Below are 121,896 nucleotides of genomic sequence, written 5' to 3'. Positions count from 1 at the left end.
CTGGATCCATAATTGGCACTCGATAAGCTGACAAGCTGCCCTCTCCTTCCCCTTCCCTGCCTGTCCCTCTCCTCCCCTCTCTGTCCCCTCCCTTCCCCCTTCTCCTTGCCCCACCCTCTCCCCCGTCCTCCCTCTCCATACCCCCCTCCCACTCCTACACCCATCTTCCTCTCCACGACCCTCCCTCTCCCCTCATCCTCCTCCCCCACCCTCCCTCTCCCCTCATCCTCCTCCCCCACCCTCCCCATCCCCCTCCCTATCCCCCCTCCCTCATCCCCCCGTTTCCCCCATCCCCATCCCCCATCCCCCCTGTTTCCCCCCCATCCCCGCCCCCCCTCCCCCCTGCCTTCCTCCCCCATCATCGTATATCTGTCCCTCTCCCCTCCTCCGTGGCCCACTCCTTTCCTTCATATCCCTGTTCCTCCCCTTCCCTGTCCCTCTCATCTCCTCTATATGTCTTTATTTAAAAAGTTACCATCACATTTGTACAAGGCCAAACTAATTTTGTGTAATTCTGAGGGGTACCCTCAGTCCCAACATACGGAGTTGGGGGGGGGGGGGGGTGTATAGGATACACTGATTATTAAAACAGTTCACAACACAGTTGTACAAATGGTACAAGCACTAAACTTTGAGCTGGAGACACCAGATCTCTGTACCAACGGAAGGGAAAGGAAGGGGGGTGGTGGGGAGGAACGGAGTAGGGTTTTGGCGGAGGGGCCCAATAGGACGCTGCCTGAACTATTCACGGAGGCAGAAAAACAAAAGAACCTTCAATTCTGATGTGCCAGATTCCGGGAGTCCCCCAGAGAGGGTGACAGTGTCAATGGCAGAGATCCGCTTCCACCCGTCTCCAGGGAAACGGCTCAACATTCGGCCCCTTTCCGCTCTCGGCCCCGCCCACTGTGACGGCACTTCCGGGAGGAATTTGCATGAAGAAAGTTTGAGGAGCGCCTTCGGCGGGGCCGGAGTGAGAGTGAGTGCCGGAGCCGAGTGCTGGGGTCTGACCCGCAGCCACCCCCTGCACGATGCTGGGCCGGCGGCGGCGCTGCAAGCCATTCCTGCTGCTGTGCTGCGGGATGATCGCCCTGGGCTTGGTGATTCTCAGCCGGAGTGGACAGCAGGAAAAGGAGCAGCAAACAGAGCGCCGGGACCAAGCTGCCGGAGCCCCCGACTCTCACAGCCGGTCCGAGGGTGAGCACTTGCAGCGAGCCGTGTATGAGAGACCTCCTGTGGATGTGAATGCGCTGGGAGAGCTGGGCAGAGCGGTGCACCTCAACTTGCAGGGCGAAGAGAAGAGGAAGGAGGAAGAGAGTGTCAGCAAACACCAGATTAACACTTATGTCAGCGACAGGATCTCCCTGCGCCGCCGGCTGCCTGAGAGGTGGAACCCACTGTAAGTGACAGCAGGGCACGGGGCTCAGAGCGGGAATCCACACAGCCCAGCAAACTCCTGGGTGACAACTTCTCCAACACATCTTCCTTGGGACACGGAAATGGCCCAAGCCGTTTCACAGAAGGGTTACTGAGCCACATAAAGAGATAATATGATTAAATTTAGTCAAGGAGGTAGCCCGTCAGGAGCAGTTTAACCAAGGAAAGAGAGACTGGAGGGAAGGTTAATCCCCAGAGTTTCTGAGCTGGTGGAAGGCGGAGGCAGAGAGGCCAAACTAAGGAATGCGGATATCGCGGAGGGATGTTGGGCTCCAGGAGATTAGAGACATTTAAGCACAGATAATGGAGACATTTTACACCCAGGATGAAAATTTTAAAATAGAGATGCTGTTCAACTAGGATTCAATGAGCACATTAATGTTGGATGAATAAGACTTGGTGCAGCAGTGTTGTGTAACCTTACATTTATGGAAGATGGGAGGCTGGCATTAAATACATGAGGATAGTCAGACCTAATGGTGAGAGGGTATGAAAGATTCAGCAGCAGATGCAATGAGGCAGAAGTGCATGTCGGACGACTTAGTAGGATATCATCACAGGGTCAAGTATGACACCAAGGTTGTGAACAATCTGGTTCAGCCCTACAATATTACCAGAGAAAGGATGGTGTCAGATAGGAAACCTGACTCATTTCACCTGAGGAAGGAGCAGTGCTCTGAAAGCTACTGTTTGAAACAAACCTGTTGGACTTTAACCTGGTGTTGTGAAACTTCTTACTGTGCTCAGCCCAGTCCAACGCCGGCATCTCCACATCAGATAGGAAAGGAGGACAATGGCTTTGGTTCTCCCAGTGTTTAGTTGGATGAAATTGCTGCGTGTCCTATACTAAATGTTGGGCAAACAGTCTGACAATTCAAGGAAAGTGTGATCATCAGCTAGAAGGGCTGGTTTAGCTCAGTGGGCTAGACAGCTGGTTTGTGATGCAGAACAAGGCCAGCAGCGCAGGTTCAATTCCCATACCAGCTTACCTGAACAGGTGCTGGAATGTGGCAACTAGGGGCTTTTCACAGTAACTTCATACTTGTGACAATTAAAGGTTATTATTATTATCTGTTGGTCTGATAGAGTTTGGTCACCAGCTTGTGTGGCTTGTCAAGCCCTGCCTTTTGTGCCCTGCTGCACTGTTCCACCAGTCACATGTTCTCCGTCTCCTGCCCTTGCTGCTCCACCAATCATGGATTCTTGGAGGAGCAGCTACTCTGATTCTGTTTCTTCAGCTAATTGGGGTAACTTCCTTCCCCTTTGCCCCTGTCATGTTTTCAAAGCTTTTGAGAACAGATTTGCCCACTGCAATCCCTCAGCCCTCCCAATATCTTTTGAACCCTGGTCACTTGTAATGTAATGCAGAAGACAGCCATGTACCCTCCTAGCAAGTTCTCACAAGCAGTAAGAGATGACCAGATAATCTGCTTCTGTGGGTGCTGGTTGATTGATTAATATTGGTTAGGATCCCTTACACTTTTTCAAATAATGCCGTTGGATCTTTTAGGTCCATCTGAAAAGGTAAAGAGGATCTTGGTTTACATCTAACCTGAAAGATGTGAGCTCTGACGATGCAGCAATCCCTTTGCACTGCACTTGTGTGCTCGGTGTCTGGAGCAAGACTTTAATCATAACCGTCTCACTCAGATGAGACTGCTACCACTGAGCCAAGGCTGAAACAATGTATTGTATAAGTAATCGTCAAGTTCTTTGCATACATTGTGTTCATCCTACATCTGTTTATACATTTAGCAGTAAACCTGTGTTTCACATTGCAATTCTTTGGCTGTTTTTTTAAAAAAAAGTTTTTTATTACCAACATGTATCAAAACAGGTTACAACACATAAACACACTGGGAAACATACTTCCCAGCAATCAACTATACAGCCTGTACAAATTTTCCCCTTTTTCACCCACTTCCCCCCCCCGCCCCAACACCAAGCAGCTCCGCAAACACGGTCACAAACGTTCCCCATCTTTTCTCAAACCCCTCTGCGACACCGCTTATCTCATATTTGATCTTTCTCCAACTGCAGGAAGTCGTACAGGTCACCCGACCAAGTCGCTACCCCCGGCGGCGATGCCGACCGGCACTCCAGTAATATTTGACGCTGTGCAATGAGAGAGGCGAAGGCCACAACATCGGCCTTCCTCCTCTCTATGAGCTCTAGCTTCTCTGAAACCCCAAAGATCGCCACCAAAGGGTCTGGGTCCACCTCCTCCTTCACTATCCTGGCTAAGATGGCGAACACTCCCGCTCAGAATCTTTCCAATTTTTAACAACCCCAAAACATGTGCGTGTGATTTGCTGGCGCCCGCCCACATCTTTCATACTCATCTACTATCCCCTGAAGGAACCCACTCATTCTCACCTGACTCGTATGCACCCTGTGCACCACCTTAAACTGTATCAGGCTCATCCTTGCACAAGAGGAGGTCCTATTTATCCTCCGCAGTTCCTCACTCCATATTCCCCAGTTGATCTCCCCTTCCCATTTTTCCTTGATCTTCACCACCCGCACACGTCCCTGTCCCCAGTCACTTGTATATATCTCCAATTCTTCCCTCCACGTCCACATCCGGAAGCAGCAGGGTGTATCCTGGCAACCTGGGGAACCCCCTCCAGACCTTTTGCACCAAGTCCCTAACCTGCAGATACTGAAATCTCTCCACCCTCGGCAGCTCTACCCTCTCCATCAGCTCTTCCAGACTGGTGAACCCTTCCTCCAAATACACATCCCTCACCTTGGCCAGCCCCACTTCCCTCCACCTCCTGTATACATTATCCCCCGGCTCAAACCCATGATTCTCGCACAGCGGCGTTAGCACCGACATCCCTTCTACCCTAACATGCCTCCTCAACTGATTCCATATCTTCCCTGTGGTCTGTACCACCGGGCTCCCTGAATAACTACTCTGAGCCATTGGCAATGCTGCCATCACCATAGCCCTCAAACTTACCCCTCACAAGATTCCTTCTCCATCCGAACCCACTCTACCCCTTCTCCTTCCCACCATCGCTGCACCTTATCTACATTCGCTGCCCAATAATAATGAAGCAGGTTCGGCGACGTCACACCCCCCCCCCCCCCCCCCCCCCCCCCCGCCTCTGTAGCAGGGTCCTCCCGACCCTCCGCACCTTCCCTGCCCATAGAAAGTCCGAAACGATCTTGTCCAATTTCCGAAAAAAGGCCTTTGGTATAAAGATCGGGAGAGCCTGAAAAATAAACAAGAACTTTGGCAGAATATTCATTTTCACCACTTGGACCCTCCCCGCCAATGTCAACTGCAGTGTACCCACCTCTTAAGATCCCCACTGGCTTCCTCCACCAGCTTCATTAAGTTCCACTTATGGATCCCCATCCATTCTCTCACTATCTGAATCCCCAAATACCTATATTGAATTGGGAATGGAGGTTTCTGGTTAATGGTACTCGGTGTTTTACATGCACTAAATGGATTTCTGGGAATGATTGCAAGATGAGGGTCCAACTGAAAAGCTCACAGATTTAGACAATGAAAGAGTTTGGACTTGTTTGTAAGCTCTCTGGTTACCAGTGTTTTATGCTGGCTTCCTTATCCGTGTGCTTTCATTTAAGTGGATTCTATCCAGTTTTGATATTGGCAGTGGTTGTTGACTCAAATGGCAACTGTATGTGTGCTCTACGTCTTTGTCAGAACAGACATGGTGGTGTACTTTGTTTTGTAAATCTCCTGCGAGGCATTTTGGAATGTTTTATTATTTCAGAGCAATTAACTAAATTAGTTTGGTGCAGTATTTTGACATTGCATATACTCACTTCGATGCAACCTTTAATATCTTTACAAACCTGACTTTGCATTTGACTTTAAAGTAGCACTGGTCCACTCACTAGACTGAGAGCATGGCATTTAGCAAGTGATATGGCCGTTGACCCAGAAACAGTACTGTAAGAAAAATTTGTAACTTTAAAAAAAAATGTCTGGGGAATCTGTAATTGGTTTTAAGAATGTTTGAAAAGGAATTTGCATCAATTACAATTTTCTTGAGTAAGAATAAATCTAGTTTGTGTAACGTGACAGCCTTTGACTTAGCAGCAGTACCAATAGAAAGGAAGTTTATATATGAAAACCGAGTGGCTACACACAGGAGAGCTGCAGCACAGAAGACTAAGACACAGTTGCGTGGAGCCCTGTGTTGTGCAATACAGTTAAACAAGACAAAGCCAAAGGCAAAGTTTGAGAGCAGGGATTGTGAATTGGACAATTTTGCTGTTGCTGCTTCAGTTTTGCCAGAGTTGACCCGATTATTTAACAGGCTTCTTTGGAGGGTGTGGGTAAATGAATCTCTGGGAAATTGTACCATCACGATTATTTTGAACCCAGCTAACGAGTTTCTGCAGGAGCATGCCATTGGGGTGACAACCACTTCTGGGAGCCTCGGATGGAATATGGCTGCCAGTGAATGCAATTTCAGGGCCAAATCAATTGAGTAGCAAAATGAGAAATCCTGTGTGTCACGGGCTGAGTTAGAGAACTTTGCAACTGAATGTGGCGCCACATTTGTACAGTGAATGATGCAAGTGCTTGCGGTTGTGTAAGACATAATGAGTATTTAAAGTGAGATGTACCTTTTTTACTTGAAGTATTGATTGGTTGTCAGTTCGTGTTTAATTAAGGTAAACTCTGCGAAAAGTGAGAACTTTTTGGGGAATTTGGTTAATTTGGTTAAATTCGTTAGATTTCCCCCATGAAGATCATAACACAATGGGCCTCCCCAGAGTTGCATTTGGAGATACCCCAGTGATTGCCACATATGGGTTTGCCTGGCAATTGTCAAGAAGGGCTAACTTCCACTGGACAATTACGCTGAGCTGGGAACCATCTGACAAAGCGATTTTTATATTAACATCCAATGGTAGCATGGTATCACAGCGGTTAGCACAGTTGCTTCATAGCTCCAGGGTCGCAGGTTCGATTCCCGGCTTGGGTCACTGTGCGGAGTCAGCCCCTTCTCCCCGTATCTGCGTGGGTTTCCTCCAGGTGCTCCGGTTTCCTCCCACAGTCCAAAGATGTGCAGGTTAGGTGTATTGGCCATGCTAAATTGCCTTTCATGTCCAAAAAAGGTTAGGTGGGGTTACTGAGTTACGGGGATAGGTTGGAAGTGTAGGCTTAAGTGCTCTTTCCAAGGGCCGGTGCAGACTTGATGGGCCGAATGGCCTCCTTCTGCACTGTAAATTCTATGATTCTAATGATCCAATGGTTCTGCCTGTTTTACCCTCAGTTACTTTTTAAGAAGAAACCCCCCCCCCACTGGACTCTCCATGCTGACCCCAAAAGCCCCCACTCCCAAGCTAGTGCCCTAGAAAGGGGGGGATTGTCCTCTGCACTTTATTAATACCTCGCTGCTAAAGCCTGAGAACTGCTTCGCTGTTCCTGTTTCACCCGGACTGTGTGAGGAAGGTCAGGTGAGAATGGGGCTTTGGAATTCCAGCCAAGTCACTACAGAGTGACAAACCGCCGGTCACTGTCTCTGAGAAGTTTTGAGCCAAGAACAATAAAAGTTTTAAGAAATGCTTGTTTGGATTTGTAATCTTTAGACCAAGACTGTTGAGCTCTGCAAACATCCAACTTCCTTCTAATTTGTTAAATTATTTTCAAAGTTGATGTAAAGGAGGAACAGATTGTCCATAATTACATGTTTATTGATCTTGGGTTACAAATTAAAGTAAAACTTCCATAGAACGCCAGGCATACTTTTTGTTTCTAGTGTTGGCTTTTACTGAAGAGCAATAACTTTATTGTGAATTATTTGCTCCCCAGCCTTGACTCAACTCCTAACCATTGTCAGTTAAATTCTTCATTTTGGGTCCTATTAAATTTCAAAATATTAGTCTATACACTATATCAGGTTAAGTATTGTGTTTAGAACCTATACCCTTGGGCAGCGCTGGATGTGCTTGAGTGGCGGTATGCAGGAGTTTGTTTGAATGGGTTGCTGATTGTGTTTCATAGAATCATAGAAACCCTGCAGTGCAGAAGAAGGCCATTCAGCCCATTGAGTCTGCACCGCCCCTCTGAAAGGGCACCTTACCCAGGCCCACTCCCGTGCCCTATCCACCCAACCTAAATATCCTTGGACACTAAGGGGCAATTTAGCATGGCCAATCCGCCTACCCTGCACATCTTTGGATTGTGGGTGGAAGCCGGAGCACATGTTGGAAATCCACGCAGATACGGGTAGAAAGTGCAAACTCCACACAGACAGTCACCCAAGGCTGGAATTGATTCCGGGTCTCTGGTGCTGTGAGGCAGCAGTGTTAACCGCTATGCATGTTTTTATGGAGCAAGAAAATAGCTGGGTGTTCAACACTGACTCCAGCCTCCCTCTCGGCCACTCCAACATCCCTTGTGAAATCTGTGTCATAATCGTTTGCCACTCTATTACCGCTTGGGCTGACAAGTGGCAGTTACATTCGTGTCACACAAGTGCCAGGCAATGACCATCTCTGACAAGAGAGGATCTAGCCACCGCCCCTTGACATTCAACGGCATTACCATAGGTGAATCCCCCACAAGCAACATCCTGGGGTTACCATTGAACAGAAATTGAACTGACTAGCCGCATTAATACTGTGGCTACCAGGGTAGGTCGAGGGCTAGGAATCCTACGGTGAGTAACTCCCCTCCTGATCTCTCTTTCTCTCCCCCCCCCTCCCCCCGCCCCAACCCTCCAAAAGCCTGCCCTGCAGGAATGCAACAACACTCAAGAAGCTTGACATCACCCAGGACTAAGCAGCCCATTTGATTGCTCCTCCTTCCACAAACATTCAAACCCTCCACCTCCGATGAGCAGTGGCAGCCGTGTGTACCATCTGCAAGCTGCACTGCAGTAACTCACCAAGATTCCTTCAACAGCACCTTTTAAAACCCATGACCATCTAGAAGGATAAGCAGCAGATACCTGGGAACTCTACCACCTGGAGGTTCCGCTCCAAGTCACTCACCGCCCTGACTTGGAAATACATCACTGCTCCTTCACTGTCGCTGGGGCAAAATCCTGGAACTTCCCCCCTAACAGCACAGTCGGTGTACCTACAACTCAAGGACTGCAGCGGTTCAAGATGGCAACTCACCACCACCTTTTGAAGGGCAACTAGGAATGGTCAATAACGCCCACATCCTGTAAATTAATGATAAGGGTTGGTCTTTTATTTGAATATTGTTCTCCGAGCTACTTTTGGAGTGCCCGGAAATAATTTACAACAATGAAAAATTGGGCCAAAGGTTCAACTCCACTTTAATTCATTAGTAAGGGTGGCACGGTAGCACAGTGGTTAGCACAATCCAGGGTCTCAGGTTCGATTCCCAGCGTGAGTCACTGTCTCTGTGGAGTCTGCACGATCTCCCCATGTCTGCGTGGGTTTCCGCCGGGTGCTCCGGTTTCCTTCCAGAGTCCAAAGATGTGCAATTTATGTGGATTGGCCATGCTAAATTGCCCTTGCTGTCCAAAAGGGTTGGGTGGGGTTCCTGGGTTACGGCGATAGTGTGGAGGTGTGGGCTTTCCAATCGCTGGTACAGACTCGGGTTAGGTAGATTGGCCATGCAAAATTGCCCCTTCGTGTCCAAAAGGTTAGGTGGGGTTACTGGGTTACGGGGACAGGGTGGCTCAGTGGGGTGCTCTTTCCAAGGGCCAGTGCAGATTCGATGGGCCAAATAGCCTCCTTCTGTACTGTACTTTCTATGATTCACAGCATCAGGGACCCGGGTTCAATTCCCGGCTTGGGTCACTGTCGGTGCAGAGTCTACACGTTCTCCCCGTGTCTACGTGAGTTTCCTCCGGGTGCTCCAGTTTCCTCCCACAAGTCCCGAAAGACGTGCTTGTTAGGTGAATTGGACATTTTGAATTCTCCCTCCGTGTACCCGAACAGGCGCCGTAGTGTGGCGACTAGGGCAGTGTTCTTCAAACCCGGGGGTGCGACCCGCGAGTGTCGGGAGGGCTGGGGAGCCGTCCTTCGCGACGCTCCCAATTGCGCAAATCCCCACGCAGCAGCTGGATTTTAATAATACCGGCTGCAAGCGGCCGTTAAAATGGCCGCGAACATGTAAAAAAATGCGCACCGATGATTGGGCGCGCGGGCGCAGTGCGGCCGTTATATTTTTTTAAACGGTCGCGGCTTTTTGTTTTCGAAGTTTGGGGGTTTTTTATTCATATTATTCGTTTATTTTATTCATTTAATTTTTATTTTTTACATTTATTTTCCTTTTTTTACAAGTTTGGAGGGGTTTTGTTAGATAAAATTTTACAGGAAAAAATGCAGAACTTTGGACAGATGGAGACTCCATACTTTCCGACACCGGAAGGCTTTACCTTCAGCCACAGGTTCCATTGGAGGAGTGTGTACGAGAGCCAAAGGGACCCAAAACCATTTCCACCATTTTTATCAGCAGCAAACAAGGTAAGAGAAAATGGTGGGTCGCACAGGTGGGTCGCGAAGGTCGGCCGGCGTGGGTCGCGAAGGTTGGCCGGCGTGGGTCGCGAAGGTCGGCCGGCGTGGGTCGCGAAGGTCGGCCGGCGTGGGTCGCGAAGGTCGGCCGGCGTGGATTGCGAAGGTTGGCCGGGTTGGGTTTCGAAGGTTGGCCGCTTGGTAAAAATGGGTCCCTGGAAAAAAAAGTTTGAAGAACACTGGACTAGGGGATTTTCAGAGTATCTTCATTGCAGTGTTAATGTAAGCCTACTTGTGATACTAATAAAGATTATTATTACTTAATGATTTCTAGAGGAGAGCATATGCATATAGTACAATTTGAACAAGTGCTAGGAGAATAGGTTTTAGACAAAACTTCTATCACTAAGCTTATGATCTGGAGGTGTTTGGAGTTTGTGTAAGAAATCTATCTTGTAGAGTATCTTTCAAGGGGCTGTGGTCTTAGAAAATGTTGACTGTACTGCCTATTGTAAATATTGCATGCAATCCTATTGGCTGGTAACACCATGCAGTTCGCACAGTAGTTGTTATATTTCTGATAAGAGTAACAGTGAGTATTGATAACATGAATACGTGTCTCATGAAGTTAAGCTTGATAGTTGGTAGCAGAGAAATATTTGGAAATAATTGCTTGTATATGGATTAGTAAGTCTGATTCCCTTCAAGTGAATGTCAGCTCCAGTAAACCAGGTGAGTAAATAGTGATCCCTTCTACATTTGAACTCCTGTATATGAGGAATGGAAATCTAGGTCAGGGTTTTACAGGCTTGCAAGCTGGCTGTGAACCTTTCCTAGTATTCTGACCTAACTTTGTGGACTGATATGGAAGTGTATTATAGCAGCAGTTATTGTGCTACATGAGATGGAGTTCTGTCTAAAGTCAACTTTTGAGACACTGTAGCAGTCATTAACATTTTATGGTAGCAAACAAACCTTTCAGAGAAGGATATGCATTTTGCACAATATGAACAGCTGTTCAGAGAATTTGTTTGATCTCTATTTGAAATGAAAGCAGCAGGTAGGCATATTGTCTATAATTGTTTCATTCAGTTAATTCTTGTTTTCAAATAAACAATGTCTGCCACTTCAGAACATTGACTATCTCTCTTACATTTTTGTAACATTTAATTAATAGAAAGCAAAGAGTGGGGATTAATGGGTGTTTCTCTGGTTGGCAATCAGTAGCTAGTGGTGTCCCTCAGGGATCCGTGTTGGGCCCACAATTGTTCACAATTTACATAGATGATTTGGAGTTGGGGACCAAGTGCAATGTGTCCAAGTTTGCAGATGATACTAAGATGAGTGGTAAAGCGAAAAGTGCAGAGGATACCGGAAGTCTGCAGAGGGATTTGGATAGGTTAAGTGAATGGGCTAGGGTCTGGCAGATGGAATACGATGTTGACAAATGTGAGGTTATCCATTTTGGTAGGAATAACAGCAAACGGGATTATTATGTAAATAATAAAATATTAAAGCATGCTGCTGTGCAGAGACCTGGGTGTGCCCGTGCATGAGTCACAGAAAGTTGGTTTACATGTGCAACAGGTGATTAAGAAGGCAAATGGAATTTTGTCCTTCATTGCTAGAAGGATGCAGTTTAAGACGAGGGAGGTTGTGCTGCAATTGTATAAGGTGTTAGTGAGGCCACACCTGGAGTATTGTGTTCAGTTTTGGTCTCCTTACTTGAGAAAGGACGTACTGGCACTGGAGGGTGTGCAGAGGAGATTCACTAGGTTAATCCCAGAGCTGAAGGGGTTGGATTATGAGGAGAGGTTGAGTAGACTGGGACTGTACTCGTTGGAATTTAGAAGGATGAGGGGGGATCTTACAGAAACATATAAAATTATGAAGGGAATAGATAGGATAGATGCGGGCTGGCGGGTGAAAGCAGAACTAGGGGGCATAGCCTCAAAATAAGGGGAAGTTGATTTAGGATTGAGTTTAGGAGGAACGTCTTCACCCAAAGGGTTGTGAATCTATGGAATTCTTTGCCTAGTGAAGCAGTTGAGGCTCCTTCATTAAATGTTTTTAAGGTAAAGATAGATAGTTTTTTGAAGAATAAAGGGATTAAGGGTTATGGTGTTCGGGCCGGAAAGTGGAACTGAGTCCATAAAAGGTCAGCCATGATCTCATTGAATGGCGGAGCAGGCTCGAGGGGCTGTATGGCTTACTCCTGCTCCAAGTTCTTATGTAACAATCTATCCCACTTACTTTCTTTTGAATGAACGGTCATCAATCTAAAACTGTAGCTTCAAATAAAATTCTGATTATTCCCCTACATACTGATCTACCTATCTATTTATGTTAATGGAGGACTCCAGGAGTGCAAGTCTCACAATGTACTCAAAATAATTTCCACGGGAAGACCACAAGGTTGATTCTTGGGTTTTTACCTGGTTTTTGCAGCTTCTTTTCTTTATGATGGAGGTGAGGACAAGTAAGATGTTGAGCAGAAAGTTATTTTGAAAAAAAACTTGTTAAATTCATTACCTTCCATAAAATGCTTGTATGTGAACAAACAGAACTGTTGTGCATGCGGGGATAGGGAATATGCTCGCAACAAGTTATCGGAGACGACAGTGACTGCGTGGCACATTCCTTAATACCCACTTATCTTTTTTCGGGGTGTTGTCAGATATTAAGTTAGTTGTGCCACCCTTTTCTGGCAAGTATCAGGCTTCAGTCGCAGCAGTAAGGCTAATTTTAGTACTGTACAAGAAAAATGGTTCTCGATTAAAGCATCAGCAGACAATGAGCCAAGGACTTGCCCTTTGGACAGAGTGCTCATGGAGTGAATTGAATGGAACTACTAAAACCTGAGGGTGTCCCAAGAAGTCCTGATCTATACATGTAAATTGTACAATACTTGATTGATATTCCACATGCTAGTCGGTGTTGTATCCCAAGGCTTTTGCACAAACTGTTATCAGCAACCTTCTTGTTCATGACGTATGTGGCATTATTTGAGGCAGTTTCCACATTTGCAATATTTAGCCAAACTGGGACATTTTACGTCATATTTTCACAGCAAAACTGCAATTTGGGGCACCAAATGGATCTGTGATCAGCATCCAAAAGACAAGTTAGCTTAACAATTGTAAAACTGTCGACTGAGGTGTAACAAACTGCAACACTGATCTGTGCCATATCTATTTTGTCTCCTGAATTTTACCGTCGTTCTGGATTAGTGTATGTATATGTTAGATGGATTAATGATAGTAATCATTGTGTGGAGATGCCGGTGTTGGACTGGGGTGAGCACAGTAAGAAATGTTATGGGCCAGGGTTTAGAGAACCCCAAAGTGTATCATGGAGTTCACCTGACCCACAACTTTTAATAGATTGTGGTATGGGGAGCACACGGCCCACTCTACAGTTGTGGTACAGCAGAAATGGAAAATATTTTTTAAAGCAAAACAATGTTTATTCTATGAAATCAAGTTAACCTTTTTAAAACATGTGAACATCTTAGCAACCATTAATTCAAATACAACCCCCAAAGAATATAACACTAAGTAATCCTTAAGCTGTCCTTTTAACATCCATAAGACTTTTAAAAAAAACTTTAAACAGAAGCACATCAGGTTAAAGTCACTACTGAGAGCAGTTATTAGTTTTAAATCACCAGAGGATCGATTTCAGTTTTTGGATTACAGAGAGAGAGACTCGTACACCTTCTGGCTGTGACTGCAGCTGTCCAGCTCTAAAAACAAAACTAAAACACATCCTGCAGCAAACAGCCTAAAGCAAAAGTAAAAAGCTGACAGGCAGCCCAGCTCCATCCATTCTCTGACCTCACTGCAGTAATAAACACCCATTTCTTAAAGGTACTCTCACAACAGATATTTATATACACACCCATTTATAAACACTCATTTCTTAAAGGTACTCTCACATGACTGATGTCTTACCTGGTGTTGTAAGACTTCTTGCAGTAATCATTGTGAGTATGAATTAATGCAGTGCCATAGAAACTATGCAAAATGTAGTTACATTCATACAGTACCTTTATTATGCTATAACATCTGAAAGTGACTCGTGCAATTCATTATTTTTGAAGAGCAATACTTGGGTTACTGTCTGTATGGAGTCTGCACATTCCCCGTGTCTGCGTGGGATTCCTCCGGGTGCTCAGGTTTCCTCCCACAAATCCCGAAAGACATGCTGTTAGGTAATTTGGACATTCTGAATTCTCCCTCTGTGTACCCGAACAGGCGCTGGAATGTGGCGACCAGGGGATTTTTACAGTAACTTTGTTGCAGTGTTAATGTAAGCCTACTTATGACAAAGATTATTATTACCTACAAATGGGATAGCGTAGGAGCTTGGGTAAATGAAGAAAAAACAAGATTTAATAGTTTTGTGGATTTTCTTTGCTTAATTGTAATATCCACTCTGTAATGATTAGGGAAGAAAGACTACTCTAATTTGAACATTGAACCCACAAGTCTTTAGGTTTGAGGTATGATGGATTCAAAATCTCAGATTCTGGTGATGTTATCTAAATTTTACGTTTGGTTGGTAGTCATTAGAAACACATCCCCATGCTTCACCAGGATGTCCTGTGTACATTTCAGTAACCGCCGAGCAGATGTTACAGTCACGAGGGTAATAAACTTTTGAAACCTGAACCTACCGGTACTTGAATATATTTGGTTTGATCTGGATGTTTAGGGATAAGTTACTTTGAATCCTTGCCTCCATTTGAATGGCTGGATGTGGTATTTGTGAACGTATTGTACTTGGAGCATAGGCACTACCACAACAAGCATTGTTCATAACTTCAGAATTTTAGCTGGTGAAAAAAGACAGGAAAGGCATTGTAGGTTTTCTGAAATGCACCATTAGAATGATGACCGCTGCCCTCCCCACCCACAAGAGTCTGAACAATTTTGAAATTGGAACAACGCAAGCCTTTCATGTTCTCTGTTTGAATAATCTCATGCATGCTTAATAAATTAATACAATTGCAGAACTTTAAATTTGAGCAAGAGGCTAACTGCAAATGTTGAATGAGTTTTTTTTTAATTTAGAGTACCCAATTATTTTTTCCAATTAAGGGGCAATTTAGCGTGGCCAATCCACCTACCCTGCACATCTTTGGGTTGTGGGGGTGAAACCCACGCAGACACGGGGAGAATGTGCAAACTCCACACGGACAGTGACCCAGGGTCGGGATTCCAACCCGGGTCCTCAGCGCCGTAGGCAGCAATGCTAACCACTGCGCCACTGTGCTGCCCAAATGTTGAATGAGTTAAAGATATATAGGAACAGGGTGGGTAATGTGTTTAGGAATATTTGTTCGTGTGAATGGTAAATGTGGACTGATTGAGCAGTATGTATTGGAACTGCTGTCTGTTTCTATGGGTGCTTGGTTTGAAAATTAAAATTATGTCAATTTATTTGAACAGGTTGTGCTGTTTTGAGATGAGAGCTGATGGTCAGTTAGAAACTTTGATAGCCAACAAGGAGGGCTTCTTTGTTCCTTGCTGATATTTTGTCGCGTTATTATTTTAGTACCACAAGCTTTTTTTTTTCACCTCCTTGGTGGTGTTGTCTTTTTCGGAAGCCTAAAAGCCATCCATCATTTGATGATCTAATTGAAACGTATTAAATTCTAAGTGGGTTCACATGGTTGGAGTGCAGAACTCAAGGTCGCAGACTCAAGATAAGGCATTGGCCATTTAGGACTGAGGTGAGGAGGAATTTATTTGCACAGGATTGAGAGTCTTTGGAATTCTCAATCCTTTTTTTCTTATTGAGGAATTTTGTTCTTAATTCCTGGTTAAATATTTAGATTCAACTTCTGATCAGATTACATTCAACCTAGCATTAATTTTTGTTTTTGTTTTATAAATTTAGTGTACCCAATTCATTTTTTCCAATTGAGGGGCAATTCAGTGTGGCCAATCCACCTACCCTGCACATCTTTGGGTTGTGGGGGCGAAACCCACGCAAACACTGGGAGACTGTGCAAACTCCACACAGGCAGTGACCCAGAGCTGTGATCGAACCTGGGACCTCAGCGCCGTGAGGCAGCAATGGTAACCACTATGCCACCGTGCTGCCCTGGAATTTTCAATCCCATTGGGGCGTGGATGCGGAGTTGATATTCAAGGCCAAGAGTGATAGATTTTTGGACATTAAGGGAAGGGAATGAATCTATATCAATCAGAGCATAGAAATTTAGCCATAATCTTATTGAATAATGGAGCTGATGCATTGGGCTGTGCAGAATGCTCCTGTTCCTTGGTTCTTCTGGTGTCTTGTAATTTGGGTGGCTTGAAAATATTCTCATGTCTTTTTCTATATTGTACAATATAGCAGCACAATGTAGTTCCAAAGAATAGTGAGGAGACACTGTTTGCTGCTGGAAACCCAGAATTGGTAGGATAAATTGTAGGAGGCTACGGGTAGTCATATTTTTTTTTACAGGGTAAAGCACACTCCAGAAATTGGAACAATTTAAAGTTCTGTCAACTAAGAACAGCAAATGCTCCAAATCGCAGAATCCCTGCAGTGCAGTAGGAGGCAATTTGGCCCATCAAATCTGCACCGACCTTCGAATGAGCACCCTGCCCATGCCCACTCCCCATCCCCGTTACCCTGTTACATAAATTGCACATCTAAAGGGCAATTTAGCATGGCCAATCCACCTAACCTGCACATTTTTGGATTGTGGGAGGAAACCGGAGCACCTGGAGAAAACCCGTGTCACGCAGACAACGGGGGGAACGTACGAATTCCACGCAGTCAGTCACCAAAAGCCAGGGTGCTGTGAGGCTTGCCATCGTGCCACCCAAATATCTGAAGTAAAATAATAGCTTGTATTAATTTATCTTCTTTTATGTAATAAAAAATCCCATGTTGATTCATGGGGACATAAAACCAAATACAGCACTGAGCCACATCAGAGATTAGGGCAGTTGGGTCAAAGAGGGAGGTTTTAAAGAGTGTCGTAGAGGAAAACAAGGTAGAGAAGCAGAGAGATTTAGGGAGGGGTTCCAGAAATTAGGGCCGAGCACAGGCAAGAATGTGGAGCAATTTAAGTTGGGAATGCTCAAGAGGTCAAATTCTGAGAATGCAGATTCTCCAGAGGATTGTGGGACTGGAGGAATTTACAGAGATGGGAATGGCCAGACCATGCAGAGATTTTAAAATGAGGAGAAGGATTTTAACATCAAAGCCTTTCTTAACCAGGTGCCAGTGTAGGTCAATGAGTAGAGTATTGATGAATGAATGGGATTTACTGTGGGATGGGACACAGGCAGCAGAATGTGGTTGGCCGCAGGTTCATCAATGCACGCCAAATCTGGTGGGAATAAAAGGATGAATTAGGGTTTCAGCAACACAAGAACTGATGAGGACGGGGTGTCTTGTGATGTTGGAGTGACTGCACAGAAGGTTTAAAGCTGAAACAGTTTAGTTGAGCCTCAGACAGTAACCTTCTACCCTTCCGGGGTCCGTATCCCTCTATTCCCATCCTATTCATGTATGTGTCAAGACGCCCCATAAACATCACTATCGTACTTGCTTCCACCACTTCCTCCAGCACCGGGTTCCAGGTACCCACTTCCCTCAGTCTTTAAAAAATACTTTGCTCGCACGTCTCCTCTAAAGTTTCCCCCTTGCACCTTAAACCTATGTCCCCTCGTAATTGACTCTATTGGGAAAAAGCTTCTGACTATCCACTCTGTCCATGCCACTCATAGTTTTGTAGACCTTTATCAGGTCGCCCCTCAACCTCTGTCATTCCAGTGAAACCAAATCGAGTTTATCCAAACCTCTCCTCATACCGAATGCCCTCCATACCAGGCAACATTCTGATAAATCTCTTCTGCACCCTCTCCAAAGCCTCTACATCCTTCTGGCCGTGTGGCGACCAGAATTGAACATGATGGGCGGGATTCGCCCATCCCGCGGCAGAGTGTCCAAGCCATCATAAACGCCGTTGCATTTTACGACGGTGTGAACGAGCCGCTTCCACGACTAATTCTGGCCCCTACAGGGGGCCAGCACGGCGCTGGAGCGTTTCGCGCCACTTCAGCTGCAGATCCCGACGTGAACTGTGTGTCGCGGGATCCGTGCATGTGCAGTTGCGCCGGCGCCGGTGAGGACATGCGCAGTGGCACTGGCGCCAATGCGTGCATGCGCAGTGGCCTCCTTTAATACGTCAGCCCCGACGCAACATCGCACAGGACTACAGGAGCCGGCACGTAGGAAAGGAGGGCCCCAGCCACAGAGGCCGGCCCGCCAATCGTTGGGCCCCCATCGCGCGCCAGGCCACATCAGAGGCCTCCCCCCTCCGAGATCGGACCCCTCCCCCATCCAAAGACCCACATCCGACCCTTACGCGTCGAGGCACCTCCGGACCAGAGCAGGTTAGAACGGTGCCGGCGGGACTCTGCTCTTTTCTCACTGACCCGTGGCCCATTCGGGCCAGAGAATCGGCGGGCTAGCTGCGTAGAGCGGCCCACGACCGGCTCCGTGCCAACCACGCCGGCGCCAATGGCACCTACCTCGCGTGCCGGCGAGGGGTCGGAGAATCCCACCCTATATTCCAAGTGTGGCCTAATTAAGGTTCTATACAGCTGCAGCATGACTTGCCAATTTTTATGCTTAATGCCCCGTCTGATGAAGACAAGCATGTCGTATTCCTCTTGACTGCCTTCTGCATCTGTATTGCCACTTTCAATGACCTGTGGACCTGTGCACCAAAATCCCTCTGCCTGTCAATACGTTGTGAAAAAAAACTTTTTATTTGCCACATTTTCTTCATTTTCACTGTACAAACATACGAACAAAATAGAAGAAACAACAGCAAAATCGACCCCACCAATATGCAGCCTAAATCATCGACTCACAAGTTCAAAACAAGTTAATAACCAAAAGCAAACAATAAACCAAATCTCCCCCCCCCCCCCCCCCCCCCCCCCGCTCAAATGTCACCTTTTCCAGGGTCAAAGGTTCCAGCAGGTACCCCACCACACCAAGGCACAGGGCAGAGAAGCTGACCTCCACTCCAACAGGACCCGCCTCTGAGTAATCAGCGAGGCAAAGGCTAAAACGTCTGCCTCCGCACCCACCTGCAACTCAGGCTGGTCCGACACCCTGAAAATGGCCTCTCGGTGACCCAGCTCCAAGTCCACATGCAGCACCCCAAAATGATGTTAAATACCTCCCTCCAATACCTTTCCAGCTTTGTGCAGGAACAAAATATATACACATGGTTTGTGCCCCCCCCCCCCCCCCCCTACACACCGCTCACAAACATCTTGCATCCCTTCGAAGAGCCGTCTCATCCTTGCTTTTTTGAGGTGCGTCTTATACACGACCTTCAATTGTATCATTCCCAACCTTGCATCTGAGGTTGAGGCATTCATCCTTCGCAGCACCTCACACCGCAAACCTTCCATTACCTCCCCCAGCTCTTCCTCCCACTTAGATTTAAACCCCTCCATGGCCATCCTATCCTCCTCTAAAATCTTCCCATAGTTCGCCGATACCACCTCTCTCTCCAACCCCCATGCTGACAGTAGCTCCAACAGCGAGGGGCCAGCACTATCGGGAAGATCAGGAACTCCTTCCTTGTCAAATCACAGACTTGTAGGTTCCTAAACCCCCCCCCCCTCCTGCACCAACCTGTGCTTCTCTCCCAGCTCCTCGAACCTCATAAATCGTCACCCCAGGAACAGATCCTTCACTGCCCTATTTCCCCTCTGTTTCCACCTCCGCAACCTCGCATCCATCCTCCCCAGCTCTAACCTATGATATCTCCCTAATCGGTATCCCCCTGACTCGGCCCGCAGCTTAAAGTGCTGTCTAAACTGCCTCTAGATCTTCAAATGTGCCACCACCATCGGCCTCCCCGAATACTTGCCCGGGCCATCGGGAGTGGCGCCGTTGCCAGCCCCCTCAACCCTGACCCCCTGCACGAGCCCATCTCCATCATAACCCCCCCCCCCCCCCCAAAACGATCTAGCCCCGAACCTCCTCTGCGTTCGACGCCCCGTAATAGAATTTGTTTGGAGGCCCTTCCCTGACTGCATCCTCCTGATTGCCTGTTTTACCGTCTGCTCCCCCATCGGCCCCTCCAGCGCTGCCCTGCCTTCCTCCCCCACCCTCGGGTACTCCAACCCGTCCAGAAACTCCCTCAACTCTCGCTCCTCCCCGGCAGCTCCGACCTATACAACATCTCATAAAACTCCTCAAAAACTTTATTAACCTTCTCCTGAGCCTTCACTAACTTTCCGATCCTATCCCTTACCTGGACTATCGCCCTCGCGGCAACCTCCCTCCGGAGCTGTCCAGCCAACATACTCCCTGCCTTCTCCCCATATTCGTAGACTGCCCCCCTCATCCATCTCAATTGACGCACTGGTTTCCCTGTGGACAACTGGTCAAACTTTGCCTGAAGCTCTTCCTCCTGTCTAGGAGGTATGGGCCAGCATCATCCACATACCTCCTGTCCACCTTTAACATCTCCTCTATCAACTTTTTGCGCACCACCCTCTCCTCCTTTTCCACTTTTGCCTTAAACGAGATCACCTCCAACCTTACTACTGCCATCAGAGCCTCCCACACCACAACCTGCAAAACCTTCCCTGTGCAATTGAAATTCAGATGTTCCTCAATCACCTTCCCAAACTTATCACAAAAATTTAGATCCCCCAGCAGTCCCACCTCGATTCTCCACCCAGCATCTGGGCCGCCCCCTTCTCCAAGACCACATCCACTCAATGCAGCGCATGGTCTGAGATTGCTATTGTAGAGTACACCGTGATTCCAAATAAACCTGTTGGACTTTAACCTGGTGTTGCAAGACTTCTTACTGTGCCCACCTCAGTCCAACACCGGCATCTCCACATCATGGCTACCACAAAAAGATGTATTCTTGAAGACACTTTATGTACCAGGGAGAAAAATGAATACTCCCGCTCACTCGGGTGCAGGAGCCTCCAAGGGTCCACTCCTCCCCTCCCTCTCATGACCCCAGTTAGCGCATTTGCTGACTGACTGACTGCTCTCCACAGCCCTCTACTTCCAGGTTTCCTGACCTGTCTTTGCTGCTTGCACCTTTAAACTAGCAGGCTTCATGATCTGATTGACTGCTTTACATAGTCGTCTGCTTCCAGGTTTCCTAACCTGTCTTCTTGGCTGCTCATCTGCTTCTGCCCTTGTTCCCAAAAGGATTTTCCTCTCTCTATCTCTCTGAGCTCCGCCCATCGTTTCAAACAATGGGCAGGATTCTTTGGCTGCGCCTACCTGGAGACTGGAAATTCCCGTCTGAGGTCATTGGACCTTTACATGGTCCACATCCCTCCATGGCGATTTGCAACCAAAGAATCCAGCCCAAAGATTCTCCCCTGAGGTGGTTAATCTTTAATCTACTCTCGTTATTTGGCTGATAGCCTATTCCTGTTTACACAAAATGCCAGATGATGCCATTCATGTGCACCTTACTTCCATTTATAGACCATTAGGTCATCAGACTCTGTAATTATAGGATAACGGCTGGTCATGTAAGAATGTCCCGAAAGACAATGGTTCTTTGGTGAGTCATAGTATGCATTTCCTAATGAGTTTAAGTCTGAATGGGAGCTTGTGACTTAGCCAGGTATAGGCATATCCCTTTGAGTTTGGGCTAACAGCATTTTCCTTCAATATGTTTAAATCTTTCAATTGTTGGCTTCATTTTTGGACCCGAATTTCTAATATCTCCCTATCATGATCTCTGACCTGTCAGTATTTTTGAAATGCAATTTCTATTACACAGGCAATATAGTAGCCAAATTACTTGGAGCAGGGGCCCACATTTAAACACACAATTTTTTTACTCTTTTGCCAAATTCAATTTTGAAGGCTCACAAGGAAAACCTCCATTGGACTGTTTAAGTGGAGAATTTTCTTTATCTTATGCATTTTCTTAATTTATATACTAAAATAGAATGTGTCTTAATGCACTTGCTCTGAAAAAGTTTTGATTTTGGAAGCCTAGACTTGGTATTTTAATGATTGGATAGTTCTCCTAGTGAACTTACAAATTTATCTCTGTAGTTTTTACTTTATTGTCTTCAGAATGCTTAAAATTTACCAGTCTCTACACATGACACTGGAGGGCAGTAGTACTCTTTCAACTTGCCAGTGCCGTCACTTTAATTATCAATAAATACCTGAATACAACATGAACAAAAATCTCTTCACAGTAATTTCTTCTCTGAAGGAGGATCTTTTACTCCTACATGAGCCGGGTTTATCTGATTTGCATGTGTGGATTTTAAGAATTTAAAATCCAGGATTTTAAGAATCCTGGATTTCAAGAAATCACTTTGGTGCAGCAGCCTCCCATGGCATCTTGTGCAGTGTCCACTGACACCTGCTAAGAATACAGAGTTGAGTTTTTGTTCAGATGGCAAATTAAGTCTTGCAAGTAGGGCAATGCAGTGTTTTCTGCTCGTAATTCCTCTTTAGGACCATGGAATTACGTAGGACATGTATGGTCAAATAAAACAGGCAAATTGGCCCAATCAGTCCAGTTTATGTTCCACTCGAGCTCCCTCCTAACTTTTCTTAACTAAATCTACCATTATGACCATCTGTTCCCTTCCCCCTCATTCATGTATAGCTTACCCTTAAATGATTCTCTATCATTCTCTTGAACCACTCCCTGTCGTAGCATGTACCACATTCTTGCTACACTTTGGGGAAAGAAGTTATTTCCGAATTTCCCATTGGATTTATTGGTGATTATTTTATATTGATGGCCTCTAGTTATGCTTTTCCCACATAAGAAAACATTCTCTATCCGCTTAATTTAAACCCTTCATGATTTTAAAGACCTCTCTTGAATCATTTCTCAGCCTTTTTCAAGAGGAAAGACACCCAGCTGAATGATCCATTCCTTTTTTATAAATTTAGAGTATCCAATTCATTTTTCCAATTAATGGGCAATTTAGCTTGGCCAATCCACCTATCCTAACACATCTTTGGGTTGGGGGGCGAAATTCACGCAAACACGGGGAGAATGTTCAAACTCCACACAGACAGTGACCCAGAGCCAGGATTGAACCTGGGACCTCGGTGCCGTGAGGCAACCGTGCTAATGATGATCCATTCCTAATATCTATCCTTGTAAATCTTCTCTGCACACTCTCCAGTTTCCCTATGTGCTTTTAATGATATGTCATGGACCAGAACTCTAGCCGTACTCAATGTGGCTCAACCAAAGTCGATATAGGTTTTTACTCTTTTAAATCCTCTCTGAATTTCTCTCTGGAAGTAAGGCTTGGTGTTTGGTTTACATGTTAACCTGTGGTGTAACCTTTAGTGATTCGTGTATTTGTATTCCCAAGTTCCCTTGGTTCCTCTAACCCACCTGGACCTGTACTTTTTAAGTAACAAGTAATATTCTCTCTGCCAACTAATGTTCTCCCTACCAACAGGAGTAAGCTATTTAGTGCCTTAAGCATGTTCTGCCATTTAATGAGATCAGTGCTGATCTACAACATAATAAGACATATGACATAGAAGCAGAATTAGGCCACTCGACCCATCGAGTCTGCTTCACCATTCAATTATGGTTGATATTTTTCTCATCCCCATTCTCCTGCCTTCTCCCCGTAACCCCTGATCCCCTTATTAATCAAGGACCTATCGTAGTCTGTCTTAAAGACGGTCAGTGATTTGGCCTCCACAGCCTTCTGCGGCAAAGTGTTCCACAGATTGACCACCCTCCGGCTGAAGAAATTCCTCCTCATCTCTGTTTTAATGGATCGTCCCTTTAATGTGAGATTGTGTCCTCTATTTCTAGTTTTTCCTACAAGTGGAAACATCCTCTCCACATCCATTCTATCCAGGCCTCGCAGTATCCTGTAAGTTTCAATAAGATCCCCCCTCATCCTTCTAAACTCCAACGAATGTAGACCTAGAATCCTCAACCGTTCCTCGTATGACAAGTTGTTCATTTCAGGGATCATTCTTGTGAACCTCCTCTGGACCTTTTCAAAGGCCAGCACACCTTTCCTTAGGTACGGGGCCCAAAACTGCTCACAATACTCCAAATGGGGTCTGACCAGAGCCTTATGCAGCCTCCGACGTACATCCATGGTCTTGCATTCTAGCCCTCTTGACATGAATGCTAACATTGCATTTGCCTTCTTAACTGCTGACTGAACCTGCACGTTGACCTTAAGAGAATCGTGAACACGGACTCCCAAGTCCCTTTGTGCTTCTGATGTCCTTAACATTTCTATTCCTAAATTCCCCCTTCCAAACTGCATAACCTCACACTTTTCCGCATTATATTTCATCTGCCACTTCATTGCCCACTCTTTTAGCTTGTCCAAATCCTTCTGCAGCCCCTTGCTTCCTCAATACAACCTGTCCCTCTACAGATCCTGATATTGTCTGCAAACTTAGCAACAATGCCTTCAGTTCCTCCTTCCAGATCATTAATGTATATTGTGAAAAGTTGTGGTCCCAGCACACCACTAGTCACCGGCTAGCATCCTGTAAAAGACCTCTTTATCCCCACTCTCTGCCTTCTGTCAGTCAACTAATCCTCTACCCATGCCAGGATCTTACCCTTAACACCATGGGCTCTTAACTTTTATTTAACAATCTCCTGTATGGCACCTTGTCAAAGTCCTTCTGAAAATCTAAATAAATCACGTCCACTGGTTCTCCTTTGTCTAACGTCCTTGTTGCCTCCTCAAAGAACTCTAACAGATTTGTCAGACATGAGCTCCCTTTGACAAAACCATATTGACTCCGTCCTATTTTATCATGAACTTCCAAGTACACCGCGATGTCATCTTTAATAACGGACTCTAAAATCTTACCAATGACCGAAGTTAGGCTAATCGGCCTATAATTTCCATGTATCTGTCCTTGCCTACGCTGCTTAATACCTTTGACTTGCAAAATCTATCAATTTCAGAAATAGAATAATCAGTGGATTTATCATCATTTGTCATTGTGGGCAAGAGTGCCAAATGTCTTCTACCTTGTGCGGAGAGGTGTTTCCTGATTTCACTCTTGACATGTTTGACTTTAATGTTGGGACTGTGCCCCCTAGCTCAAGACTTCCCAATCAGCAGAAATAGTTTCTTCATCCTCCCTAACCACCTTGGTCGGTATTGTTCTTGTTCATGCAAATAATATGCAAGCGTGCACTTAAAAGAACTGAAACAAAGCTGTTTTGAAGAGTTGGCACAGTCATGCTGGACTGGTGGCTTTTCATGCTGTAGGAGTCCATTATGATCCTAGCAGGTCAAAATTATTTGATTTTGTTCCGTGACATAGCAATGTATATTCCCACAATTTGAATTAAATGCTGCAACATTTTCAGCCTGTAATGGAAGATTAGTAATTTAATTCTGATTATAAAACAAGCTATTCTTCAGTGGAAAAACAAAAAGCTGATTCTGGAAAAAAGCAGTCAAATTTTAATCTCTGCCTCTCCCACCACCTCCCTTGAGTAGAAAAGACCAATAAATCACATTTGATCTTGCAGGCTTCTTAGTGATAGAGCCTGATTTTCCTTTGCAGGATAGAGAGAAAGCTGGATGCTATTCAGATTTTTTCATGGGCAAATAGCCTTCTGCCAAGTTCAGGTAATCCAGAAACCTTGCCAAAAAATGACTTGAGTATGTATTTCACAATTGGATTGTTAATTTGCCAAAGCTGAAAGTGTGACCCATGTTATTTTAATTAGAAGCTGAATATGCTAGCACTGTGCTGTTGGATTAGTTTTGTGCAGCATTTACAATGCAATCTTACTCCAGTTTTTTTAGTCCCGAATCTCCTTTAGCATTGATCACTTGTAGAGGATGTGTATTATATAACTTTTTTTTAAATAAACATATTTTATTGAAGTATTTTTTGGTATTATCACAACATAATAAACAATGTACATGAAACTATAAACATAGTGCAAAAGCCGTCTCCCTCCCTTACAGGTCCCACCTTTATTAACCCCCTACGCTAAGCTAAACTACCCTCCCCTTCTGCTGACGATTAATTTTGCGTGAAGAAGTCGACGAACGGTTGCCACCTCCGGGCGAACCTTAACAGTGACCCCCTCAAGGATTTTCTCCAAACAGAGAAAGCTAGCCATGTCCGATAGCAAGGTCTCCAACTTCGGGGACTTTAAGTCCCTCCAAGCTAATAGTATCCGTCTCCGGGCTACCAGGGAAGCAAGGCCAGACGTCTGCCTGCCTTTACCTTCTCCTGGATTCCCGTGTCTTCCTACACCCAGAAAATCGCCACCTCTGGACCCAGCGCCACCCTTGTTTTTAACACCGTGGACATGACATCTACAAACCCTTGCCAAAACCCCCACGCTTCGGACATGCCCAGAACATGTGGACATGGTTCGCTGGTCCTCCGGCACATTTTGCGCAACTGTCCTCCACCCCGAAGAATCTGCTCATAGGGCCACTGTCATGTGAGCCCGGTGAATGACCTTAAATTGTATCAGGCTGAGCCTGGCACATGTTGCGGACGCGTTGACTATTTTCAACGCGTCCGCCCATAGACCATCCTCTATCTCTCCTCCCAGCTCCTCCTCCCACTTGCGTTCCAGCTCCTCGGTCTGCGTCTCCTCTGACCCCATCAGTTCCTTGTAAATGTCCGAGACGCTCCCTTCTCCTACCACCCTCTGGAAACTACCCTGTCCTGAATGCCCCTCAGCAGTAGGAGTGGGAAGGTTGACACCTGTTTAGGTAGGAAGTCCTGCACCTGCAGATACCCGAATTCATTTCCTCTCGCCAACCCAAACTTCTCCTCCAGCACCCTCCTACTCGGAACGCTCCTCTCTATAAACATATCCCCCATCCTCTCAATTCCTGCTCTCCACTATATCCGGAACCCCCCCATCGATACTTTCTGGGGCAAACCGGTGATTATTACAGATTGGGACCAGGCCGATGCTCCCTCTGCTCCCACATGTCTCCTCCATTGCCCCCAGAATCTCAGAGCCGCCACCACCATGGGGCTGGTGGAGTACCGTGCTGGCAGGAACGGCAGAGGTGCAGTTACCAATGCCCCCAAACAGGTGCCCTCGCATGAAGCTGCCTCCATACGCTCCCATGGTGACCACTCCCCCACCACCCACTTCCTGATCATGGCTGTATTCGCCGCCCAGTAATAGTTACTAAAGTTTGGCAGCACCAGCCTGCCCTCTCCCCAATTCCACTCAAGCATTACCTTCCTTATCCGCGGGGCCTTGTCCGCATAAACAAAGCCAGAAATCACTTTGTTGCCCTGTTTTAAAAACGGACCACGGAATAAAGATGGGGAGACATTGAAACATGAACAGGAATCTCGGGAGGACCGTCATCTTCACTGTCTGCAACCTCCCAGCTAATGACAACGGGAGCGCGTCCCATCTCCGAAAATCGTCCTTCATTTGGTCTACTAGCCGGGCCAGATTTAATTTATGCAGCAGGTCCCATTCCCACGCCACTTGAATGCCTAGATACCTAAAGCTTCCCCCTACTAATCTAAACAGCAGCTCCCTCAATCGCCTCTCCTGTCCCCTCACCTGGATCGCAAACATCTCACTTTTCCACATATTTAGTTTATACCCTGAAAACCGGTCAAATTCCCCCAGAATCCTCATGATTTCTTCCATCCCCTCTAATGGGCCCGATACGTACAGAAGCAGGTCGTCTGCATCGAGCAAAGCTCTGTGCTCCACCCCCCCTCACCCCCTGACCAGCCCCTTGAGGCTCTCAGTGCAATTGCCAACGGCTCTATCGCCAGCGCGAACAACAGTGGGGAGAAGGGGCATCCCTGTCTTGTCCCCTGGTCCCCAGTCTAAAATAGTCTGATGTTGTCCTATTCGTCCGTACACTTGCCACAGGAGCCTGATACAGTAACCTGACCCAGTCAATAAAGCCCTGCCCAAATCCGAACCGTCCCACTCCCACAGATAATCCCATTCTACCCAATCAAAAGCCTTTTCTGCATCTATTGTGATCAGTACCTCCAACTCCCTACCTTCTGGGGGCATCATGATCACATTTAACAGCCGTCTTACTTTGGCCATCAACTGCCTACCCTTAACAAACCCCGTCTGGTCCTCCCCAACAACGTCCGGAACACAATCCTCAATCCTGGAGGACAAAATTTTGGTCAGCAGTTTGGCGTCCAAATTCAGCAAATTACATTGGCCTGTAAGACCCACACAGCTCCGGATTCTTGTCCCGCTTCAGAATCAGCGAAATTGTGGCCTGTGACATCGTAAGGGGCAGCACCCGGCTTTCCCTTGCCTCATTGAATGTCCTCATCAACACCGGCCCCAATATCCCAGAGAACTTTTTATAAAACTCCACTGGGTACCCACCTGTTCGACCCGGGGCTTTACCCGCCTGCATGGCCTTCAGACCCTCCACTATCTTTTCCAACCTATCGGGGTCCCCAGCCCTTCTCCCAGCTCCCTGTCCACCTTTGGGAAATTCAGCCCCCCCCCAAGAAGTGCCTCATCCCCTGCGGCCCAAAAGGGGGTTCCGACCTATACAGCCTACTGTAGAAATCCCTAAATGCCTTATTCAACCCTGCTGAATCTCCAACCAGGTTCACATCTCCGTCATTTACTTTCCGTATCTTCCTGCCTGCCTCCCTCTTTCTAAGCTGCTGTGCAAGCATTCTGCTGGCCTTCTCTCCATACTCATTGATCACCTCCCTCGCCTTTCTCAGCTGCTCCAACACCCTCCCTGTGGTTAACAAGTCGAATTCCGCCTGTAGCCTCTGTCATTCCCTTAAAAGCCCTGCTTCTGGGGTCTCTGCATACCTCCTATCGATCTGTAGTATCTCCTTAACCAGTCGGTCCGTCTCTGCCCTAAGCACCTTCTCCCTATGGGCCCGTATCGAGATCAGCTCCCCCCTGACCACCGCCTTCAGTGCATCCCAGACCACCGCTGCCGAAATTTCCCCCGTGTCTTTGACCTGTAGTAGTTCTGAATACATTTCCTCAGCTGCTAGCACACCCCTTTTCAGCCAAAAGTCCCACATCTAACCTCCAGTGCGGGCGCTGGTTACTGTCTTTACTAACCTGCAGGTCAACCCAGTGCGGAGCATGGTCTGAGATTGTGATCACCGAGTACCCACTGTCCAGCACCCCAGCCAGTAAGGCCCTGCTCAGAATGAAGAAATCGATCCGGGAGTACACTTTATGCACATGTGAGTAGGAGGAGAACTCCTTCTCTCTTCCCCCTCCCCCCCCCCCCCCTAGTTCCTTTGCCATTGCTGGCACCCTGCCTTTTTCGAGCTTGACCGGTCCAAGACATGGTCAATAACTGTGTTAAAGTCCTCTCCCATGACCAACCTTTGTGAGTCCAGGTCCGGTATCTTCCCCAGAATCCTCCTTTATAAACTCCACATCATCCCAATTTAGCACATACACATTTACTAATACCACCTGCACCCCCTCCAGTTTCCCACTGACCGTAATGTACCGACCTCCCACATTCAAAATTATTCTACCCTCCTCAAACACCACCCGCTTATTGATCAGTATCGCGACCCCTCTAGTCTTTGAATCCAGTCCCGAGTGAAAGACCTGACTGACCCAGCCTTTCCTCAATCTAATCTGGTCAGTTACTCTAAGGTGTGTCTCCTGCAACATTACCACGTCCGCCTTCACTCCCTGAAGATGCATGAACACACGTGCCCTCTTGACCGGCCCATTTAAACCTCGAACATTCCAGGTGATCAGCCTAGTTGGGGGGCTCATTGTCGTTTCTCCCCCCCCCCCCCCCCCCCCCCTTCGCCGATCAGCCACCCCCTTTTTTGGGCCCGCCTCTAGCCCATGCTCTGCGCCTTCCAGCTCCAGGCAGCCTCCGCCCCAACCTCCTCTCTGTCCCTTGGCCCAAGTCCCTCCCTTGACAGCAGAACATTCCCCCCCCCCCCCCCCCCCCCCCCCCCAAGTAACAACACTCTGTAACCCAACCCCTCTGATAAACCGAACATATGCACACCCCACTGCGCTCCCGTGAGCTAGCCCGCTCAGCTAGCTTGGATAGTCTCCCACCTATTGTTTCTCCCCCCCCCCCCGCCCCCCCCATACAAACATACATCAACATCAAACAATCGCCACACAATTGCCCGACAGAAAAACACCAAAATCTAAACAAGCACACCTCCATCCCCCAACAGTGCAAATGAAAACCTTAGCTCACTCAGCTCTGCCACTGGTCCGAAATCATTACAGAAGACATTACAAACAGCTTCCACAAAATGAAAAACAAGAAACTTTTTGTTTAAAAAAGAACAGAGAAACCAAAATAAAAATAAAAGCATGAACGCTGCATCAGCTGCTCCGTTGACCACTGGGTCGACAAACCAGAGATCCAGTCCTCCGCCATGCTGTCTCCCACTCAGCTTCAGCCCAAGCCTTCTCTGTATTTCTGTTTCTGCCTTTCCGAGAACTTCTAGTCCTTCTCTCCATGCACCGATGTCGGAATTCAGTACACAATTGCCTCTGTCTTCAGTCGTACAGTTCAAGTCCGGTAGAAAATCGGGGTAAAGTTCCAAAAGTCCGACCCAAGCGGGAGTGACCGAATGTGCTACTTACTCCTTCAGAGCTGCCACCAGAAGTCTATTATATAACATTTTATCAAGATTACTAATCTGTAGTCTGTCAATAAGTGCAAATTTGTTTTCTCTAAATTACCATGGAATATTAGCATTCTTTTCAAAGTCAGTGGGGCAGCATGGCTAGGTGAACTGTTGTCCAATGTAGGAAGAAAACCAGCAATATCCCAACGAGTTGCAAAGCTAAGTTACCACCTCTCTCCTGGAATCAGTTCTACCTGCCACTCCTCAAATTTCCACAGCACAGCCCTTTTATGTCCAGGTGCCCACACTTACCAGCTGCTGTGGATCCCCCTGACCCAATAAGCATGCGGCTCACAATGCCCTCTCCTTGTCCCCGCAGGTGAAGATAGCCCATAATAAACAGGAAAAGGCCAAGATACCGGATGAGGGGGGGGGGGGGGGAGAAAGAAAGAAAGAAATCCCAGAGATTAGAGTCCTCACTCCCTCTGAGGAATGGGCTCTGGAAATCGCATCGGCCTCTTGAGTGTTTGTGTCCAAAGCATGCCTCAGTCCATGCCGACCATTATAACGGCATTCTAGAACAAGAGGTCATAAGAGGTGTCAAATTTAAAACTGAGTTGAGGAGAAAGTACTTCCACCAATGTTTTGAAGGGTCGTGAATCTGTGGAATTAACTATGCCCGAGTGCAATGGATGCTGGGACAGTGAGTAAATTTAAAGAGAAATTAGACAGATTTTTAATTGGTAGTGGGTTGAAGGGTCATAGAGAACAGGTAGAACAGTGGAGTTGAGGCCAAGATGAGATCAGCCATGATCGAGTGGCTGAGCCGACTCAGTGGACCAAATGGTCTCATTCTGCTCCTTTCTCTTGTGAACCTATGGCTGAGGGCCTCAACATTATGTCCAACCACTGAGGGACGTGTCTCAGTTGCAGGTGGACATTGCTGAGGCACTGTAGTGCATGGCCCAGTGACTGAGGATCATCGCCAAGGGTGTCAACACTGTGGTGTAGACAAAGGGGTGTCTCTGGGACTGGCAATGGCAGATGACTTGAGACCACTGGAGCTCGTTGTAGCTGCCCCTCCATCCCATGGAGTCCCCCAGACCCCTGTGGACACCGTCAGTATGGAGGAAGCGCTGAAGGCCAACCCGGGGCCTGCCTCCAAGGAGACTATGGCATCCTCCAGTTCTTCTGAATTCCCCCACCTGACGATGACAGCGGGCAGAACAGGGTGGCATGGAGATGCCAGTGGCACTGGAAGTCGGCCGGGGCTCCCCTGACTCCAGGCCCTCCAGAAAATGTCCACCAAGGGCATCAAAGTCTCCTGGAAAGCAGCGGGCTGCCTTCACCTCTGATGAGCATCCTAGGGACACACCGCGATGTAGCACTAGACCACGAAAGATCAACAAGAGTGAGGAGCACTGAGTGGGCACTGGTGGGATCTCTATCTATAACTAGCAAAAATGGAAATGTCCAACGTTCACTACCAAAACATTTCACACCTGATTCATGCGAAGCCTCTGTCACGTTAATTCTGACAGCGGGCATGCCCGCACCCAACCCCCGTTGCCCCTCTGCTCCCCCCCGCCCCCCGAGCACAGTGGTGCAAGATCAAAAGCCCCAATGCAGATCCTGTTCAGAGGATGGTGTGAGTGCTGTAAGCAGAAAGACAGGAGTCAGACTTTAGCAGAAAGTGAGGGGCACCAGAGCTTTCCTCAGTGAGTTATCATCACTCTCCAGACTTGTCTAGTGACCTTGCTGATGTTGCTGACACTGGTCTATTACTTTGAAGTAATGTCACACAGACCCTTGAAGTGGAGCGAGGAAGAGAGTGGTAGGTTGGGAAGGGAGAGGGTGGTGGGAGAGGAATGGTGTTAAGGGAGGAGGGGATGGAAATGTGGGTTGGGAGAGATTGGGGAGGGTTAAGGGGGCGGGAGTGAAATTTGAGGGGGGAGGAAATGTGGGTTGGAGAGGGAAAAGACATTGGGTGATGGGAGGGGAAAGAGATGAGGAGTGGGTGTTGTTGAGCTAACGGACACAGCCTCGTCCTAGGAGAATCTGGAGGTGATAAGAGTCTCCTTGGTTGTCCTTGTATGTCGGATCCTCTCCGCAGCCCGTCCTCCATCCTCCGGCTCCTCCTCGGCCTCGCCCTCGCCCTGAAGCCGATCCTGGTCTGCCTCCTCCTCAGGCGGGTCCACATGTCCCTCTACTGCCTCCTCCTTTCTTCTCTTCCCAGCATGTCATCCTGTTGCTGTGCCAGATTGTAGAAGGCACAGCAGACCACCACAAAGCGGGAGACTGTCTGGGGAGTATACTGCAGCACACCGCCAGAGCGGTCAAAGCTTCAGAACTGTGTTTACAGCAGCCCAACGACAGCACGGGTGGCAAGGTGAAATGAAATTAAATGAAAATGAAAATCTCTTATTGTCACAAGTAGGCTTCAATGAAGTTACTGTGAAAAGCCCTTAGTCGCCACATTCTGGCGCCTGTTCGGGGAGGCTGGTACGGGAATTGAACCGTGCTGCCGGCCTGCCTTGGTCTGCTTTCAAAACCAGCGATTTAGCCCAGTGTGCTAAACCAGCCCCAATGTGGGCCTCATTGTCTTGGTCAGAAGCCTCTACACTGGCGACTCAGCCATGTTCTCAGTAGGTATCCCTTGTCCACAACAAGGCAATCTCATCCTGGGTGGTCCTCTAAGACACCAGGAATTTGAGTGTCCCAGAATGTAGCTGTCATGCATGTTCCCTGGGTAGCGGATGCACACGTGTATGATTCCGAGGCGGTGGTTGCCCATGATCTGAGCAATCGGGAAGTGAAACCGCCTCATGTTAATATAGGGCTCTCCCTGATGCTCCGGTGCTCGCAGTGCGACATGTGTGCTATTGATATCCTCGTGGACCTTGGGTATCCTGGTGATGGCAGCAAATCCTGCTGTCTGTGCATCTTAGTGGGCCTGGTCCTGGTCGATATTGATATAGTCTGATTCCTGGGCATATAGAGCATCCATCACCTCCTGGGTGCATCTGTGGGCGGAAGATTGGGATATGCCACATATGTTCCCTGCTCGAACCTTGGAATGACCCAGTGACATAGGTGTTGAGGGCTACAGTGACCTTCATGGCCTCAGAGTGGGTGTCCTCCTCCTCCACAGGGTGCCATGTCCATGAGGACATGTCACAGGTGCCACATTGTCTCTCTGCTGTGATTTGAGTCATCTGTGGCATATGGTGTCTGTCAGCTGAGGAATGACCAACGACGCTTGTACACCTTGGGCCGTCGCTGGCCTCCCTTTCTGGCTTGCTCCTCAGCCTGATGGGTGGCCAGGTTTTCTGGATGTGCGGCAGTCCCCTGCACATGGGGTTCGCTGCTGTTGTCGGTGCTGCCTGCGACGGTGTCTGGCTGCCTCAAATGCCACAAGCACAGAGGTTATCCTCTGCAGGATGCACACCAGCAGAGATAGGTTTATCTGGATGAATTGGAGAAGGAGAGAGATCACCAATCCATTAGGTCTTCCATCTTGGGACCCTTTAACCCCCCCCCCCCCCCCAAGTCTCCCACACCCTTACCATGACTGTCCTGCCTTCTCTGAGTGCCATCCCGCGAGACAGTTATGCTGACAAACCTTCTCTCCACACTCTCTCTTTCCCGGCCTTATCAGAAGCTCTCAGACCCTAGATTACAGCTAGGAATGTTAGGGAGGCCATGCTTAGCTGCCCTATGCTTGACCTTTGACAGAAAGAGGATTTTTAGTGGTGAAGATCTGCTCTTTACTAGTTGATTGTTGACAGCTGCCAATGCTCCCAAAATACAGGCACGCTGTTCAATCGGAGTGGCCATTGCACTGATCTTGTGGAGACAAAGTCCTGACCTCGCATTGAGGTTACACACCATTGTGTTGTGTCGCTCTGCCATCTTGCTAAGTGTGATTGATTCTGAATAGATATAGCAACTCAAGACTAGGCAGCAGTAGTAGAATTGTACTCTGTCAAAATCTGTAACCTCATGGCCTGGCATTATCCCACCCTACTATTACCACCAAGCCAGGGATCAACCCTGGTTCAGCGAAGAGTGCAAGAGGGCATGCTAGGAACAATACTAGGCATACTGGTATCAACCTAGCAAAGCTACAACACAGGACTATTTTCATGCCAAATAGCATAAGCAGCAAGTGAGAAGCGAACCCATGATCAATGGATAAGATCTAAGCCCTGCAGTCCTGCCACATCCAGTTTGAATGGTGGTGGGCAATTTCCGCAAATATCCCCATCCCCAGTGAGGGAGGAGCCCAGCGCAAAGAATCATAGAATTTACAGTGCGGCGAGGCTGAAGCATTTACAACCATCTTCAGCCAAAAGTGTTGAGTGGATAATCTATTTTAGTCTCCTCCAGAGTCCACAGCACCACAGATGCCTGTCTTCAGCCAGTTTGATTCACTCCACGTGATATCAAGAAATGACTGAAGACAGTGGATCTTAGAATCATAGAATTTACAGTGCAGAAGGAGGCCATTCGGCCCATCCAGTCTGCACCAGCTCTTTGAAAGAGCACCCTACTTAAGCCCACGCCTCCACCCTATCCCTGTAAGACCATAACCCCACCTCACCTTTTTGGACATTAAGGGCAATTTATCATGGCCAATCCATCTAACCTGCACATCTTTGGACTGTGGAACGAAACCGGAGCACCCGGAGGAAACCCACTCTGACACGGGGAGAATGTGCAGACTCCGCAGACAGTGACCCAAGCGGGAATCGAACCTGAGACCCTGGGGCTGTGAAACAACTGTGCTCACCACTGTGCTATCGTGCTGCCCTTGCGCTACCGTACTTCCCTCGTGCTACCCGGACAATATTCATGCAATAATACTGAAGACTTGTGCTCCAGAACTTGCTGCGCCCCTAGCCAAGCTGTTCCAGTACAGCTACAACACTGGCACCTAACAGGCAATGTGGAAAATTGCCCAGTTATGTCCTGTACACAAAAAGCAGGACAAATTCAACTCTGCCAATTGCCGCCTACTCTCAATCATCCGGCATCAACAGTGCTATCAAGTGACACTTAGGCAACAATAACCTGCCCACTGATGCTCAGTTTGGGTTCCGCCAGGGTCACTCGGCTCCTCATTACAGCATTGGTTCAAACATGGACAAAAGAGTTGAGCTCCAGAAATGAGGTGAGAATGACTGCCCTTGACATTAAGGCAGCATTTGATCGTGTATTACACCAAGGAGCCCTAACTAAACTGGAGTCAATTGGAATCGGGGGTGAAAATGTTCCACTGGTTGGAGTCAAAACTAGCACAAAGGAAGATGATTGTGGTGAATGGAGGTCAGTCATCTCAGTCCGGGACATCACTGCAGGAGTTCCTCAGGGGAATGTCCTAGGCCCAACCATCTTCAGCTGCTTCATCAATGACCTGCCTTCCATCATAAGGTCAGATGTGGGAATGTTCGCTAATGATTGCACACATGGGGCGAAATTCTCTGACCCCCAGCAGGGTCGGAGAATCGCCTGGGGCCGCCGAAAATCCGGCCCCCGCCGTGGCAGAGATTCTCCGCCACCTGGGAAGTGGCGGTGGCGGGAATCTCGCCACTCCGACCAGCGAGGCCCCTGCGGTGATTCTCCGGCCCGAATGGGCCGAAGTCCCGCCGCTGGCAGGCCTCTCCTGCCGCCGAGGTTTGAACCACCTCTGGAACGGTGGGATCAGCGGCGCGAGCGGGCCCCCGGGGTCCTTGGGGGGGGGGGGGGGGGCGAGGGGCGATTGGACCCCGGGGGGTGCCCCACGGTGGCCAGGCCCGCGATCGGGGCCCCCCGCTCAGACTCCGGGCCAGTGCCCTGGGGGCACTATTTCTCTTCCGCGGCCGCCACGGCCTCCGTCATGGCGAAAGTGGAAGAGAAACCCACATCGCGCATGCGCCGGTGGTGACGTCACCGCCGGCACATGCGCGGACCAGCGAAAGCCTTTCAGCCAGCCCCGATGCCGGGGGCGCTGGTTTTTTGCGCCAGTCTTCTGGTGCCAACCGCTCCGGCGCGGGGCTGGCCCCCAAAGGTGGGGAGAATTCCCCACCTTTGGGGAGGCCTGACCCCTGAGTGGTTGGCGCCACTCCCCTACGCCGGGACCCTCCGTCACGCCGGGTAGGGGAGAATCCAGCCCATGTTCACTACCATTCGCGACTCCTTAGACACTGAAGCAATCCATGTCCAAATACAGCAAGACCTGTACAATTTCCAGGCTTAGGTTGACAAGTTGCAAGTAACTTTCGCTCCACACAAATGACAGGCAATGACCATCTTCAATAAGAGAGTATCAAACCATCGCCCCCTTGACATTCAATTACCATTGATCACAAACTGAACTGGACTAGCCATATAAATGCTGTGGCTGCCAGAGCAGGACATAGGCTAGGAATCCTGTGGTGAGCAATTCAACTCCTGACTCTCCAATGCCTGTCCACCAGCTACAAAGCACAATTCAGGAGTGTGAAGGGATACTCCTCACTTGCCCAGATAAGTGCAGCTGAAACAACATTCAAAGCTCGACGCCATCCAGGACAAAGCAGCCCACTTGATTGGCACCCTTTCCACAAACATTCACTCCCTCCACCATGGATGCACAGTAGCCACAGTGTATACCATCTACAAGATGCATTGCAGGAACTCACCAAGGCTCCGCAGGCAGCACACAACAACTACCATCTGGAAGGACCAGGGCAGCAGATACATAGGAACCCCACCACCTGGAAGTTCCCCTCCAAGTCACTCACCACACTGACTTGAAAATATATCACCGCTCCTTCACTGTTGGATCAAAATCCTGGAACTCCTTCCCGAATAGCATAGTGGGTGTACCTACACCACATTGCCAGCAGCAAGAAGGCAGCTTACCACCATCTTCTCATGGGCAATTGGGGATGGGCAATAAATGCTGGTCAAGCCAATAAAGCCCACATCCTGTAAAAAATGAATTAAAAAATTTAAAATAGCCTTCAGCTGTGAACCTTCAATAAATGCTGTGGCTGCAAGAGCAGTCAAATGGGGTGAAATTTACTTTCAGGAGCGAAGCTTCAACAGGGTTCTGACTTGGAAGAGTGATGGAACAGATAGGCTGCAGCTGTGGATGCCTCTGTTACGGGTCTCCACAATATTTCAAGATAGCTTGAAGGTCTCATAGACGCGAGCTGTGCCCCTGAGCTGCATGCCAGGAAATAGAAATGGCTATTCACCATCTCACTTCCCTCAGTAGCCATTGCACCAGCGTCACATTTTTGAAAGGAAGTACAAAACGACGCCAGCGTAACTTTGCTGGGGAATTGGATAATTCCTGGGAGGTCGCTACATTCGGCTTCATTCTCATTAATGAGATTGAAATGCATGCAAATTAGGATTAATTATATTCTTGCCATTTTTGGGCAAGATCTGGAACTTGCCATCAGGAGCCGGCCGGGTGAAATATTTTGCCCTCTCCTGCTATTCATCCTACATACCCTGACCTGCACCAGCCACAAAGCGGTTGCTGAATCATAGAAGCTTTATTGTAGATTGAAAAGAGTTTTTTTTGGAAGAATGGTGGAGTCAAAGAGAAATTTTGAGATGTGGAAGTTTGCAGGCAACTGTTCCTTTGAATAGTGAGAGGTAGTCTTGGAGTCTGGGTGTGTGGTGGGGGATTGATGTGCCTGACAGTTGTAGAGCTTTGGTTGTGGAACCACTGAGATGATTATGGATGGGTTTTGCCTCATTGAAGAAGCAGTTTTCTTTGTTTGAGAAAACTAGGAGAGTTCTCTTGGTAGATTGGAGCATTGGCTTGGAAAATGGTGGCACTGAGAAAAGAGGCATTACGACATATACAGGGGTCATTTGAAACTGCAATGGATTGAAAGCAATTTCTGCTTTTTAAAGCCAATAAATGGCCCTCCCATGAAAGAACCCTTGTTATATTGAACCATTCTGTGAATGTGTGGATTTCATTTGTAGTTATAGTGGGGGGGATTGGGGTGCAACATTCCTGTCTAGAAGTATGAAGAGGATTTCTGAGCTTTGTGAGTTGTGGGGAGAGGAACATTGAGTGGCACGAGACTGAGGTGAGTGTAGGTCATAACATTGTTTGGGCTGGGTTCAGATACTATTTGCAGGTCAGGGCAATTTTATGGGAATTCTCTTGGTGTTATTTCAATTAAAACAGTTTGTAGAATCCGAGGAGGAAAGTCCAGAATGTGAATTTTCAAATAAGGCTAGAAATTACCAGAAATCTGACAATTTAAGTGGGTCGGTGCGGACTCGAGGGGCCGAGTGGCCTCGTTCTGCACTGTATGCTCTTATGTTCACCCGTCTCCACAACCCAAGTAACTCCCCCAGAGGGAGAGGCTGTACTTGAGAGATTATTGTGCTGTTAGGACCGTGAAAATGTAATTTGTGGTATCCAACCATTCAAAGTCAAATAGTATAGATTGACATCCTGAAGTTTAAAAGCTTCAATCTCCAAGGACAAATTTTATCATTCGGGAATTTTTTTTTCAACTTATTTTCTCATTGCTTGGATATCTTTTTATTAGGATAAATAACTGGTTGAGATAATGACCTGTATTTTGCATTTGTGTTAATGGCAAAACTGTAAACTCTGTGAAACCAACAGCAACTTCTCACATTTCCCAGTTAAATGTGGAAAATCAGAAGTTATCGTTAGTGATTCCCTGCTCCTCCCAAGATGGAAATCAATGAGAGACCACTGAATATGAACTTCCACTTTTTACATTGACTTGCTGTCAAAATTTCTGGATTAGCTACACTTTGGTAACAATGTAGTAAGTCATAATCACTGCTGACTAACATTTCCAGCCCCAAGAAACTAGTTTTATATCCATGGAATAACCAATTTGTCCATCCCATTATAATGAAAACCCATAGATTTTTAAAAAAATAATTAATTATTTTTAAAGATTTGATATTTCAATTTTTTCCTTAATCCCATGTGTGTTTTCCAATTTTTATTTCACTTTTTGTAAAATTATAGAATGCCAGTGATAAAACATATTGTTGCTTCTAGTTTTGCTGTTAGTGAGAATTCTTCAATGTGATTGGCTCCTTAGCCTGTTTGCGATATCATAGCTGTTTGATACCATCACAGTTTTTGAATGCTGGCGAGCCCCTGTAGCTAGTGCCACAACTAAATTAACCTTTGGGAAAGATACAGTTCACACCATAAAATATTTTTGTTGCAGTGAGTGCAAAATCCGGCCTGCTAAATTCATACAGAGCAGAGTTTAACTTGAAACCTCCTTGGTCTGTTTGGCTCATTTACACACTGGAAAGATTTTCTGTGGTTTAGTGTATGATAGCCGAGTGGTTATGTGACTGGATTTATAACTAAGATGCCTGGGCTAATAATCTAGAAAATGAGTTCTAACCCCATCACGGCAGTTTAGGGATCTGAATTCAGTTTATACGTAAGTGAGTTGGAAATAAAGTAAAAATGACTGTATGAAAAATATAACTCTGCTCAACTATGAATTCCTGGGCAGCACGGTGGCCTAGTGGTTAGCACAACCGCCTCACGACGCTGAGGTCCCAGGTTCGATCCCGGGTCTGGGTCACTGTCCATGTGGAGTTTACACATTCTCCCCGTGTCTGCGTGGGTTTCGCCCCCACAACCCAAAAATGTGCAGAGTAGGTGGATGGGCCACGCTAAATTGCCCCTTAATTGGAAAAAATAATTGGATAATCTAAATTTATTTTAAAAAACTATGAATTCCTTTCTAAAATCAATAAAATACAATATTTGTTTTGATGATTACACATTTTAAAATATTTATTTGAGACAGAAAATTTGAAAAGAATGTTGAATGTATTTCACACTTCCACTTAGAAAAGGGAGATGGTGATGTAGGTATAATATCTCAAACACAGCTACTCCCGTTCTGAGTGGCTTCGCGAACCAGGCTTGTGTCCCCTGTTCGTTCCAATTTTCCTGAACCCTCACCTAAGAAACCGTCAGGTTTGAGGTACTCTACCTATATAGTTTGGTTTTGCTGAGATAATGTCTGCCTTCAGAATGTTCAGATTGTTTAAAATAAATACAGCAAATATGCTAAAGATTCGCAATGTGTTATAATACTACTGCAAATGCATATGTTGTTTTTAATATATTTTTAAAAAAATCTTCAGGTGTAAAGAAAAGAAGTATGATTATCGAAACCTTCCAACTACCTCTGTGGTAATAGCATTTTATAATGAGGCCTGGTCAACACTCCTGCGGACAGTGCACAGTGTTCTTGATACTTCACCCAATATTCTATTGAACGAGCTTATTATAGTGGATGATTACAGTGACCGAGGTTGGTACAGACTTGCCAAGTGCATCATTTCCCATACCTGTTTTAAACAAATGCATGTTCATATGCACAGATTTGAATTATACTTATAAAGTCACTCTTGAGTTATGTGCTCAGCCTTAGCTGAAAGACTGAATGGAATTTTTGAGTTCGCATTTGCTCCCCAAATCGTTTAGTCTCCAAAGTAATCCAAAGATCAAGAAGCAGTTGTCCAGTGATATATTCAGAAGTGATGTGCTTCTGCAGTCATTTTGTTTGTTCAGTTGTAATACTTATTTTAATAATTGCTTGGATTATTGTTTTTTGTCCTTGAGTATGTTTTTAAATAAAAGTTACAGCAGTGATTTCCTCACTCGTCAACATCTTATCTATGAATGTGTTCTAATCAACATGCAACTATTTATGTTCTCATTTGCCACTTCAGGTTCTGATCTGATCTTTTGATGGGGGGCAAATTTAACGGGGCTCAACATTCGGGAGTCTCTGAATCCACAAATCCTTAATGGATAAGCAAATGCTATATGAAGCTTTTGCAGCAATTACAAAGCCTACTTTTAAATTGGTGGGTTTTAAAATAGTTATGTCGTCTAAATACTTTCAAATAATCCTGAAAAGCTGTTTGTTGTGAGTTCTCCCTTAGCTGAGTTGTAATCCAGTGGTGGTGGAATTTTTGTTTTTCTTCTATCTTCAGTAGGTGCTTATTAAGGAAACTGATCCATGAATAGTTTCCCTATGGTGCTGCAAAGCTCTCAGGAATTTTGTTTACAAAATGTTTGTTTAGCATCCATAGTTTAGTATTTCTGCTGTAGAAATGATTCCGTGTTCATGTTGGCTTGACAAGGCACAGTAAGCACCAAATTTTGCTCTTCCACCCCTCTATATCCTTGTTATTTTAAAGTTTAATTTAAAGTTGTATGTTCAGTGAGCAGTGATTAAGTTGTTCAGTGACTGCTGATCTGATGTAAAAGTGTTCTGAAACTTCACTTAGAAGCCAAACGCCAGTTTGTACAAAATATGTGAATTTACAATGCGTCATATTCTCTGTTCTGTGCAACAATATCTTTTTGATGTAATAAAACATCCTAGGGAGCTTCACAGAGTTAAATTTGTCACTGGGTCACCTAGTGATACATACTTGGTCAAAAAGAGAGGTTTTGAGGAGTGACTGATTAAAGGAGAGAGAGGTTTAGAGAGGATGCTATCTGAATAATTAATTTTGTTTTTATGCATGTTGGGCTGTAGAATAGATAACTTACACGATGATAAATGATTATTTTTTAGCGTTCTGTGCTGGTAAAAAATACTAGGTGGACTAAATCGTGCCAATAATTATAAGAAACTGTTTCAATGGGCAAGGCTCTTCAAAACTTAAAAGCTGTGCAAGATGGTGTAATCTTTTTTACATGTCCGGGAACGTAAATTTATAATGGCACTTCAATGTGAATTAATATTAGCAGTTGAAGGGGGAAATGGAAAACAAAATCAGACACCCAATCTTGTCTTGTTAATGAAGGAAGTTTCAGGGTTCATTGTATTAATATGAAAAGCCTGAACATTGAAGTCACTTTAACAGCACTAATGTCATTTGGTAAGGAGGAGGGGACAAAATAAAGCTTCAAATCTTCAACGGCTATGTCCTTGTGTCAAATATGAGAACATAAGTTGGTTATGTGAGCAAGTAACTTATTTTGGAAGCTGGTGTTTTGTTCTTCTAGTTCTACATTGGGATGAAATTGCAGTGGTCTCCTAATTTGCACCTTTCTCCTCCGTTGATTCCCGGTTTTTCATGCATTGAATCGGTTCAAGTCCCTCCGTGGCATTGATCCATCTTATTTCTGTACTCTTCTCCAGTCTTGTGTATCTAATCCTCAGTCTCCTGTTCCATTCTTCTGTTCCACCTTTGGTAGTCTGAACAAAGCTTTCTGAATTAACCTTGTTAAACATCTTCACCTATTTCGCTGCATTTAAAACTTTTGAAAACTCACCTCTTACAGTTCCCACAGAAGTTTCGCATCCACCCTTCTCACTGTGAAACTAGGCCACGCAGAACAATTCCAAAGTGTTCTTTTGTAAATAATGACATTCTAAAGTAATATCTTTCTATCTCATTGTCCTTTGAAAATCTTTTCCGTCAATTTATTTTTTGTATCCTGTGAATAAATTGTTTTCAATATGCATAAGTAAAATGGAAATTTTCCTGCTTGTTCAAGAAGTATGAATCTTGTGAAATAAACATTGCCTCCTATGCATGAAGGCCTGGTTGAATGAGATTTAAAGTTGTAACTGAAAGGAGTAAGTGAAAAAAAGTGTTAAGAACTGTTTGTGTGTGTTGCTACAGTGAGGGTGGTATAGCAAAGTGCATTATTACAAATTCTGCAAAAAGTTGAGCCAAAGTAGAAGCCCGTCTATCTAGCCTTTATTTATTTTTTGTTTTAACAGAACACCTGAGGAAACCTTTAGAAGTCTATGTAGCTGATCTTCGCAAAGTGCGGTTGATCCGTGCACGGAAGAGAGAAGGCTTAGTTCGTGCACGATTGCTTGGTGCATCTGTTGCAACAGGTGACGTCTTGACCTTCTTGGACTGTCATTGTGAGTGCCATATAGGTTGGCTGGAACCATTATTGGAAAGGTAGATTGAACTCTTAATTCTAGTATATCCCCACTTTTAGCGTTCGCGTCACTGTCTGATGTCAATTAAAGAGAATTATGTAGGATCTACAACACCGAAGAGAACTGTTCTGCCCAACCAGTCCATGCTGTTGTGTTCTACTTGAGCCTCCTTCCATCCTCGTCGTCCAATTTTTTCACCATAACTCTCTACTTGCTTCATCTTCATGCTTATCTAGCTTCTCCTTAAATGCATCCATACTTCAGTTCAACTACTCCCCCTGGAGGCGAGTTCAACATTCTTGCCACTCAATGGGTGAAGTTGCCTCTAAACTCCCAATTTGATTTATTTGTGACTACCTTCTATCAACGGCCTCTGGTCTGTTTTTCCACCACAAACTCTGGACTGGATTTTCATACAATGGAGTAGGTAGACACACAAGCGGGTGGGCAGATAGTTAATTTCAGAGCTCCAAAGGCATGCTAGCTTTTTAGTGTGGTTCTGCTTCCCAGTGATTTTTGGTGGAGGTGCCATTTCTTGTGCAGTGGTAACCTTCCTGAAAATGACGAGCCATCCGTTTATCAGGAAAACTAGCCAATCGAAACAAAGCAATTTTGGAAGGGAGTCGAGGGTGCAAGGTCATAACTACAATAACTTTTAGAGAGCACCTCTTTAATATGATGAAATATCCCAAAGTGTTTCACAAGAGCACTATAAAGTAAAATATGAAACCAAGCTACATGAGATATTAGATCAGTTGACCAAAAGCTTGGTCAAAGAGGTAGGTTTTTAAAGAATTTCTTCAAGGAGAAAAGCGAGTTGGAGAAAGGGTAATCCAGAGCTTTTGACTGAGGCAAATGAAGGCATACTCACAAATAGTGGAGCAATTAACATTAACTGCACAAGAGGCCAGAATTAGATATCTTGGTGGGTTGTGAACCTGGAAGAGAGAACAAAGATATGGAGGGATTTAAAAAACAAGGATGAGAATTTAAAAATCAAGATGTTGCTTAACTGCAGCTGATGGGGCAGCACGGTAGCATGGTGGTTAGCATAAATGCTTCACAGCTCCAGGGTCCCAGGTTCGATTCCCGGCTGGGTCATTGTCTGTGCGGAGTCTGCACGTCCTCCCCGTGTCTGCGTGGGTTTCCTCCGGGTGCTCCGGTTTCCTTCCACAGTCCAAAGATGTGCGGGTTAGGTGGATTGGCCATGCTAAATTGCCCGTAGTGTTCTAAAAAGTAAGGTTAAGGGGGGGGTTGTTGGGTTACGGGTATAGGGTGGATACGTGGGTTTGAGTAGGGTGATCATTGCTCTGCACAACATCGAGGGCCGAAGAGCCTGTTCTGTGCTGTACTGTTCTATGTTCTATAAAGTGGGCCAGCAGGCACAGGGGTAATTGGGGCAAAGGACTTGCTATGATTGCAGTAGACTTTTGTCCATGAGGTATGTCGATGAAGAGAATGTGGCATCTTTGCTGGTGCCAATTAAAGTTTAAAAACTCACCACTATTCTTAGAATTCCCCCTATACCAAAAAGGGTTGATATTCTAAATGGTGAACAGGGATTCTCACTGACTCCGATGCAGGCTTCAGTGGGTGCTGCTCAGGTCAAACTATATTTTCAAGTTATCCCCGGTATAACCCATATCTTCACCGAAGAAATTTACCTACTTACCCCTTAGTAGCATTGATATCCTAGGTCCTGCATTGCTAGGTAAGTAAAGTAGGCTAATAACCACTGTTTCAGGTTAAAACTTTTAAGTTATTTTATTATTATATATTTTCTTTTCTTTTAAAAGATGCAATCACTGTCTTTACAGAAAATAAAAAGATCTTGCTTCTGGATCCTTTTGGTTGGTTGAAGGGACCTTCAGGCCCAACTTGACAATCAATCTTCTTTTAAAAATCTTGTCTTCTTTAGATGTATTCGCTGGTGAGCTCGATTGCTATGTCCTATTTTTCCCATGTACCGAGCTGTGAGAGCTGGCTCTGCTGGCTGTCCCCTTTCTTCGGGTTTATATATTTTTCTAACAGTTATTAAGTTTTTATGACTTTATTGTAAAGTAACTTTTACTTCCCTTGGATTGTAAAAGGCACCTTTTTAATCTGAATTTTTCTAACACAGCTAAGTATTCATTTTGGGCATGGCCTCAGCCCTCCGATCTGATTACATTGTCCTTTGTGATGTTCAAAGTTCCTTTGGGATATTCAAAAATGCTTTGGTTTCAATAGGGGTGTGAATTTTGGTTCCTGTCATTCCTATAGTTTTATTTTCCAATTGTCTCCCCAGCTCATAATTTTGACTTTGATTTCGGCTTTAAATTATGTTTCTCGTCGACTGATAGTCTTCAATTTTCTTTAATTTAGCTGGTGTTAGCAGAATTTCACACCTAGAATTGTCACCAAATTTAACTGAACCTCATCCTTTCCCAGCCAGATGCTTACTAAGATAGTTAATTCCAATGAAGGTGTGAACCATTGTTTTTAGCTTCATACAAAAATCCTGTTTGGGAGAAGGAACATGCATTTTATAATCCTGCTCTTTGCAGCTGCTGTTAACCCTTCGTGGGATCTTTCCCTACATTCTCTCATGTTTCTTAAATCAGGTATTGCCAGACTTCCATGTTTCAAATGAGACATCTTTCCATATAATCAATTACGCAATCATGGAGATCGGTATATTTAAGAGCAGTGTATGAATGGGGAAGGATCAGAGAGCTCCTCCTTTAGTGCCACACTGTGATCTTTGAGAGTTTTGAGGTCAGAGTTTGATCTCAGCACTGGAACAATTAGGGGAAAGTGAATCCCCAGTGGGGCAGTGGAGGGGAGTCCAGACAAGCATTTTGTTTATTACTCATTCATGGTATGTGGGTGTCATTGGCTAGGCCAGCATGTATTGTTCGTCCCTAATTGCCTTTCAGAACTGGTACTGTACCTAGCAAGAAAGATGGTGGCAGAATTGTGTCTTTGTTGCGTGGGTCTTTTCTTTTTTTTTTTTAAATAATGTTTATTGAGATTTTCCAAAACAGAAAATAACAACAAGAAACCAGTATTAGCAACAACAAAAAGAAAAACACACTAACCCCAAAACCAACCCCCCCCCCCTCCCCCCCCCCCCCCCCCCCCCCCCCCCCCCAGTAACTACAAAAAGAAGAAATAGATGAACACTCGGCATATTCAATAAACACATATACACATTTCTCCCTTCCCCCGAAACAAACCTCCCTTCCTCCCCCCCCCCCCCCGGGTTGCTGCTGCTGCCGGCCTATTTTCCTACCGTTCTGCCAGGAAGTCCAGGAAAGGCTGCCACCGCCTAAAGAACCCCTGTACTGATCCCCTCAGGGCAAACTTCACCTTCTCCAAGTTGATGAACCCTGCCATATCATTGATCCAGGCCTCCACGCTTGGGGGCCACACATCCTTCCATTGAAGCAAGATCCTCCGCCGGGCTACTAGGGACGCAAAGGCCAGAACACCGGCCTCTTTCGCCTCCTGCACTCCCAGCTCCACTGCAACCCCAAAAATTGCGAGTCCCCAGCCTGGGTTGACCCTGGATCCTACCACCCTCGACACCGTCTTTGCTACACCCTTCCAAAACTCCCCCAGCGCTGGGCATGCCCAGAACATATGGGCGTGGTTCGCTGGGCTCCCCGAGCACCTAGCACACATGTCTTCGCCCCCGCAAAACCTACTCATCCTCGTCCCGATCATGTGGGCCCTGTGCAGCACCTTGAACTGTATGAGGCGAAGCCTCGCACAGGAAGAGGAGGAATTCACTCTTTCCAGGGCATCCGCCCACGTCCCCTCCTCAATCTCCTCCAGCTCCTCGTCCCATTTACCCTTCAGCTCCTCCACCGAGGCCTCATCCACCTCCTGCATGACATCCAAAATCCTCCCCCCTCCAACCCACACCCCCGAGAGCACCCTGTCCCGTACCCCACGTGGGGGCAGCAGAGGGAACCCCTCCACCTGCCGCCTGGCAAACTCCCTAACCTGCATGTACCTAAACATGTTCCCCGGGGGGAGCCCAAACTTCCCCTCTAACTCACCCAGGCTCGCAAACCTCCCATCAACAAACAGGTCCCTCAACCTCCTAAAACTACCCTGTGCCAGCCAAGAAACCCGCCATCGATGCTCCCTGGTACAAACCGGTCGTTCCCCCGTATCGGGGACTTCATCGAGCCCCCCACCTCCCTCCTATGCCGTCTCCATTGCCCCCAAATTTTGAGGGTAGCCGCCACCACCGGGCTCATGGTATACGTTGTTGGAGGGAGCGGCAACGGCGCCGTTACCAGCGCCTCCAGGCTCGTGTCCACGCCGGATGCCATCTCCATCCTCTTCCATGCTGCCGCTACCCCGTCCATTACCCACTTATGCACCATCGCTGCGTTGGCAGCCCAATAGTACCCACAGAGGTTGGGCAGCGCCAGCCCCTCCCCCAATCCCTGCCCCGCTCCAAAAACACCCTTCTCACCCTCGGAGTCCCATGTGCCCATACAAATCTCGTAATACTCCTGTTGACCCTCCTAAAAAAGGCCTTTGGGATAAGGATGGGAAGGCACTGGAACAGAAATAAAAACCTTGGGAGCACCGTCATCCTGATGGACTGCACCCTGCTCGCCAGCGACAGCGGCAACATGTGCCATCTTTTAAACTCCTCCTCCATTTGCTCCACCAGCCTAGTGAGGTTAAGCTTGTGAAGGGCCCCCCCAGCTCCTAGCCACCTGGACTCCCAGGTACCGAAAGCTCCTCCCCGCCCTTTTCAGCAGGAGCCTATCAATCCCCGCCTCTTGATCCCCTGGGTGCACGACAAACAGCTCACTCTTATCTAGGTTGAGCTTGTACCCAGAAAAGACCCCAAATTCCCTCAGGATCTGCATCACCTCCGGCATTCCCCCCACTGGATCTGCCACATAAAGCATCAAGTCATCTGCATATAATGACACTCGGTGCTCCTACCCACCCCGCACCAGACCCCTCCAATTCCTCGACTCCCTCAATGCCATGGCCAGGGGCTCAATTGCTGACGCAAAGAGCAAAGGGGACAGGAGGCACCCCTGCCTCGTCCCCGGTACAACCGAAAGTACTCCGATCTCCTCCTATTCGTGGCTACGCCCTCCATTGGGGCCTCATATAACAGCCTCACCCAACTGACAAACCCCTCCCCGAACCCAAACCTTTCGCAGCGCCTCCCACAAGTACCCCCACTCAACCCTATCAAAGGCCTTCTCTGCGTCTAATGCTACCACTATCTCCGCCTCCCCTTCTACCGCCGGCATCATTATAACATTCAGAAGCCTACGTATATTGGTGTTCACTTGCCTTCCCTTCACAAACCCCGTCTGGTCCTCCTGAATGACCCCCGGCACACAGTCCTCTATCCTTGTGGCCAAGATCTTCGCCAACAGCTTGGCATCCACATTTAATAACGAGATCGGCCTATATGATCCACACTGCAGGGGGTCCTTGTCCCATTTAAGGATCAAGAAAATCAGCGCCCATGACATAGTCCCCCCCCCTCCCTTGCCTCGTTAAAGGTCCTAACCAACAGGAGGCCCAACAGGTCTGCATACATTTTGTAAAATTCGACCGGCAACCCATCCGGCCCCGGCGCCTTCCCCGACTGCATGCTGCCTATCCCTTTGACCAACTCCTCCAGCTCAGTCGGCGCCCCCAGCCCCTCCACCTGTCCCTCCTCCACCTTCGGAAATCTCAGCCTATCCAAAAAGCGCCCCATTCCCCCCTCCTCCACTGGGGGCTCGGACCGATACAATTCTCCATAAAAGTCCCTGAAGACCCCATTAATGTCCACCCCCCTTCGCACCACATTGCCTCCCCTATCCGTCACTCCACCAATCTCCCTGGCCGCATCTTGCTTACGTAGCTGATGCGCCAGCATCCTACTCGCCTACTCCCCATATTCGTACACCGCTCCCTGTGCCTTCCTCCACTGAGCTTCCGCCTTTCCGGTGGTCAGCAAGTCGAACTTAGCCTGAAGGTTACGTCGCTCCCTCAACAGTCCCTCCTCTGGAGCCTCCGCGTATCTCCTGTCCACCCTCACCATCTCCCCAACCAACTTCTCCCTCTCTCTTTCCTCTCCCCTCTCCCTATGGGCTCGGATGGAAATCAACACCCCTCTAATCACCGCCTTCAATGCCTCCCAAACCGTCCCCACCTGGACCTCCCCATTATCATTGGCCTCTAAGTACCTCTTGATACACCCCAAACCCGCCCGCCCACCTTGTCTTCCGCCAGCAGCCCCACCTCCAGGCGCCAGAGCGGGCGCTGGTCCCTCTCCACCCCCAGCCCAAGGTCCACCCAGTGCGGGGCATGATCCAAAATGACTATGGCCGAATACTCGGCATCCTCCACCCTCGAAATCAGCCCCCTGCTCAGGACAAAAAAAATCGATCCGGGAATAGGCCTTATGCACGTGGGAAAAAAATGAATACTCCCTGGCCCTCGGCCTCACAAACCTCCAAGGATCCACCCCTCTCATCTGGTCCATAAATCCCCTCAACACCTTAGCCGCCACAGGCCTCCTGCCTGTCCTGGACATGGATCGATCCAATGGGGGATCCAGCACTGTGTTAAAGTCCCCCCCAGTACCAGGCCCCCCGTCTCTAGATCCGGAATGCGGCCCAACATGCGCCGCATAAAACCCGCATCGTCCCAATTTGGGGCATAGACATTCACCAGCACCACCCGTTCCCCTTGCAACTTGCCGCTCACCATCACATACCTCCCTCCACTGTCAGCCACCACCTTTGACACCTCAAACGACACCCTTTTTCCCACCAGAATCGCCACCCTCCAATTTTTTGCATCCAGCCCCGAATGAAACACCTGGCCTACCCAGCCCTTCCTCCGTCTAACCTGGTCCGCCACCTTCAGGTGCGTCTCCTGGAGCATAGCCACGTCCGCCTTCAGCCCCTTCAGGTGCGTAAATACCCGTGCCCGTTTGACCGGCCCATTCAGCCACCTCACATTCCAAGTTATCAGCCGGATCAGAGGGCTCCCTGCCGACTACCCATAACCCGTCCCCTGCCCGTCCCAGGCCAGCGCCCCCCGCTCGGCCGGTCCCCCACGGCGGCAAACCCCCACCCCGGCTCCCCCTGCATACTCCAGCTCCTTCCTGGTCATTTCAGCAGCAACCCGGTTTCCCTTTGCCCGACCCCATCCACGCAAAAAAAAGACAGCACCCCACCCGCCCAAGAACCAACACACAACCAGCTTAAAACAGCATAACACAGAGACCCTTCCCACCAAAAGTTAACAGTTATTTACAAACCCCCGACCCTCAGTCAGAGTCCAACTTCTCGGCCTGCACAAAGGCCCACGCCTCCTCCGGGGACTCAAAATATAAGTGCCGGTCCTTGAATATGACCCACAGACGCGCCGGCTGTAACATGCCAAACTTCACGCTCTTTCTGTGGAGCACCACCTTCGTCCGGTTGTACCCGGCCCTCCGCTTAGCCACCTCCGCACTCCAGTCCTGGTAGATCCGCACTACCGTGTTCTCCCACTTGCTGCTCTGCTCCTTCTTGGCCCACCTAAGCATGCACTCTCGGTCAGCGAACTGGTGGAACCGCACCAGCATCGCCCGTGGCGGCTCATTCGGCTTGGGCCTCCTGGCCAGTATTCTATGGGCCCCCTCCAGCTCCAGGGGCCCTTGGAAGGACCCAGCTCCCATCAGCGAGTTCAACAAAACGACCACATAGGCCCCCAGGTCTGGCCCCTCCGTGAGGCCCAGGATCCGCAAATTTTTCCGTCTCGACCGGTTCTCCATCTCCTCGAACTGCTCCTGCCACCTCTTATGGAGCGCCTCGTGCATCTCCACCTTTACCGCGAGGGCCGCGGCCTCATCCTCTCTTTTGGAGGCTGGTTGTCGGAGCTCCTGGATCTCCACCCCTTGGGCTGCCTGCGCCGCCAGCAGCTTGTCCGCATTCGCCTTCAGCGAGTCTAGCAGCTCCTCTTTTAGTTCCCAAAAACAGCGCTGGAGAGTCTCCTGCTGCACCTGTGCCCACTGCCTCCATTCCTCGAGGCCTCTGCCGTCTGCCATCTTGATTCTCTTCCCCCGCTTTTTCTTGGCCACTGCCACCGCTATTTTGCTGGCCCAACTCCTGGTCAAGACCATAGACCACTGGGGATCCGCTGCAAACACCGTCCCACAACGGGAACCGTCGATCAAGTACCGCTGGGGGCCCTAAAAAGAGCCCAAAAGTCCAGCAGCTTGTCCGCATTCGCCTTCAGCGAGTCTAGCAGCTCCACCTTTAGCTCCTGAAAACATCGCTGGAGAGTCTCCTGCTGCACCTGCGCCCACTGCCTCCATTCCTAGCTGGAGATGCCGAACATGCGGCTTAGCTCCGCATAGCCGCAACCGGACGTCCCTTGCATGGGTGTTTTCAAGAGGTGGTAACAGATTTGACTGGCAACTCACAAGTGATTGAGCATCCCAGTATAAGGCATGCAATGAATGCCCTGTTTGAAAGCATATTGGGTTCCGTTAGGTTCACCACTGATCAGGCCACATAGGTACCAAGAAGAGTGGCATTGATCTCCATCGGTGGACTCCCTCAGTTGCAGGAATTTATTGACTTCACTCATGTGGCCATCAAGGCTCTGGCTGAGCAGCCTGGGGAAATTTATGAACTGGAAAGGATTCCATTCACACAGCATTCAGCTGGTATGCAACCACTACAGGTGCTTCCTGCAGGTTTGTACATGGTATCCTGGCAGCTATCATGACACTTTGATGTTTTGTCATTCACAGATGCCACAGCTGTTCATGGCACCAGGGAGAATATGTAGATGGCTGCTGGGAGACAAAGGCCTGTTCATTGAAAAGCTGACTGCATAACCTGCACCCACCCCTTCATGGGGTCACAGTGGTGCTATGACTGCTGCCATCTTGGCAGAATGAACACCACATGGAGATGCGGAGGAACCGCACACTTCCTCTGAAGAAGGAGGAAATAATAGTGGGGAAGGGTCAACTGTCCCTTCAAGGCCTTCCACAGGTCTGGCTGAGCAATGACTGGCCAGAATGGAAGGGTACCTGAGGCCACAATAATTCAGGCACTCTTCTCTAGAGTGCACCTCATTCTAGAAACTACATTGCTCATAAACGCACCTTTCCCAGAGGGAGGGAGTGCAATTAGGGATGGACAACAAACGATGGCCTTGCTGGCGTCACTCACATCCCATGAAAAATAATACATCTGTGCTGTAAGCCTGCTGCAGCTCTGGAGAAGTGGCTGTTGACCAAGGTATATGTTCCTAACCCGCTGTCTACCGCAGTGCCAGGTGTGGAGGGGAAGCCAAAGTTTGCCAGTGTGATATTACCTTCTACAGGAGAGGCAATTACCCAGTTAGCACCATCACATCAGTTGAGTGGATCTAGCACCAGCCCAGATATACTCAAATTTGGGGCTTCTCACGGGTTTAGAGCAGATAGCAAATATTCACAGAGTTTTTAAGGGAAGCAGCCCCCCCCCCCCCCCCCCCCCTTATGCATTATTTCCAATCCTAAATAATTTACTGTCCACAATAATAGCTGCAATTTGCTCTTTAAGTCAACTCTACTCCCACCTGTCACTACTTCCACCTCCCCTAATCTGGGCCGTGATTCTCTGGTCCGGCACCAGAGTTCCGGCACCGGTGCCAAAACGGGAGTACTTTACTACGACACCGGCTCCGAGACCCAATTCTCAGGTCCTGGGGGGGCCAGCACGGCGCTGGAGCAGCTCCTGCCGCTCCGGCAGCTGGTCCCGGCGTCGACCCGACTTCACGGGGTCTGCGCATGCACAGTTGGGCCAGCGGCAACTAGCGCATGCGCACTGGGTGTCATCCCTGCGCCGGCCCCGACGCCAAATGGCGCAGGGATCCAGGAGCCGGCGCAGAAGAAAAGTGGTCTGCAGCCAGAGAGGCCGGCCCACTACGGTGGCCGCCCCCGGACCCTTCAACCCCATGGTCCCGCCGGCCCAGAGCATGTTAGAACAGCGCCGGCGGGACTCTAAGATTTTTTCAGACGGCCGCTCGGCCCATACCGGCCTGAGAATCGCGGCGGCGCCGGAGGATCGCTGCTATGGCCGTTTGCGCCGATTCTCCGTGCAGCCTGGCGCCATGCATGCCACCTGTTTTTCATGGGGGGGAGAATGGCGTTGGGGCGGAGTGGCGTGATTCACGCGGCCGCCCGCTGATTCTCCGGCCTTGCAGGGGGTCAGAGAATCATGCCCCAGATGTCAGATGTGCCATCAGACCACTAATTGGCCTTCTCTGAAAATAGTGTGGGCTGTCAGACACTGACGTCGAGCAATGTTGGAACCCCAAAATAGTCCTGATCCTAAAATTAAAATTCAGCTCACCATCAAAACCTTCCACAAATGTCAAATACCTGTATTCAATCACCTTAGCCTTCTGATTTCAAGAGAAACTCGGCTGTTTCTTATTTCCTGGTATGTATGATGTCGCAGTTGTGATATCGTTGTAAAATCGTTGTAAAATGCACCCTCTATCAGATTTTTTAGAGTATGTTAACCAGAACTGCACCATGCTACACGCTACAAGTCTTGTCAAGATTCGATGCAAGTCTAGCCTAATTTCTCATTTTTCAATTTTGTCTTTCTAGAAATGAACCCTGATGTTTATTCTGGCCTTATTGACCTGGCCGCACTGTGCAACATGGCGCCGGCCGCGTGCAAACCGGCCTGCCAAATAGTGCTCCCCTTTGGCCAGGCTCGCCATCCCCAGATGACCTCCTACCAGTGCCCCCAACCCCTATCAAAGCCCCCCCTGCCCGCGGATCAGCTCTCCCCCCGCTGTGCGGTGCTGGACTCAGTCCGCAACTGCTACGCCGACACCGGGAACTCGGCCCCTCGGGGGCGGAACATCGGGGGAAGGGCCTCTGGTAACGTCCTGAGTCCTTCCATATGGTGTGCGGCCTACTCCTAGAGCATGCCTTTTTGGAGGTGGCGGAGCATCGCAAAAGCGATGCTGCCCCCAATTTTGGCAGTAACGTGCATTCCCCGGCCGATCGCCGAACGCGATTTCTGTATCGGAGACCGGAGAATCCCACCCATTATCTCTGTAAGATGCAAAAGCACATTAATTCCCCAAGGACTTCCCCAGCCAATCAACTGCGTTAGCCCAGACTGATAAACACATTCCTGTGTCAATTTCTCTTACAGACTGCTAAAGCCACGCAGGCTCTGCAAATATAGTTCTTTTTAACAAACGCATTCTAACCCCAGGCATTGTATTCTTGCATTACATTTATAATCCAGTTTCCCTAACATTTTCCAATTGTCACACCTGTGTCACAATTTTAGTGATTTGTGCATTTGTAGTCCCAGATTCTTTAGCTCCTACTCCATTTAGGTTCTCATTTTTTAGCTTCCTTATTTTTCTCACCAAAAATATAATATCTCCTCATATGCTCATTTTGCAGTTCTATTAATGTTGTCCCTTAATTTATTACAGTCCTCCAGTGTTGAATATCCCTCCCAATCTGGTGTTGTTTGGAAATGTAGAAATTGTGCTTTTGATTTCAAAGTCTAAATTGTTGACATAAATTTGAACATCAGTAGTCCCTGCACTGACCCTTGAGAGAGCCAATTCTTACCTTCTGCCACGCCAGATAGCTATTTTACCGTTTGACTTTCTGTTTTGCATTCGTATCTATTCTATTCCTATTTAGTTTAATGTTCATAATTTATAGTTTAATTTTGCCTTCCTAATGTTTTTCCCCTCCTAGTCTCTTTGCATTTCTATGGCCAACACACCCTCTGCTCCCCAGTTATCCACTCACTTCGTTTATGTCTTTCTCATTATCCTCAATTTTTCCATTAGATTCTTCTATTCATTAATGGTTTCTGATTGGCATTTAGTTTGTTGTTGTTTTCTAATAGAATAATTTTTTCTTGGCATCTGTTTAAAAACTTTTAAATGTTTCCTATTTCTGTTCTTTCTCATTGGTTCCCAATAATTTATTCTACTTTCAAACTTCTATATCAGCCCTTTAACCAGATTGTCTCCAATCTAAACTGTCATGTTTCTTATTGTCAATTATTATCCTAAATTGTGTGATGGTCTCCATTGCCTAGATGTTCCCCTACTTATACTTCTGTTTCTGCTTTCCTTCAGTCTTCATGCTAACTCCAGTAGAAAATCTGCCTTGTTGATTTCTTACACACTGGGTTAGAAAGCAGTCTTCACAGAATCTCAGAATTTTTACAACACAGAATGAGGCCATTCATGTCCTGCACTGGCTCTCCGAAGGAAAATTCATTTATTGCCATTCTCCATCTTTTCCCTGTAACTCTGCACATTTTTCCTTTTCAGGTGACAGCTTATTTCTCTTTTTAATGCTTCGATTGAACCTGCTTCCACCACACACATTCAGGCAGTGCATTCCAAACCCTAACCACTCACTGCGTGGCATTGCTACTTTTGGCAATTACTTTAAATCTGTGCCCTCTCATTCTCAGTTCTTTAACAAATGTGAACGATTTCTCCATATCTACTCTGTTCTGACCCCTCATAATTTTGGGTACCTCTATCAAATCTGTCACTTTTTTTTGAAGGAATATAGTCCCAATTCTTCTTTCTATATATATTAATATATAAATAAGTGAAGTACCTCATCCTTACACCATTCCCATGAATCTTTTCTGCACTCACTCCAATGCCTGCATATCCTTCCTAAAGTGTGGCGAACAGAACTGGGTGCAATTCTCCAACAGGCAGAACTATTGTCTTATACATGTTCAATATAACCTCTTGTCCTTGTACTCTATGCCCCCTATAAATAACGTCTTGGATACTGCGTGCTTTATTCACTGCCATCTTGACCTGCCCTGCCACCTTCAATGCCTGATGCCATATACACCTGGGCTCTTCTGGCTCCTTCACACCCTTATTTGTATTGCGTCTCCACGTTTTCTTAACAAAATCTTATTTGTTGGAACTATATTTCCTTTCACCTTTATTTCCTTTGATTAATTAATTTGGAGTTGTGTGAAATCCCCTATGATTATTCTGTTTTTTTACTTATTTTCCTAATTTATTTGCATGTTTTCCTTTTGAACCTCCCTTCCAAATTTAAGTATTCAAGATCGCAATAAACTGCAGAGTGTGGTGAACTCAGCCCAACGCATCACACAAGCTTGCCATCCTCCCATTGATTCTGTATACACCTCCTGCTGTCTCAGAAAGGCAGACAGCAATGTCAGTGACCCCTCCCACCCAGGCTTTGCTCTCTTCCAGACCCTTCCATCAGGCAGAAGGTACAGAAGTCTGAAGACTCACACATCCAGACATAGAAACAGCTTCTTCCCCACAGTTAGTAGACTCCTCAACGACTCTCCCTTGGACTTATCTGTTCCCTTTAAGAACACTATTCATGTGCTGTATACCCTCCATTGTCATGACTCTGTAAGCTCTACTATACCTGATTCCTTGCAACATACTCTTGCCTCCAGTTCCCTTGTTTAATATATATTATATAAACTTTCTTTAAAAATGTATGCTAACCTATTAAGATTTGAGTAAAATACTGATTACGACCCTTTGGTAAAGTGAGGACTGCCACTCAATAAATTATGATTATTCGGTGCTGCTTCTTCAGTAGAGAACTTTCTGACTTGACTTCAACTAAACAGCTTCATGCATATTAAGTTGTTGTTTAGTGGAATTTGTGAACCCTCATTTCCTTGCATTAAATTTGAAACAATCTGTTAAACTTCCTGAAGTTCCTATTTTATTTTTTTCCCAATAGATCACAATTGACAATGTTTGGTTAATAGGGTGTTTAACAGATTTTGCCATAAGGTGGTTCGAGGGGATTTATTTAGTGTTGTTGTAATATTCTCTCCCTAATAATCAACTATTTACTAAATATGAAGTGTAGATATATATACAATGCATTATTATTTGGCAGGACTTAAACCCAAAGTAAGAACCTTTGCAATGAGCAGAAATATATGGGGGATTTCTGTGGCTTCTGCTGATGCTTGATTTGTGTTTCCTTCTGACAGAATCCAGGAGGAAGAAACTGCTGTGGTATGTCCTGTTATTGATGTAATTGACTGGAATACATTTGAGTTCCTGGGAAATCCTGGAGAGCCACAGATTGGTGGGTTTGACTGGAGACTGGTTTTTACTTGGCATGTAATTCCTGAGCATGAACAAAAACGAAGGCAATCCCCAATCGATGTTATTAGGTGAGTTGAAGTTCATTTAAAAAAATTAATTTACAGGATGTGATCATCACTGGTTTGGCCAGCATTTATTGCCCATCCCTAGTTGCCCTTCAGAAGGTGGTGGTATAATATATCCGCGGAGGCAGAAGTTCCTTCACCAGAATTCCTTTTGATTTACAAAACCAACAGCAGTACAACCATGTGCATTCAGCTTGCTGTCTACACTGGGAGTGCAGGATCTGACACTTCCTGTTATATATAGAGAAAGGGGTTCCCTGATTTGATCATTAATCAGAGAACTTGTATTCCTGTTGACCAATCTCAAAGGCCTGGTCTAAGTCATTACAGGTGATGAGTTGTCTTCTTGAACCACTGTAGTCCTTGAGGTGTACATACACCCACTGTGCTGTTAGGGAAGGAGTTCATAATTGGATTAGATATTAGAAGAATACCATAGTGTTAGCAATTCACTAACATTAAATGTGTAACAGCCGCACCCCCAGCCAAACTGTTCCAGTGCAGCTACAATACGGGCATCTACCTGGCAAAGTGGAAAATCATGCATGACCTGTGTACAAAAGCAGGACAAATCCACCCCGCCCAATTACCTCCCTGTCAGTCAACTCTCGATCATCAGTAAAGCGATGGAAGGGGTCATCAACAATGCTATAAGTGGCACTTGTTTAGCAATAACCTGCTCACTGCTGCTCAACTTGGGTTCTACTTGGTCACTCAGCTCCTGACTGCATTTCAGCCTTGGTTCAAACATGGACAAAAGAGCTGACCCCCAAAGCTGAGGTGAAAGTAATTGTCGTTGACATCAATACAGGATTTGACCGAGTGTGGCATCAAGGAGCCCTCTGAACCACTCACTATCCTGACTTGCTCCCTCCCTAACAGCACTGTGGGTGTACCTACACCACATGCAACAGTTCTTGGAGGCAGCTCACCACCACCTTCTCGAGGGCAGTTGTGGATGGGCAATAAATGCTGGCCTAGCCAGAAAAGCCCACATCCTGTAAATGAATTTTTAAAATAAAAAGATCTGAAAAAACAATTGATGAGAAATCATTCTACTTTGCTCTTTTGAAAATTAGCTTTCTAGAAACAACACATTGGACATATATAAAACATAAATTATTAGATAGCATGTCAGAACCTAACTAGTTTGTTCGAACTGTAATGAGAACAGATGTATTTTCAGATTGATCCGCATGGATGCAGAGATTACAGCAGCCTTGGAGAATTTGCGTTGAATATTCAGAGAAAGGCTACAGCCTGTCTTTAATTTCTTTGGGGCATATAAACTTGTTTTTCCATGAGGATATTTTTTTGTGGTCATTGGTGACAGTTTCAATTCAATAGATGTTTTAGTATTGACTTTATTTTAATTTAGTTTATTTTTACATTATAGAGATAACTGACAATTGACAACTACTCGTTTTCAATTCTGTGTTTAAAAATCATAACTATGTAGATTAATAGAAAATCAATCATGCATTTTGGCATACGCTGCATTGAGACTAAATCTACATGGAGCTTTATATTTGCAATTCTGACATTGTGTATCATACATTGTAAGCTATTAAACCATCCGGGTAAATATCTGGAATTTATGCTGCAATAGTGAAAAAATATGGTTTTACACATACCAATTCATGATGGCCATTACAAACAATACATAGGAAAACAAACTAAGTCTCTATTATGTTGAATATTCTCTAATTTCTCAAAAACAAATATCCATTAAATCCTGGCTTTTCTCACGCCCTTCTATTTATGAATGGAACATTGGTCAACATTGGCTTTCCAGGGACTGCAATGCTGAGGCCAACAGTAGTTGCAAGATTGCTTTTTTCCTTTTAACACTTAAGGTGAGACGCACTCCATGTTGCAGTACGTTGTGCTTGCTGCGTTTTTTAAAAATAAATTTAGAGTGCCCAATTCTTTTTTCCAATTAAGGTGCAATTTAGCGTGGCCAGTCTACCTACCCTGCACATCTTTTTGGGTTATGGGCATGAGACCCACACAGACACAGCGAGTATGTGAAAACTCCACATGGACAGTGACCTGGGGCCGGAATCGAACCTGGGTCCTCTGCACCGTGATATGTGAAAACTCCACATGGACAGTGACCTGGGGCCGGGATCGAACCCGGGTCCTCTGCACCATGAGGCAGCAGTGCCAACCACTGCGTCACTGAGCTGCCCTTGCTTCTTGTTCTTTTTAATATATTCAACATTTATGTTTCTTCGGAACATGTTTGGAAAGGAAATAGGGTGGCAATCTTCCTATTAAAATAAAACAAATAGCCCTCCAGCCCTAACAGATAAAACTACAATATCTGCATTATGTGCACTAATGAGTTCGCGAATGCTATAAGCTAATAAAATTATTAAAGGGGTACAGAGGTTCTGTATTGCAGGAGTAGAATAAGATTGTGGTTTCTACCATTTTGTCCGTAAAATATGGAATTTCATTTCACTTGAAAAGTATAAATCATTACAATTAGCTCCTCTATGTTGAGCTTTTGTTACTTTGAAATCACCATTACTTTGCTTTTCATATATGCAACTTGTTTTATGGAGCTCAAGGTCAGCACACTCCACCGTTGCTTTAGTCTTCAGTCATTTCCCAGTCTTGAGTAGTAGATTTGATCTCCTATCTTCTTTGGTGTTATATGGAACTCCCGTTCGTACTGTGCAACAGCCTCTATGAAGCCTCTTCTTTCACAGAAAGCGCCTTCTTCCTCTCTGGGACTCGTAATTTGTCTAAAACGTAAATAATGCATGACCGAGTAGGCTTCCTTAGCAGATATCTCACACCTCTGAATAGGAGGGGTTTGTCTGATGGATGGTTTGTTTTGTGCTTGCTTGCTCTGTTATTTTATGCTAATGTTCTTTAGGGAAAGAATCGGCTGTTCTTCCCTCGCCTGGCCTCAATCAGGTTGAACAATGATGTGGAGATGCCGGCGTTGGACTGGGGTGAGCACAGTCAGAAGTCTTACAACACCAGGTTAAAGTCCAACAGGTTTGTTTCAAACACAAGCTTTCGGTTACAGATTGTGATTGAATACAATTCTACTGCTGGTGGCTCACACCTCTTAAATGCGCAGTTATGAGCTGCTGGATCTGTTCTGAATTTATCCCATTTAGCATGATGTTAGTGCTACATAACACAGTGGAGGGTTTGCTGAGTATGAAGACTCAGACTTCTTCCCCACAAGGACTGTGCAATGCTCACTCCTATATATACACAGAGGTATCTGCAACAGGTACATTGGCAAGTACCAGATCCAGTTAGGTTCAATTAAGGTTTTATTCTAACCTGACGGAGATAATGAACTCATTCAGAATTGTGGACGTAATAATCAATAGAGTTTTTAAAAAGGGTGGCACAGTAGCATAGTGGTTAGCACGCGGCCTCACAGAGACCCGTGTTCAATTCCAGCCTTGGGCGACTGTCTGTGCGGAATTTGCACTTTCTCCCCATGTCTACATGGGTTTCCTCCCACAGTCCAAAGATGTTCAGGTTAGATGGATTGGCCATGCTAAATTACCCCGTAGTGTCCAACGGTAGGGTGCTCTTTCAGAGGGTCGGTGTAGACTCGATTTGCCTATTGGCTTCTTTCTGCACTGTAGGAATTCTGCGGTTCTTCTATGGTTCTCGTAGGTTTCCCCCTGTAGTTGGTGTTCACACCACCCACTGCATGCCCAGTCTGGAGGTATGCCCTTCAGAACTCAGCCGGTTCGGTCAGTAGTGGCATTACTAAGGCACTCTTAATGAAGGTCAGGGAGTACATTTTTTGCCCTTGCCACCTTCAGTGTTTCCTCCAAGTGGCTTTCGACACAGAGAAGTATTGACTTGTCAGCTGAGGAGGGCCACAGGTGGTAATCAGTAGGTGGTCTCCTTGCCATTGTTCAACCTAGTAAGAAGTCTTACAACACCAGGTTAAAGTCTAACAGGGTTGTTTCAAACACGAGCTTTCGGAGCGCAGCTCCTTCTTCAGGTGACTGGAGAGGTATGATCCAGAAACATTTATATAGACAAAGTCAGCGATGCCGGACAATGCTTGGAATGCGAGAATTTGCAGGTAATCAAATCATTACAGACCCAGAGAGAGGGATAATCACAGGTTAAAGAGGTATGAATTGTCTCAAGCCAGAACAGTTGGTGGAATTTTGCAAGTCCAGGCCAGATGGTGGGGAGTGGATGTAATGCGACATGAATCCAAGATCCCTGCTGAGGCCGCACTCATGCGTGCGGAACTTAGCTATAAGTTTTTGCTCGGCAATTCTGCATTGTCGCACGTCCTGAAGACCGCCTTGAAGAACGCTTACCCGGAGATCAGAGGCTGAATGCCCTTGACTGCTGAAATGTTCCCCGACTGGAAGGGAACATTCCTGCCTGGTGATTGTCACACGATGCCCGTTCATTCACTGTCGCAGTGTCTGCATGGTCTCGCCAATGTACCATGCTTCGGGACATCCTTTCCTGCAGCGTATGAGGTTGACTACATTGGTCGAGTCGCACGAGTATGTGTATACGGAGGGCTTGTTTTGGGTGAAAGCTGGAGAAGTGGAGCATCGTGAGGTTGTCTGTGGGCTTGCGGTAAAGCAAAGTGCTGAGGTGACCGTCCTTGATGGAGATGAGTGTGTCCAAGAATGCAACAGAATTTGGAGAATAGTCCATGGTGAGTCTGATGGTGGGATGGAATTTATTGATCTCATCGTGTAGTCGTTTCAGTGATTCTTCGCTGTGGGTCCAAAGGAAAAAAATGTCATCGATGTATCTGGTGTATAACGTCGGTTGAAGGTCCTGTGCGGTGAGGAAGCCTTGTTCAAACTTGTGCATGAAGATGTTGGTATATTGAGCTGCGAATTTGGTCCCCATGGCTGTTCCATGCATCTGGATGAAGAATTTGTTGTCGAAGGTGAAGACGTTGTGATCTAGAATGAAGCGGATGAGTTGCAGAATTGCGTCTGGAGATTGGCAGTTGTCAGTGTTGAGGACTGAGGCTGTTGCAGCAATGCCGTCGTCATGGGGGATGCTGGTGTAGAGTGCCGAGACATCCATTGTGACGAGGAATGTTCCTGGTTCAACTGGTCCATGGGTGCTGTGTTTCTGTAGGAAGTCCTTTATGTCGCGACAGAAGCTGGGTGTACCTTATACGATGGGTTTCAGGATGCCCTCGATGTGGCCAGAGAGGTTCTCACACAGGGTCCCATTGCCTGAAACGATAGGACGGCCTGGTGTGTTGGTCTTGTGTATTTTTGGGAGGCAGTAGAGATCTCCAATGCGGGGATTACGTGGGATGAGAGCACTTAGGGTGCCCTGAGGTCTGGATCCAAGGTCTTGATTAGTCTGTTGAGTTGGCGGATCTGTTCTTGGTTGGATCTGCGGTAACTGTCTGTAGTGTTCCTGGTTGTCGAGTTGTCGGTATACTTCTTTGCAGTAGTCCGTTCTATTCAGTATGATGGTGGCCCCTCCTTTGTCTGCTTGTTTGATGAAATGTTGCTGTTGGTCTTGAGAGCGCGGATGGCGTTGTGTTGTGGCTGGTGACGTTCGGGGCTGCTTTGTGAATGCGACTGATGAATCTAGCATTGACACGACTTCTAACGGCTTTGAGCATACATGTCGAGTCTAGGGCAGCGGCCTTCCGGAGGGGTCCAATTCGTCTCTTTCCTTTTCGTTGCTGCACCGCAGATCTTGCAGTCTGCTGTTCCGGTTTCATTGGTCGTCTCCTTGGTTCGCTGTCGGCCTCTTGGGGTCTGTGAAAAAATTCCCGAGCCTCATTCGCCTGATGAATTCCTCAGTGTCTGCCGCAAGAATTGATGGGGTCCATTTTGGTGGTGGTGCAGAAATTGAGCCCTCTGCTGAGGACTTCGATTTCATCTGGTTGAAGGGTGTAGTCTGACAAGTTGACAATAGATTTCCCTGTATTATTTTCGACTGTGGTACTGGGGGAGGCTTGGTTGCTGCTGGTGGTGATGCCGAGTTTCTCAAGCTTCCTGTTCTTGGTGTGCATATAGGTGGCATAGTATCATTGTCTCATCTGTTTGGCGGTGTTACGCAGCTGGTCTGCTGTGTCCTGAGTGCAATTTGAGAATATGGCCTCTATCTGGTTTCCAGGTTGCGTCGACTGCTGTAGAGCTGGTATATGAGGTGTTTGAGGAGTATGACAGAGGTGCGGCGGCAGAGGTTTTCAGCGTAGTCTGTGTTGTAGGCCGACTTGAGTGGGTTTGTGATCTGAAGCCCTTTCAGGATCTTGTCTGCTTTTCTGCATCTTTGTAGAAACTTAATGTCAAGTGTCTATATGCGCAATCTTCCTGGAGATCCTCTCCACTTTGAGCCGGCAGTTTGCGGTGTCGATGGTAGCCATGATGTGACACGCGACAACGCAGAATTGCCAAGCAAAAACTTATAGCTAAGTTCCGCACGCATGGGTGCGGCCTCAACCGGGATCTTGGATTCATGTTGCATTTCATCCACTCCCCACCATCTGGCCTGGACTTTGCAAAATTCCACCAACTGTTCTGGCTTGAGACAATTCACACCTCTTAACCTGGGGTTATCCCTCTCTCTGGATCTGTAATGATTTGATTACCTGCAAATTCTCGCATTCCAAGCATTGTCCGGCATCGCTGACTTTGTCTATACAGTATAAATGTTTCTGGATCATACCTCTCCAGTCACCTGAAGAAGGAGCTGCGCTCCGAAAGCTCGTGTTGAAACAACCCTGTTAGACTTTAACCTGGTGTTGTAAGACTTCTTACTAGGTTAACAATGGCAAGGAGACCACCTACTGATTACCACCTGTGGCCCTCCTCAGCTGACAAGTCAATACTTCTCTGTGTCGAAAGCCACTTGGAGGAAACACTGAAGGTGGCAAGGGCAAAAAATGTACTCCCTGACCTTCATTAAGAGTGCCTTAGTAATTGCCACTACTGGACCGAACCGCGGAGTTCTGAAGGGCATACCTCCAGACTGGGCATGCAGTGGGTGGTGTGAACACCAACCACAGGGGGAAACCTACGAGAACCATAGAAGAACCGCAGAATTCCTACAGTGCAGAAAGAGGCCAATAGGCAAATTGAGTCTACACCGACCCTCTGAAAGAGCACCCTACCGTTGGACACTACGGGGTAATTTAGCATGGCCAATCCATCTAACCTGAACATCTTTGGACTGTGGGAGGAAACCCATGTAGACATGGGGAGAAAGTGCAAATTCCGCACAGACAGTCGCCCAAGGCTGGAATTGAACACGGGTCTCTGTGAGGCCGCGTGCTAACCACTATGCTACTGTGCCACCCTTTTAAAAACTCTATGATTATTACGTCCACAATTCTGAATGAGTTCATTATCTCCGTCAGGTTAGAATAAAACCTTAAATGGACCTAACTGGATCTGGTACTTGCCAATGTACCTGTTGCAGATACCTCTGTGTATATATAGGAGTGAGCATTGCACAGTCCTTGTGGGGAAGAAGTCTGAGTCTTCATACTCAGCAAACCCTCCACTGTGTTATGTAGCACTAACATCATGCTAATGGGATAAATTCAGAACAGATCCAGCAGCTCATAACTGCGCATGTTAGAAGGTGTTGTGAGCCACCAGCAGCAGAATTGTATTCAATCACAATCTTAACCTCGTGGCCTGGCATATCACCCATTCTAACCATTACCATAAAAGGCAAGAGATCAACCCTGGTTCGATGAAGTGTGTAGAAGTTGCACCAGGCATACCCAAATATGTGGTGTTAACCTGGTGATGCTACAACATGGGACTACTTGCAAGCCAAACAGTGATGAGCAGAACTAAGTGATAAGCACAACCACGAGATCAGATCAAAGCTCTGCAGTCCTATCACAACTAGTGGTGAATGATGGTGGCAGTTAAACAACCGAAGGAGGTGGAGGATCTATCCTCATTGTGGGGGAGCCCAACACATCTGTGCAAAAGTCAAGGCTGAAGCATTTGTAACCATCTTCAGCCAGAGTGTCGAGTGGATGATCTGCCCCAGCTGCCTCCTGAAATTCCCGGCATCTTGCCAATCTAAAAAAGACTCATTTATTCAAACTGATTTCTGCCAGCCAACCAATCTTCTATCCATGCTATTACACTCAAAGAATTGGTGGACAATACTTTGGCCCTGATAAAGGAGGCTCTTGGAAAGAAGTCAATGGGGAGAATGGAGAGGTGTTGAAGGGGGTGGAGGAGGCATTGTCATGGCACAGCGACCATCTCGCTTTGATGGGAGAGGAGCTGTGGCAGGTAGAGGAAAGTAATAAAGGACTGAGAGCTGAAGTGGAGGATCTAGAGAACAGATCACGGCACAAGAATCTTCGGATAGTGGGACTACTGAGGGGCTGGAGGGCCCAAGGCTGACAGAGTACTTTGCGAAGATGTCCCCCAAATTGCTGGGGGAGGAGGAGAGTACCTCCCTCTGTGAGCTGGATCGGGCTCCTCGGATGCTCCAGACAAAGCCAAAGGGGAATGATCCACCAAGAGCTGTGATCGTCTGTTCACTGCTATCAGATAAAGGAGAAGGTGGGCCAAACAGAATCTGGAGGTGAGGTGGGAAGGCAGTGGTATTCGTATATACCAGGATGTCATGTTGGAGCTGCCAAACGGCGGGGCGGCCTTTAATAGGGCAACAGCAGTCCTTTTTAGGAGTATGTGCGGTTCATCATGGTCTTCCCGACGAAGTTGAGAGTTAGGCATAATTCCAAGGACTATTACTTTGAGACGGCGGAGGCGCTCATGAGGGCTGAAGGATTTGGACTAAACTGCGTTTGGACTTAGTCTTCTTATTTTGTGGTTAGGAGAGGATGGTGGGATAATGTGTTGGGGTTATTTCCCCTTTGGGGTTTATCATGTTTGGTTGTGTTCGAAGGGCTGGTTGTGGGTGGGTTTCTGTTTTTTGTACTAGGCATGTGAGGGGGAGGAAGCTCTGTGGGGGCCACCTGACTAGCAAACTAAGTTGGCTGGTGGATTGGGGAGAGGGTGGAAAGAGAGGGAGGAGTCACGGCCGGCCGAGCCTGTGTGGATAAGTTTTGATGGGCCTGGGAGGTGTGAATGGTGGGGAAATGGGGAGTGTGCGGTGTCGAGAGGAAGTGTTTGGAAGAGTGCCTTCCGCAGGTGATTGTGGAGGATCAGAAGGGGTTTGTAAAGGGTAGGCAGTTGTACTCGAATGTGCGGCATTTGTTAAACGTGGTGCTCTCCCCATCAGAAAGGGGGAGCTGGAGGTGGTGGTGGTGTTGGATGTGGTGAAGGTGTTTGTTTGAGTAGAGTGGAGTTATTTGTTTGCCGTGTTGGAACGGTTTAGGATTGGACCTAACTTTGTGGTGTGGGTCAAATTGTTATATAAGGTACCAAAGACGAGTCTTCGTACAAATGAGGTGAACTTTGGATATTTTCAGCTGCATAAGGGAACGAGACAGGGGTGTCCCATGCCCTTTCTTTTTGCGCTGGTGCTAGAGCCATTGAACTGAGGTGCTCGGATAAATGGAGGGGAATAATGAGGTGGGAGAGTGGAGCATAAGGTATCCCTGTATGCTGACGACCTTTTATTGTATTTGTAACCTGGGTCCCTTGGTGGCGGATATAATAGGGTTGCTCAGGTGATTTGGCGCTTTTTCAGGATGCAAATTGAATTTGGAGAAGAACAAGTGCATTGTGGTTTCCTCTCCAGGGGCAGGAGCTGGCTTGGGGGTGAGGCGGGTGAGGGGGAGAAGAGATTGCCATTTGTGACCTGTGGCGACTACTCACTTCAAGTACCTGGCGGTGCAGGGGACTTAGGATTGGACTCGACTCCGTAAATTGAATTTTACGATCCTGGAAAGTAGGATTAAGGCAGATTTTTTCAGGTGGGACTGCCTCACTTATTATTGGCAGGCTGGGCGTAGGTGGATAAGGTCAATATCTAACCACGATTTCTATTCATTCCAGTGCTTATGGGTCTTTTTGCGAAAGGCTTTTTTTATGAGGGTGGAATGGTTGATTTTGTCGTTTATATGGGTGGGAATGGTGGCAAGGATTCTGACAATGTTGCTTCAGAGAGGGCGACAATTGGGGTGGGTGGCTCTTCCGAATCTTGTGTATTACTATTGGGCGGCGAACGGCGAGAATGTGCGGGGCTGGGGTGGGGAGCCAGAGGCGATGTGAGTGAGGATGGAAGCAGGCTCTTGTCGGGGTTTGGGGTTGCAGGAACTGGCAACAGCGCCGTTCCATTTTGCCCGAGGAAAATGCTCGGGTAGTCTGATGGTGGTAGCCACACTGAAGATTATGACGGCAATTTCGGAAGCATTTTAAATTGGGGCGGGGTCGAAGCTGACGTCAGTTCGAGAGAGTCATGTGTTAGAGCCGGTGAGGCTGGATGCTAGGTTTGGGGGACGGGACGAGTGGGGCTGATGGAAATGAAGGACTTCTTTTTGTAAGGGCAGTTTGCAAATTTGGAGGAGTTGACAGAGAAGTTTGGGGTTCTGCGTGGCGAGGCCTTTAGGTATATGCAGGTGCGAGACTTTTCAAGGAAGGTTTTCCTGACATTTCCGGTGACACCGTCCTCATCATTGTTGGAGGGTGTATTGTCAGTGATGGCATTGAAGGGGGTCGGGTCACCTCTGTGATGTTTGGGAAGTTTTTGGAGTAGGATATGGCATTGCTGGAGGGGGGGTCAAGGCAAAGTGGGAGGAGGAGCTTGGGGTGTCATTAGAGGAGGGGCTGTGGTGTGAGGTGTTACGAAGGGTGGATCCCTTAATCTCGTGTGAGACTGGGGTTAGTACAATTAAATGTGCACAGGGTGCATCTGACGAGGTTGAGAATGAGCTGGTTGTTTGAGGAGGTGGAGGGCACTTGAGAGCAGTATGGGAGAGGCCCGGTCAACCATGTACATATGTTCTGGTCCTGCCTGAAGTTGGAGAGGTTTTGGGGTCGTTTTTCAGCACCATGTCTAAGATCGTGCACTTGGATTTGGAGTCCAGCCCACTTGGGGCCATATTCTGGGTGTCGGCTTGCCGGAGCTGCAGATGGGAGAGGGGACCAGACGTTTTAGCCTTTACCTCGCTGATTGCACGCAGGCGGGTCCTGTGGGGGTGGGGTCAGCTTCCGCCAAGTGCCTCAGTATGGCTTGGGGACCTGATGGAGTTCCTGAATTTGGAGAAGGTTAATTTTATCTTGAGGGGGCGATTGAGGGGTTCCACAAGAGATGGGATCTGTTTATTCTTCACTTTAAGGAGTTTGTTTCTATCAGCTGTTGGGGGTGGGGTTGGAGGTGTGTGTAGGGTTTGGAGTGGAGAGAGGTTTTCTTTGAGTTATTGGGGTGTTGGTTGGTAGAGTGGGGGAGTATTCTGTTATTCTTGTTGTTTTGCATTGTTTTGTTTATGTATAAAATTTTAAAAACTGAATACATTATTTGAAAAAAAACATGACTTCCATGTCACAAAAACATGCTGACTCATCCTGATTACCTTTTAAAGTGCCCTGCTGTAACTTTGTTAATGATTGATTTGAAAACCTTTTTCACAACGGTCTGCAACAATTTACCAAATAGACACACAGCACGTGAAACACCACCTGCAAATTCCCCTCCAAGTTACACACCATCCTGCGTTGGAACTTTATTGCTGTCCCTTCACTCTCACGGGATCAAAATTCTGGAAATCCTTTACCAATAGAACTGAGAGTACCTGCAGCACACTGACTACAATAGGTTAAAATGGTGGCTCAGCACCTTCTTGAGGGTGATTAAGGATGGTCAACAAATGTTGGCCTTGCCAGTGATGCCAAAATCTCATGAAAGAATTTTTAATAAAATACAGAGACACACAACTTGCTTCCTAAAAATGGGCAGGATTTATTGTCACATATACAGAGGTACAGTGAAAAGTATTGTTCTGCATACTATACAGGCAGATCATTCCATACATGTAAAAACATAGGTGCCATGTGAGAGTACCTTTAAGAAATGGGCGTTTATCAATGATGTCAGGGTGTGGGTGGAGCTGGGCTGTCTTTCAGCTTTTTACTTTTGTTTTAGGCTGTTTGCTGCAAGGTGTGTTTTAGTTTCGTTTTCAGTGTTGGAGCTGGAGCCAGACAGACCAGGTGTACTGCTGTTCTCTCTGCTATGAAATGACTATCTCTTGATTATTTGGTGAATTCAGAATTATAAATGTTCTCAGTAGTGAATATAAACCTAATGTGCTTCTGTTAAAAGGTGTTTCTTTTGTTTTCTGGATGTTGTTTGGGAAGTTATTAAGGATTACTTAGTGTTGCATTCTTTGGGGGCTGTATTTGAATTGATGGTTGCTAAGATGTTCACTGTATGTTTTAAAAAGGTTAACTTGAGTTCATAGAATAAACATTGTTTTGCTTTAAAAAATACTTTTTGATTTCTGCTGTACCACATCTGTAGAGTGAGCCGTGTGCTCCCCATACCACAATCTATTAAAAGTTGTGGGTCAGATGAACTCCATGGTACACTTTGGGGTTCTCTAAACCCTGGCCCATAACAATAGGACATACGATAAATACACAATGTAAATACATGAACATAGACATTGGGTGGAGCATACGGAGTATAGTGCTACAACAGTGGAAAAGATGCATGGAGGGATCAGTTCAGTCCATAAGAGGGTCATTCACGAGACTGGTAACAGCAGGGAAGAAGCAGTTTTTTATCAGTACTGCCAGTTCTTTTGAGGATTATACTATAGGCTATCTCAACAGATAAATGCAAATTACTGTGAATACTGGAATCTAAACCAAAGAGAAAATGCTGGAAAATCTCAGCAGGTCTAGCAGCATCTGTAGAGAGAGAAAAGAGCTAACGTTTTGAGTCCAGATGGTCTGGACTTGAAACATTAGCTCCTTTCTCTCCCTCCAGATTCTGGCAGACCTGCTGAGATTTTCCAGCGTTTTCTCTTTGATTTCAGATGAACATAAATATTGGTTAAAATTACTTTTGGTAATTTGATCATATATTTTGCTGATTAGAATAAGTCTAAAAGTTATTTCTAAATAATTAAAATAGCTCGATCTCAACAGATCTCCCACCATGGCCGGAGGATTGTTCGCTGTCAGTAAGAAGTACTTTGAGTATCTGGGCACATATGACACAGGAATGGAGGTCTGGGGAGGAGAGAATTTGGAATTTTCTTTCCGAGTAAGTACTTAATTTGTCCTTTAAATTACACGTGTAGAATGTTAAATGGAAAATAATTCCTTTGGTGATACAAATTCTACCACGGTAGAGGTTGGAATTTTAATTCAATAAAACATCTGACCATGAAATCATTGTCGATTGCCATAAAAACCCATCTGGTTCACTAATGTCTGATAGGGAATGGAACCTACTGTCCTTACCTGATCTGGCTTACATGTGACTCGCTACACCTGCTACAAAGGAAACAAAAAGGAATGAGCCGAACAGACCACCGGCATTGACTGAGGCACTGGAAACAACAATGACAAACCCAGCCCTATTGAAGCTGCAAAGTCGTCCTGGGGATTTGTGTCAAAATTGGGAGAGCTGTCGTACAGACCAGGCAACCACTGTAGAATAGTCACGTTCACAGAATCTTGTCTTGCGGATAATGTCTCAGACACCATCACCATCCCTGAGTTTGTCCTGTCCTATTGGTAGGACAGGACAGACCCAACAGAGATGGTGGCACTGGTATACAGTCAGGACAGAGTTTCTCTGGGAGTCCTGAACATCAACTCTGGACCCCTGAAGTCTCAAGTCACAAGGTGAAACTTGGGAAAGGAAACCTGCTGCTGATTACAGTGTTCCGTTCCAACCCCCTCCCCAAGCTGATGAATCAGCAACTTCATGTTGAACATGTAGGCCAGACCAGGCAAGGACTGTAGGAAGTACTAAGGGTGGCAAGAGTGCAAAATGTACTCTGGGTGGTGGACTTCATGAAGAGCTTGGCAGGACCGCCATAGACCAATCTGGCCAGGTTCTAAAGGAAATAGCTGCTAGACCGGGACTGCGGCACATCATGAGGGAACAACAGGAGGGGAAAAACATACTTGACCTCATCCTTACCAAACGTCCTGTTGTAGATGCATCTGTCCATGTCAGTATTGGTAAGAATGACCACTTGTGGAGACTTCACATTGAGGATACCCTCCATCATGTTGTGCTACACTACCACGTGTTAAATGGGATAGACTTTGAACAAATCTACCAACTCCAGACTGGGTGACCATGAGGCGCTTTGGGCCATCAGCAACAGCAGAATTGTATTCAACCACAATCTGTAACATCATGTCTTAGTATATCCTCGGCCTTAGCAGGAGGGCATGCCAAGAGCAACATTAGGCAGACCTAAAAATGAGATGTCAACCTGATGAAGCTACAATACCAGCATCAGCAGCAAGTAGAAGACACAGCTAATCAATTCCACAATCATCAGATCAGATCTAAGCTCTGTATAGCTCCTGCTATATCCAGCTGTGAATGGTGATGGACAATTTACAAACGCCTTGGAGGAAGAGGCTTCACAAATATACCCATCCTCAGTAATAGAGGAGCCCAGCACATCAGCGCAAAAGACAAGGCTGAGGCATTTGCAACAATCTTAAGCCAGAAGTGCCGAGTGGATGATCTATCTCGGTCTCCTTTGGAGGTCCTCCACATCAGCATCACAAATGTCAGTTTGATTTGTTCCACATGATAACAAGAAATGACACAAGGTACTGGATACTGCATAAAGCTATGGGTCCTGACAGTATTTCAGCAATAGTACTGAAGACTTGTGCTTCAGAACTTGCCGTGTCCCTAGCCAAGCTGCTCCAGTACAGCTACAACACTGGCATCTACCCGGCAATGTGGAAAATTATCCAAGTATGTCCTGTACATTAAAAAAAAAGGACAAATCCAACCCGGCCATTTACCATTCCTTCAGTCTGCTCTTGATCAACAGTAAAATGTTGGCAGAGGTCATCAATAGTGCTGTCAAGCGACATTTAGCAGCAACCTGCTCATTGATGCTCAGTTTGGGTTCCGCCAGGGTCATTCAGCTCCTGACCTCGTACAGTCTAGGTTCAAACATGGACAAAAGTGCTGAACTCCAGAGGTGAGAGTGACTGCCCTTGACATCAAGGTAGCATTTCACGGAGTATGGCATCGGCAAAACTGGAGTCAATGGGAATTGGGGGAAATCCTCCGCTGATTGGAGTCATACCTAGCATAAAATGGTTGCGGTGGTTGGAGCTCAATTATCTCAACTCCAGAACATCACTTCAGGAGTTCCTAAGGGTAATGTCCTATGACCAACTATCTTCAGCTGCTTCATCAATTGCTTCTTTCCATCATAAGGTCAGTCAGAAGTGGGGATTCGCTGATGACTGCACAAAGTTCAGCCCCATTTGTGACTCCTCAGATAATGAAGCAGCCCATGTTTAAATGCAGCAAGACCCGTACAATATCCAGGCTTTGGCTGTGGCAAGTTACATTCGCGCCACGCAAGTGCCAGGCGATAACCATCTTCAAGAGAGGATCTAAGCATTGTCCCATGACATTACCATCGCTGAATACCTTGCTATCAAAATCCTTCAGGTTACCATTGACCAGAAACTGTACTGGTCTAGTCATACAAATACTGTGGCTACAAGAGCAGGTCAAAGGCCAGGAATTCTGCGGTGAGTAACTTCCCTCGTGACTCCCCAAGGTGCCTCCACCATCTACAAGGCACAAATCAGGAGTGTGTGGGAATACTCTCCACTTGTCTGGATGAGTGCAGCTCCAACAGCACTCAAGAAGCTTAACACCAGGACTTCCGGTGGCGGCGATGACGTAGGAAGCCACACATTTGGGAGCTCCCGTTTTAAACGGACATTTCGGCTCTTTTTAGAGCCCAAAACGGAAATTTTTCGACGTCTCCCGGGGAGACGGTGTGCTGATCGACTTTCCCCGCAGTCCATGACTCGAACTCGGAGTGGATAGGGGGAAAAAACGGCAGCAGCTCCCCAGAAAAAACGGGGGAAGGAATCCAAGATGGTGGCCGGCGGAGCTCCAGAGGAGTGGAAGCAGTGGGCCCAGGAGCAACAAGCTGCTCTCCTGCGCTGTTTTACAGACTTCAAGACTGCAGGAAACAAACAGAAGGCTGTCGGAGATTCAGACGACCCAGGGTGCTGCCATCAAGGAGTTGCAGACGCAGGCCACTGAACGAGAGGAGGAGGCCGTGGTCCTCGTGAGTAAGGTGGAGGGGCACGAGGCACTCCACAAGAAGTGGCAGGAACGCTTCGAGGAGCTTGATACCGCATGAGGCGGAAAAACCCACGGATCTTGGGCCTTGCGGAGGGGCTGGAGGGGTCAGACCTGACAACCTACGTGGCTACAATGCTGAACTCGCTAGTGGGGGCCGGGTCTTTCCATCTGCCCTTGGAGCTGGAGGGAGCGCACAGAGTACTGGCCAGGAGGCCTAAGGAGAATGAACCCCCGCGTGCGGTGCTGGTGAGGTTCCACCGGTTCAGTGATCGGGAGTGTGTGCTGCGCTGGGCCAAGAAGGTGGAGAGCAGCAATTGGGAGAATGGGGTAGTACGGATCTACCAGGATTGGAGTGCGGAGGTGGCTAAGCGGCGGTCCGGATTTAATCGGACGAAAGAGGTGCTTTACAGGAAAAAGATAAAGTTCGGAATGTTGCAGCCCGCGCGCCTGTGGGTAACTTATTCGGACCGGCATTATTATTTCGATTCCCCGGAGGAGGCGTGGGCCTTCGTGCGGACGGAGAAACTGGACTTGAACTAGGGGTTGGGGGTTGCGGGGTTGGTTGTAATGCTTTATTGCTGGTTTCTGCTGTTGCTGTGTTCTTCTTGTTTTGTTTTTTTGTACTTTTGCAATTTTGATATGGTTATTTATGGGGGTGTTGTTCTGTTATTTTTTTTTGCTGTGGGGCATTGCTTGAGTTTTGTATCTTGCGGGGAGGGTTGGGGGGTTTGTTGTATTCTATGTCGGATTGGGGGTATGGAGTGGGGCTGGTATTTGGGAGCTGCATCAGAAGGGTGTGGTGGGGCAGTGCGAAAGCGCGGGCTTTCCTCTGGTTTCCCGCGCTGGGGGGCGGAGACGATGGTGGGGGGAGGCGGGGGCCTTAACTGGTTCTTCCCCGCGCTGGAGCGGTGCCTGGAGGAGGGATAGATTGGGGGATGATCCCACTTTGGGAGGGGTCGGGCTATTGGCGGGAGTTTCCAGGGTCAGCAGAAGTTAGCTGACCCACGGAAGTACAATGGAGGACGGTTCACGGCTGGGAGGGTTCCTAGCCTGGGGGGGAAGGGAGGGGGCGAAAGGGGAATACTGGGTTGCTGCTGGTAGGGTCAGGAAGGAGCTGGTGGGGGCTGGGGGGGACAGAGGTGAGGTGTTGTCGCTATGGGGACTGGGTCGGGCAGGGGGTGCTGGCCTGGGACGGGCAGTCGACGGGCTATGGTTAGTCGACGGGGGAGGGGGGGCGGGACGCCCTCTGATTCGATTGGTCACCTGGAATGCGAGAGGATTGAATGGGCCGGTGAAGCGGTTGAGGGTACTTGCTCATCTGAAGGGGCTAAAGGCAGATGTGGCAATGCTTCAGGAGACCCACCTGAAGGTGGCGGACCAGGTCCGCCTGAGGAAGGGATGGGTGGGGCAGGTTTTCCACTCTGGGTTGGATGTGAAGAACCGAGGAGTGGCGATTCTGGTGGGGAAAAATGTGTTGTTTGAGGCATCGGAGGTGGTGGCGGATAAGGGGGGTAGGTATGTTATGGTTAGGGGCAGGCTACAAGGAGAGAAGGTGGTACGTGCTAGTGTGTATGCCCCAAATTGGGACGATGTGGGCTTTATGAGGCGTATGTTGGGGGGGGGGGGGGCTTCAATACGGTGTTGGATCCTTCACTGGATCGGTCCAGCTCTAGGACGGGTAGGAGGCCGGCGGCGGCCAAGGTACTGAGAGGGTTTATGGACCAGATGGGTGGGGTGGATCCATGGAGGTTTGTGAGGCCGAGGGCACGCGAGTACTCTTTCTTCTCCCACGTACATAGGGTCTACTCTCAGATAGACTTCTTCGTGGTGAGTAGGGGACTGATTCCGAGAGTGGAGGAGGCCGAGTATTCGGCCATTGCAATCTCCGACCACGCTCCGCATTGGATAGAGTTGGAGATGGGGGAGGTGCGGGACCAGCGCCCGTTGTGGCGGTTGGATGTGGGGTTGTTGGCGGAGGAGGAGGAGGTGTGTAGGAGGGTCCGGGCAAGTATTGAGGGGTACCTCGAGGTGAATGATACGGGGGAGGTTCAGGTGGGGATGGTCTGGGAAGCCCTGAAGGCAGTGATTCGTGGGGAGCTGATATCCATCCGGGCACACAGGGAGAGGAGCGAGAGGAGTGAGAGGGATAGACTGGTGGGAAAGATGCTGGAGTTAGACAGGAGGTATGCAGAGGCACCAGAGGAGGGACTGTTGGGGGAGAGGCGCAGCCTGCAGGCTAAATTTGATTTGCTGACCACTAGAAAGGCGGAGGCACAGTGGAGGAAGGCACAAGGGGCAGTGTACGAACATGGTGAAAAGGCGAGTAGGATGCTGGCTCATCAGCTCCGCAAGCGGGATGCGGCTAAGGAAATTGCTGGAGTGAGAGACAAGAGTGGGAATGTGGTGCGGAAGGGGGTAGAGGTGAATGAGGTCTTCAAGGACTTTTACGGGGAACTGTACCGGTCGGAGCCAACGGGGGAGAGGAGGGGAATGGAGAGGTTCCTCGACGGGCTTTCTTTCCCGAAGGTGCAGGAGGAGCAGGTGGAGGGGTTGGGTGCGCCGATTGAGCTGGAGGAGCTAGTTAAGGGGATCGGGCAGATGCAGTCAGGGAAGGCACCGGGACTGGATGGGTTCCCGGTGGAATTTTATAAAAGGTTTGTGGACCTAGTGGGCCCTTTGCTGGTGCGGACACTCAATGAAGCGTGGGAAGGGGGGACTTTGCCCCTGACGATGTCGCGGGCGCTGATCTCGTTAATTTTAAAGAGGGACAAGGACCCCCAGCAATGTGGTTCATACAAGCCCATATCTCTCCTCAACGTGGATGCTAAGGTGCTGGCAAAAATCCTGGCCACCAGGATAGAGGACTGTGTGCCAGGGGTTGTGCACGAGGACCAGACCGGTTTTGTGAAGGAAAGGCAGCTGAACACGAATGTGCGGAGATTGTTGAATGTCATCATGATGCCGGAGATTGAGGGGGAGGCAGAGATAGTGGTGGCGCTGGATGCGGAGAAGGCCTTCGAGTGGAGTGGGGGTACCTATGGGAGGTGTTGGGGAGGTTTGGATTTGGTGAAGGGTTCATTAGATGGGTAAGGCTGCTATATGAGGCCCCGATGGCGTGCGTGGCCACGAATAGGAGGAGGTCGGAGTACTTCCGGCTTTACCGAGGGACCAGGCAGGGTTGCCCCCTGTCCCCCTTGTTGTTTGCACTGGCAATTGAGCCGCTGGCGATGGCGCTGAGGGATTCAGAGAGGTGGAGAGGTTTGGTGCGAGGTGGGGAGGAACATAGGGTGTCGTTGTATGCCGATGACCTGTTACTGTATGTGGTGGACCCGGTGGGAGGGATGCCGGGGGTGATGGAGCTGCTAGCTGAGTTTGGGACCTTTTCAGGTTATAAATTAAATTTAGGCAAGAGTGAGGTGTTTGTGGTGCACCCTGGAGACCAGGAGGAAGGAATTGGTAGGCTCCCGCTTAGGCGGGCAGGGGAGAGCTTTAGGTACCTGGGGGTGCAGGTGGCCAGGGACTGGGGGACTCTTCACAAACATAATTTCACCAGACTTGTAAATCAGATGGAGGAGGCGTTCAAGAGGTGGGACATGCTGCCATTGTCGTTGGCGGGGAGGGTACAGTCCGTCAAAATGACGGTGCTTCCAAGGTTCTTGTTCCTCTTTCAGTGCCTGCCCATCTTTATCCCCAGGGCCTTCTTTAGGAGAGTGACTAGCAGTATTTTAAGCTTTGTGTGGGCACATGGGACTCCGAGAGTGAAGAGGGTGTTCCTGGAGCGAGGGAGGGATAGAGGCGGGCTGGTGCTGCCCAACCTTCTAGGGTACTATTGGGCAGTCAATGTGTCAATGGTGCGTCAATGGGTGATGGAGGGGGGAGGGGCGGCGTGGAAAAGAATGGAGATGGCGTCTTGTAGAGGTACGAGCCTGGGTGCCATGGTAACGGTGCCGTTGCCGCTCTCCCCTAAGGTTTACCACGAGCCCGGTGGTGGCGGCGACTCTAAGAATCTGGGGACAGTGGAGACGGCATCGGGAGGAAACAGGGGGCTCGATGGAGGCTCCACTGGGTGGCAATCATCGGTTCATCCCGGGAAAAAAGGATGGGGGATTTAGGGGGTGGCAAAGGGCGGGTATCAGTAATTTGAGGGACCTGTTTATTGGCGGGAGGTTTGCGGGCCTGGGGGAACTGGAAGATAAATTTGGGCTTCCCCAAGGGAACATGTTCAGATACTTGCAGCTAAAGGCTTTTGCTAGGCGACAGGTAGAGGGATTCCCTTTGCTGCCCTCGCGGGGGACGATGGACAGAGTGCTTTCGGGGGTGTGGGTCGGAGAGGGGAAGGTGTCTGACATCTATAAGGTAATGCAGGAGGTGGAGGAGTCGTCAGTGGAGGAGCTGAAGGCTAAATGGGAGGAGGAACTCGGGGAGCAGATAGAGGACGGGACTTGGGCGGATGCCTTGGAGAGAGTCAACTCTTCCTCCTCATGTGCGAGGCTTTAAGGTGCTGCACCGGGCCCACATGTCCGGGACTAGGATGAGTAGGTTCTTTGGGGGTGAGGACAGGTGCACCAGTTGTTCGGGGAGTCCAGCGAACCACGCCCATATGTTCTGGGCATGCCCAGCACTGGAGGAATTCTGGAAGGGGGGTGGCGGGGACGGTGACGAGGGTGGTTGGATCCAGGGTCAAACAGGGTGGGGACTCGCGATTTTTGGAGTTGCGGTAGAGCCGGGAGTGCAGGAGGCGAAAGAGGCCGGTGTCCTGGCCTTTGCGTCCCTAGTAGCCCGACGAAGGATCCTGCTACAGTGGAAGGATGCGAGGCCCCCAAGTGTGGAGACCTGGATCAGTGACATGGCGGGATTTATAAAATTGGAAAGGGTCAAATTTGCCCTGAGAGAATCAATACAAGGGTTCTATAAACACTGGCAGCCTTTTCTGGACTTCCTGGCTCAAAGATAGGTATCTTGGTCAATAGCAGCAGCAACCCCGGGGGGGGTGTTCCTTATTGTAGTTTCTATTCTGTAACTTTATATTGTGTTAATTTGCGTTGTTGTTAAAATGCTGTGTTGTTCATGGAGATGGGGCGAATGTTTATGATTGCTAATATTATTGTTATTTTTGGTATTTTACTCTGGTGCGTTATTGTTGTATAAATTCAAAATTTTTCAATAAAAAGTATTTCACAAAAAAAAAGAAGCTTAACACCATCCAGGACAAAGCATCCCCTTCGACAAATATGCAATCCATCCACCACAAACGAACAGTGGCAGCCATGTATACCATCTGTAAGATGCACTGCAGTAACTCACCAAGGTTTCTTTGGTAGCACCTTCCAAACCCATGACCACCACCATCCAGAACCACAGGGCAGCAGATACATGGGAACCCCACCACCTGGAGGTTCCCCTCCAAGTCAGTCACCATCCTGACTTGGAAATATTTTGCTGTTCCTTCACTATTGCTGGGTCAAAATCCTGGAATTCACTTCCTAACAGCACTATGGGCATACCTACACCTCGGGGACTGCAGCAGTTCAAGAAGGCAGCTCATCACCACCTTCTGAAGGGCATCTGGAGATGGACAATAAATGCTAGCCTAGCCAGCGATGCAGCCATCCCATTAATTATTATTTTTTTAAACTTGAGAGAAAATTAGGGGTCTTATTTTCCAGAGGGGCCTGTTCAGCTTAAGATACTGCTTCAGTAATGGTTGTGATATATATTTAATCTTCTCCTCCTTTGCTCATTGCAGCACCCACTACTGCAATGAGGTGGCTGTACTGTGGGGGCTGGAATGAGCAATGAGGTGACTGTGGATATGAGAATAAATAAATTTCAAGACTGTCAGATCCGTTTCTTGATAAACCTGTGATTTAATTACCTTGCCTCACTTCCTGAATTAATGTGAATAAAGGTAATGGAATTAGATTTGGTGTTGGGGTGTCCCAGGTTCCATAATTAATTGCATTATTTCCACGAAAGGATCATTTTAATGCCTCAGGTGAAGACCTTCTACTAGTTAAATGACGAAATTCACTCTTGGCAGTGAGTTATACAGACCTTGGGACAAGTTGGTGCTGATCCCCAGCCGATGTGCTGATCAAAATCACTATAGTGAGAAGCTGCAATTAGTTTCAGCATCTAGCCATTTTTCCTCATTCCTTGCCCAGTGTTCTTGTCCTAATTACCACTAGTTCATACACCGTCACACCTCCATCCTTCAAAATCCATCTTTGAAATGCTCAAGTTTAATAACTCATAACATGGAAAATTCTGTTTGCAGCAAGTCCAGAAAATAATGAAATGTACAAGATTTAATCAATGGGAGTATCAAATATTAGTCAACTTGCAATTTGAATTTGTATATATTCTATCAAAATAACTTTTTTTTTCCAGATATGGCAGTGTGGGGGTTCCTTAGAAATACATCCCTGTTCTCATGTGGGCCATGTTTTTCCCAAACAAGCTCCTTATTCAAGAAGTAAAGCTCTGGCAAATAGCGTACGTGCTGCAGAGGTCTGGATGGATGAATATAAAGAACTGTATTTTCACAGGAATCCGCATGCTCGTTTCGTGAGTCCTATTCATTAAATTTGAATGTTAAGCAAGTGTTCCAGTGGCCAGTGTACATTTAGTAGCTGGTTTTAAAATTTAACAACCGTACCTGTGTAAGGGTCCTTCCTGTTCATTCCCTAGTTCCTATTTCTTTTATTTTGTCTTTATTGTTTTTGGTCCATGGATCGTTAATGGAGCCATACCTTGAAGGCAAGCAGAGGAAGTAAGGCACTCGGAGTCAAATTAGGATTGGATTGGATTTCATTTATTGTCACATATACTGACATATAGTGAAAAGTACTCCGCATACAGTCCAGACTGATCGTTCCACTCATGGAAACATAGGACATACATAAATACACAATGTAAATACATAGATACAGGCATCGGATGAAGCATACAGGAGTGCAGTACTACTCAGTAGAGAAAATGTGTGAAGAGATCAGTTCAGTCCATAAGAGGGTCATTCCGGAGTCTGGTAACAGTGAGGAAGAAGCTGTTTTTGAACCTGTTCATGCGTGTTCTCAGACTTTTGTATCTTCTGTCTGATGGAAGAAGTTTGAAGAGAGAATAACCCGGGTGGGAGGGGTCTTTGATTACTCTGCCGCTTTCCCAAGGCAGCAGGAGGTATAGACAGAGTCAATGGATGGGAAGCGGGTTTGTGTGATGGACTGGGCTGTGTTCACGACTCCCTGTAGTTTCTTGCGGTCTTTGGCTGAGCAATTGCCATACCAGGCTGTGATGCAGCCAGATAGAATGCTTTCTATGATGCATCTGTAAAAATTGGTAAGAGTCAATGTGGACATGCCAAATTTCCTTAGTTTCCTGAGGAAATATAGGCGCTGTTGTGCTTTCTTGGTTGAAGCCTCGATGTGGGTGGACCAGGACAGATTGTTAGTGATGTGCACACCTAGGAATTTGAAGCCATTAACCATCTCCATCACTGCACCATTGAGGTGTGTACAATACTTTGCTTCCTGAAGTCAATGACCAGCTCCTTAGTTTTACTAAAACGTTATACCACTCCACTGGGTTCTCTATCTCCCTCCTGTACAGCAGGGCAGCAGGGTAGCATAGTGGTTAGCATAAATGCTTCACAGCTCCAGGGTCCCAGGTTCGATTCCCGGCTGGGTCACTGTCTGTGTGGAGTCTGCACGTCCTCCCCCTGTGTGCGTGGGTTTCCTCCGGGTGCTCCGGTTTCCTCCCACAGTCCAAAGATGTGCAGGTTAGGTGGATTGGCCATGCTAAATTGCCCGTAGTGTCCTACAAAAAGTAAGGTTAAGTTGTTGGGTTACGGGTATAGGGTGGATACGTGGGTTTGAGTAGGATGATCATGGCTCGGCACAACATTGAGGGCCGAAGGGCCTGTCTGTGCTGTACTGTTCTATGTTCTATGTTCTATGTACTCTGACTCATGTTGTTCAAGATCTAACCCACTACGGTCGTGGCATCAGCAAACTTGTAGATGGAATTAGAGCCACATTTTGCCACATAGTCACGTTTGTACAGGGGGTATAGTAGGGGGGTAAGTATGCAGCCTTGCGGGGCCCCAGTTTTTAGGACTATTGTGGAAGAAGTGTTGTTGTTTATCCTTAGTGATTGTGGCCTCTGGGTCAGGAAGTTCAGGATCCAGTTGCAGAAGGAGGATCCGAGTCCTAGGTTTTTGAATTTTTACATGATCTTGGCTGGAATCATGGTGTTCAAGGTACACTGTTACAAGATTTATGTTTTGGCAAAAGAACCAACAGCGATCAGTTCCTATTGGTGTTTTTCAGTGAAAACCCAGGAGAAGCCGCTGGAACTTCAAGGTCTCTCTCTGCTCTGCAAGCGGACTGTTTGAAGGCAAAAACCTTTATACCCTAAAAGAAGAAGATCGTTCTCTGTCTCTTGCCCTCTACACGCCGCCCGTCCCTCCCCCTCCCCCTTCTTGACGGCGGCGCGCGACCTCCCCCTCCTCTGGCGGCGCGCGACCTCCCCCTCCTCTGGCGGCGCGCGACCTCCCCCTCCTCTGGCGGCGTGCGACCTCCCCCTCCTCTGGCGGCGCGCAACCTCCCCCTCCTCTGGCGGCGTGCGACCTCCCCCTCCTCTGGCGGCGTGCGACCTCCCCCTCCTCTGGCGGCGCGCGACCTCCCCCTCCTCTGGCGGCGCGCGACCTCCCCCTCCTCTGCCGGCGCGCGACCTCCCCCTCCTCTGCCGGCGCGCGACCTCCCCTCCCTGGCGGCGCGCGACCTCCCCCTCCCTGGCGGCATGCCCATACCCTCCCCCTCTCTGGCGGCGCGCCCACACCCTCCCCCTCTCTGGCGGCGCGCGACCTCCCCCTCTCTGGCGGCATGCCCATACCCTCCCCCTCTCTGGCGGCGCGCGCGCCCACACCCCCCCCCTCTCGGGGGCTGGAATGCTGGCTGCCTGCTGTTTCTGTGAGTCTGCAGCAAAAACCATTAGAAGTTGAAAATATATCCTTTTACTTCATTTTTTTACACCGCTCTTCCCCTCTGTTTGTCTGTGTGTGGAGAGGGTGGGGTGAGTTAAGGGTGGGGGGCGTGGTTAGTTATTAGATAGTAGTTAAACAGTTGTATTTGTTGCCTATTTAATTATAGTTACTGCTAATAAGTTAATTGTGTTTAAGTTTATAAACCTGGTCTCTGTACTTATTGGGCATCTGAAGACCTCGGGTATTTAAAATGAAAGGTAATTTCAACCGTGTTGCAACTCCGGGTCCAGTGGGCTGGAGTTTACTGAGCACGGGCTCAGGGTGTCGTAAGCTCTTTTCTGGGAGTTGAACTTGAAAGTGTGTAAAGGCCACCCATTTCTGATTTTTGAAAGTTAAGAAATCAATAAGCTGGTAAAAACAAAATACTTGTGATTTTATTATTTTTGAAGTTATGATTTTAAATGTTTTGACATTCCTGGATTTACAGGAGCCTTACGGTGATGTGACCGAGAGAAGAAAACTCAGAGAGAAACTGCAATGTAAAAACTTCAAATGGTTACTGGAGAATATTTACCCAGATATCCATGTGCCTGAGGATCGGCCAGGTTTCTTTGGAATGGTAATATATGATGTTATATTTGGGCTATATCACCATAACCCCGTCCTCAAGTACTGAGTTTTGTATTCCAAGTGTCGGTTTTGTCTGAATCGGAAAACTTCACAGATCTTCACTGAGCTTTTAGACATGCACGACTTGAAGGACAAACTGCTTTCTTTTCAATTTGGTTTGTTTGTCAGACATGGTCTGGTTGGTACAAAGAACAATGCAGCACAGAAACAGGCCCTTCGGCTAGCACCCTCCACCTCTGTGTCAGAAGCTTGCGAGTTCCAGTCCCATTTCTTTTTTTAAAAAATATTCTTATTGGAATTTTAGCACTCTATATCAAAATTCACAATCAGGGCAAAAACAACAACGATACATGTATCATGGGTGTCACCGTGTCTGTGACCTTAGTCCCAGTTATAGCATTTCCTTATTTACATTAGTGGACATAGTAAAGGAGAGTACATATTATTTGCAATGACCGAGAGAGTCATATTGACCCAGCGATTGCAGAGGATGAAAAGGGTGTTCTGTCTCTCCGGTCCTTCCCCCCCGCCTCTTCTCTCCACACACCCATTTGCTGGTTACGAACAGGTCTTCAAAGAGGTTGGTAAATTGCTTCCATGCGTCGTAGAATTTCTCTTCGGATCCTCTTGATTGAGAATTTTATTTTCTCTAGCTTTAGGAATTCAGCCGGGTCTGAGAGCCATTTCGAGGCTCTGGATGTCGCTGCCGACTTCCACCCTAGCAACAGTCTCTGCTAAGACGATCAGGGAGGCGAAGGCTCCATCTTAACCCTCCCATCACCTTGACATGGCCTCAAAGAAAGCTGTCCTAACCCATTGAGTCTGGAGCAGGACCAGAACATGTGGGTGTGGTTGGCCAGGCTCCCCTGGCACCACTCGCACATGTCCTCCACCTCCGGGAGGAATCTGCTCATAGATGTGCTCTGTGCACCATCTTGAGTTGCATAAGGTTTAGCCCTGCACAAGAGGGAGGTGGAGTTGATCCTGTGCAGCAGCTCGATCCAGAGTCGTCCTCCTATCTCCAAGCCCAGTTCCTGGCCCCATTGCCGTCGCGTTTTGTCCAGTGACATCCAGACATTTTCTAAAAATCGTCAGTATATGTTGCCACATTTATCATCCCTTGGCTAGTCCAGCGGCCACCATTGTGTGTAAAAGTGTGTGTCTGGGTAGCCAAGGGAACATCTTTGCAGAGAAAATCGTGCAGTTGCAAGTAACAAAACTGGTTCCCTTTCGAGAGAAGAGCTCTTCCGGTAGTTCCCCCAGGGTCGCTATTCTACTGTCCACGAACATGTCCTTCACCCTCAAGGTCCCTCTGTCTTCACTCCATGTCCTAAATATGGGGCTGGATTCTCCAATTTGAAGACTGAGTGCTGATGCCGGCGTGGGAAAAGTGGTGTTTTACACCTGAAAAAAGGCACATAAGCTGCACCGATCCTATGTCTGCTGGGGAGCCAGCAGGCACGCAGCGTAACGCTCCCGGCTTTACCTGCAGATACAGCCAGAGATTTTTTTAAAATAAATTTGGAGTAACCAGTTATTTTTCTTTTCCAATTCAAGGGCAAGTTAGCATGGCCACCTACACATCTTTGGTTTGTGGGTGTGAAACCCACGCAGTTATGGGGAGAATGTGCAAACTCTACTTGGACAGTGACTCAGGGCCAGGATTCGAACCCAGGTCCTCAGCACCACAGTCCCCAGTGCTAACCACTGCGCCACATGCTGCCCTATGGCCGGAGCGTTGCCGGGTCTGTGGCCGCGCAGCCTGCAATGGCCTCGCAGTGCAACATGGCCTGCAGCTGCACGCGGACCCAGCCTGCCAAAACTTGCTCCCCTGTAATCAGCCTCGCCACCCGCGGAACACCCTGCAACAGTGCCCCTAGCACTCACCAAACCCCCTCTGCCCACGGAATATGCCCCCCCCCCCCCCCCCCCCCCCCGACTGTGGTTCTGCTGGACTCAGTCCGCATCCGCCATGCCGGGTTCACGAAAATAAAAAGGACAAGTGTTCCATGCCGTCAGGAACTCGGCCCATCAGGGAATAGCTCAGGTGATGTTCTGCGGCTGTCCCGACGGTGTGCGGCGTACTCAAGAGTTTTGGAGGGAGCAGCGCATTACAAAAGCGGCACTGCCCCGATTTCGGCACCAATGGAGATTCTCCGGCCGATTGCTGGACGCGATTTTGGCATCGCCCACCGGAGAATCCTGCCCATGGTGTCCATCCCAGCGGTGTAAATTTATGATTGTTACAGATGGGAGCCTCTGCAAACATACCACCGAGTTTGAAGTTGCGCCTCAACTGCTTCCAGGTCTTTAATGTGGCCACTACCCTTGCGTCTGTTCCCTGAGAAGACACCAAATTCTCTAAGGAATCCAGTTATCATTCCCATGCTGGCCAGGGGGTTTGACACATAGAGGAGCAAGTCACCTGCAGAGTAAAACTCTGTGCTCCCTGCCCAATCTCTGAATGCCCGTCCACAACTCTGCCGATCTGAGAGCGATGGCCAGTGGCTCAATTGCCAGTATGAACAGGAGTGGGAATAATGGGCACCCCTGCTTTGTTCCCCAATGTGGCTGAAAATACCCTGAGCTGGTGGCGTTTGTCCGTACGCTCACCATGGGAGCGATGTACAGGAGTTTCACCCATATGGTGAACCTGATCCAAACCTAAACCGTTCAAACACCTCCGTGAGGTACCTCCATTCTACTCAAAGGAAGCCTTCTCAGTGTCCAGGGAGACAATCACTTCTGGTGTCTCCTCCCCGGGTGGGGTCATTATTACATTCAGCAGGCTGTTAGCTGTCTGCCCTTGACAAACCTGGTCTGATCTTCCACAATCACCTCTGGCAGGCACCTTGCCAGTGCTTTTGCAGGACTTTAGCACCAGTATTTAAAAGAAGGATGGGTCTGTATGATCCACAATCTGTCGGGTCTTTGTTTTATTTTTGAGGATCAGTGAGATCGAGGCCTGTGCCAGTGTGGGTGGCAGGGCCCCCTTCGACAGTGAATAGTTGAACATCTCCCGCAAGTGTGGGGCCAGTGCTTTTGCAAATTTTTGTAAAAGTCTACCGGGAACTTTTTCAAATTGGTGCATTCCGTGACCTCGTTGAGCCCTGGCATTACTTCCAGCCTCTGTTTCTTGTCTTCCCCCACCACTGGTATATCCAGTCCATCAAGGAACTGTTTTCTCCCTGTGTCCTCATCTGGGGGCTAGAAGGTGTACCGTAAAATTTTGTAAAGGCCTCTTTAACCTCGATGTGGAGATGCCGGCGTTGGACTGTGGTGAGCACAGTAAGAAGTCTTACAACACCAAGTTAAAGTCCAACAGGTTTGTTTCGAATCACTAGCTTTCGGAGCACTGCTCCTTCCTCAGGTGAATGACGAGGTAGGTTCGAGAAACATATATAGAGGCAATTCTTTACAGATCCAGAGAGAGGGATAATCACAGGTTAAAGAGGTGTGAATTGTCTCAAGCCAGGACAGTTGGTAGGATTTTGCAAGCCCAGGGCAGATGGTGGGGTGTGAATGTAAAGCAACATGAATCCAAGGTCCCGGTTGAGGCCGTACTCATGTGTGCAGAACTTGGCTATAGGTTTCTGTCGGCGATTCTGCTTTGTCCTGCGTCCTGAAGGCCGCCTTGGAGAACGCTTACCCGAAGATCAGAGGCTGAATGCCCTTGAAGTGTTCCCCGACTGGAAGGGAACATTCCTGCCTGGCGATTGTCACCTCCCCCATGATAAGTTGGTGGGTGTCTAGGTCAGGGATTTAGGTCATTGTTTTCTTGACTAACCCTGAGTTGTCCCAGTTTTGCGTATATATATTTACGGACTACTGGACCCCTTCCAGGATCCCACTGACCCAAATAAATTGCGCCCCCAGGTCCATTATTGTATTTGTCATCGTGAACGCATATATATTTACCAGGACTGCCGGAGCCCCTTCCAGGATCCCGCTGACCATAATAAATTGCGCCTCCTGTTTCATTACTGTATTTGTCATTGTGAACGCTACCGCCCTGTTAACTAGTATGGCCACCCTCCTTGCCCTAGTGTCGAAGCACACCTGAAATGTTCTTCCAACCCCTTCTTCCTTGCCCTTCCCTCTTGGGTGTGTCGCTCACAGTAAGGCTATGTCCACCCTCAGGCTTTTGTGATGGGTGAGGACTCTGGATTTTTCCACCTGCTTGTGGAGGCCTCTTGATTCCATGTGTTTATCCCCCATATCTTGTTGGATCAGTCGTACTCATCTGTGGGCCTGGCCCTGCTTCCCTGGGCCGTCTTCACCCTCGAGCCATTCAAGATGGCCACTGTGTGCTACCTCTTTTTCGCCTTCTCCATATACGACCTGTTGTAACCGGCGCTCTATCTCCCCACCCCTGGTCCTCCCTACCCATGTGCTCCCCCCTCCTTTCCCTCTTTCCCCCCCCTCCCCTGTCCTTCTTTGATTTTACCCCTCTTTCCTTCTTGCTCTTTGTTTTCCCCTGAAACTTTGTTTTCCCCTCCACCTCCTGCCAGACGCTCTCTCCCTCCTGGGAGATGCACTGCAGCTGCTCCTCTTTATCTCAGTACACCAGCCTGTTCAGTAGCGGCTCCCCCCAACAACCGGGTTCCCTGCTCTTAACCCTGTCCAATTCTCTTCTACCCCACCCACAACCCCTGGTGTGTTTGCCCCTGCCACTTTTGAATCTTTAAAGCCCGCATTTAGATCGTTGCCTTTTACAGCTGCTTCCCCAGTTCATTTTTCTGAACAAACTTGTTGGCCTCCTCCCATAACCTTCAACTGTTAGCGGTCCCCCATTTAAGGCTGAGCTAAGGAGAATTTATTTTCTTCTAGTTGTTGGACCATGGAATTCTCTTCCCCAGAGAGCAGTGAGGCTGTGTTATTGAATAGTCGATGTAGTACTTATTGCCCTACTAGATGACCTATAATTTGGCGGGATATAGCATGCCAAACCGCACCTTTGTTCTTTAACTGTATGGATTTGGTGCCATTAAATTCTGCCCGGCAGTTAGCCAGGTCTGCTCCAATATCCTGATGCAAGCGGATGGAATGTCCTTCCCACTTGCACGTCTTCGTGTTTTTTGTCTACCTCAGGATCTGCTCTTTGTCCTGGTCCCTGCGGAGCCTCGCACTCATCACCCGCTGTGGTTCCCCAGCTTTGGGCCACTGCCAGAGTGACCTGTGTGCTTGGTGAAACCCTCGTGACTGACTAGCTTCCCAAGCATCGCTACTACATACTCCATGGGATTCCTTCCCTTCGTGCCATCCGGCAGTCCCACGATCCACGGGTTTTGCCGGCGCGATCTGTTCTCTTGGTCATCGACCTTTTTCTCTCAGCCCTTTCTAAGGTCTGAGTTCTGACCAGCCTCATCACCTTGTCTTTGACTGCCGTGATCCGGTCACCTTGATTTGTGACAGCTTTTTCGAGATCTCGCCTTGTTGCCTCCGCTCTATTTTGCTCCACCACCGCCTCCTTCATGGAGCAGGTGTGACCTCGACTGATACCCCCATGGCCACCATGAGGTCCTCCTTCATTGCCTCCCTGTGTTTCTGGAGCTCGGAGGTACTGAAACCCATAATTTTTTCCATCAGCGTCTGCGTCTGCACTGGATGTTCTGTGGGGTCGGCCGACACTGGTTCCGTGCCGCCACACAGGCTTCCTTGCTCGGAGGCTGAAATTTGCCTCTCCTCACTTTTGCTGCTCTTTCGGCTGGGTTCTAGTTCCTCGGCCTTCTAGCTGGCACTGTGATTGATGACGGGTTGGTTTGGGGAGGTCTTCTGTCCTTTTGGTGCCAATTGGAGTTTAGAAAAATGAGGTGATTTTCTTGAAACATGTAAGATCCTCAGCGACTTGATGGAGGGACTTGAGAGGATGTTTCCCCTTGTGGGGTGTTTAGATGAAGGAGGCACAGTTTAAAAAATAGTGGTCCCCCATTTAAGGCTGAGCTAAGGAGAATTTATTTTCTTCTAGTTGTTGGACCATGGAATTCTCTTCCCCAGAGGCTGTGTTATTGAATATTTTCAAAGCTGAGCTAGATAGATTTTTAGATCATCAAGGGAGTTGAAGGTTATGGGGGGCAGACAGGAAAGTGAAGTTGAGATCACAATCAAATAAGGCATGATCTTACCAAATGGCAGAGCAAACTGTAAATGGCCTATTCCTACTCTGAATTCTGGTGGTTTTGTATTCTTCACAGAAGTAGATTAGGTCAGGCCCTATTGTACGTCTTTAGAATGCATATGATTTCAAAAGAATGGAGAAACTGCTGAGCAGATAACCTTTGCGGAGTGATATTAGGAAACACTTTACACCAAGGGTGGGAGAGTGGGAGCTCTCTTTTACATGTCAGTTGATGCTGGATCAATTGTTTATTTTAAAATGGAGATTGATGGACTTTTAAAATATCAAGATGTGGGACACAAGCAGGTGGATATATGGAGTTAGGTCACATATCAGCCATCATCTAAGTGAAGGGGGAAGAGGCTTGAGGGACTAAATGGTCTAATACAGTTCCTATGTTAATTTTCTTTCATTTGTTCCCTTCTCTCTCTTGTCTTGCTCGCGATAGGAAGTTGGATGGTAAAGTAGGGAAAGCAGCTGCTTCAGACAGCATTTTCCATTTTAAATTTGTAGGGAAAATGTCCCCTTTCTGACTTTTTCATTGCATTTATGAGGAAATACGAGCTTAAAATTGCTACTTGAGGATATTGGCTGAAATGTCTTTTCACTATGATCTCAAGAAACCCTTATCCTGTGAACACGTTAAGGAATATTCTGCCTTTTACCATTATTATTATCATCTTTGGATGGTGGAAAGCGCAATTACCGACATCAAATACATTTTTCATTATATAGTTCCAACTGAGGTTGGTTTGGGCTAATGTAACACCAATTTGACTAAGAACATTATAGTTTTGCTTTTCTTTAAAAATGCTATAATTCAGTTTTCAGACTTGAATAGGGAGCTGCACTTTACTGTCTGTCTACAGCAATATAACCTAATATCCACCCTTCTGTTTGTTTTCTTCAGTTAAAGAACAAGGGGATGGTGGACCACTGCTTTGATTACAATCCACCAAGCGAGCACAATGTTGCAGGAGAAAAAGTCATCTTGTATCAGTGCCATGGCATGGGCCAAAATCAGGTATGTGATGGCTTATTTTGCTTGTGTACCAGTGTTTGACTCATATTGCCAGGTTGGCTATTCCTCCATTCAAGGATGACATCTGCTCAGGGTTGCTTGATTTTACCATGGACAACACATGAGTCAGCATGAGCCATGGCATGGTGGCATCTGAAGTGCAGGATTTGCTTCCTTTTCTTTCCTTCTCTGCCACTGCCCAGCCTTATCATTAAGGGGTTGGGCCTCAAGCTTGCAACTTCATGGACAAGTTATTCTCATTCTGAGAATTTGGTAGCAAGCTCTTCCCAGTCATTAAGGCCAAAGCCACTGTACCTGAAGAAGCGTTTCAGAGTGTCTTTGAAGTGGTTTCTTTGTCATCCCTTGGAGTGTTGGCCATTTGAGAGTTACACCCCTGATAATATATTGTGTTGCTCCTGGAAAGTGCACACGCATGCATCAATATCCAGTGAGTTGATCAAACTCGGTTGTGATGCCCTTCAATGTTGAATCGTCAGTCAGTGTCCTTTGTGAGGGCACACATGAAGATTTGTCAACAAAGAGGGTCCTGGATGACTGTCTTTATACTGGAATTTCAGCAAGCATTGCCACCTTTTATATAAGTGGACGTAATTGGGGATTATTTTTTTTTTAATTGAAGCTCTGCAGATTGTTTTAGAGACAGCTCGGGAAAAGTAGGGCAAGGAAGGACTGAATAGAGGAATGGGCATTTTTAATTTGAGGCATTGGAAGAAATTGGGATTCAGTTAGGATGGGAATGATGGATAGGTGGGTGTTGTGGCAGAGCGGGTGCAGGCTTCAGAATTCTGTATGCGTGGTACCTTAGGTTTACTTCCCAGTGCTTGAATAATCTTTTATTGGCTATCCCTTGATTCATGGATGAAATCTATCCTGTATCGCTTGTCAGATCCTTGGGGAGCACTTCCTGTCGCATTCCAACAACCAGAGTACATTCTGTTTATCGCTACATTTTGCTTCCGATTTCCCAACCAATTCACAACCATGTCATTTCTGTTAATCTGTTGTGCAGAAGCTGCTCATATGTCTTCTGGATATCCATATAGAAAACATCTAGAAAAATTCAGCTAGATTGGTCAGATAACGGGCAGCACGGTGGCCTAGTGGTTAGCACAACCGCCTCACGGCGCTGAGGTCCCAGGTTCGATCCCGGCTCTGGGTCACTGTCCGTGTGGAGTTTGCACATTCTCCCCGTGTCTGCGTGGGTTTCGCCCCCACAACCCAAAAATGTGCAGAGTAGGTGGATTGGCCACGCTAAATTGCCCCTTAATTGGAAAAAATAATTGGATAATCTAAATTTATTTAAAAAAAAAAGATTGGTCAGATATGACCTTTTTACATATCCATGCTGACTTTTATCAACTCATATTTGTCCACATGCTCAGTCTCTGATTCATTCCGTTAACTTCTCTACAGTTCATATTAAACTGGTAGGTCTATAATTACCTGGGTTCTCCATCCGCTCCATTCTTGAATAATGTAACATTTGCAATTTTCCAATCCAATTAAAGGCACGTTTCCTGAATCTGGCGAACTTTGGAAAGTTGTGATAAATGTTCTTTCAATTTCTACACCAATTTATTTCAGTACTTTGGGTGAAAACCAGTTCTGGGGATTTATTTATCGTAAATCTCATTATTTTCTCTTTTATTACTTGTATGACTGAAAACTAACTTCTGCTCCTGTTCCCTTGTATTGCTCCTGTTCCCTTGTATTGTTGACATTTTTTCCACTTCCAACACTCTGAAAACGGATATGAAGTGTTTTATAATCATTCCTTATTGACTATTATGAGCTGGGAATTCTGATCTGATCAGTCTCACGACAGCAATTTCTGCCCCAAATAAGGTAAATCGTTTCCCCTTCGACAGAAAATGCATTCTCTTGTATAATTCTTTTGAGAAGGAACAAATGCTTTAAATTAGAATTGTTCTCCTTTCCATATTGGAAATCAGACACCCCATTAATGATAGCTTCCAGAGGTGTTTATGAAATTTATAGGAATTGCTTTTCCACTATTCTGAAACTTTAATTCATAGTAATGCAGATTGCGGTGATTGGGTTTACATTGTAATGCATCAAGACCTGTCTGTACTCGCCACTTTACCCTGATCTTCAGGTCTTTTAGTAGGATTCAAACCACCTTCTCCACAATTGGATTCCTCTTATTACCACTCCAGCTTGAGCCAATTCTATATTCATGTAGCATTCTTTTGAATATTTTGTTATAATCTAACAAGTGAATTCAACAAACATGATACATGACCCTTTGTTTCACTTTGGAAGCATAATGTCATAAAATGCTTACAGCACAAAATAAAGCCATTTGGCCCACCATGTCCATGCTCGCTCTCTCCTAAGGAGAAATTTGCATCCTACCAATCCATCGCACTCTTCTTACATTCTCACAATAATTTGTAAAATGTGGAAAGATTTACAGCACGGGAGGAGGCCACTCTGTCTGTGCTGCCAAAATAATGAGCCAGCCAGCCTAATCCCATTTTCCAGCACTTGATCCATAACCTTGGAGGTAGGAGACTTCAGATGCATATCTGGGCATCTATTAATGAGTTGAGGGTTTCTGCCTCTACTTCACAATTCGTAAGTTTCAGACCCCTACCTCCTGGGTGAAAATAATATTTCCTCAACTTCCCTCTAATCCTTCTACCTATCACTTTAAATCTATCTTCTAATCATCGACCTCCCTGCTAAGGGAATTCATTTGTCCTATTCCACTTTATCCAGACTCTTCACAACCTTGTACACCTCAATCAAATATCCCCCTCGGCCTCCTTTGTTCCAAGAAGAATATCCCAGCCTATCTAATCTTTTCTCACAGCTGCAATTTCCCAGTCTTGGCAACATCCTTGTAAATTCCTCTGTACCCTCTCTAGTACAATTGCATCCACCCTCTAATGAGGTGACCAGAGCTGCATGCAAGGGGCGATGATGGTGCAATGATAATGTCACTGGACTAGTAATCCAGATGCCTAGGCCCTGGGGTCCTGGGTTCAAATCTCACCATTGCAGCTGGTGGAATTGAAATTCAATTGAAATCTGGACTATTAAGCTAGATCATGCTGCTGTCATCAATTGTAAAAATCCATCCTATCCTTTAGGGGAGAAAATCTGTCATGCTTACCTGGTCTGGCTTTCATGTGACTGCAGACCTACAGTAATGTGGTTGATGCTTACCTGCCCTCTGAAATGGCCTAGCAAGCCACTCAGTTCAAGGGCAATTAGGGATAGGCAACAAATGCTGGCTTTGCCAGTGATGCCCATATCCCTTGAAAGAATTTTTAAAATGCTCAAGTTGTTTTCAGCAGATCCTAATATCCTTGTATTCCGCTAATAAAGGAAAGAATTCCATATGCCTTCGTATCACCAGTCCAGGGATATGTGGACATGCACTCTGAGGTCTCCCACTTCCTCTAAACCTCTCGGTATCCTCCAATTTATTTAATATTCCTTTGCCTTGTTTGACCTCCACTTCTTTGGATTAAATTCCATTTGCCACTTTTCTGCCCAGTCCTCCTGCCCAACTTACTAATTGAAAAAGCACCTGTCAACCATTACTTTGTGTTTCCTGCCACAGAGCCAATTTTGTATCCAGTTTACTGCATTGCCCTGGATCCCATGAACTTTTATTTTTAACCAGTCTGCCATGTGGGACCTTGTCAAAAGGCCTTGCTAAAAATTTATGTAGACCAATAAATTACACTACCCTCATCAATCCTCTTTGTTACCTCAAAAAATTAGTCAATCGATGTTGACAGTCCTTGATTACCCCATGCTTTCTAAGTGAGTTTAATTTGTCTCTGAATTGATTTGAATAATTTGCCCACTGACTGCCCTGTAATTATTTGGCCTATTCCTCACTCCATTTTAAAACAAAGGTACAACCTTAGCAGTCCTATGCAATCAATCCCCGGTGAGGATTTGCAAATGCTGGTCAGAGTATCTAATATTGCCTCCTTGATATCTTTTAACAGCTTGTGATACATTTCATCAGGCCCTGATGGTTTATCCACTTTCAAGGATGTTAATGCCGTTAATCTTTCTCTCCTTGTGTTTATCGTATCCAATATTTCACACTCCTGAACTACAATGCATGTTTATTTTTATGAAGTGTTAGAGGCAGGAGTGAGACAGGCTAAGTGCTCTTATCCCCTCTTGCTAATTGACTGTAAGCAGAATTTTTTTTGAATGTTTTTAAAGAATGTGGTGGAATCTTTTTCCAAAACCCTTGTTTTGTTTGATTCAGTTTACTAATAACTTGCAGCAAACTCGTGTTTTGATTAACTCAGAAAGTTAGTTTATTCCACATTTAAAACCTAAGGCAGGAGTGTTCGCAACTCCCCTTTCCATTAGTTTATTCCACATTTGAAACCTAAGGCAGGAGTGTTCGCAACTCCCCTTTCCACCACCTCCAGACACATGCACATACACCCACAAAGCGGAGAATAGTAACAGTACGAGAACACAGAAATGAATATTAGTTCACGTGATTTCCAGAGTCTCAGTCCAATGAGGAAGTCTTTCATGTAAGAGCTCAAGTTCAGCTGGCTGAAGACCAGAGTTGTCGAGTTCACTATACAGTTGTTGCTGATACCATAGATGAAGTAAGTACACAGACTGGGTCGGTTCTGCATGTGATCTTAGGAAATCTTCCAGCAGAAATGGGCTTCAAGGAGCAGGCTGTTCTGTCTGTTTCTTGGTGGTTCACGAGTTGGATGTGAAATAGCAGACTGAGGCCAAAAATGTAATGTTAAAACTGTCCAAAAGACCATCGGATTGGGGTCATGGCCCATTAATGGTTACTTGCAGCTTAATAATCTGTTTCTGTGCTACTAGCCAGAATGCCATTGTTCCTCCTTAGGAGAGAGATGAGGTCGCCATTAGCATCTCTTCTGGTACAGTAAGTTTCGATCTCTCTCTCTCGTGATAATTTAGATTGGGGAGCTTTGTTTGTTTGCACTTTCTCTGCTTTTGTTGATTACAAGGGGGTCTATACAATAAGGTGTGAGATTCCACAGGCTAAGAGAAGAATTAGTTTGTTCTAGTAACCCCTGGTGTTGGCTCCCAGAACAACAACCCTGTCGTGTGGGCATTTGTTTTGTATCAGCCATCATTTTAGGTTCAGCAGAAAGTCGGTGTTTTAAAAATGGCAAAAGAATAAAATTTTGGAATCATTTTCATGTCACAGGGACTCGATAGAAGATAGAAAATGCAGAAGAATCATTGACCAAAGTTTAGATTCCAGAATAGTGCTCTCCAATGTGCAGAGGATTGGATAGTCATTGCAGTGACCTCCAAATTATCACAAATGAAGCTCTAACTCCATTCATGTTCTTTAAACAGCTAACATTTCTTGTTGTGCCTCTAGTTTTTTGAATTCTCATCACACGATGAAATCCGTTATAATGCTCGCCAACCTGAGGCCTGTGCTGGAGCAGATACTGCAACTGACTATCTGACAATGTACCTTTGCCGAGAGAATAATTGGCCTGTGCCTGAAAACCAGAAATTCATTTTTAAGGAGGTAAGATGCATTCTAAATGATTGTGTTTTAAAAAAATATACATATACATTTAAAACTAATTATTCATAATGCACTTCCAAAGGTAATGTTGATGTGTATATTTTCTAATTTTCAAGACATCCATATTTTTGCTAACTGACAACTAGCTGCGATAATGTGTGTTAAGTATGACAGATTAACTGCCTGTCTGTCGTGAGTGCAAAAGACTCAAACTACAAGTGTCACATATAAAAAAACTCCCAAGAGAAAGACTATTCACTTTAAACAGGAAGTTGTTCATTTTTTGTACAATATTGAAAACTTGTAAGAAATACATACAGTTATAGACGTCGGGCGCGATTCTCCGATCCCACGCCGGGTGGGAGAATCGCGGGAGTGCCGGGTGAATCACGCTACGCCGCCCTGGCACCTGCACCGCGATTCTCCAATCCCCCCCCCACGCCCCCAAAACGGCGTGTCGCATTTTGCAACAGGCCGCTCGGAGAATCGCTGCTCCAGTCGAGCGGCGATTCTCCGGCCCGGATGGGCCCAGCGGCCTGCCTAATACGACCGGTTCATGCTGGCGCCAACCACACCTCGTAGCTGCCGGCGTGAACAGTACGCGACCACTGCGTGTGGGGCGGAGGGAGAATTGAGCACCAGGGGGGTGCTCAGGAGGGGTCTGGCCCGCGATTGGTGCCCACCGATCGTCGGGCCGGTGTCTCTGAAAGACGCACTCTTTTCCCTCCGCCGCCCCGCAAGATCACTCCGACATGTCTTGCAGGGCAGCGGAGGGGAAGACGGCAAGCGCCGGCCAACCTGCGCATGCGCGGGTGACGTCATTTAGGTGCCGCCGGACGAGTCATTCAGGCGGCGCCGCTTTGACGCAAGCGTCGAGGCCCGCCGCCCGAGATTGACGCGCCGCCGCTCCTCGCCTGCTGGGGGTGGGAGAATAGGGGGCGAGGAGCGGCCTCCGACGCCGGAGTGAAACACTCCGGGTTTCACTCCGGCGTCGGCACTTTGTCTCCCTTTGGGAGAATTGCGGCCTTCGATTTCTGTGGTAAGATTATGACAATTGCGGGTGTGAAGTTGAAGGCAAGATTATAGGACTGCATTCAGTCAAACCCTATTTTAATTAGTCTCTGAGATTAATTTTGGTTTGAAATTTTTTTTGTTTTCAAAGGATGGCTCGATCTACCATGTCCAATCGCAGATGTGTCTGCAGGCTGTACCCAACGCTTTCAGTAATGGTCGTCCAGGACCATTACTACGGCCATGTACAGATATCGATCACCAGAAATGGGTCTTTCAAGAAAGAAAATGATATGTTCGTGTTCAAATTCATTAACAACTTCAGAAAGATGCCATTACCAAAAATACTACTGAGTTTTCCAATGAACTATATGATCGTATCACATCTTTGAATGGTCTCTTTTAGAATATTTCTGAATGTTTTTTAAAGTTTGTATAATATAGTGGCATCTTATATACTGATATTATCACTGAGAGCAATTTATTTTTAACAATGCCTTGAACGTACACAAATCTTTCTAAATTTCCAAAGGGTAATTAATTTAAATGCATCATTTTCTTATGCAACTGGTAGAAACTGACTGTTTGTCTCTTTGAATATATATGAAGAATCTACTGGTTTCAACACGACAGGTGAAAGGTTTTAAAGCAATTATGTGATTTGGAAACTAAAGTGAACTTTGTAGAAGTCCTTTTTTGCCATCTTGAAGCCCGTGATCTATGATGTTACAGCTGTGTGAAAGGAGACAAAACTGTGATGTCCAACTCATTTAATAGAACATAACTTTTTTTTTTGCCACGGCTGGGTGGGGACAAGGAAGAGGTATCAACATGATTGAGTGCACTTTATGTAATATTATGTGCCAGTTTTTAAAATTCCATAAATGCAACTTTTTCCAACCTGTTGTGAAATTGAAGCTATGCCCAAAATCAGTTTGAAACTAAGACATGTTTTAGAAGTTGTTCTTGTAATATTTATTTAAACAGATGACTTTCAACAGTAGAAATATCATGGAAATATCAATAAGGTTTAAAAAGGGCAGGAGGCGAGAGGCTATCTTAAGTTTGCAGCTGAAACTGAGACCTTTGTTCCCTCATTCTGGCTTTGAGCTGTGTGAAGAGATTTGAATTTTTGCACCATGAGTGTAGAATATGAAGAGTAAACTGAGGTCTTGTATCAAGTCCATAAAATCAGACAGAGCTCTGTAAACTCTTAACCTGGTTTCATTGGCTCAGTGAAAAATAAATGTTTTACGAACACTACCACTAACCATACCATAAACACATGAAGTGGAGTCACTGTTGTTTTACAGACCGTGAGATAAACTCCTTGCTCATCTATTTTGGCAGTACTAGTTAAAGGTTAATGGTTGACCTGAACTCTGAAAAACTTCCTTTGTTCTTCTTAAAATAGTGCCTTGGGATCTTTGACATCCACTTGCATAGGTAGATGGGGCTAAGTTTAATATCTGAAGGGCAGCACCTCAAACATGAAGCATTCACTCAGTACTATGCTGAACTGCCAGTCTGGATTATCTGCTCAAATCCCTGGAATGAAACCATAACCGTCTGACTCATAGGTGAAAACACTGCCACTGAGACCATTGACACAACTGCAAAGGTGAAACCCTTTTTTGTCCTGAAAACATACATCCCAGCCTAAATGAGGTGTGAAATGAGGACTTGAGAGAAATCCATTCATCTTTGATTTCAAGTGAACTGTATCGGTGTGCATTTGTGGCAAAAGCATCAGCAGTGGGTTTGAAACTAAGGCCTGGGAAAGCTCAAGCTTTGCCATCCTAAATAATTCTATGGGTGTGGGATGGTAAATGTGCTTCAGCTTGATGAGAATCAATTTAAAATGTTTCAAATCAATAATTTAGTGTGGATTTGTAAGAAATAAAACAACTGATTTCACATTCTCTCCTTTTAGGTTAATGTATGTTGACTCACTCCATATGGCGCTGTAATATCATATGTCACTAGTAAAAATGTGCAATGACTCATTTGAATACAGGAGATGCTTTTTATTTTGATACAAAATTTGAAGGAGCTCTATTTTTGCACTCTAATTGCAAAATGTTATGAGGGTTACTGTTAATCTCATAGTAAGTGTAGAAAATATGTGCTGTTTTCTTTCCCAACGACTTCAAATGAACTAAGTAGCCAAAAATGTTTAGAGAATTTACAAATGCTGCATATGTGTATGAAAAGACTTGTTTACCAAACCGTAGCAATATAGAGTCTGTGGGAGGATGGGCTGAACGGACCTCGTCTTCTGAACTTAACTTGGACATAATATTGACTGCATCCTGAATGCTGGAGAATGTACTAAACCGTTTTAGATAATTGCTTTTGTTAGATATTAATTGATCCAGGTATCAAATCACTGTGATATCGTGCTTTATTGACTTATAAAAAATAATTATCTCTTGGGCTTCCATAATGTGTAATATTTGATTTTTTTTTAACCAGCTTGTTGAGGGATCTTGTATTTTGTTTAAATCTACTCTGTTCTTATATTGACATATCTTTGTGCAGCAGTTTTAAAAACTTAAAATTAAGTGAAAGATTGTAAAATTTTTCATTTGCTACTGCCAAACAGTCATGTTGGCATTAAAATTACACTTGGTCTTGAATAGCTGGGTTGTGACTGCAAATGTTTACAGAATTTCCTGTTTTGGATGTGAATTTGAATGTGTGAGGATTTGTATTTTTTCGAGCTTTGGTGCATATCTTTTTTACTGAATACCATTTTATAATCAATCTGTTCTATAAATTGCCACAGCATTGTTACTCTCCAGCAGTAGATACTGCGTCTAGCCTGAGTCTCAACCAAAAGAATGCACAGCCTCTTGCAGAGGTTGAATTGTATGTTGTTCTGTTGCCCAGAGATGTCCTAGCCCCAATGAAAATGGAGGATATTTATTTTTCTTTCTCCAGTTGCTTGCTCGCTGGCGGGCTGACTAAAGTTTAAATGCAGCTGGGAGAGAAATAATGGATTGATTGCTGTTGATTTTTATAAGATGAACGTCTGATGGATTTTTCAATAAGATTTTGAGAGTGCAGTTGCAAGCACATTCAGGTGCTCTACAGGTGTTGGTCTTACAGATTTCAGACAATGCTCTTTCTCTGAGGATTCTCCATCCAACTGATTTGAACATTGAACATACTCTAATTTTTTAAATAAAATATTATCTTTCAGATTGCAAAAGCAATTGCCAATACTTTCAGGAATGTCTGTTAGTATTTTTATATGAGAATTATGGGCATAAATTTGCAAAATGTGCACAATTGTATCTCACCATTTTCTTCAGCAATAAAATTAATGCAGGAAACTGCAAATCACAACCTTTAAAAGCGTAAGCTCCATTTTTTCCTTGGACCTGGTGGTGATTTATCGGGATGCAATGATGGATCTGTACACCATTTAAGACCGTGGTGCAGTACTGTGAGGTGGTAGGACCTGTACATTGCAGACTTCCTTACAGTTAGAGTTGTGGGGCTACAGAAGCATAGAGTTAATGATTGAAGCAGGAACTGTATCAATATTTCATATAGGTTAGACAGATGGTTAAATGAGAGCGATATGGGAAAATAGTGGCACATAGAGATTAGGTACTTACAGTATGTTTGGATTACTGGTAATATGAACAATCTTTTTGAAAATGTTTTTATTGAGTTTTCATATTTTATATCCAACAATTTATAAATTGCAAAACCGTGCAAGAACCAGCACCAGTGTTAATTGGCGAGCATCTTCACAACAACTGTAGCCGTGACCCCCCCTTTAGTTAGCATATATATTTACTTTGCCCCTAGTCTGTGTCAAAACAACGTATTTACAGGCATTTATATCCAATTTGGTTTGTGCCTTAGCTTGCCCTCGGACCAGTCCCTTGCGACTTTGTCCCTGCCTGCTTGTCCCTCACATTCCTTTTGCGTGCACTGGCCCCTCCTCCCCGCTCCTTTTCCCTCTTCTGTGACTCGCCATGTCTCCTTCTCTCCGATTGCCCCCCCCCACACACACATACACACACTCCTTTACTGGTTGCTGGCTACGAGCAGGTCTTGAAACAATCCTTCCACATCCTGGAAGCCTTCTTCCGAAACGTGGATGCCGAATTTTGTTTTCTCCAGCCTGAAGTTCTGCCAGGTCAAACAGCCAGTCTGTAGCTTTGGGTGGTGCTGCCAATAGCCAGTTGAGCAGGATTCTCCGGCGAGTGATCAGATTGGCAAAGGCTAGGGGCGTCAGCCCCCACCCCATGAAGAGTTCCGGCTGATCTGATGCCTTGAAGACATCCACCTTTGGGCACGGCTCCACCCTCATTCCCACAACCTTGGGCATGACCTCAAAGAAGGTCATCCAATACCCAACAAGTCTGGGGCAAGCCCAAAACATGTGGGTGTAATTAGCCTGCCTCCTTGGCACTGTTCGCACTTGTCCTCCATCTCCTGGAAGAATCCATTCATTCATGTTCTGGTTAGATGTGCTCTATGCACCACTTTCAGCTGCGTTAGGCTCAGCCCTGCGCATGTGGAGGTGAAGTTTGCCGTGTGCAGTGTTTCGATCCAGAGTTCGCACCCTATCTCTCTACCTAGTTCCTCCTCCTAATTTTTCCTTGTCTCATCCAGGGGCAATTTGCCTGCTTCAACAGTCGCCTGTACATGTCTGCACAGCTTCCCTCCCCGAGGTTGCTCGCGTCCAACAGTTCTTCTAACGAGTCTCCTGATAGCTGGGGGTACGTCGTTGTTTCTTTGCGGAAAAGGTTTTTGACTTGAATGTATCTCTGGTCATTTCCTCTTGGTATCTGAACCTCTCCATGAGTTCCCCCATGGTCACTACTGTCTCGCCCATGTACATGTCTTGCCGAGCCCAAAACATACACACAGGTGCACAAATGTCAAGATTAGCTGGTCAGCTGTGTTGAAAAAGGCCTGGGTTTGGGTGTCAGAAGACCAGGGAATCCAGGAGGAGAAAGAGGCAGATGTTCTGGCCTTTGCTTCCCCTGGTAGCCCGGAGACGGATACTATTAGCATTGGAGGGACTCAAAGCCCCGAAGTCGGAGACACTGGCTATCGGACATGGCTAGCTTTCTCTGTTTGTAGAAAATCAAGTTCGCCTTGAGAGGGTCACTGTTAGGGGTTCGCCGGGAGGTGTGCAACCGTTTATCGAGTTCTTTGCGGGAAATTAATCTTCAGTAGATGGCGGGGGGGGGGGGGGGGGGGGGGGGGGAGGAGAGTATTAGAGTAGGGGGTCAATAAGGGTGGGACCTGTAAGAGAGTTAAATGGCTTATGTGTTTATGGTTTCATGTATATTGTTTATTTTGTTTTGTCACTATACAAAAAGAACCTCAATATAATGTTTTTTTTTTAAAAGGCCTGGGGATGTAGATCGGGAGGGAACTGAAGAGGAACCTGGGAAGCATATTAATTTTGATTGCCTGTATTCTCCCTGGGAAGGAGAGTGGGAGTGGGCCCCACATCTGCAGGTCCTTTGTGACTTCCTCCACCAGACATGTCAGGTTTAATTTGTGGATCCGTGTCCAATCATGGCTGTGGTTCCTCCTATTTTTTTCCTCGTCTCGTCGGGGGGCGGGGGGGGGGGGGGGGGGCGGGAGGAGCACACCACCTCCAGCAGTCACCTGTATAGCATGTCTGCTCAGCTTCCCTCCCCTAGGTCTCCCGCGTCCAGCAGTTGTCCTAACGAGTGTCCTGGTATCTTGGGTGCATGTTGTTTACTCGCAGAGGAGGTTTTTGACCTGAATGTATCTCTGGGTGTTTCCTCTTGGTAACTGGAACCTCTCAATGAGTTTCCCCAGGGTCGCTACTGTATTTTCTGTGTACATGTCCCTAACCATCATAGTCAAAGTGTTGCCTCGTTTGGTACCACGTTTGTTTGGATCCCAGGTAGTGGAGTTTGGTCTGGGCCTGCTTAAACAGCAGTCCCCCCGGCTCAGTCCCTCCTGCAGATTCACAGGGAAGATCCTGCTCTTTCTCAGATTAAGCTTGTAACTGAGAAGGCTCTGAACTCTTTAGGGGTTTCATTATCCCTTGCATGCTGGTCCAGGGGTTTGAGGTGTAGAGGACCAGGTCATCCACATAGAGCGAGACTCTGCTCTCCACCCCTTTGCCGCTCTGAGGGTGATTGCCAGTAGCTCGATTGCCAGGGCAAACAGCAGCAGGGACAGTGGGCATCCCTGCCTCATGTCTCTGTGCAGCCGGAAGTATCTAGAACTGGTGCTGTTTGTCCGTACGCTCGCCATGGGGGCATCGTACAGTAGTTTCACCCAGGAGGTGAATGCTGGCACAAATCCAAACTATGCCAGTACCTCTGAAGTACTTCCACTCGACTGCCGAAAGCCTTTTCTGTTTCCAAGGAGATGATCGTATCTCGTGTTCTCTCCCTGAATGTGGTCATTATCACATTCAGCAGGCCCATGACGTTAGCTGCCCTTGACAAAATCAGTCTGGTCCTCTGCGACTACCTCTGACATGCAGCTCTCCAGGAACAGGAGTAGGCCGTTCAGCCCCTCGAGCCTGCTCTGCCACTCAATAGGATCATGGCTGATCTGCTATTCCTCATGTCCAGTTTCCTGCCCTTTCCCCCCCCATAACTTGATGTCTTTAATGATAAATAATCTATCTCAGCCTTAAATATACACCAGGATGATGCACTCGCAGTTCTCTAGGGCAAATCGTTCCAAATATACTCAATCCTCTGAGTGAAGAAATTCCTCCTCGCCTCGATCTTAAATTGGCACCCCTTTTAACCTGAGACTATGCCCTCTGGTCCTAGATTCTCCCATGATGGGAAACATCCTCTCAGCATTTACCCTGTCAAACCCCTTAAGAATTGTACATAGAAAATAGAAACAGGAAAAGGTCATTTGACCCTCCAAGCATGCTCTACCCTTCATTATGATTATGGCTGATCAAGTTCAATGTCCTAATCCTGCCTCCCCCCATGTCCCTTGACCCCCTTTAACCCCAAGAGCTATATCTAATTAAACAATGGGCTTGTGGCGCAACGGTAGCGTGTCTGATTCCAGATCAGAACGTTGCATGTTCAAATCACGTCAGGCTCACGGACTTTTTAGGCAGCACGGTAGCACAGTGGTTAGCACTGTTGCTTCACAGCTCCAGGGTCCCAGGTTTGATTCCATCTTGGGTCACTGTCTGTGTGGAGTCTGCATGTTCTCCCTGTGTTTGCATGGGTTTTTAATGGATGCTCCGGTTTCCTCCCACAAGTCCTGAAAGACGTGCTGTTAGGTAATTTGGACATTCTGAATTCTCCCTCCGTGTACCTGAACAGGCGCCGGAATGTGGCGATTAGGGGCTTTTCTCAGTAACTTTATTGCAGTGTTAATGTAAGCCTACTTGTGACAATAATTATTATTGTTTATTCCTTCTTGAAATTACAAAACATTTTGGTCTCGACTGCTTTCTGTGTAGTGAGTTGCCTGCTCACTCAGCGTGTTTAATCCCTAGCGGGGAGGGTGCAGACAATCAAGGTGAACGTACTGCCAAGGTTCCTCTTCCTGTTTAGATTCATACCCAAGGCCTTTTTCCAACGAATACATAAAATGATTATGGTGTTTGTAGGGGGAGGGGAGGGGAATCCAATAATCCCTAAGCCAATGCTGCAGAGGAGAAGAAACATGGGTGGCCTGGCCTTCCTGCACTTGCAATACTATCACTGGGGAGCCACAGCTGAGAGAGTGACGGGGTAGGTAAGGAAACCGAGCGTGGAATGGGTGAAGATGGAGGAGTCCTGCACTGGAACAATCCTCCAAGCCCTCACCATGACAGCGCTCCTATCCTCGCCAGCAAAAAGCACATCCAAACCAATAGTAGTAGCAACACTAAGACCTGGAACCAGATGAGTCAACACTTCAGTTTAACCAAGGTGTCCACCATGATCCCTTTCTGCAGTAACCACAGGTTCCCATGAGCCATACTAGACACCGCCTTTAAGAGATGAACACAGGAAGGGGGGGGGGACACACTAGATCAGGGACATTTACACGGGCGATAGACTCGCAATCTTAGAAGAGCTGACGCAGAGACGAGCTACCGAATGGACAGGAACTCTAACATTTACAGGTCAAAAACTTTCTCCGCAAGGAGACGCCGAGGTACCCTAGGGCCCTAAGAGACACAATGCTGGAGCAGCTACTGGACGCAGACAGTATGGAGAAATGAACTGCGGGGGGATATACGGATAACATTTAAAAAGGGCGCGAACACCACTGGACGGAACAAGACCTCCTGGGCAAGGCTAAGCCTCATGCAGTTTAAAGTGATGCACAGAGCACGCCTAACCAGAACCCGAACGAGCAGGTTCTTCCTAGAGAGGGAGGACAAATGTGAAGGTGCCAGGGTGGCCGGCCAACCCACATCCTCATGTTCTGTGTATGCCCCAGGCTTGGTCGGGTTTTGGACAGCCTTCTTCGAGGCGATGCCCAAGGTTGTGGGGGTGAGGGTGGAGCCTAACCGAGAGTGGCAGTCTTCAGGGTATAGGACCAGCCAGAACTTCATATGGGGAAGAGGGCCGCCGCCTTTGTATTTGCTTCCCTGATTGCCTGCCGGAGTATCCTATTTGGCTGGTGATCTGCAGCACCACCCACAGCTGCAGACTGGCTGGCAAACTTGGCAAAATTTCTCGACCTGAAGAATATCAAACACGCCATCCGAGGGTCAGACGATGGTTTCCACAAAGCCTGGGGCAATTCACGGCCTGTTCCAAGAACTGTTTAAAGCTAATAATGGATAGAAAGGAAAGGGGGCGGGGGGGTCATATGGAAACCACCAGGGCCACAGAAAGCAGCCAGAAACAAAGGGGGGGGGGGGGGGGGGAGGAAAGGGAGAACGACCAAAGGAAATGGCAGGAGGGTACCTTGGGAAAGATAGATGAGGATGGCAGACCCCCCCCCCCCCCACCCCACCCCACAAAGCTATAAGAGCAAAACGAGCAACAAACAAACCTCCTACGGCAGAGGAAAGGGCCTAAGATACTGTAAAAGGGCCCAAAAATAGTATAAAAGGGGAGGTGTGCCAATAATGAACAGCATGTAGATTGTATTGTGAGAGAATATTTTAACGTGTGTTTTTGGCACTGGAGTTTGGAAACTCATGTCATATTCATCTGGGCAGGGTTTTCTTTTAATGGGACCTTTGCACCTTGTAGTCTGTTCACTTTAAAATTGGCGTGTATTTGTTAAGCGAAGGGCATAGTGTATGATAATCTAACATTTTCATGTTTAAGAATTTTTTTCCTTGTTAAAATTAATTGGTGGTTCTGTGACTCTGTTCCTCCACATTTTATTTTTAAAAAGTAACGGTTACAGTCTTTGGAGCTAGGGTTCCATTCTGGGATCTTCCCGTCCAGTTATAACATCAACTGGGATCGTAACAAGTAGATTTTTACTTCCAGATGTTTTATTGAGTTTTTAAAATTCCACCCATCTGAGATGGTGGGATTCGAACCCGGGTCCCCAGAGCATTACCCTGGGTCTCTGGATTACTAGTTCATCATCAATGCTATTGCCTCCCCATCTGGAGTATCGGATGAAGAAATTAACAGAATTGTACCCATTCTCAATACCACATCAACATGAATCAGTATGGACAAGGGTAGCATATTTCAGAGTGATCTGCACCTATCATGGTGGATTGCTTTCATTCATTGAGTATATTCTTGAGCACAACATGCAAGAGTTCTGGCTGATCAATCAGCATTGATCCAACAATCCAACAGATTAAAAACCTCTGTCTCTGTTACATGCATGGAAGTCAATCTGCAGCTGGTTGAGTGTGAAAAAGTGACAGGTAGGAAAATCTCTTTTGAAAGTTAATGTCAGTTCACTGTCAACTAGTAAAGTGAAAAGTGACCCATGCAGATGGAAATGTTTGGGTAGTTTGGGCAATATTTTACTTTACAGCTGATAAGGAGCAATGAGAAATGGACAAATCATGATGTTTTAATTATGTCACCTGTTTTGTGCAAATGAGCGATTTAATGATAAATTTATTAGTTAATATTGGGCTCACCTCTCACCTTTTGAGAGATGGATGAAGCAGTGTGTGTGAAATCACATTAGCCATCAAAAGTATTGATGGATCTTAATTGTTATTGTTCTTTCATTATGTTGTTTACTCAGCAGGAAATGTATATTTTCAGGAAGCAGAGGTAGTTTTAAGTAATCTATGATTACATTGTTGGATATTAGAAATAAGGTAGAAATTTAAGTGAGTTTATATTTAGTGTTTCTGTGTAAGAAACGGTAAAACTCTAGTTACATTCATGTCAAACAAAGGTATTGGGGTTTTTGTTTAGTTTTGAACTGTGTCTCTATTGTGTTAAAGAGTTTATGATGTGAAAAGCAGCCAATACATTGGAGAGAGACTGAGCTGTTGCTCAGCAACCAGGAGCCAACTTTTGATTTAGAAAGACCATTTGAGGGTAGTTTTAACTGAACCCAAGGCAGTTGGAGCTAGGTACTGAGAGAGAAGGCACCCCTCACAGCTCGGCTTGAAGCAGAAGCTGAACAACGGAGTAATAGACATGAAAACAAGTCTCAGAAACTAAAGCACAGCTAGTTCTTGGAAACAGGGAGTGAAAAGAGATGTTACAAGAAGATTGAAATCAAAGGAAGAAAAGGAAACAGGAATTTAAACAAAATACTCTTAATCAATATTAAAGACACAGCTGAAAAGTCCAGACCTGGTGAAGTTGGCTCGAGAGAAGCCAGAGATATCTGAAACTATTGTACGGTTGGTGACCTTAGTCCAGCCTGTGAAGCAATAGTGTTCTATTGGTGGCTGTGTACCTGTGAGACTGTGTGCAAGCTTGAATGCATGTGGCAATTCAAAATAAAGTAATTCTGAAGGGAGAGTTGGAGATCCTGGAAATGGATTCTTGCTGGAAACAGGTGAGGACAAGCATTGTTTGAAAGAAACTTCAAAGGCATGTCTTTTTGAGAGCGAAGTTTGGAACATGTGTGTAAGCTGGAGTCCAGTAAGACCAGCTGGTTCATAGTGTAATAGTTATCTGGAGGGATTTGAGGAGAAATTCACAGAAATTCAATTAGGTGGAATCTACCACTTGGTTTCAGAGTGGGGTGCATCTGACCACAATTAGCCTGTTGGTTTGCAGGGCCTGTGGTTTTTCAGAAAGAATAGCCTATGATATATTTTGCAACCTTTATTATCCTAATCTGCGTACATTTGTGAAGATGTAGGTGGGGTGAAGGAGTACTGTATTATCGCCAAAACTTTCACGTTTACTGTTTTTTTCTTATGTTAAAAGCTAGTTGACAGTCCTGTGACTCTGTTTATCCACTTTTTCTAAAAAAAAATGTAAATGTTGTGGGGCGGGATTCTCTGGTCGCCGACACCAAAATTGTGTTCGGCGATTGACTGGAGAATACTCGATTCTGACCAAATTGGGGGCGGTGCCGCTTTCGCGATGTTCTGCCCCCTCCAAAGCGGTGTACTCGAGGAGTATGCTGTTCCACATATCAACGACCTCAGGACATTGCCTGAGGCCCGGCCCCCGATGCTCCTCCCCCGAACAGCCGAGTTCCTGATGGCATGGGTCACATGTGGTCTCACCTGTTGGGAACTCGGCGTGATGGCTGCGGACTCAGTCCAGTGCTGCCACAGTCAGGGGAGGACCGATCTGCGGGTAGGGGGGACATTATTTGGGGTTGGGGGCACTGTGGGGGGGATGGTCCGGAGCACACGAGCCAGCTGAAGGAGGAGACTACTACGCAGGCCGCGTTCGCGAGTGGCCTCCGCCATGTAGCATGGTGTGGCCGCTGCAGGCTGCCGCCGTGTGCATGCGCGGCCATGGACTTGGCAGTTCTCTAGGGCATATCGACAGCTAGAGCTGGGTGCTCTGTGCTGCCATCCTGCTAGCCCCCAGCAAAACGGGGAATCGGTGAATTTTCTGGAGTAAAGCGCCACCGTTCCCACGCCGGCGTGGGGACATAGCCCCATAATCGGAGAATCCGACTCATAGTATTTTGAGCCAAGGTTCCATTTTGGAATCTTCCTGCCCAGTAGTAACATTAACTGGGATCATAACAATAGGTCCTTATACATGGAGGATATGCAGTTCATTATGTGGGGTACACTGTACATTTGTAAAATGTAGTTTCAATGTTGTCTTTGCTTCGATCCTTTTATCACACCATTATCACAATTTTTTGTTTTAATAATTTTTATCAGGATTTTCACAGAATATAAACAACAAAACAATATTAACCAAACAACCATCGTAAAAACTAAAGAACAAAAACCAACCCCCCCCCCCCCCCCAGCAACTACAAAAACAAAAAAAGAAAACAACAAAAAGGAAAGAGATAACACCCGCCACATCCAACAAACCCATGTACACAATTCTCCCTCCCACCGAACCAAACCCCCCCAGGTTGCTGCTGCTGCCGGCCTATTTCCCTACCGTTCCGCCAGGACATTATCACATAATTTAACAGCTCCCCCTAATCTGTGTAGGCACAGACCTGTTTTAGTTTCTCACATCACCACATTATCTCTGGCTCTGTTCCCCCTATAAGCTTTTTGCTCCATCTCTCTTGCTATAGTTGTACAAAGTCCTCATTAGACTTTATCTGGTGCACCATGTACAGTTCTGAGCATGCGGAATGAGAATATACTGGCCATAGAAGGGTTGCAGTACAGGTTCATCAGAATATTTCTTGGGCTCCAAGCTTTAGTTTGAGGGGACATCACATAACTTTGGTTTGCATTTGCTGGAATGTTTAAGAGGCTATTTTATCCTTTAATTTACTCATTCACATGATGCTGGCATCACTGGCAAGGCCTCATTTATTTCTGCCTCTAATTGCCCTTGAGAAGATGCTGGTGAGCCACCTTCTTGAATTGCTGTAGTTGTAAGGCGTTGGTTCTCCCATAAGTGCTGTTAGATAGTTCCAAGATTTTGACTCTATGCCATTGCAGGAAGGGGAATATATTTCCAAGTCATGATTGTGTGTGGCTTAGATGGAAAATTGAAGGTGATGATTTTCCCATGGGCCGTCTGTCCTTGTCACCCAAGCCAGTAGAGGCCACTGGTTTGGGAGATACTGTTAAATTTGTACTAGGTATGTTGTGAGTTTCCCCCCGAATTTTCATTGACTTCAATTATGCCAGAGCTCCTTGAATGGTGCACTCATTCAAATGTTCTCTTGATGTCAAATACATTCATTCTCATCGTATCTGTGTATTTTAGTTCTTTTGTCTGTTTGGCATGGAGTTGAATAACTCTGGTGAAACCCAAATGGAGCTCGAATAGGCAGGTCGTTAACACAGTCAACAATTCCTTTCATCACTTCGATGATTGAGAATAGACTGCTGAGGTGTTAATTGACCACATTGGTTTTATCCTGTTTTTGTGGCCAGGACATACTTGGTAAATGCCAGTGTTGTTAGCGTGTGCTGGACTTCGCCATCATTGAAGTTGGGGATGTTTATAGAGTCTGCTCCTCTCATTAATTGTTTAATTGTCCACCACGGTTCAAGATTTGATGTAGCAGAACTGCAAAGCTTTGATCTGATCCATTAATTGTGGGATGGCGTGACTCTGTTGATGGTATTATTTACAGGGTTCTTCACACAAACTTACCAATAACACACTGATGATTAGTAACAAAAATTTGGAGTCGTTTTCTTGAAGACTCATAAGATTTTATACAAGTTATAGGAGAGATCCATGTACACATCTTACTAAGGAATCAACACAACTCCTACCCTGGGTGGGATTCTCCAATAATGGGGCTATGTCCCCACGCCCGTGAGAAAACGGGTGCGAATCACTCCGGACATTTTTCTAGAAAGTCCAGGCTGATTCTCTGTTTTTAAGGGGGCTAGCAGGGTTCCAGAGTGCTCCACACAGCTCAAGCTGTCGATACGGGGCCCTGCACTTCTGGCCGCGGGTCCATGCATGCACGCAGCAGCCGCCTGCGGCACAGCCCCGCGCGACATGGCGGACCCACACAGTGGGCCGGCGCCGAAGTAGTAGGCCCCCCCACAGATTGCGCGTGCCCACCGATTGGTGGCCCCCAATCAAGGGGCTTGGCTGTTGTAGAGCCCTCCCCCCGGTGACGGATCCCCCCGTCCCCACCAGGACGGCCATCGTAGCCGCAACTCCGAGCTCCCGCCAGGTGGAACCATACATGAACCACGCCGGCGGGAACGCTGCCAGTCTTTGGCGAAGAATCACCGCGAGGGACTCTTTCAATGGCCCCCTGACTGGCGCTGCGTCGACCACGCGGCGATTCTCCAGTCGCCAGAGAATTGCGCGAAGGTGTCGCGGGTCCGATGCCCCATTCTCCACCCCCGCGCCAGGCGCGATTGCGGTGCGGAGGTTCGGGGAATCGTGGCCCCTATGTTAAATGGTGTATTACATCACTTCCTGCAGTGATGATGCACATTCACCATTCACATATTCCATTAAAGCAATATTAAATCAGATAGCATGCTGCTCTCGCTGTTTAAAATGCATTTGCGCCCTATGGTGTAACTTTGCCAGGTTGGCATCTCACTTTTGGGTTAGCAGAGTACTGCTCCTGACATGCTTGCTGACATTTGCCGTTAAAGTAGGATTGATTACCTGGTTTGATGGTAATGGCAGAGTGAAAGTTATGCCAAGTTACAAGTTTACAGATTGTGATGGAATACCGTTCTGCGGCTGATGGCTCACAGTGCCTCATGGATGCCCAGATTTCAGCTGTTAGATTTGTTTTGAATCAATCCCATTGAGCGCAAATGGTAGTGCCATACAATATGGAGGAGGAAATCCTTAGTGCAAAGATGAAGCTTCTTCTCTAAATTGTCTTTGTAATGGTCACTCCTACCAATACTGTTATGGAGTGATGCATCTGCGATTGATAGGTGAGGATGAGGTCAAGCAAGTTTTTGCCTCATGTTGGTGAACTCACCACCTACCGCAGCCTCAGTCTGGTAGTCCTTCAGGACTTGGACAACTCAGTCAGTAGTGGAGCTAGTAGAATATAAGAACATAAGAACTCGGAGCAGGAGTAGGCCATCTGGCCCCTCGAGTCTGCTCCGCCATTCAGTAAGATCATGGCTAATTTTTTTGTGGACTCAGCTCCACTTGCCCGCCTCTCACCATAACCCTTAATTTCTTTACAGTTCAAAATACTATCTACCTTTGCCTGAAAAACATTTAACGAGGTAGCCTCCACTCCTTCACTGCGCAGGGAATTCCACAGATTCACAGCCCTTTGGATGAATAAGTTTCTCCTCAACTCAGTCCTAAATCTTCTCCCCCTAATTTTGAGGCTATGCCTTCTAGTTCTAGTTTCACCTGCCAGTGGAAACAACCTCCCTGCTTCTATCCTATCCACTACCTTCGTAATTTTATATGTTTCTATAAGATCCCCTCTCATACTTCTAAATTCCGATGAGTATAGTCCCAGTCTACTCAGTTTCTCCTCATAAACTAATCCTCTCAACAACAGAATTAACCTAGTGAATCTCCTCTGCACCCCCTCCAGTGCCAGTACATCCTTTCTCAAGTAAAGAGACCAAAACTGTACACAGTACTCTAGGTATGGCCTCATCAGCGCCCTATACAGCTTCAACATAACCTCCCTGCTTTAAACTCTATCCCTCTAGCAATGAAGGACAAAATTCAATTTGCCTTCTTAATTAATCGCTGCACCTGCAAACCAACATTTTGTGATTGACGCACAAGGACACCCAGGTCCCTCAGCACAGCAGAATGTGCAATTTTGTACCATTTAAATAATAGTTCATTTTGCTGTTATTTCTACAAAAATGGTTGACCTCACATTTACCAACATTTTACTCCATCTGCCAGACCCTTTCCCACTCACTTAAACTATCTATATCCCTCTGCAGACTTCCAGTATCCTCTGCACATTTGGCTTTACCACTAATCTTCGTGTCATTTGTGAACTTTGACACATTACACTTGGTCCCCAACTCCAAATCATCTCTGTAAATTGTAAACAATTGCGGACCCAACACTGATCCCTGAGGCACACCTCTAGTTACCGATTGCCAACCTGAAAAACAGCCATTTATCCCCACTTTCTGCCAGTTAACCAATCCCCACTTTCTGCCAGTTATCCATGCTAATATATTACCCATAACACCATGGAACTTTATCTTATGCAGCAGCCTTTTGTGCGGCATCTTGTCAGATGCCTTCTGGAAATCCAGATACATCACATCCACAGGTTCCCTGTTGTCCACTGCACTTGTAATATCCTCAATGAATTCCACTAAATTAGTCAAACATGACCTGCCTTTCATGAACCCATGCTGCGTTTGCCCAATGGGACAATTTCTATCCAGATTTCTCGCTATTTCTTACTTAATGACAGATTCAAGCATTTTCCCCACTACAGGAATTGAGTAACCGGCCTACAGTTACCCGGCTTTTGTCTACCTCCCTTTTTTAACCAGTGGCATCACATTTGCTGTTTTCCAATCTGCCGGAACCGCCCCAGAGTCCAGTGAATTTTGGTAAATTACCATGAACGCATTTGTTATTTTCCCCGCCACCTCTTTTAGTACCCTGGGGTGCATTCCATCAGGGCCAGGAGACTTGTCTACCTTTAGCCCCATTAGTTTGCCCAACTCTACCTCCTTAGTTATAATGATCATTTCTAGGTCCTCACCTGCCGTAGCCTCCTTGCCATCAATTATTGGCATGTTATTGTGTCTTCCACTATGAAGCCCAACACAAAATACCTGTTCAATGCCTCAGCCATTTCCTCATTGACCATTATTAATTCCTCTTTTTCATCCTCTTAAGGCCCAATGTTTATCTTAGCTAATCTTTTTCATTTTTTGTATACTTTTGCGATCTGTTTTTATATTCTGAGCTAGTTTACTCTCATAATCTATTTTATATTTCTTTATAGCTATTTTCATGGCTTTCTGTTAAGCTGTTTCCCAATCTTCTAGTTTCCCACTAATCTTTGTCACTTTGTATGCATTTTCTTTCATCTTGATACCCTCCTTTATTTCCTTCGCTATCAATGGCTGATTATCCCTTTTCCTACAGTCCTTCCTTTTCACTGGTGTATAATTTTTCTGAGCACTGTGAAAAATCTCTTTGAAAGTCCTTCACTGTTCCTCAATTGTACTACCACAAAGTCTTTGCTCCCAATCTACCCCAGCCAACACCTCTTTCATCCCATTGTAGTCCCTTTTGTTTAAGCACAAGACACTGTTATTGGATTTTACCTTCTCACACTCCATCTGTATTTTAAATTTAACCATACTATGATTGCTCCTTCCGAGAGGATCCCTAACTATGAGATAATTAATTATCCCTGTCTCATTACACAGGACCAGATCTAGGATAGCCTGCTCCCTCATAGGTTCCATTACTTACTGTTCAAGGAAACTATCACGGATACGTTCTATGAACTCCTCCTCAAGGCTGCCCTGACCGACCTGGTTTGACCAATTGACATGGAAATTAAAATCCCCCATGATAATTGCCGTACCATTTTTACATGCATCAGTTATTTCTTTTTTTATTGCCTGTCTCACTATGATTTTATTATTTGGTGGCCTTTAGACTACGCCATCAGTGACCTTTTCTCCTTACTATTTCTAATTTCCACCCAAATGGATTCAACCTTTTCATCTATGGAACCTATATTATCTCTCACTACCGTCCTGATGTCATCCTTAAATATCAGTGCTACATCACCTCCTTTACCTTCCTGCTGTCCTTCTGAACAGTCTGATACCCCTGGATAGTTAACTCCAGGTTGTGACCATCCTGCAACCATGTCTCTGTAATGGCCTCTAAACCATACTCATTTGCGCTGATTTGTGCCGTCAACTCATTAATCTTATTTTGAATGCTAAGAGCACTCAGATAAAGTGCCTTTATGCTAGTTTTTATACCTTCTTTTTGAATCCTAACACCTCCATTAATAACATCTCCTGAGTTCTTCTTCCCTTTCTCTTTTTCCACACTGAACCTCTCTTAGTGATAGACACCCAAAGTGCATTTTATCCCCTTGTATGCTCTACCAGCAAGGGCACCAGACTAATGGGAACACCATAACCCACAAGTCACTCTCCAAGTCTCGCACCATCCTGACTTGAAAGAAAGGGTGTATTTCCATCATAGCTGGGTCAAAATTCTGGAATCCTGTCACCTGAACCACTATGAGTTAACCTACACCACATAGACTGCAGCCATTCAAGAAGTAGTTCACCACTACCTTCTCAAAGACAATTTAACAGGTTGTGTTATGAGGAAAGATTGAGCAGTTTGGGCCTATATTCAGTGGTGTTTAGTTGGATGGGAAATGATCTTATTGAGACATATAAAATTCAAAGGAAACTTTGCAGGGTAGATGCTGAAAGGATGATTTCCTTTGTGGGGGAATCAAGAAATAGGGGTGCAGTTTAAAAATTATGGGTTTCCCATTTAAGATGGAGATATGGAGAAATTTCTTCTCATAGTTTAATAAACATGAATAAACGGATTTTTAATTGACGGGAAAGTCACTGGGTTATGGGGAGAAGTCATGAAAATGGAGCGTAATCCATAATCAGATCAGTCATGATCTTATTAAATGATGGAGCAGATTTAAGGAGCTGAATAGCCTAATCCTGCTCCTTTTTCCTTATGATCTTATGAGAGGAATTTCTGGCTTTGGCACATTCTCCCCTAGATGGATAACCTTAAAATCAGAGAACACCTTTCAGGAAAGAAGTTTGGAACCACATCTTCATGCAGAGGTTGGTAAATTTGTGGACTTCCCACAAAAAGCAGTTGATTCTAACGAAATGAATTTTAACAGAATTTTGCTAATCAAGGGTATAAAGGAATACGAAGGATGAAGTTCAGATACAGATAAAGCATTAACTCAGTGAATTACAAATAGACTCAAGGGGCTGAATGGCTAATTCCTTTTCCTATGTTTGATCTGGCTCCACACCCACACACAGACACAGGCACTCATATACACACACCTGCCAAAGCACTGAATCATCCATAATGAATATCACAGATGACCACTGACTGGCAGTAATTCAGCCTTATTCAAGCAGGCGTCCATGGTTCCCAATTATATCTAGAGCATATACAACTAAGGCCTCTCTTCCTATCCCCAAAGGATTATTTACAGAGCTCCTTCAGGATCGATCTACTATCCACAGGTGTTTTGGGTTGTGAATGGGTCCAAAACTAGGAATCATTAATAAAAGATAGTCACTAATAGAAAAAGGAATTTGCGAGAAACTTAATGACTGAAAGAGCAGCGAGAATGTTCCTGTCAAGCACCTTGAGACATTTATTATGTTAAAGGGGCTATATAAATATATGTTGTTGACTTCACACTATGAGCAATTATGGTACTGAGATATTAATCATTTTTCCTTTAGACACATTGTCACCTTGCTCTTTCTGTGGCTTCTTAGTATCATTATCCAGTTTGGATCACTAATGACTGTTGTTTGGTGGGTTCTGCATTCCACTGAAATCTAGTTGTAGACTTTTGTGGCTGATATTTATGCATCTTTGAGGAAAAAAACAACGTCAGACATGTGGAAGCACTCAAAATTCTAAGACACATGCTTGCAGTTAGAGCGTTTCCTACAACTGTAACGTGTAAAGTGGTTACTGTAATGAACGTATTTCAGTGCTAGAGTTGTGGATTTAAAAGAAAAAATCCTTTGTGATCTGTCTGCAAGAAGGTTTAGAGGCCTGGGAGTGGATCGAACAATGTGATTCTTCATCCATCTGCTAAGCAGTGTGTGTGTACGGCCTAGCTAAATAAGGTTAGATTTTCCCATCACCCTTATGATTAAGCAGCTGGCCTTGACGTGTTGCTGCCATGTGGTGCTAAGTGTTAGATTGAGAAGTCACCCTGTGGAGCAACAACGCACTGTCATGACAGGGCATTCATTCGCTGCTTATTCAGCTTGTATTGATATTTAACCCCAGACAAGAATAACTTTCAAGTTACGTTCAGCTTTTCCTAGTCACTAAATGAAATCAACAAGATGCATCTGCAATTATGATTGATGATGTAAATAGGTTATAATTAACTTTGTAAACAAGCTCATTAATATCTTCAAATATAAATGGCACTTATCCTACTTCTCTTGAATGCAGTAGCTCAAACCTGTGATTGGAGTCTAGTGACTAAGGCTGGGAGTTTGTCAATGGTGCAATGTGAATCGGAAATGTGCACCACTTTGATTCTCTTGCTCTTTCTCTTTCCCCATGCGATTACAATTCAAATTAAAAGTGCTGATGGTGTCCATGGAAATGAGTGCAATTTCACGACAGAGGAAGCTTTTTGTTGACGAAACCCACTGACAATGCAACAGCTATAAGTGGCTGTAAAAAGAAACTCCTCATCAAACCAGAGCCTCTACAACACAGCATCAACTTTCCTGTTCACCTCCAATGCAATTAACATAAGTCTTATTGAGAACAAAAAGTTGGCATGGTTACCTTTAGGCCACTTATTTTCTTATCTTGATTGACTGTCCCCATCCACTCCCTTCCCACACTCAGGACACCAGGCCCTTCCCTCTTCCACTTCCTAGGTGTGCACATCATCAACAATCTGTCCTGGTCCACCCACGTTGACGCAACGACCATGAAAGCACAACAACACCCCCGTACTTCCTCAGGAGACAAAGGAAATTTGGCATGTCCACATTGACTCATACCAATTTTTACAGATGCAGCATAGAAAGCATCATGTCTGGCTGCATCACAGCCTGGTATGGCAACTGCTCGGCCAAAGACCGTAAGAAACTGCAGAGAGTCATGAACACAGCCCAGTCCATCACGTGAACTCGTCTCCCATCCATTGACTCTGTCTACACCTCCCGCTATCTTGGGAAAGAGGGCAGCATAATCAAGACCCCTGCCACCCGGGTTATTCTCTCTTCCAACCTCTTCCATCGGGCAGGAGATACAAAAGTATGAGAACACACACTGATAGATTCAAAAACAGCTTCTTTCTGCTGTTACCAGCCTGCTGAATGACCCTCTTATGGGCTGAACTGATCTCTTCACGTATCTATAATAATAATAATCTGTATTGTCACAAGTAGGCTTATATTAACACTGCAATGAAGTTACTGTGAAAATCCCCGAGTTGCCACATTCCGGCGTCTGTTCGGGTACACAGAGGGAGAATTCAGAATGTCCAATTTACCCAACAGCACACCTGTTGGGACTTGTGGGAGGAAACCTGAGCACCCAGAGGAAACCCATGCAGACAGGGGGAGAATGTGCAGACTCTGCACAGACAGTGACCCAAGCCAAGAATCGAACCTGGGACCCTAGAGCTGTGAAGCAACAGTGCTAACCACCGTGCTACCGTAAAACAAAGAATGACACATAAAGAGATATGAGATCAGTTGACCAAAGAAATAGGTTTAAGGAGTGACCTAATGGAAAAACAAATGAGGTTGGGAGGCACAGAGGTATAGGGAGTGAATTCCAGAGATTCTGGCTGATGTAACTGAAAGTATGGCCGCCAATGGTGGAGCAATTGTAATTGATAGTCACAAGAGGCTAGATTTAGAGAAATGCAGATATCTTGTTGGGTATGGGGCAGGAAGTGATTATTGAGACCAGGATCTGCAAGGCCGTGGTGGGATTTGAAAACAAGGTTGAGAATTTTACAATCAAGATGTTGTTTGACCAGGAGTAAATGTAGGTCAATGAGCACATGGAGTGACAAGGGATTGGAGGAATTCAAACATGGGGAGTTCCAGAAAAGATAGGAATGGATTTGGGAGTTGACGATATGTTCAAGGGCTTTGGTGTGGAAAGGAAAGTTTAGAACTCCTCTCGCCCAGGGACACTAAAACTAATTGTGGCAAATCCATCAATCTGCTGGGTGAAATCCACTGTTTGCAAAGTGGTGGACTGACCCTGAGCTCTTTCTTTCCTCTAGGGACCGATTGTTTGCCTCAGTTGGCTGGACAGCTTGGGCGAAATTCCCCGCGGACCGTCGTGACGCCGATTTCCGGCGAGCAAAAGTGGTGCAGATGACTCTGGCGTCGGGGAGGAGGAGGAAGGAAGGTGGGGGGGAGGAAGAGGAAGGAAGGTGGGGGGAGGAGGAAGGAAGGTGGGGGGGGAGGAGGAGGAAGGAAGGTGGGGGGGAGGAGGAAGGAAGGGGGGAGGAGGAAGGAAGGGGGGAGGAGGAAGGAAGGGGGGAGGAGGAAGGAAGGGGGGGGAGGAGGAAGGAAGGGGGGGAGGAGGAAGGAAGGGGGGAGGAGGAAGGAAGGGGGGAGGAGGAAGGAAGGGGGGGGAGGAGGAAGGAAGGGGGGGAGGAGGGAGGAGGGGGGAGGAGGAAGGAAGGGGGGGAGGAGGAAGGAAGGGGGGGAGGAGGAAGGAAGGGGGGGGAGGAGGAAGGAAGGGGGGAGGAGGAAGGAAGGGGGGGAGGAGGAGAGGGGGGGGTGTGGGTACCGGCCTTCAGAGGGAGCGGGAGGGGGTGTGTGGGTACCGGCCTTCAGAGCGGGGGGTGTGGGTACCGGCCTTCAGAGGGAGGGAGGGGGGGTGTGGGTACCGGCCTTCAGAGGGAGGGGGGGGTGGGGTACCGGCCTTCAGAGGGAGGGAGGGGGGTGGGGTACGGCCTTCAGAGGGAGGGGGGGTGTGTGGGTAACGGCCTTCAGAGGGAGGGGGAGGGGGAGGGGGGTGTGGGGTACCGGCCTTCAGGGGGAGGGGGAGGGGGGTGGTGGTACCGGCCTTCAGAGGGAGGGAGGGGGGGTGTGTGGGTACCGGCCTTCAGAGGGAAGGGGGGTGTGGGTACAGGCCTTCAGAGGGAGGGGGGGTGTGTGGGTACCGGCCTTCAGAGGGAGGGAGGGGGGGTGTGGGTACTGGACTTCAGAGGGAGGGGGGTGTGTGGGTACCGGCCTTCAGAGGGAGGGAGGGGGGGTGTGGGTACTGGACTTCAGAGGGAGGGGGGTGTGGGTACCGGCCTTCAGAGGGAGGGAGGGGGGTGTGTGTACCGTCCTGCGGAGGGAGGGGGGTTGTGTGGGTACCGGCCTTCAGAGGGGGGGGGGGGGTGTGTGGGTACCGGCCTTCAGAGGGAGGGGGAGGGGGGTGTGGTGGTGGTGAGGGGGTGTGGGTGGTGGTGAGGGGGTAGGGGTGGTGAGAAGGGGGGTAGGGGTGGTGAGGAGGGGGGGTAGGGGTGGTGGGGTGGGGGCAGCGGCGTGCAGAGGGGGGGACGACGGTGCGTTGACGTCGTCCCCACCACCCCTTCCCCCCTCCAACGCCACCCCCCTCTCTCTCAACGCCGGTACCCCCCCTCTCTCTCTCAACGCCGGGACCCCCCCCACCCATGCCGGGACCCCCCCCTCACCGGTACCCCCCCCCCCCCACGCTGGTACCCCCCCCCCCCACGCCGGTACCCCCCCCCCCACGCCGGAACCCCCCCCCATGCCGGAACCCCCCCCCACGCCGGGACCCCCCACCCACGCCGGGACCCCCCCCCACCCACGCCGGGACCCCCCCCCACCCCACGCCGGGACCCCCCCCACGCCGGTACCCCCCCCACGCCGGAAACCCCCCCATGCCGGAACCCCCCCTATGCCAGACCCCCCCCCATGCCGGAACGCCCCCCATGCCGGAACCCCCCCCCACGCCGGGACCCCCCCCACGCCGGGACCCCCCCACGCCGGGACCCCCCCCCCCCACCAACGCCGGGACTATCTCTCTCCCCCCCCCCACAAATGCCGGTACGGTACTCTCTCTCTCCCCCCCCCCCACAAATGCGGTACCTCTCTCTCCCCCCCCCACAAATCGGGTACTCTCTCTCTCCCCCCCCACAAATGCCGGTACTCTCTCTCCCGCCACCCCACCACCCCACCACCCCACAAATGCCGGTACTCTCTCTCCCCCCCCCCCCCCCCACAAATGCCGGTACTCTCTCTCTTCCCCCCCCCCACAAATGCCGGTACTCTCTCTCCCCGCCACCCCACCACCCCACCACCCCACCACCCCACAAATGCCGGTACTCTCTCTCCCCACCACCCCACCACCCCACAAACGCCGGTACTTTCCTCCTCCCCCCCCCCCCCCGCACTCGATATTGGTAACTGAACGGCGTCAACCATCATCAATGGTTGAGATTTGGTGAAACTAAAATTATAATGAAATCCCGCCGGCGCCAGCTGTTCTCAGAGGCTGCCGGCGGGATTTGCACAACGGCGGTTTTTGGCCGGTCGGAGATTTAAAAACCCGCCGGGAGCGGGAATAACGCCGCCGCTGGCCGATTCTCCGACCCTGCGTGGGGTCGGAGAATTTCGGCCCATGTTTGTGATACAGAACGAGGCCAACAACACAGGTTCAATTCCGGCTGAGGTTATTCATGATAGCCCTGCCTTCTCTTTTTTTTTATAAATTTAGATTAGCCAATTATTTTTTCTAATTAAGGGACAATTTAACATGGCCAATCCACCTACTCTGCACATTTTTGGGTTGTGGGGGCGAAACCCACGCAGACACGGGGAGAACGTGCAAACTCCACACGGACAGTGACCCAGAGCCGGGATCGAACCTGGGACCTCAGCGCCGTGAGGCGGTTGTGCTAACCACTAGGCCACCGTGCTGCCCAGCCCTGCCTTCTCAACCTTGCCCCTCGCCTGAGGTGTGGTGATCTTCAGGTTAAATTACCACCAATCAGCTCTCTCCTTCAAAGGGGAAAGTAGCCTATGGTCATCTGGGACTATGGTGAC

The 121,896-nt window shown here is 47.0% G+C and overlaps 1 protein-coding gene across 1 annotated transcript; it reads left to right on the top strand.

Annotated features, from left to right (window-relative positions):
• The first annotated feature begins 929 nt into the window (after positions 1-929).
• On the top strand, positions 930-100,499 carry galnt12 (UDP-N-acetyl-alpha-D-galactosamine:polypeptide N-acetylgalactosaminyltransferase 12). Its single transcript, XM_038797584.1, has 10 exons — positions 930-1,396; positions 40,627-40,796; positions 43,233-43,422; positions 57,437-57,622; positions 70,648-70,765; positions 80,210-80,386; positions 83,287-83,418; positions 90,458-90,571; positions 95,973-96,128; positions 97,291-100,499. Exons 1-10 carry the CDS (start codon positions 1,029-1,031, stop codon positions 97,429-97,431), a joined length of 1,752 nt encoding a protein of 583 aa, XP_038653512.1. The 5' UTR covers positions 930-1,028; the 3' UTR covers positions 97,432-100,499.
• The last annotated feature ends 21,397 nt before the right edge of the window (positions 100,500-121,896 follow it).

Source organism: Scyliorhinus canicula, chromosome 5, assembly GCF_902713615.1.
Source record: "Scyliorhinus canicula chromosome 5, sScyCan1.1, whole genome shotgun sequence".
Lineage (NCBI taxonomy): Eukaryota > Metazoa > Chordata > Chondrichthyes > Carcharhiniformes > Scyliorhinidae > Scyliorhinus > Scyliorhinus canicula.
The sequence above is the reverse complement of the archived record's forward strand: the minus strand, read 5'-3'. Positions and strand labels throughout refer to the sequence as shown.

What these genes read in the sequence shown, in the direction of transcription:
- galnt12 (XM_038797584.1), top strand. Translation starts at nt 1,029, where the DNA reads ATGCTGGGCCGGCGGCGGCGCTGCAAGCCATTCCTGCTGCTGTGCTGC. An exon ending in TCCCCAATCGATGTTATTAG is followed by an intron (nt 57,623 to 70,647) that starts GTGAGTTGAAGT and finishes CGATCTCAACAG; the next exon opens with ATCTCCCACCATGGCCGGAG. An exon ending in AGAAATTCATTTTTAAGGAG is followed by an intron (nt 96,129 to 97,290) that starts GTAAGATGCATT and finishes TTGTTTTCAAAG; the next exon opens with GATGGCTCGATCTACCATGT.